The 113,462-nt window shown below is 38.9% G+C and overlaps 1 protein-coding gene across 2 annotated transcripts; it reads right to left on the reverse strand.

The window, feature by feature from the left end:
* Positions 1-30,159: 30,159 nt before the first annotated feature.
* mmd2a (monocyte to macrophage differentiation-associated 2a) lies at positions 30,160-100,291 on the reverse strand. Of its 2 annotated transcripts, XM_051933442.1 has the most exons (8): positions 99,474-100,291; positions 98,637-99,130; positions 66,572-66,653; positions 60,374-60,534; positions 46,630-46,704; positions 44,799-44,900; positions 37,351-37,420; positions 30,160-35,062 (listed from the first exon to the last, which is right to left on the reverse strand). In XM_051933442.1, exons 2-8 carry the CDS (start codon positions 98,750-98,752, stop codon positions 34,859-34,861), a joined length of 810 nt encoding a protein of 269 aa, XP_051789402.1. In that variant the 5' UTR covers positions 98,753-99,130; positions 99,474-100,291; the 3' UTR covers positions 30,160-34,858. The 2 variants fall into 2 exon arrangements, with proteins under 2 accessions (XP_051789402.1, XP_028670220.1); XM_028814387.2 differs by lacking the exons at positions 98,637-99,130; positions 99,474-100,291 and adding an exon at positions 73,074-73,505.
* Between the last annotated feature and the right edge of the window lie 13,171 nt (positions 100,292-113,462).

The following is a 113,462-nucleotide window of genomic DNA, read 5'->3' on the forward strand; positions in this document are numbered from 1 at the left end:
CTCAAAATGTTCTCACAGAACAGGCAGCTGATTGTGAACTAGAGTTCGGTCATAAACTTTATAGCATTAGCAGTTGGATGAAGCTTTTGTGGAACTGAATTGCAGTTTAAACAGCAGAGCAACTGGGAGAGCAGAGAATCTCATAAAACCAGCAGGTGCAAAACCAGAGGCACTGATTGAATTGACGGCTTGCTTGGTGGATTTCTAGGACGAGTTCTTACTTAATCTTCCTGATGTGACGAACATCTTTTCATTTCACTAATACAAGAGAATTAATTGGGTTATAAATAAGAGTAAATTGTGCTATCCTTAAATAATTTTTGATATAAAAACACTGCACAACAAATGTGCAGATTTAGATTTAATAGAATCTACTGGGGTCTTTGGTTACTCGGCAGATATTATTAATTAAAAAAGCATGACTCTCTCATTTCTCCCTGGGGCTGCCACTGCTTCCTTTTAATACTACCCTAATACTGTTGCTGTTTGGAAATGCAGTCCATCCAGTTCAACTGTTCTTCTTCTTTTTTTATTTTGGATGTTATACAGAGTTGACACACCCATGCGTCATAAAGTGTCAAATTTAATTGTTGTTTTAACCATAGCCTGTCTCTTTTTACCTCTTAAAATGTTTTTATATGAAAATATAAATATATGTCTAGCACATCCCCTAGTGAACCAAGGTGTGGTGCTGTAAACTATGATGTTGCCTGGTCATTTCCACCATCCATTCATTCTTGAACCTGCTTTACTCAGTTCAGGATGACATCAGCCAGAGCCTGTTCACCCAGTTACATGGAGCAAAACAAGAAGTTTGTTCAGGCATTGTGCTTCTTTTGAGCTCAGGTTGCTTACCCAGGGGACCACAGCGTAGAACACCACACTGGCTACTATAGTCTCCTTAGCAAGTCCAGTCTGCTCTGGTCCTTCTTGTCCAGCACAACTGTGTTGTCAAACCAGTCTAGTTTATGGGTTATATGACACTCTACCACTTCCACCTCCCACCCCTGAACGGTGACTGGAGACTGGTCTCAGAGGCTTCTTGGCACTTCAAAAGTCCATCGCCATCTCTTTTGCCTTGCTGATGTTGAATTGCAGGTGGTTCTCCTGCACCACAAGACCAAGTCCTGTACTCTGACTCATCTGCATTATGATGAAGGAGCCATCGGGAAATTTCTGTAGATGGTAAGTGCTGGCATTGTAGAGGGGTAAACAGGAAGGGAGATGGGACAATTCACCTAATATGCACATTTTTGGCATGAAAACCAGACAACCTCAAGGAGAAAAACCTGCAGACACAGGGAGAATTTGCACACAGCGTACTGACTGCTGGGGTATAACTCGGGCAGTCAGGCAATGACGATACCCACTGCTCCAATACGCCAAAACCAACTAATCTTATATATAAACATCTATGCGTGGAAGTGTGTGAGTCTGTCCGGCCTTGAAGTGAAAGGTGGAGTCAGGGTAAGGGCTCCACCTCCAAGGAAACAGAAAACTCGCTTAGCCCCTGTCTCTACCCGATCTGCGTGCCTGCCCGATCCGCACACGCACAAAGATAAATGGTGACTGCCCCTTATAGGGCCAGCACGTCAGCAAAACGAAACCTCAATAGTTCCTTTCAATTACCTGACATTTCTACATTTCAGTTTTATTTCTGATGATTTCAATAGTTTCTAGGACCCCAGGCTTTTTACAGCATGGGCTTACACAGCCAGTTTTAGAACTAAAACCAGGGCAAGCTCTAGTACTTTTGCTACCCTGGGTAAAGCTGTAAATAGCATCTATAGGCCTTATATACGTCCTTATAAATATATAGGTCTTCATATACATATACATATAGAGTTTTGAGAGCAAATTGTTAAATTGAAGTGGGGGGGGTCTTGACATTTTCAGTGTGCCTATGCATATGTAAATTATATTAAAGAGTGTTTGAAGGGGTGTCCTTCTTATTGTTGAGTCCAAGTGTTTGTTAGTCATAGTGTATAATGTTTAAAAAATGTCATCCCACGGCCAGTGTTTCTTAAATTTGCCCATCTAAATGTCTTTGAAACCTAGTCCTTGACTATCATCATACCAGGGTAGGGGGTTCCTCTTTAATATTTACGGATGATCATCATGGAGTTTTCCTTCATTTTCAAGGGAAGGAGGGTTCATTCTTGTTGTGTCTAATTCACCCCCCTCCCCCCCAAGATCACATTTATTTATATTTTACCTGTTACTGCATTGAGCATTAGACAACTTTTATTCAACTGTAGCTATAGCAGAATATTAGGATGTTGATATCACCCCTGATGAAATAATCACCCCCTCAACTCCAGACTGAAAGGTCAGAAACATTTCACATTTCATCCGCTGTCACCTACTGACCTGTAGATTAAGCCCTAGAAATGTCCTGACTGTACCTGCAACATGGCCATTTTTTGGTAGTACTGGGCCTGATCTGCTATGAAACTAATGAAGCTTAAGTGTCAGGGCCCCTAATCCTGGAGGGGCCCCAGAAGCAACTTTAGTCCACATTGCTTAAAAATTTGGGGTATCTACTGTATGAAAGGGGTTTTTTAAAACACCTAAGTAAGTGTAGTGGTTACATTTTTTTTTTTAAATGTGGTCTGTCATGGAACAAACCCATTGAAGAAGGTAACAGTGGATACCCAGACCTTGTTGGTGATTGTCAAGGAACCCCCATAACAGTTCAAGCTCAGACTTAAGCTCCACAGAGCATCATCTTTTGGTCGCTTTTCATTGATCTAACGGAGATTAAGAGGATCTGCCAGGTAGAATGGGATAAACTGCTCCAACCCAGGGGTGCAAATTTGGTAGAGACTTGCCCAAAAAAGACTTGAATCTATAATTGCAACCAAAGGGGCTTCATGGGTTATTGAGTGTACTTTGATGGATATATTTTCCATTTTTGCCCATTTAAAATTAAATCCAAAGCACGATAAAATGTGCACAAAGTGAAGAGAATGTAATACTTTGTGAATCCAATGTATATAAAGTGGTTAACTGTTTGGGTCTTTAAACTCTGCTAGTGGTCTTTTACTACAATCTCTCCTCAATTCGTCTTTCCTGTCGCTCCCTCAGCTCTGTGATGTGAGAGCTTCTTCATCCCTGGGATTCTAGTGAATATTATAGGTTTACACTGCTGCTGCCCCAGCATGTCCTTGTGGTCATTTGTCATGGGATCTGCTCCGAAAGGAATGGAAGGAAGTTCTGCACACTTATGTTGACAAAGGTCCTTTCAGATTAGCAAAGCTGTGGTTTCCTGGCCTCCTCCTCCACTTCCCCCAAAGAAGGTGTGTGTGTGTGTGTGTGTATGTGTATGAGATCACACTGGTGGAAGGAGGGTGGGGGTGGGCAGGAGTGGGAATGATTGTATAAACACAGAGTGCAATCTGATCGAGAGGAGATTCCAACACAAACAGCAGCCTGAACAAAGGCAGGGAAATGCATTATCCTGAGAAAACACTTAAAAGGCTCCTGTGAAAACCAAGCAAATTTCAGCAGAGTCTTTTATGGCTCCAAGCCCTCCAGTGACTTTAGGCAGGAGATATCTAATGAGTAATTTTAAGGAGCTTCAGCTGTACACTTTAGCAGACCGAAGCAGCCCAGACATTTTTGTAAGACACTAGAGTCTTATAAATGTATTAGAGGACTTTGAACAGGGTCCAGTAAGCACAAGCTGTGAAGAAACCAGCAAAAGTACCAGGGGTACTTCATCACAGAGGTCAATGAGGAAAGGCTGTGCCTCCCTCTTCATGGCCCCTATGTGCTGCCTCACTGGTATGCGAGGACAAGTGCATATAAAAATTATTCATCCACCTCTGCCTTGAACTTTGGGCCACAGAATAGAATCTTTATGGTATTAATTGGGATTTGTATAATATCAATCATGAGAAAATGTCATTGTCAAACTGAAAAGGAAAAATCAAATCCCACTAAATTAATTATATATTCTATACTACTTACTGTATGTGTTTGCTCTTTAATTATACACCCAAGATATGACACACCCCCCACCTTTAAGTTTGGTTCTCCTTGTGTATCTACAGTATGTAATGTACAGTATATATTTATGTAGTTTGCACCAAATTATCCCCATGACTGCTTGAAGTTTTCTTTGGCCAGTCTGGTTTTCCTGTCATCTGCCAAAGACAAGCTAGTTAAGTTAAATGGCAAATTCACCCTGTGTCAGTGTTCATAGGTTCATGGCTTAAAATTGTCACATGCACAGAGTACAATAAAAATCTTACTTGCAATTGGCACGGTGGCACAGTGGAAGCACTGCTGCCTTGCAGTAAGTTTGCATCCAGAGTCCTCCCTCCGTGGAGTTTGCATGTTCTACCTGTGTCTGCGTGGGTTTCCTCTGAGAGCTCTGGTTTCCTCCCACTGTCCAAAGACAAGTGGGTTTGGTGAATTGGTGACACTAAATTGGTCCTAGTGTGTAGTTGGTTTGTGTGTTCACCCTGCAATGGACTGTGCCCAATCCAGGCTTTCTTTCTGCCTTGCACTCTATGCTGTCTGGCATAGGCTCCTGCATCTCCTGCAACCCTGGTATAGATTAAATGGGTCAGAAAATGATAGAGCATGTTAATCACCACTCTTTGGAGTGTGTGTGTGTGTGTTACCCTTCAATGGTCCAAGGCTTTCTCCTGACTTGTGCCCAGTGGGAAAAAAAAGTAGTGGACTTTCACCTGAACAAACCCTGATCAGGTGAAACCCTAATTTAAGTTAATTTATTTCAATTTATTTAGACCTTAATGTACAATGAAAACTGTCTGATGTTAGTTGTACTGGTGCTGAAACATTAATAATAATAATAATAATAAAACATTTTATTTATATAGTGCTTTGCCCATGCTTAAGGCTCTTATTTAAACAGCAGGGTATATGTAACATTGGATACAAATATGTTCTGTATAGAACACTAAACAAATAAATACAGGATATACAAATAATTAAATAGAGCAAAAGAAAAAATAAAACAGAGTAAAAATGGCAAATTCAATAGTAAAAGAAATGCCTGAATAAATAACATAATACAATACAATACAATACAATACAATACAATACAATACAATACAATACAATACAATACAATACAATTTATTTTTGTATAACCCAAAATCACACAAGAAATGCCTCAATGGGCTTTAACAGGCCCTGTCTCTTGACAGCCCCCCAGCCTTGACTCTCTAAGAAGACAAGGAAAAACTCCCAAGAAAACCCTTGTAGGGAAAAAATGGAAGAAACATTGGGAAAGGAAGTTCAAAAAGAGACCCCTTTCCAGGTAGGTTGGGCGTGCAGCGGGTGTCAAAAAGAAAGGGGTCAATACAATACAATACAATACACAGAACAGAACAAATCCTCAATACAGTATAAAAATAAAAATTTTACAATTACGGAGCAGAATTTAACAGTAGATGATATCGTATAATATGATTTGGATTTGTTTAGAGTCCTGGAGACCTCAGCCATCAAGCTGCTTCATCCATTTGGCCATTCCACGGCTGAAACAGCGCTGGGCCAGCCAATCCTATAAAAGTGACCCCTCTACCCCACAATTTCTGCGATCCTCCATTAGGAATGACATTACCTTAGGCAAGCAAAACAACTTGGTATGTGGGCCGTGGCACCAAGTGCCACATTTCAGTACTGAGAAGAGAAACAGAATAGGTGAGGGTTAGTAACAAATTATAAGTATCATATTACTTATGTTTTAGTGCTAAAGACTAACAACAGAGATGCAGTCTGTACAGTTAATCAGCAGCTCTAGTCAGGATATGCTAAACTGAAGTAGTGAGTCTTCAGGATTTAAAAGCTGAGACTGAAGGGGCATCTCTTATAGTAGCAGGCAGACCATTCCACAGTTTAGGGGCCCTGTAACTAAAAGCTCAACCTCCCACTGTTATTTTATTAATCCTTGGAGTCATAAGCAGAACGGCATCTTGAGATCTTAATGTGGTTTGTAAGTCATGATAAGTTCAGACAAGTAAGTCGAACTTTGGCCATTTAATACTTTATACAGTATGTTAAAAGGAGGATTTTGAAATCTGCCCTAAACTTAACCGGGAGTCAGTGTAAGAATTTAAGAACTGGAGTTATGTGTTTGTATTTTCTTGTTCTTGTAATAATACGTGCAGCAGCGTTTTGGATTAACTGGAAGCTGTGTCAAGAACAGTTTGAACATCCAGTGAACACCTCATTGCAGTAGTCAATCCTACTAGAAATAAATGCATGAATTAATTTCTCACAATCCATTTTTTTTAGAAAGCGCTTTAATTTGCCAACATTTTTAAGTTGGAAGAAACATGATTTGGACAACTTTGTAATATGCGCTTTAAATGACATGCTAGAGTCAAAGATAACTCCTAGATTGCGGGCTGATTCAGTAGAATTAATGGTGATTCCAACTGAGTTAAATGATGACAAAATATTGTTGTGATCAGCGTCATCCCCTCCAACAATTAACTTCTCTTTTTCATCTGTGTTTAAAGACAAGTAGTTCTCATCCATCCACTCCTTTAATTCAGTAACACAACTAATTAAAGACAACATCGGAGAAACTTCATTTGATCTAAATGAAAGGTATAACTGGGTGTCATCTGCATATGAGTGAAATTAACATTATGTTTCCTAATGATAGATCCCAGTGGAAGCATGTAAAGTGAAAACAGTAAAGGTCCCAGTACTGAGCCCTGTGGTACTCACTTCTTTGTATAATGATGGAGTACCGTCAGCACATTTCTGTACATATTGGAATCGATTTGATAAATAAGAACTAAACCAAGCGAGTACAGTGCCTGTAAGGCCAACATCATTTTCTAGCCTGTGCAGTAAAATAGAATGGTCAATGGTGTCAAACGCTACGCTTAAGTCTAACAAAATAATTACAGTGGAGTTTCCTTCATCAGAGGATATCAGAATGTCGTTTACAAACCGCGTTAGTGCCGTTTCTGTACTATGACCATTGCGGAAACCAGACTGGAATTTCTCAAATAAATTGTAATGCATAAGGTGCGACTGAAGCTGATTGGTGACTATTTTTCTAGTATTTAAGAGAGAAAGGGTAAATTTGAAATAGGCCTATAATTATTTAGTATGTGTGGGTCTAGGTCTGACTTTTTAAGTAATGGTTTAATGACTGACACTTTTAGTGTATCAGGTACTGTGCCATGCAATAATGAACTATTGATAATGTTTAGAGTATGTGCTGCAAGAACATCCATTGCACTTTTTACTAGTTTTGTTGGCACTGGATCTACGGAACAAATAGTGGGTTTCATTTTATAAATTAAAGTTATGACTTCCCGCTCAGTTACAGGATTACAATTACTAAAGTGCTGAATGCAATGTGAGAGTTTCTATGTGCTTTGATCACTTTTGTTTGAAGGGGAGCCACTGAGTCCAGAGCATCTCTCAAGGTCACATTATAATGTGATGTTAGCTGATCTAAATTGTTTCCCACATTTACATTTGGTGTTAACTGATCTAAATGGTTTTCTACAATTACACTCGACTTACTCAAAGTATCTATAAATTTGGAAGCAGATTTCACACTGTCCTTATTTTAATCTGTGAGTGCGCTGGCAAGGGCAGGACTAAATCAAATGTAATTAAGTAGTGATTGGAAATAATTTAATGGAGTAATATTTAAATTTTGAATTTCAACTTTGTAAGTTATAATTAAATCTAATGTGTGGTTGTAATTATGAGTTGGACCTTTGACAATCTGCCAAAATCCTATTGAATTTAACAAATAAGTAAAACATTTGCTAAAAGTGTCAGTTTTCACATCAATGTGTACATTAAAATCTCCCATCAGTATTACGTGATCATAATTTATAGCCAAATCAGATAAAAGGTTTCCAAATTCAGTCATGAATAATGAATATGGCCTTGGTGGTCTGTAGACTAGCACTATAATTGTGTTGGAATCTGTTTTAATATTTAAAATGAATGCCTCAAAGAATGTAAAGTCGCCTAATTTTTTAGATGTGATTTGGATTTTGTTACAATGAATTATTCCAAGGCCTCCTCCTCGACCAGAATCTCTAGACTTATAAAGGAATGAGTATCCATCTGGTGATGCCTCAGCTAGGGGAACAGTGTCACATTTACTAAGCCAGGTTTCAGTGAGAAGACACAGATCAGATTTTGTGCTTAATATAATATAATTTACCAACACAGCTTTACTGCCAAGAGAGTGAATGTTCAATAAGCAGCATTTAAAACTGCATGCTTGTTTCTGAACTGGTGATATATTTTTTGTTTTAATTTGAAGTAAATTTCTATTACAGATGCCCCTGGTGGAGGGTCTGGTTTTATACCTTGGTCTAATTATACACCTTATTTTTTGCTTATCAAGTAATTTAAGGTTTGCATCAAGACTAAATTTACTGGATGCAAATTTATGGATGTGTGTTTATGATATAACACACATACAAATTATCCTGAGCATCTGGGCACAGACGTGAACTGAAAGAAAAGTCAGAATGCCAGGTTAAGTTAAACGCTTTCCTGAACAGATGAGTTTTAAGTTGTTTTTTAAAAGAATGAATAGAGTCAGCTGATCTCATTAATTTCGGGATGTCATTCCAAAGTCTGGGTGCTATACAGCTGAAGGTCCTGTCACCCACAGAGTGCAGGCTAGTGTGGGGCACAACAAGACTCCCAGAATCAGAAGACACCAGTGGGCAAACAGGAACATCACGGAGAAGAAGGTCCCTGATGTAGTCCGGTGTGAGGCTATTTAAAGCTTTGTAGGTTAATAATAGAATTTTATATTTGATCCTGTAAGACACAGGGAGCCAGTGAAGGTGAAGCAGGATGGGTGTTATGTGCTCGCTGTTGTTGGTCCATGTAAGGACTCTTGTAGCAGAGTTTTGAATCAATCGGAGCTGTGATATAAGATCTGAAGGGAGGTGTAGTTTTGCAGTTTTGCTGCAATTTCATTTTAAAGAGTTCTGCTCCATCCACGTTTTAATTTCACATGAGGCAAGTTGAGAGCTGAGAAAGCTCTGATGAAGTTTCACTTTTAACATTGAAACAGAGTTGAGTGTCATCTGCATAAAATGATAACCCAGTCCAAAGCTACAAATAATAAGGCCAAGGGGAAGCATATAAATACAGAAGAGAAGAGGGCCAAGGACAGAGCCCTGAGGAACTCCATGTGTGACCGGTGCAGCGCTGCTTGATCTGCTGTTGCCAAGAATAACAAATTCTTGCCTATCAGTCAGATAGGACTTAAACCACTGGAGGGCAGTGCCAGGGATACTCAATGTTCTCCACTCTGGACAGTAGGATTTAATGTCTGACTGTGTCAAATGCAGCACTGAGGTCTAACAGAATTAATATGCTGGTTTGTCCAGAGTCTGCTGCCACAAGCAAATCATTGGTTATCCGAAGCAGAGCAGTTTCACAGCTGTGCTGTGCTCTGAAGCCAAACTGAAAGGGTTCCATCAAATTATTAGAAGTTAAGTAATTAGTAAGTTACGAGGCCACAGCATGCTCAAGAACTTTTAACAGAAAAGATATGTGAGAGATTGGCTGTAAATTGTTATGGTTGTCAGCATAAAGACCAAAGTTTTTTAACATTGGGGTTACAGAAGCAGTTTTAAAAGTGACTGGTGCAAAGCCAGTGTCAAGAGATATATTAATTATTGTTGTAACAGTCTGGGTTATGACATGAAGGCAGGATTTAAAAAGTGTGGTGGGGATGGAGTCCACTATACAAGTAGTCAGCCTCATCTTACAAAGCAGGTCATTAACCTGCTGTGACTGGTGAAAATTTAGAAAGGGAGCTGGATAGAGTGGGAAGACAAGGAAAGATATACTGTAAATGGATGATGGGTTTATGCTAGTTGAATTATTTAGATCTTTAATTGTATTATGGAAAAGTGGAGGATTTTTTCACAAACCAGTAGAGACAGTAACTGGGCCAGATGCATGTTGAAGTACTTTATTGACTATAGAGAACAAAACCCTCCGGTTGTCAAGGCCACTTTTTATTATTCTGCCATGTGTGTTCTTGGCTGTGGTTAGTGCATCTCTGTAAGCCCTTTGATGGTCAGAGAAAGCCTGGACATGCACAGTGAGGCCAGTCTTACATGACAAGGTGTTGGACAGCTGCCTTCATAGACCGTAATTCGGAATTACACCATGGAGCTGAATGCTTAAAGGAAACCTCCTTATACATTAAAATTGCAATGACAACACATGATACCAAAGTAATACCGAAAAAAATTAAAAACTGTGCATCGCTATCAAATAATATAATAATAATAAATGTATATAATTATTCAACATGTATCAGACAGAACAAGTAACAGCCAGATAATAAAATTAGCAGATTTGAAGAATGGTCAATCAGTAGTGAAAACTGATTGGTTGTGCAGGTGTGCTTATACAGGGCCTATTCAGTATTCAGTATTCATACTGTATTGTTATACAACAATGAACTGCCGTGGATCTAATTGGGCTTTTTTGACACTGATCAACAGAAAAAGACTCTTTGATGTCAAGGTGAAAACAGATCTCTGCATACAATTCTAAATTAATTACAAAGGTAAACCAAAAACTAAAATTGATTTGCAGTAACTGCAATGGATAGAGACTGATGTGGTACAACATGTTTACGATAGCTTATGGGTTGTTTGAACACACACAGTGAATTTCAGCAGGTTTCACTCACTCCGCAGAAAGACATCTGACTATGGTGTGGTGTTCAACAATGGTTCAATCCCGCAACAGAGGTCTATGTTCATTTGACTAGAATCTTAGTGACAGACTGAGCAGGTAGCAGAGGATACTATAAAGGTGGTCAGCACAGGCCTTATGAACTCGTGGACTGACCCCATGTGTTCCTGCGTCTTTCCTTGTGCGTAGCCTCAGTTATTTCCTCACTTGGTTATCAGCTATGGTAAGTCCATACAGATAGTCAGAGGGGGATTCATCACTGGCCATACTACTGGAAGCAGTAGAAGTTATATACACAGTAAGGATGGTGTGGGGGTTCTGGTCCCTGGAAGAAGGTGGTGCTGGAAAGAAGAAAAATCTATTACATCTATAAAACCTACTAAAGATTGGTTCAGTGTGTTAACTTTCTCCACATGCAGGATTGACAGAACCATGTCTTAACCTGCAACTTCAAATGTGCCTAGTTCATTGTTATATTTTTTCTGTCATTCAGTATGGTGTGAAATTATGGACATTGACAAAAGCTATGTGAAAACACAAAGAATTCAAGATGTGGGTTGACAGTAGAATGTTGAAGATATCATTGACAGACGACATATGCAATTAAGAGGTCCTTGAAAGAATGCATGATCCCTGGAAATCATGGACACCATCAAGCAGTGGAAACTTGATTATTTCAGTCACATGATGTGCAATGACAAATACCAGCTGCTTCAACTTATTTTTCAGGGAAAGATACAAGGAAGGAGAAGACCTGGAAAGCATCAAACATCTTGGCTCTGTAATTTCCAATAATGATTTAAGAGAATCCCAGGTCTCTATTCCATTCAGAACTTTCCAGAGTTAAAATAGCCCTAATGATCTCCAAATGTCATTAATGAAGAAGACTTTATTACCTATCCCACTTATACCAATACAGGGAACCAATCTCAACATCTCAAACAGCAAGGCAGAAAGCAACCGTGGACATGAAACCAGTTCACTGCAGGCCACACACACTCATACCAGGTTAATTTAGAATCAATGCTTAACCTGATCCTCATGCTTGAGGATGTGGCATGAAACTACAGATTCAGGTGAAAGCCTGAGCAGTCATAGGGAGTACATACAAACTGCACACAGGGCTAGGAATCAAGCCCTGGTGTCTGGACCTGTCAGACTGCCATGTTTACCACTGTGGCAACACGCCACCCTACACTATTAAAATGTCTGGTTCTTTAATGGTATTGCATGGTTTTCTACTGGGTTGTGAGGTTCCTCTTTGGACTATTGCTTGTCAAAGCACCCTTTCATTTTGGGAAACATCCTTTACATATAAAGTTGGTTCTTTGTGTGTTGAAAACCATTCATATGTGTAGAAAAAACTGAAATCCTTAATGTATGGTAGATTACCTAGCAGGACACCAACAGATTTAGAAAACCTGAACTGAACCTGTGTAACTGTACATATGCAGCAACATCAACATCACCCATTGTTATTTCACAAATCTGTTATCATCTATTCAGGGTTATTTACATTATGGAATCTGTTACAGATATAAATAAAGTAAGGTTCTTTCTGGACCCTTCATGTAGGTGGGACTTTCATGAGCCAGAACGGTTACCCTATGGTATCACTCTGAAGAATCACTATGGCACCTTTATTTTTAAGAGTCTAAATGTTATCCTCATCTGCTTGTATGAAACAAAGCAAGTGAGATAGGCTTGAAAATGTTGTGTTACATGCTGTGTTTTTATTTAATTGAGCCACTGACTTTATTAAACAATCAAACCACTAACTTTAATAAAGTGTCCTTTGAGTTCACTTTATAAGAGCAGGGTGAATAAAGAAATGGAACATAAACTAAATATTTATTTTTCTCATAGCTACTTGGAAGGAAAGGTTGTTTAATAATAATAATAATTTCGTTATTACTACATTTTTTACTTTCGCGGCAGCTTTTTCCTTGCACTTGCCATGGTTCTGGAACAGCAGGTCGAGAAGAAACAATCGTAGTTTACATCTAAAAGCCTAATTTGCATTTTTCCTGAATAATCAAATTTAGAATAGTAATTAGCATGTGTGTTTTCTTTTGTAGATGCATTTCATTGTGGGACTTCAAAGGGAGGTTTGCACAATACATGTACTGATCAATACCCCCAATCTTGAAACCAAAATCCTGATTATTTTAAAGAACTACAGCTTCCATTCAAACATGTTTTTCATTTTTTACTCATTACACTCAAGCCTCATTCCTGTTCCATAAAGCAGCTGCGTCACAGGATTTTGCTACAGTTGGGGGGGCTCATTCGCCATGCAGGTAACATTATTCTACCCCAACTCCAAAAATCAGTTCTTATATGTTTCCTCTGACACCGCTCAACTATTTATATTATCTGTCAATTTTGAATACTGAATTTTCAGTTGTATAAGGTGCAATCCAAACCTAGGTAGGGTGCCAGTCTATTGTAGTCACATCCACCCATGTGGGATCAACTTAAACCCACCAATTAAACTGACCTACAAGTCTTTAGCATGGTGGAGGAAAACTAAGGTAGGCCACAAAAATGCAAACTCCAAAAAAGTTCTGAGCCAGTATTTGAATTCCAGGACTCTGAATGTTGAAGTTAGCAGTGGTTGTACAAAATCCTATTCATTGCCCATAAAAAGTTGTCACCCTCCTGGACGTTTTCACATTATATTGTCATTCAACATTGAATCCCATTGAATTTCATTTGGCTTTTTTGATATTAACAGAAAAAGATTCTTTAATGTCAAAGGGAAAACAGATCTCTGCAAAGTGGTCTAAATTAATATCAAATATAAAATACAAAATAACTGATCAGTGTAGCCTGTAGGGGGAATTCCAGCACCCTAATACTAGACACAACTCTACAAACACAAGTCCCGGGTGCAAATAAATAATTTATTTCAGCAGTACCTTCAAAGAAGAATCTTAACCCAGTTTGCACAATCACAATTCTTTTGTTTCTCTTCATTTCCTCCATTTCTCCCAGGTGAGCTTTGTGCACTTCCACCCAACTCCAATTCTCTTGGGTGAGGAAGACTGACTCATTTTATCTCTGGCCAGGGCATTACCCATAGGAAGCACTTCTGGATCATGAGATAACTCCACATAGATGGGATCACATATTCCTGCAGCACCCCTTTTTTTCAGCCACCGTATATTAGATTAGCCTCCACTGTGGTGCGGTGTAGTGGTTAGCTTTGTTGCCTCATGGCTCCAGGGGACTGATTCTGAATAAGAAGGTACATGCCAGTCTTGTCTGAGTGGCTTTTTATCACAGTACCCGTTTTCTTCTTATATCCCAGAGCTGGAGTTTGGTTAATCTGCGTCTCCACACTAGTTCTTTAGGTGGTAAACTAGCGACCATTTCTGTGATGGCAACTGCCTGATTGCACTCCGAGGCCCTACATTGAAATTAATGCTTAAGAAATGGAAATGCAGTAAAATGTTCACAGCTTTCAAGTATTTGAGTGGTAAAATGCACTTCTGAAGACTATACAAGGTCAGAACCTAGGCAGTTCAAACAAGAACGCCTGTGTCTCTCAAGTGGTTTCATGTGCTTTAACTGGCCAGTGTCCAGTGCACACATCAGAGGAACCATTGTGGACAGAAGTCTGGAGGAAACAGAACATTTTTCTACCTTTTTTTTTTTTTTAGTGAAAGCGTATTGAGTCATTGCACTGAATGTCTTCTCGGCCTGGGAAACGCTTCAGAGAATAAGGCTTACCTTCAGCAGTGAGCAGGGCGTGGTGCCTGAGTAGGGAGCGCCGTGCCAAATGATGACAGGTGCTAAAGGCAGCAGGATCAAAATACACCTGCTGCCCTGCTGTCTATCAGACACCCAGCAAAAGGAGCCCAGAGACAATGACTGCCTTCCTCGTGTCTGGTTCGCTTTGCACTGGGTAAATTGTTTTTGCCCACTTGTCTTGAGAAACAGAGAAAATTAGCTAATACCTTTTGTTAGAAAAGCCAGAAGAGCAGTAAAAAGGAGTAACTGGTTTGGTTTCAGTAACCAAACAAGAATTACGTAGCACTACATTTTAAAAAGATAGCCATGATAGCCCCTGGGTGACATGAAATACAGAAGAAATCAAAAATAACATCAGGTTAATAAATTAAACACTCCACAGACCAATAAAAACAACAATATTGTCTGCAATATGTTAAAAATGTTCAAAACTATGTGTTTAGATCCAAAACCAATTAGCAGGTCATAAAAGTGAATGCAGAAAATGTTGAATTATACAGTAAGCAAAGTAAAAGGCAAATACCAGTAGATAAAAGAAAAAATTGGTGAAAGAATTGGCAATATTTTGAGTAAGATGTGTAAAATGGGATAAAATTGAAAATCTCCAATTTTCATAAATATGACGCCTCACTATTTTGTAATAGCCTGGGGTCATAATATAATATATCCATCCATCCATTTTCCAAACCGCTGAATCCGAACACAGGGTCACGGGGGTCCGCTGGAGCCAGTCCCAGCCAACACAGGGCACAAGGCAGGGAACCAATCCCGGGCAGGGTGCCAACCCACCGCAGGACACACACAAACACACCCACACACCAAGCACACACTAGGGCCAATTTAGAGTCACCAGTCCACCTAACCTGCAAGTCTTTGGAGCGTGGAAGGAAACCGGAGCGCCCGGAGGAAACCCACGCAGACACGGGGAATATCCATCCATCCATTATCCAACCCGCTGAATCCGAACACAGGGTCACGGGGGTCTGCTGGAGCCAATCCCAGCCAACACAGGGCACAAGGCAGGAACCAATCCCGGGCAGGGTGCCAGCCCACCGCAGCACGGGGAATATAATATAATATAATATAATATAATATAATATAATATAATATAATATAATATAATATAATCCCCTCTTGTCTTTACATATGTTATATAGTACACATCTATGTATCATTTTTTTGTCTTCATTAGGAGAATACAACAATGATACTCTCATGTCAATACAACCAATTTAACATGCATACGTCAAAAAAAAAATACCTTATATACATCCACTCCGCTAACAACAGCAGTAGTTCAGTTGCGTGTTAGCAGTCGACAAATAAAGCCTACGTGATTTCACATTCTTATAAATCGTACAACTGCATAAGCATTCAACTGCCGACAAAATCATGTAATCATGCAGGAGAAGTCGTATTCCTTCCACGCATTAAGTTAGATACTGGCGATACTTCAGCAAGTAGATTACCATTCATCTTTCATAGATAGTTTTAGCATTTGCTGTAACTATAAATAAATCTCAATACCAGAGTTTTGACCATCTTGGAACATACCTGTGGACCGATAGCGAGCAAAGCAAGGGGGTAGGGGACTGGTTGAGCTGCCATAGGTGGACAGTGGGACACCCCCTACATAGTAAATAAATAAAAATAAACTTAACGAGTACATCAGGTGGAAGCATTGAATTGCCTGACAGCAGTGGGCAGAAAAGACCACCAGTGGCACTTCGTAGCACACCATGGTGGAATGAGCTTGTACCTAAAAGTGTGCCAAGAGAACACCTCCTGGATGGCATGGAAGTAATTTTTCATGATGGCATTCGGTTTTGCTATCATCCTCTTTTTCCACAACAGCTTCCAGTGTTATCCAGGTTTCGCCCTGTGATGGAGCAGGCTTTCCAGATTAAGTTTTTTCAGGTCTTGTACTTCTTTTGCATACCATTGAGACCACAGAGTAGAACACCACACTGGCTACTGTGGACTAGTAGAACATTGCCAGCAGCTTGCTGCACACATCAAAAGTGTCCTTATGAAATGCAGCCTGCTCTGGCCCTTCTTGTCCGGCACCACTGTGTTGTCAGACCAGCCCAGGTTGTTGCTATTGTGAACCCCTAGGTACTTGCAACTCTGCACCATTTCGATGCCCTCCCCCTGAATAGTGACTGGTCTCAGAGGCTTCTTGGCACATCAGAAGTCCATCACAAGCTCTTTTGTCTTACTGATGTTGACATCAACCCTCAGATTGAATTGTCTCTGTTTGTTTGTTTGTGAAGTGATTTCCACCAAATTTTGGTTGTGTGCTGCTTTTGGTCTAACTTAAAATAAAGGCTACATGGCTTTTCAGGGATGGAGTTGCAATGGAGTGGGAAGCAACCCAAAAACTCTGCGTTATTCCAAAGTGGCTGACTTGACCTTAACGAAATTTCGCTTGTATAATAAAACTGAATCAACTTAAAATTCAAGCTACATAACATTTCAAAATATTTAATTGGGACAGGGTGGTTGTAATGGGGGGAAGGGGAAATGCAGCACTCTATGATGGCAGAATTGGAAGCACGTTACTGTTGATATGACTTAAAACTGAAATTTTAAGGTCTATCAAAAGTTCCAGCAAGAAATGGGGTTGTAATTTGTGGGGTGTGTAAGACCAAAAAGGGTTACCACACCAAACTGGTTAAGCCAACAGTAATGAATTGTGAATATCATTTAGGTTTGACCTTATTTACAGTGAAAGCTCCATGCCACATAAATGAGTCAATGGAAATGGTGTAGGGGGTTGGCTGGGTGGTGTGGGATAAGGAACAAAAACAAAAAACGCTCATCACTCAAAAGGCTATGTCCAATTTGACAAACTTTTTAATTTAAATGATTCTTCATTCAGTTTAAAATATTGTTGTTATAAACTTTGAAGAATTTCATTGGGGAGATGTAATGGGACAGCCAACACCACAAAAACCACACGTTACTCCAGCTAGGTGATTGTTCATGAAATTTTGTGTGTATATTACAGTTAACCCAACTTAACACTGAGATTTTATGGAGTTTCAAAGGTTTTGTAATGAATACAGGTCCCATAAAAATGAAACACTGCAAGCACCTGTAGTTCTGCGTAGGTTACAGGCTGTATCAATGATTCGGTTATTCAGTAAGACATCCAGATTAATAAAATAAGATTAAACATCAATATGTGAAACTTTAGTAAATCACAAAATACAAAGAAGTTGTGGTCATAGTTCCAACCCACCAAGGAGTTACTGCAATTATAGAATCTAATCATACACGAAAAGAGCAAATTCTTGACTCATGAAAGCAGAGAAATTGATACAAGAGGTAGAGTAGATGACAAATGAGACAATCGGCAGTGACTAAAGGGTCAACATTTTAAAAAACACACAAGTATCATATCTTATCATAGCCCATATTGCAAATATACCCCAGACAATGGCTGTTGCTGTAGCTAGAATGATACAATCCAACATAAAAAAATGGGTTAAGTGTCTTTGTGTCTGTCCTGATTTTAATATCCCTGCCATTTCGAAAGATTAAACATCACAAAGATTTTTAGTAATAAAATGTTTATTACTACAAATGCCTGTGTTCCACCATCTGTATATATATATATATATATATAAATATATATATATATATATAAACCCACCTTGATAAAAGGATAAGTGTCAGTGTATCTGTGTCTGTCCAGTTGCTATGTCTCTGTAATTCCAACAGATGGTGCACCACAAACAGTAACACTGCTTTTACAATTACCATACCAAATGGCATATAACAGTGGTGTATGCATCGAATTTGTTATTCCAACAGACGATGCATTCCAAACATTTTTTTTTATTTTATTGAATTTTTTGTCATCATTCCATACAAATAGATCAATTTTTACAAAAAATAGGATTGAAAACAAATCAAAACATTTTTAACAATACATTTTGTTTCATCTGTTGGAATGACAAATGCAATGCATTTTATTACTACATGCATCGCAAAATACATTCCAATAGGTGGTGCACTGCAAATGTTAATGCTGGGGTCTACATTAAGGACTCTGTTTCTCTTATTTTATAACTTACATAAGTGTGCACTACTTATTTATCTTTTGTATACTGTTTATTCCTTATTATTCTGATCTAAATTGAATTTGTTTTTTTTTTTTTGCATGTAACTACTTCTTTGACATGTTGCAAAGTACTTTGAGCTACTGAACATCCTTTATATGAAAATGTGCCATAAAAGTAAATGTTATTGTTGTCTACATTTATTACTTAGATTTCAACACCTCTTAGATGGGTAGAACAGATAATATAATATAATAATATACTGTAAGTGACATATTGGTGTAGAGGTTGCTGCCTCATAGCTCCAGGGACCAGTGATAAAACTGAAACTTAATCACTCGTCTTTCTGCAGTTTGCATGTTCCTCTCTCCGTGTGTGTGTGTGCGTGTGTGTTGTATTGGGGGATTTTTCTCCAGATACTCTGGTTTCATCCCACATTGCAGAAGGTTAAGTAGACTGAGAACTGTAAACTGGAATGTATTAGTGAAGTGAGAGCTCTGAGAATTGGTTCCTACCATGTGCCTGATGCTGCTGGAAGAAGTTTCACCTCCACATCACTTACTGTAGAATAGAACAAGTGGAGTCATTTTCGAGACAAAGGCTGTGTCGAGTTTCCATGTTATCAGTATGTTCCCTGTTTCTCCAACGTCCCAAAAGGCAGAAATGTTGCTTTAATTGGCTACTCTGAATTGGCCCAGTATAAGTAACATGGAGGTGTGAGTAATGGACTGGTGCCTCATCGAGAGTTAGTTCCCACATTGCAAATAAATGTTAGCAACACAGGTTCTGGATAACCGTGCTACCCACAAGTAAATATCCAGGTTAGAATAATTATAGATTTAATGTATTGAATAAGGGGGTAAGAAGAAATCGAAAAAATGTATGTGGTATACATATGAAGCAATCGAAAGAATATATACGGTATACCCATATTGGTCAAAGCAAGCTTTATAGTTAATAAGCACAATGTTTTCGTTATTGCTCCAGGAGGCCGGTTTCACTGTCTGTATATGGAGTTTCCACATTCTTCCCTGCACAAACTGTCATTTATTTTTCCCGGTGCAGATACACTCTTAGTGGAGTACCTAAATCGCACGGATGGTGCTATAAAAGGATTAAACGTGTACCTACGACTGTATTTATCATCAACAGTTCATGAAAGAGGAGTCATATTTGGTAAACATCCGTATCACAAATGTTTATGGCTACACGCCTATTTTGACTTCAAAAGGTTAAGGCTGAGTAAATGATGAACTTGCATTGCAGCTGCAGGCTGACTAGAATATCGGCAATTCCAGCACTGCGTATACTGAAGATCATGATTTTTTAAATTTTTGAAAAGCAGCGTTGATACTGAGTAAGCAAGCACGTTTAATTGTACCTTAAATTAAAAGCGTCTGCTTTCGGTTTTCCTCCCACATACCGTATGATGTTCAGCTGTATCGTAAACTGGTGACTTTAAATTTTCCCGGCATTAACGCGTAGGGACTGAGGGTTGCGCTGACTGCCGTCCCGTCCTAAATTGATTCTTCACATGGACCAGGGCCGAATTTCCTCCATCAGACTACAGAGGATTGAAATGGCGCAGATACAATAACGAATATTGACTAGACTTGTACGGTATCCGAAGTGACCGGCAGAAAGGACGGTCTGTGGCATGGGACGACCATCGCAGGTTCTCTTTGTGCAGTGAGGCTCAGCAGAAGCAGAAAATTACGAAGCCCACGATGTCAGATCTGCATGGTACAGTATGTTCCTTAAGTCTGTCAGTTGATTATCACTGACAAATGCACATTGCATAATTCAATATGTTCTTTAAATCAGTGGGTGCAACGATTATGCACATGAATTAAAAATAACTCAGTACTGCGATTTCAAAAGAATGCACCATGCGACCTTTTTAGACTCAAATTTCATACATGGAGTTTTATGGAAAACACTGAATTTTTCATGAGGAAAGTAGGATTTGTATTCGATGAAGGGGGGGAGGGGAGAAGTTTGAAATACGTCATTATCAGGATTCCTGTTGATTGGATGATTGCCGTGTCACACTTTCTCAAATCTCACAGTCCCCGCCCTTCACTGCTCCTCCACGAGCTTCAGATTTCAAGAGTGCAGTTGAATAGTCCGAGTCAATTACGTGGGTCTGCAGCTGGACCCTTCTCAAAGATCTGTATGTGCGCTTCGCGTTGGCGTGGCGCCACGTCCCAGGCTGATTACTGTCACTGAACATGGTCTTTTAGGGTTAGTCAATAGATATACAGTATGTTATTACGAGCTTTACTAATTGGTTAAAACAATGTGCGGGTGTGTGCCCTGGTGCGGACTGGTGTTCAGTCAAGGGCTGGTACCTGGCTTGTGCACCGTCATATGTGGATGGTTATCTACCCCTCATATAATGGGGTTTGAATATGGCAGTACTTACTTTAGACTCTCATGTAACTTATCTCTTTTTCAAAACTAGTGGAATATACGAAATTAATTAGTGTTAACGAACATCCGCCCATCAGCAATACCCACCCATTGATCTTCTAACCTGCTTATCTGGTTCATGGTCAACACATCGCACGCACACACCCACTGCATATACTGGGTCTGTTTTTATTCACCAGTTATAACAAAAATATATACTCATAGTAAAACACAGAACTGAAACCTCGACACTAGAAGTGTCCAGGACGGGATGCGAATCAGCCTTCTGATGCTGGGAGGCAGCAGTGTTAACCATTACACCACCACCCCCATACCTGTTTGTTTCATTAAAAGTCGCGGGACATTTTCGGCGCCACTTCAGCACTAAGTATGCTGACAGACTCGCCATTGTTTTTTCTGTTTCTTTTCGCTCTCTTGTTTTCAGCGTGACTTGGCTTCGAGTCGTTTTGATGGTCTTCCAGCGTCCTCGAGCGGTCTTATCTTGTAAAGCTTTGCGCAGTAAAAAAAAAAATCCGCTGAAAAGGTAGAACCAATCATCAGCAATAGCCACTCAACCTATCAGATATGGAGTTAATGTGCCAATCAATGTTCAAGTAGCCAATCCTCTTCGTTCCTTTTATCGTTTCCTTTTAAGGAGGCGGTGGAGTAATTTGTTTATTCTAGCGGGAATTTAAAAGCTAGTTGCAGCTCCGTAGGGGACGCTTCAGTGAGCTGATTTCTGGGAGTAATAGGGTAAAGTGTTTGACTATTTAGGGGCCTTAACTACTGAACTCTATATAATCTGTAAATCTAAATCAGTCGTACCGTGGTTTATAAGGTTTGTTTTTGTGCTTAACTACAGTCGTTTCTTTCCTACTGCGGCACTTTTTTGTAAAAACGCGTGTCTGCTGGAGTCACTCGAGTTCCATTCGATTGACGCCACTGGCGCATATGATCTTCTGTCCCTTTTCTTTGTCGTATTGGCCAGTCCGTTGGAGGGCACAATCAAAGTTACTCACAACGGGTCAATTTAGAGTTGTCATCCGTCCTTGAATGCATATTTAAGAAGTGCGAGGAAACCAGAGAACTTGTGGAAAAATTACACAAACGTTAAGAGCAGGCAAAAATCTTACAGGAAATTGAAACCTGGGACTATGTATTGCCACTGGACCGACATTTTTAAGGTTAACGGAATGAACATATGAATCTGTCCACCTTAAGTGGATTGCTTGTTTTTGACATGAACTTTTTACTCAAAGCACTGAAAAGATTAGCTAGAATAACAGATACGTGAGCAAAAAACAAGTGTACATAATATTCTGAAACCCACATAACGAGGGCTGACAGAGCATGGGAAAGGCGCTATATAAATAAAATTTATTATTATTATTAGTGAAAGAAGATACTCAGTTTTATTACATAATAAATAAGATTAGTACATATTGTGAAACAATTAGTTTCACAAGTATAGTACACTAAACTATATATCATGAAATGAGCATAAAATATTTACTCTCTTACCGATTGGAGTATTCCTGTTAAACTGAGGTCCATATTTTAGTTTATAATTTAAAAACGGAATAAGAATCTGAAAATCTAACAACATCACATTAAAGTTCGATAAATTCTGCAAAGAATGATACCTAACATACTGTATATATGTAGGCTTTATAATAAGCCCGATTTAAAGTGTGACAAAAAACATGGCATAAAAAGTCACATAAAATCGTTGCACAAAATCATTGCACTTTTAGGCTTAGGATTTTATATATACAGAGTAGATATATATATATATATATATATATATATATATATATATATATATATATATATATATAATGTGTGTGTGTTCACAAAACTAAATGTTGGGGCACAAATTTTAATATATACAATGTCCCCAAACTAAACAGGTGGTTGATGGTGCGTAAAGGTGCGACAAAAATAAAGAGCAGCAAAGCAAAATAGACTCAGGGTGGTTCAGTGCTCTTTTGAGTGGTAAATTTGTGGACAGCAGTCGGCTCTCTTCACAATGAGACAACCCACCCTGGGGGCGTCTCAGTTTTATAGTGGACTGAACAGAACAGACAGTCGGTTGCCCTCATTGGGCAGTTTCTCAGAGCTGTGCATGAAAGAAGAAGAGATATCATCAGTGACAGCAGTCACTGATGTTAGTCCATTGATTACCACAAGTTTACGAAGGGTCTCAATTAATTTATCCCAATTTTATTTAGCATTTTTTTTATGGTAATCCAAATTCAGAAATAATTAACAAAAAGTACACTGGGTTGCAGTGCAATGAGATTCCTACTTGCTTGTCTCTCACAAACTAATGACAGTAGTGTAATAAAAATGAGGTCAAGAATTCTAAATGTTCCATCAAATGTAATACTAGACAAAAGATTTAAAAAGCATGCAATAGAATACAGGTCTACCGTAGCCTCATTGCCTGAGGGTATAAATGTCCTTAAATCTGGTGGTGTGAGACCAAATGGTCCTGTACCACTCTCCAGAATGGAGGAGGGAGAAAAGTGACCATGTAGGGTGGCTGAGGTCTTCAATAATCCTGTTTGGTTTTTGTAAGCAGCACATGCTATTTACTGCACGTCCTGAACATTTGGCAGTTGTGTGCCAGGAATATTCGGAGCCAATCTCACCACCCTCTGTAGTGCTTTGCAGTTGAGAGCTAAGCAGGTACATATTGTGCTAGAATGTTATACAGGCAGTGAATAGACAGTAGGCTCCACTGTGCACCAATTGATGTTGGTCAGCATAGATGGAAACATAAAAGCTCTCCACAGACATCTAGAGACGTAAGGCATTTTGAGCGAGATATTTATGCATCCTTCAAGTCATCAGTGATAGCGAATCCAAGAAATTGATAACTGCTGACCCCCTCTTCAACCTCCCTTCCGATGTAAAGAGTGTGCAGCTAGCCTCCTGTTTCCTGAAGTCTATGACCAGCTCCTTGGTTTTGCTAACAGTGTAGGAGATATTGTCCTGGCACAACTGTTGGGGATTAGGCTTATTAATGGTGGTGTCATCAGTAAATTTATTGAAGGAATTGTTGCTGTGTTTGGCCTTATCAGCTTAGGTATAGAAGGTGTACAGCACCTCAAATTAGTTTGTCTTCTGGCATATTTATACAGATGTCTTATATATTATCTTCACTCATGGAAGCTTTCAACTTGTTTTTTTTTTTAAAACTGATTATCACCTAATTTGTGTCTGTTTTGACCATGACTCCTCACCTTTCTTTTGTCAAACTCACAAATAAGAATTCATACTTTAATAAAGCTGCCAGACTCACTTTTTCATCCCACTTCTGCCAATTTCTCTGTTCTCATAAACAAGAGGTGGTTAAGGATGAGTACTGAAGAGGAGGTGAAGATCTATTTTGGGCAGGACTGAGTGTCCAGCAGCAGGGTGATGTCATGAATGCACCCACACTGGACACTAAATTTAATATACTTGGGTTATGGTTTAGAGGCGGATTCCCTAATTATGCTGAACTAGTTCTAGTAGGTGAGACAACTCACAAAGTGCAGAGGCAGGTGCACATGATGTCATATTAGGAGCTGACAACCAATATTTCATTTTTCCAGTGTATCCAAATTATAATATTATCATATTCAAGTTTTACTCCTTAGTGAATAATTTGAAGAGACATGTTTGTGTGCTGAAATTTTAACTAAGCAAGATACTTCTGACTACATTCAAGCCCATTTATCAGACCATTCTCTGAACCTGTCTTCTTCATTGCAGGTTTGTAGGGCGCTGTAGTGTACTCAGCATGAACACTGGACTGGTGATCACAGGGACCATTTGGACACACTGCGCCAGTTTGGAGCATATAGGTAATCTAATAGCAAAGCTTTGGGATGTGAATGAATGTTTCTGAAGAAACTCAAAGAGAATGATAGACATAGTAAGCCAGGGTGCTAAATCTCTCTGTTATAAAAAAAATCCTGGAGAGAAACAGTATAGGACGTCGAGAGATCTTTACGTTAAGATCACGGAAGACAGTTAAAAGACCCGCAAGGACTTTAAACATGAGACATTGTGCCAAGAGATTGACCCAGGACCGTCTCACGATGACGTAGAACATGAGATTCTTGCGAGACACGCCCTACTTGCAATCAATCTAATATATACTGTAAAGCAGAGTCTATGTATGTTTGTTTGTCCGCTATACAAATCTACACCAGGAGGAGGTCATGGGGTATGTTTGGTTGGGAAAAATGTCCTTGGTCAAGCGCAGAACACAAAACATTCGCAAAAAGTCCCTCAAATAAGACAACGGGGCAGCAAAACATTCAGTCTTGTGAAGGATTTGAGCACACACAGATCCAGGGTCTCAGCGCATATAAAGCATATAAGGACAATATGTTATAAATAAAACGTCATCTAAGTGAAGAAGAAAGCAGCGCGGAGTAAAGAGACTCAAAAGCGATGGAGAGAAAAAAGAGCAAAAAAGAAAAAAAATCTAGGTGCAAATTCAGAAAATAAGGAAAGTAATTATCAGCCCGTAACAAGTGGAATTGAAACAAAGCACGTCCAATCGAGTTCAGAATTAAAAGACAGAGTAAAAGACAAAGTAGAACTTCATAAACACGTTCACAAACATTGGTGCTATACACATGCAGAGCAGATTATGAAAGCAGTGGAATTCGAAAGGCTCAAAAAAATATATATATGCGCGATATAAATGTGGAGAACGTTAAAGAATATGAAAGTAGGAAAATTAGAAAGTATAAAAAAAGAAAGTAAAGATCGCAGTAGCGCAAACAATAGAAATTATTACTCGAAAAAGGGAAAATAATCACCACGGACCAGGTGTCATTGAAAAAAAAGCAGGACAAAGCGAGGTCAGAAATAAAAGACAGAGTAGAAAACAAAGTAAAACATCATAAATTAGTTACAAAACAAAGGGGCCAAACACATGCAGAGCAGGTTAGAGATAATGAAAACTGGAATTCAAAAGACCCAAAAAAAACGTAGGCACAAAACACATACAGAGCAAGATAGAGAATATGAAAGCAAAAAAAAATTACAGTGTCAAAAAAAGAAAGTAAACATCGCATTAACGCAAAAAAGAGAAATTATTACTCGGAGAAATAACTAAAAGGCTAATAGAGATCGAATATATGGACACAGGTGATATGTCAGAAGTATGTAAATATTGTAAGGCTTTGAAGTTTAAGTCAGAGAATTTCAAAAACGTGTTTTACCTCACATGCATTTATTGGTTACTTTGCAAAAAAAAAAATTATTAACTGCTGATGATGTAGATCTGTGCTGAAATTCCAAACAGAGAAACCTATCCTGAATTATGGTACAAAGTCATTAAACACTTCATTTAAAAGATTCAGCATATTGGAACTCGAAAGATTCCAAATATTCTTTTTACATAAGTTCTGAAATAAAAGTGAAACTAATGAAATAGCAACAATTCAAAGAAAAAAAAAATCTTAAAAGTGTGTATCCAGAAAACCAAACACGGGGGTTGGCGAGCAAAGTAAGTAGGGGGCAAAGCCCCCTAGTCATAAAAAAAGAAAAAGTCTAATTAATAAGGGATTTCAAACATGAGGTAGGTTTAGCCTTTGGGAAAACAGGCAGTGGCCATGGCAGTCAAGATCTTTACAGCTGTTGTTTTTGTGGCTTTATATTCTTACACTTACATACTTATTTTCTTACATCTGGATAAATAAGATTCTTCTTCTTCTTTCGGCTGCTCCCGTTAGGAGTTGCCACAGTGGATCATCTTCTTTCATATCGTTCTGTCCTCTGCATCTTGTTCTGTTACACCCATCACCTTCATGTCCTCTCTCACCACATCCATAAACCTTCTCTTAGGCTTTCCTCTTTTCCTCTTGCCTGGCAGCTCTATCGTTCACATCCTTTTCCCAGTATACTCAGCATCTCTCCTCTGCACATGTCCATACCAACGCAATCTCGCCTCTTAGACTTTGTCTCCCAACTATCCAACCTGAGCTGACCCTTTAATGTCCTCATTTCTAATCTTGTCCATCCTCGTCACACCCAGTGCAAATCTTAGCATCTTTAACTCTGCTACCTCCAGCTCTGTCTCCTGCTTTCTGGTCAGTGCCACCGTCTCCAACCCATAAAACAAAGCTGGTCTCACTACCATCCTGTAGACCTTCTCTTTCAGTCTTGCTGATACCCGTCTGTCACAAATCACTGCTGACCTCTTCTCTAACCATTCCACCCTGCCTGCACTCTCTTTTTCACCTCTCTTCCACAATCCCCGTTACTCTGAATTGTTGATCCCAAGTATTTAAACTCATCCACCTTCACCAGCTCTACTCCCTGCATCCTCACCATTCCTTTGACCTCCCTGTCATTCACACATGTATTCTGTCTTGTTCTTACGGACCTTCATTCCTCTCCTCTCTAGAGCAAACCTCCAACTCTCCAGGGTCTCCTCGACCAGCTCCCTACTCTCGCTACAGATCACAAGATAACATTCACAAATCTCCTTAATCCAAAGCATAGTTGTGTGGGTCCAGGGTCTATCCTAGCCACACTGGACATGGCATTGGTCCATCACAGGGCTCATTCATACACACAAACACCATACAGGGCCAATTTGGAATCGCCAGTCAACCTATCAGCCACATATTTGGGAATAAAAGCCAGATTATCCTGGGAAGAACAAACAAAGACACATGTTGGACATGCAAATTCCACATAGATGACAAAGGAATGTAGAATTCAAACCCAGGATGCAGGATTCATGGAGCAGCAGCACTAAATGGTACAGTTTCATCCAATTTGTGGCAAATGTGTCAACGAAATAGATCAGTGTGTACTATACTAGGGTGTGAACCAGACATTCATGTTATTGAAAGCATTACTTACTTTGAACAAAATGGTGACAGAAGGACAATGAGAGCTCACAGTTCTCGGCTGAGGGGTCTTTTATGTCAGCTCTCCCAGACTTCAGGCTTCTTCCTTCCATCCATCCATCCTTTTTCCTTTGAGTTGTTAAATTTTAACCCATGATAAAAAGGCATAACTATACTATCCATCCATCCATTTTCCAACCCGCTGAATTCGAACACAGGGTCACGGGGGTCTGCCGGAGCCAATCCCAGCCAACATAGGGCGCAAGGCAGGGAACCAGTCCCGGGCAGGGCGCCAACCCACCGCAGCATAACTATACTATAGAGTAGGAAATTCAAAATTGGAATAGGTTTCTAGTGGTTTGTGCAGTTGTCTCACTGGTTTGGCATCCTGAACTTGATCAGTACTGAACTGGCATGAGTGATTGTGCCCTACAGTGGACTGGCACCCAATGCTAATTAATGTCCTGTGTCCCATATATTGACATAGTATATATATATTAGTATATACATTATATATTATATAAAAAGCTTCAGAAAATGAATTAATGAATTTTCCTTAACTCAATCAAACCACCAACCTCAATTTAATAAAATAGAATTTCTGTTTTTGTTGAGTCAGTTTTGGAAATTTGCATAAGTTAGTGACCGCAATTAAATTACTGCTCTTGTTCACACATTTTATATTGTACAAACAAAATACAACATTCTTAAAACTATTTATACCATCTCAGGTTATGGGGAGCCAGCCACAGTGGTCACAAAGCAAAGACCAATATCAGTGTAGTGCGAACCCATCATAAACGACACTTATTCAGTGTTCAGTGCAGGACCCCATCAAAATCCTTGTGTAAACCAGACTACAGAACCTGTCAGTGGATGAATGCTAATAGACTACTCTCAAACTTCACTTTGAACAGAACAATTTCTCACATTGGGTATGCAGTAAGGAGAATGTGTTGACAGGAAAACGCTGTAGACAAGAAAGGTAAAGTTTTCATAATTAAAATGATCTGTATATACAAATTTGGTAAAATTAAGTTTCACTAACATCCAGGAAAAGAAAAATTAACAAACATTACTGTACAGTAGAATTTTTTTATTTATACAAAGATTTTATTTTTAGTTCACAATAATCGATTAACTAAAAATACTGACAAACCCTGCACAAGTCATTAACATAAAAAAACATTTTCCTATAAATCACAATGTCTAATAAAATATTTAAAGACTGGTTTCCTCATGACTAATGCCCAGTGGCAAGCTATAAAATGAAGCTCAATAAGGTTTTAAATAAAATGTGCCAGAGAGCCTGATGTCCCAGGTCAGTTGGATCAGCTGGTTTTGAAAGAGCCATTTAGTCTGACAACTGAAACTGCAATTTGTCCATCAGTGCAAAAGTCAGGGCTGCCTGTGCCTCAAGTCTAGTGTGGAAGTCCATTGTTTTAATTGCAGCCTTCTGACCATTTGGAAAAAAAACATGTATATAGTCTTTATTTCCATTAGAGGGAGCCAGAGAAGTAAGAAGCTGTGGTCAGAGTGAGGCTCCCTGCTTGCTTCCTGAATAAAGTGCTTTACAGTGAAGCAAGTGGCACACCAGGCCCTGGGCTTCTGTCGCCTCCAAAGAAGAAGAGCTTTCTTTGAGTGGCCAGCAGCCTTTATTGTATTTTCTGCAACTTATTTTATATAGCACCTTTCATTTTATACTTTAATAATTGTTGCTTTGTAAAGTGCTTTATGATAGTGCTGTTTAAGAAAGGTATTATATAAAACTACAATAAAGGATTCCTCTGGGCTTAAAGAGAAGGATTACTTGGGTAACACAGGAAGGATGTGCAGTTCATGGTGTCTTACAAATCCACTAGAGGTAGCAATTTGAATCTGCAGGTTTAGGTTAGCTTGAGTAGAAACCTAGTAGTTCACAAAGCAGTCTGATTCTTTAGAGGTGCTTTGTTAAGTTTGTTTTGGTTTTTTTTTGTCAATATATGGAACATCACTAACTTAAACTGGAATATAAAATGCAGCACAGGCAGGACAGGTAAGGAAAAAGAAAGTGGTATTCAGTAAAGGAATTAAAAATCCTTCACATATACATACTTATCCATGAATGAAACTGTTTAAGTTAATGTGTTGTACCTTCTGAAATGGACTTCAGTGAAAGGGACTGAAAAATAAAACAAAATGATAATACTAGCTTCCTAAATGTGACATTTTTAAACCTGCTTAATCCAATTTAATGGGACAGGAGTAGGACCGGGTAGCATGCAAGTCTGTAAGAGCTGCCTACTTCTTCTTTTCTTTGAAAATCCCATATTTATCGGAAGACTCACAAGTCTGAATTTATTTATAGCAGTGGGATCTTTTTTTTTCTGTCCCCCAACTTTAATCTGTGTAACTTGCAACACAAAATTGATTAGGCTTCATGCAGTAGCAATGAGGAAAACAGTTTCAATAATAACAGTATTAATAACTAAGCAACATATCAAACGTCATTCAAAAGACACATACTAATAAAAGGAAAATTCACATTTTTTTGTAGAGGAATTAAAACTTCCAAAAGTTAATTATAAATAGTAAAATTATACAAATAAATACTACATTGGATATGCACTTTCATAGATGAACAAAAGTTAATAAGTTATTTTATTAGATCCTCATTTATACAAGACAAGCCAGATCTATAAATACTGAATAGCAAAAGAAGGCAAGTAAGTGTTAGAAACCTGATTGCTTGAGAAGCAAAGGCATTTTGAATTGGTGCACCACCCACCCAGTACCCCAGCTACGCAGTTTTATCTTCTATATGCACCATGCTCATGGCCTTTCACCACCCACCTTCATTATTTCATTTCAGTTCCTCCTAACTGCTGCTCTGTAAATGTCCCCTTCCTCAACTCACAAATATCCTGGATATAACCCCTTAAATTCAGTGCATCACTTTGTTGGGGTATGGCTCAGCGGTTGGGGGAGGGGTGTAACACAGAAAAATCCAGTAAAATCCAGGTAACCTGCCTTACTTTATAACGGTTCACATGACATAACACAGTTTCTGGGACATGTTTCTATTGGTCATTTTAGTATGTATTATTATGAAAAGAGTAAATATCCAAAAATGATCAAACAAAGTATAGTAAGATGGATGATTTATAAGACAATCAAAATGTGTTTAGTTAACACAATCCATTAGAAATGCTGCTGTATGGAAAGAGCCATTTATGATTTCAGACGCTATACTGTACAGCATGCATTACCCTGCAGGCACAAGGTGCAAAAAAAATTGTTTATCATCATAACACTTTTATAGTAAAGATGACACCTGGAAACACTGTTGTATAATAAAATACTGCAAAAAACACAGCAGAGCCATCTTGATTAATATGAATGCCTGCTATGATTCAATAGGTAGAGCTGAAAATCTGACAAGGAGGCCACTTTGGTGCGGAGGCAAGAATTTTCAGTTGTACCTTTTTTAAAGAAGATATCACCTGGCCTCCCTTTGCACCTTGTCTGATTCCTTGTTAGTTGTTTTTTAGAGATTATCTTAATATCTTAACTGATCAATCAATCAGAAATCTACAGAACGCACAACATCAGAAAACACTGTTCGGATGGCAGGATATTGCTGCTATTTACCAGAGCACATGGATTCTGCTATTTGCTAGAATGTAAACATATTAAGTAGGTGTTGTTTTGTATAGTGTCTTTTGCAGCCAGTATTATCATAAAGTATTTTACAAATAGTAGGCACACACGAGCCAGCAGTGGGGTGGTGTGACCTGTGCCACTTAGCAGCCTGTATCCCATTTGGCATCATGTGTATTTGTAGCCATCTACAGCTTAGGCCACCTAACAATGTTACAGGAATGTATAAACTCAGCCCAATAAGTGCAAAAGAAGGCTGTCAATACCATTTGATAAAAGAGTCCATTTTCTAGACCCTGGAAATGTCAGTATTTGAAAAGTGAGAGGATGTATACAGTACTAGCTAATACTGGCATTGAAAGGATCAGTGCAGTTAGACCTGGCAAGGTCCTGGAATGGTTCTAAGTTCATCCATCCATCCTCTTTCCAACTTGCTTAATCCAGTTCAGTGTTGCGGCAGCATTGGGTGCAAGGCAGTAACCAAGTTTGGATGGAACATCAGTCCATCACCAGGCACATTACACACACACATACCCTGGACTAGAGGAGAACAAGCAGACTCCATATAGATGGAGGAGAAGCCTGGTGTTTTACCTCAAGTCAGCTGTCCAAAAGGGACTGCTGCTCCATCAAATATTATTATTCCATTTAATGTCATACATTTATCCACCATGAGCCAGCTTGCATTTTCTGATCTAAGGGACTACCTCAAATTCTAGGTATGTTGGCTGCTTTAGGCAAAAGGCTGGCAGGAGCCCTGGAAGGTTTGTCAGTCCGTTGCAGGACACACTCATGCAGACACACACAGGCACTCACCTGGGGCCAATTTAGAGTCACTTACTAACCTGGCATGCATGTCTTTGGGAGGCGGGAGGAAAACCAAGGCAGAAGAAGATTATATAATACTTTTTAAGACACTCAAATCGCATTACAAAGGGAAGGGGAGCCACTTCAACCACCTCCAATGTGTAGCATCCACCTAAATGATGCAATGGCTGCCATTTTCCAACAGTGTGCTCACCCCACATCAGTTATTAAGAGGTGAAGGGGTGTGAGAGAGAGAGAGATAGCCAGTCAGAGACATGGGATGATTAGAGGGCCGCAATTATTAACCCATGATGGGAAATTTAGCATGGACATCAGGATACGCCCTGCTCGTTGCAAAAGATGTCCAGAGATTTTTTAATGACCACAGAGAGTCAGGACCTCATCTGAAGGGTGGTTTCAATTTTTACAACTCAGTGTCCCTGTCACTGCACTGGGGCATTGGGATATACACACAGACCACAGGGGAAGCAGCCCCTGCCAGCCTAACCAACACCTCTTCCAACAGCAACACAAACTTTTCCTGGATGGTCTCCCATCCAAGTACTGGTCAGGTGGATTACTAGTTCTGGGTGGAAGTACATGTGGTATAGCTGCATGACAAAGCACCTTGAGAAACACCTACTGTATGTAGACATGGGGAGAACATGTAAACTCCAAACCAGAGTACATTGAGAAGAACATTTAGGTACGCCGCAGAAAGAGCATGTAATCTCCACATAGGCAGGGACCAGACTGGGATTTAAAAAAAAAAGTCTTATTGAACTGGGATGCTCTACTGCTAACACTGGTTTTAGAAAGCTGTACATTCATCTTATGTACTGACAACCTCTACTAAATATCTAGGTGCAAGCATTACAAACAGACACACACAATTACATATGCTCTTGCACAAACATACTGTATACAGTAATACAAGGTACTACCAAAAGACACATGCCTTTCCTGTATGAATGAACATATGGTATATAGAGTAAATGGAGAGGCCTAAAAGTCGGGTTCATATCTGAATAATTTAATATAGCTGTTTTGTTTTGCAGGTTCAACTCAGTCTGCCTTTCTTCTTCCTACCTTGTAATGTTGTTCTATCTGCTGTATTCCAAAATTATTTAGTTAATAAAGTACCTTGAGATGATACGTGTTGTGAAAAGTTCTAAATAAAATAGTGGTGTTTAGTGTACAGTGTGGCTATTGTCTGTTGTTGGTATCGTTGTATCACCACAAGTCTGTGGGAGACCTGCATCTAAGAATCTTTGTGAGCACATGACAGTAAACAAAATGTCACAGGACTGTTATCCATCACATCCATTCATTTGTAATACTTATATTCTTTCATTTTTCTTTTACATTATGCACTTTACAAGTGGCACTAAAAGCAAAATATTTTGCCCTGACACCTTTCTGATGTTCACTATGCGATCTATCTTGTTATATGAATAATAGAGTTAATACAAGAAAAGAAAATGTGCCACATATAACTATTAATCAATAAACAGATTGAAAGGAAGGCCACAGACAGTTCAGCACAGAATAAAATAGAAAAAAAATAATCCTCAGTATTTAATAATGAAGCCGGCCATTTTTGGTACTATGCCCAATTCAGGGGGTGTTTCACCTTGAACCCAGTGCTGTAGGGATGGGTTTTAGCCCAGCAAACATAAGCAGCTTTGAAGATGGATGGATTTTTAGAAGTAAACAACTGTTTGCGCAGTGTTTCTGTTTACTAAGATTTCTGTTATTTTATGAATCCCTAAAGTCTCAAACAAGGCTATGTACAGTAGTTGCAGAAAATCGATGCATGGATTTTTATGTTTTATATTAAAGATAATAAAGGGCAGTGTGGTTTACTGTTTGTTGTTTAAAAATAGCACTTGTAATGTTCCATATCTGTGGATTCTTTGGCAGTGAACTAGCTAAAGACAGACTGATTTTACACACTATGTGGACCTCATCTTTCAAACTGTATAACTCACGACGGCAAGGTCAGAGTATTTTACTTGGTGTCTGATTAGTACAGTAACCTTTCCCTGAACGTGAATCAGCATTTTCAAATTAGGATAAATTTCCTAATAATGTACCATCAGTGCACACAGTGCCTTACAATATTGCAAAGAACGGGACATAATGCACATAAAATGATGGCATGTCTTCTCTTAGGACCAAGACATATATTTACAGTTTTGATCGCTTTAAGACAAAGAAATATATGAAAATCCACAACATTAGTAGATCTTTACTTTGACTCATTCTCATGTTAGTCATTGTAAAGCACAGACTACCAGACATTCATCTTACGTCACCACAGTTTGTTAATAGGCTGATGAGATTCCTATGTATTTCTGTTTTGCACACTCTGGCACTTCTCATGTGTAATTCACTTACCACTTCTCGTGTTTAATTTACTACGCCTGTCTTGTTTTTTTTTCCTGGTTGTACACTTTCAATTTAAAAATAAAGGAAACACTGTTAGAGAAATCATTTTCTAGAAAAATATAAAGAGAAAACCAACACTGAAGGAGACAAGGACACCTCTTCACTTGCTGATGTAGCACCACAATCTTCCTATATGTCACATATTTATAGAGCAGATTGCTATCTTGAGGTTTTCGCATCTGCATTGTCTGTTGTGTAAAGGTACCTCCAAATGGCATAGTAGTGAATTCCAGCTCCAATTGCCACAAACAGGTGCCAGATGGCATGGGCAAAAGGTATACGGCCATCACTCTTGAAGAAAACCATGCCCAGGCAGTAAAAAAATCCTCCTAGGATGAGCTCAAAGAGTCCATCTCGCTGAGCCTGTGGAAGACAGAAAGCAATCAATCACTCAATGCAGCACCATTTATAAAATGCACCATCAGAAGTCTCTGTAAAAGGAGAAAAAGAGACAATGTCTTTCTATCTGTCCATCCATTTTCTGAACCTATCTATTCCTGTAGTGGGCTATAGGGAACAGGAGTTTATTCTGTCATCATTAGGCAAATGGTAGAAAGCAGTTCTTTTTTTAGAACATTAGAACAATCTGGACGAGAACAGGCCATTCAGCCCAACAAAGCTCGCCAGTCCTATCCACTTAATTCTTCTGAAATAACATCAAGTCCCTAAAGTCCTACTGTTTACCACACTACTTGGTAGCTTATTCCAGGTGTCTGTGTTTGTGCAACATTTATCCTTAACAAGTTTCCAGATGCCAATCTTTAAATAGTCAGTTAGATTTCATATATTGAATTCTGAAGTAAGAATAACTTATAGTTAATTCTGAGTGTGTTTTGTATTCATTACTAGTGGTAGAGTTTGATTTAAAATGTTAATCACAGTTATTAAATCCATCCATTTCTTTTTTTGCCTGTTTAACCCATGCAGATTTGCAGGGAGCTTGGTGTTCATCCTGAGAGCCACAGAGTACAGCAAAAACAACCCTACATGGAATGCTAGACCTTTTTGCTAAAATGAAGTTTAGTGACTATATTAGCTTTGTATTCAGTTAATAGATTAACTAATCTAACCATAAATTAGCCTTTATGTCTTATATATTTGGTGCTGGGATTAAAAGTGCCTTCAATTAATTTTCTTATTTAATACATACAGTATATATCGATATACTACCAGTCAAAAGTTTGGACACACCCAGAAAGTTTCATGTTGATTATAGGCTATGATACCTTTTTTATCAAGATACCATTAAATTGTTTTAAAAATACAGCCGAGACATTACTTCTGTTGCTACTGGCTTTTACTGTTTGAAATTGTAGCAGCAGTATTTTAATTACTATCAGCAGCCCAGGCAGTGTTTTGCCATTTGGCAGATTCAGAGATCACAGGAGTTGCTGGGAGAAGAATCACTAAGTGAACTCTTTAAAAAGGAGCCAAAAATATGCTGAGGGGTTCGCAATCAACTGTATTTGTTTTCTACGCATCACATACGCTACTGGATTACAACCACCGTGGATTACAGTTTCTTCTAGATGTATGTGCTGTCCTGTGCCTGCTTCTCTGTGTGATTTCATCTTGTATGGATATGTCTTCTTCTGGGGAATGCTCCCAATCACACCAAATCTTCATGCTAAACCTGGAACCTGGTAGGACAAAACTTTACATTTCTTTCAGCTGGCTCTTCGCATGTTTTTGTTATTCCACACATTGCCATCTGCACCTGCTGTACTGAGCTGTGTTGGACTTTAGTGTATTAATTGCTTACTTGAGTAGTGTCTGTTGTTTCGTTCGGTCTCATGTATGTAATGTAAATAATTATTGCCGGTGGGATTTGGAAAGAAGTTTTGTATACGAGTTTTTTGAATAATATTTTTTTTGTTGCTTCTTTATTTTTTGTGTATATACTTTATTTTTTTTATTATGCGTTTATTGTTTATTGCTTGTCAATGTCTCTTTGTATGGGTATGTGAGTGTCGGGTCAAGGCTGGATGTGCTGCTGAGGTCCCCATAATAAAATAAACAAGCCACCATCTTCAGACAGTATAAATCTTATCATCCTCATGACCGCTACAAAATGACTGATTTTTCACTTATTATTCACATATGATTGCAAAGCTCCATTTTCAGCAGCCATTCTTTCGATGTGCTAAAGGTCAACTTCCTTAGCTTATCCTAATTACTCATTTTAAATGATAATTGATTATTAGCAAAACCTTTGTGATTTCCTTAGAGCCACTGAAACCTGTTATTCTCTTCACTTGCGTTGCATAGCACTGGCATTCCTAAAGTTCAGTTCTCTTTCAGTTAGGTGGTTCTCCTGACACTCCATTGTCCTCCCACATCCCTAAAACACAGTCAACTGTATTCTCTAAACTGGTGCAGTATAATGGCCATGTGTATGTGTGTTCCCTGTTGTAGACCGCCATTCCATTCAAGGATGGTCCTTGCCCTGTCCCCAAAGCTGCTATGATAGGCTTCAAATGGATATGTCATAAAAAAGCAGGTTCAGAAAATAGAAGGATGTGAAAAATAATCTACTTGAATGTCAAGCTTAGATAGGAGGGTGATGAAAATAATATTAGCATGTAAAGATGTTTATTACCCAAAACCTTCACCAAATGACTTCTCCATACTTTCTGCCTCTGCTTTCTTACCATAGACAGTATGACCAGTGCTGGAAAGACACCCATTACTACGTAGCAGACAAGCTCCACAATCTTGTACCTGCAATATGAAGGAAAAAACTCATCTTTACAGCTGAATTTAATTCTGCCTTTGCTGTATATTGTTTTGCACAAAATTATCAACTTCACACATTTTTACAGTACATCTATGAGTGCAGAGACATACAGTAGATACTGTGAAGGCTGAGGGTAGCTTAAAGATACAACAAATTACAAAGCAAATGGGTTTGTTTTTCAATTTGCATTTAGGCATTTTTAAGGTTTTTCCTGACTGACAAGGGGATACCAAGAGCAGAAGTGGTAGCAAGGAAGCATGGGACATATCCACACTCATTTGTGTGCCAGTCTGGACAAGAGGCAGGAGGCCTTGTCAATGTATCAACAATAACTGCAACATTTTTTCCTATAGTACAATTTCATGTTAAGGGTTTAGTTCCAAGTGCTTTACAAAAAAACAAAAAAGGAGAAATTATAATCTTAAAAGGTGTAGAATGACAGGTATACAGTAAGCTATGGTCAAATGCCCAGGGAGAAGAGGAAAATAAAAATTCCAACTGGAATGTATACTGGAGAAAATAAACCTCTTGGTGGTTCCAGAACTACATGACTAACCCATCCCAACTGGGCATTCTATAATCATTAATGTCTGCATAGAGTAATGCAGATCTGCTGATCTCATCATTCAAAGATCTTCTTAATTCCTTCTAACATTAAACATGGCTCCAGAGCATTTGGGACATTTGGGAAGGTCCCAGGAGAAGATAGCAAAGATGAAAATGAAAAAAGAGATACAGAATAAATATGACACCAATAAAGAAAGACTACAGGACACCGCCAGTCCATAACAGGACAGTAGGTAAGCCCAGTCAATTGTCAGTTACTACCTAGTGGCTGTAGACAGCAGGCAACACAGCCCATCCCAAAGTTGTCTGATCTCCTCACAAAGAGATAATGAAGGCATGACAGACCAGTTGGAGACCAGTGAATCCCCTTAAAGTCAGCATGTGGCATGTCTGACCAACATGCAACACTCACCCTTCACTAGAGCCATAATAAATGGGAGCCCATTGTCTTTTCAAAAGTGAAGCTTGGCCCTTCAAAACCTGAGCAGGACTCAGGATGTTCTCAGGATGGGCTGGTGGCCCCTAGAGTATGAAAATCTGCTCCTGACTTCATAAATAGCCCTTGATGGGACTAAGAGACCACTCCCTTGTAGAGTTCCAGTAAGTCTAGTCTCAAGAGGTGTTTTGGGGAAATACTAACTGTTGGAGAGGAAGATAGGACAGAGGCAGGAAAGAACAAGAGATGAAAAACATAGTGCTTGTAGTACTAGGAAGGTGGGAAAGAAGGAAAGCCACCATTCCACTGAGTAAAAGAAGGCGGTCTAGTTTTATCTTGAGCAGCACAGACTGTTTGTTGTAATTAACCTTCCCTTGAATTTGGTTAATTTAAATTGTATTTGTTATTATTGCATTGTTTTGTGTATTGTATTGTTTTCTGTATCAGATATTTTGTAATAGAGAAATGCCAGCTGTATGAGACACTCACGCCTTTATATCTTTATTTTGCTTTATGTGTCTTGTTCTTTTTTAATTTTCTGATACATAATTGTAGGAAAGGTCAGGTTCAACATATTCTGCAACCAGCGGCTGGTCAGGACAAGTGAAGTGGTGCAACAAGGGTGCATCAATTGTACGATGAGGTGTGAGTCACCATACTGTACTTAACAAAATTGGCTGTCACTGAGTGATTGAAGGTATTGGGTATGGAGGGTCATGGCTGTATTAGGGAAGACATTTGTGTTTAGCTGGGCCTTTTTAGGTTAGTCAAATTAATTTAGAGTACTGTACCCACTGGAAAAATAGCATCATTTGGCATGGCCTTAAACAGGTTCTTGAGAAGCACTTTTCAAGGTCCATCGCTCACAAGGTTTACACAAGTGTCACAGATGTCCTATAGAGCAGGATTTACGCACAAATTCTCACATACTTTCATGGCTGAAAGGTCTGATGTAACTTGCCAAATAGGTATAAACACGATGAAAGACACCATAAAATAGATAGATAGATAGATAGATAGATAGATAGATAGATAGATAGATAGATAGATAGATAGATAGATAGATAGATAGATAGATAGATAGATAGATAGATAGATAGATAGATAGATAGATAGATAGATAGATAGATAGATAGATAGATAGATAGAAGTAAAAGTATAAAAAATTGAGGATCTGGTTGGAACAAAAATCTACAGAAACAGCGGGCGGCCAGGACTGAACTTGAGAACTGCTGGTCTAGAAGAAATGTTCTTTAAACCTTGTTTGAATAATAAAATGTAATATATTGTGACGTTGTGGGTTGCTTTGGGTGAAGGGTCTGTCAAATAAGAGAATAAAATGGCAATATGTTTTCAGACCAGTAGGTGGGGATAGAAGAACACTTTGGACACTCACATGCCATAAAGTGTGACACAATAGTAATTTTCTGAACCTATTTATTCCAGCTCAGAGTCAGAGTCTATTCCTAACAGCATCAGGAACAAGAGTGAAACCCATTCTGAACAGGACACACATTATTTGCTTAGCAGACAGTTTTATCCAAAGTGACTTACATAAGACGTCAACCTAATTGGGGACTGTTTGGGAACAAGTGTTAAAAAATAAGGTTACAAAATTGATCAAATTGAAGTGGAGAGCTCAGAACAAAACCTCAAATGAGTTATAATTCCTAGATAATAAAACCTGACATCTAAGTTTTAGGCAGAATTTCTTAAACAAAAGCACACTTAACTAACATCCCTCCCTTTACTTATGTAAGGCTATATTATAGAGTCACCAGTCAACCCTCCTTGATGATTTTAGAATGCTCCTGGAAAATGTGGTATCTGGTTCAACTCCACTCAGGCATGAGGGGACACACAAGCTCCACGCAGACAATCAGCAGGCTGGAATTTGAGCCCGGGAGTCTGGAACCGTGACACGGCAACACTAACTTCGTCTATACCATAGTGCAACGTGATGCAATTGTACAAGAAGGAAAAAGCTTAAATGCTTTTATAACGTTTAAGTCCTTAATGGCACAGCTCATGGCAGATTTATTTCTAGTGGCCGCTAACACCACAATCTGGCAGCTTAGCACTCTTTTTTCCTTTACCTTTTTCTTTGCCATCTCTAAATAAATAACTCCATCAAGGCAGTTGAAGTTGTCAGCCTGAAACTCAAATAAAAATTAATGCAAGTGGATTGGTGCTGAATTATGAAAATACCCCAAAACCTGGACAGTTTTATTCTTCCAAAACAACTCCGTCTCAGACCTAAAGATGTTGCTCTGTAAATCTCAACACAATTTTTTTTCATATGCAGTGCTTATTGTACACAGCAGCAAGCCTGGTGTACTGTTATGTAACAAAAAACAAGAAAAGGCAGCAAGGACTTTGAAACCCAAGGTATATTACTGCTCCTGAAGCATGATGGATGTGCCAGCGACTTTGTGTATATTTTCCATGTGGTACGGCTTTATATGTGACTTTAACTATGTTGTGGTAGGTTCAGTGACACTCGTGTATGTCAATTTTAAGACATCCTCCTCCTGCTAGAAAAACACCAACCATCCTGTCCCAATTACTGATTTTCACAGAGTGTCTTTGGAACTTACTATTGTACTTACTATGTTGTTTTCACTTGGTTGAGTCATGCTTTGTTATTACGTGTTAAAAAAAAGAAAAGAAAGAATTTCCTGTACATGGTTTAATACACTATTTAGAAAAATGTTTGCAGTAATTTAAGATGATACAGAATCTTAAAAGTATAAAAAATTGAGAGACTAGTTGGAACAAAAATCTATAGCCACAGCGGGTAGCCAGGACTGAACTTGAGAACCACTGGTCTAGAAGAAATGTTCTTTAAACCTTGTTTGAATAATAAAATGTAATGTATTGTGACTTTGTAGGTTGCTTTGGGTGATTTTCACAGTGTGTCTTTGGCACTTATTATTGTACTTACTATGCTGTTTTCACTTGGTTGAGTTGTGCTTTGTTATTCCGTGTTAAAAAAAATAAAATAAAGCATTTCCTATACATGGTTTAATACACTATTTAGAAAAATGTTTACAGTAATTTAAGATGATACAGAATACTATTTATAAGAATATCAAACCTGTCATTATTTTTATCCGTTTATGCATATTCCTAACATATATTGAATAATTTATGCATTTTTATGGGTACTTTTAGAATATTTTTCCCTTTTAGAATCATCCTGTATCATATTTACTTTTTACTAGCACAGAGAAAAGTGTGTATGGTGGTGGCTCTGAGGTTAGGGATCTGCGCTGGCAATCAGAAGGTTGCTGGTTCGAATTCTGTAAACGGCAGAAGTGATTCCACTCCACTGGGCCCTTGAGCAAGGCCCTTAACCTGCAATTGCTCCGTCTTGCGTATGACATTAACATGCAAGCAGGTCCTCCAACTTGCAGGGAATACTCAGGGGTTAGTGGCAGGATTGGCACTGCACTGTAAAGAAACTCCCACTGTTCCATTCCATTCAAACACCTTCCCTTAGTGTGGTGCTGAGGTGTCACCCTCTGCCTAGCTGCATTCACGTCCTAATTTAGGATGCTCAGGTCATTCATTGTGTGGTGGTTCGGAAACACACCGTATCAGTGCATGCTCCCAGCCTTACTATGAAAGACACTATATTATCCATACATGCTTTTTTATTCAGTGAGAGGAGGGGGATTTTAATTTAAAGCAGAAATAGAGTTTTCTTTTAGGGCAGACCATGTTTTGTTGGAGGTAGCAGCAAGAGTGTCATTTTATCTGAGAAGAGAAGATGTTCTAAAATGCACATTGTTACTTTTGTATGTTGTTGTTCTTCCTGATCTGCCCACTCTCACACCATAACTTCTCATACAACAACTTCTTCCTAGCCAGTAGGGCGTAACTGCCAAGTAGACAAATAGCCAGTAGTGTGAGACGTGCAGGCAGCTTTACAAAGAGAGAAATCCATGTGCTCAGCATTTAATTTCATGCCCTTCAGTCTCCAGGCTAACTCTGCTTTTTGTCTAAAAGTTGAGAGTAGAGTAAGAAATTGCAAGTTACAGAGGATACGAGATCCATTAGGAGGCAGGTAAAGAAAGTGATATACTGATATAATAAGTTTAAACTGCACCATGCGCTGCTTACAAGTGAAATCCAGCTACCGCCATTATTGAAATGGTAAAGAAATAACATTGCAGACCAGTTTAGGTTCAGAGCTATTCCAGCAGCCTTGTGTGCAAGGCAGGAATCATACCTGGGTGGGACTCCAACCCATCATAGGACTTTCTTATGTGCCCATCAACTCATACAGGTCCAGTTGGTAAAATCCACACATCTTTTGAGTAGAAATGTGCCGACTTGAGGAGAACATAAAGACAACCAGCAGACACAGGATTTGACTCAGGACACTGGATTGAGCAGCACTAACCACTGGGCCTCTTGCAAAGTAAAACATTTATCCTGTAAAGTCCAAATATCCGTTTGCTTGTATATACCTGACAATAAAAGCTTTTGGAACTAAACATAAACACTAGGCTTTTTTTGTATATATAAAAATGACTAATTATACATTAATGATTCTTATTATCCTACGTGGCAACAAATTTGCCTTATCTGTTAATGCATTTCAATTTAAGCTCCAGGTTTGTGACAAATGTGTGCCGATCAGAGAAACAAAAGATCCATGATTTGAGGTTAGGTCAGAGATTAAATTAAATAAAATTAGACTAGATAGTAGTGCACACATTAGACCAATTAAAATGTGCCTATCCCATCATTATCCTTAGTAGTAACTGTGGCAATCTACCCAACAACTTAACTGGTTCTTGGTGGGAGCTACTCCACCATGAGTGTGTTACGTTAATCAAGTTAACTTTCTCATATTCATTTTTGATTTAAAGAGTTGGGGAAAATAGGTTATTGGAATCTTGGATTGCTCCAGCAGCAACACTCAAAATATTTAATTAAATATGAAAAGAATGTCCTTTTCATTTGCAAACTCTAAACTGGGCAACACTCTTAATACTGGAAAGAAGACTTGTTGAAAATCTGCAGAACTTCTGCATGCTTACTTGGTGTTAGGATGTTGTTTGACATTAAGGCTGACTGTTTAACTAAACGTAAACATTCAATAATATGAGGGTAAATCAAAACGAAAAGGCCATTTAAAAATGATGCAATAACCGCAATGGATAGAAGCTGATGCACTACAACACATTCGCAATGGCTTATGGGTAGTTTGAACACTTACAGTGCTGCACTCTGCCATTAGTCTAGTTGAAGCCAAGGTCAAATGAACATGGACTCTCCATTGTGGAACAACATGCTGTTATGAGATTTCTTTGGGCAGAGGGAGTAAAACCTGCTGAAATTCACAGAAGTTTTCAACTAGACTGGCTGCAGAGTGCTGCACTGTACGTATTCAAACCACACAAGTTGTAGTGATTTTTCAGAAGACAATGACAAAATTGAACACATTTTGTGAAAGTGCAAGCTTTAACTGGATTTTTGCACATTCCAGAACACGTTGCTTTTCTTTTTTCCATCAATATGTATTTTGTGCTTGAGCCTTGAACTACTTTTCACGACCCAGATATCTGTTGCCTTGACAACATCAGAAACCTTGTGCCGATTACATGAAATGGTGTTGCCTCTCCATAGCTCACCACTATTGCCTTTATATTTCACCATTACATAACTCTTCAGGTCTAAATTGTTCACACAAAGCTCACTTTAGATAAACTCAAGCCAGACAGGTGTCAAAGCCTGTGGAAAATGTGTGTTCAGTTTGTATATGAGGGCTACATACGCACAACAGGAAAAATTCCAAATATGCCCACCATGCACACCAGTATGGCAGTTTTGTACCTGTCTATTAGCTTTCCTCACTACTACTCTGAGAGCACATAGACACTTTCATGTAACTTACATGGTGAAGGGCAAGAATTATACTAGTGTCATGTCACAGTTGCCATTAAGACTAACTATACTAACTAAATATACTATAATAACCGTACTAACTATATTCACTCTGTTATACATGAATATACGCAAATCTGCACCTGCTGTGCATCTTCAATGAAAACTTAAAAGTGAACAGTCACCTTCTATGTGTGTTATGCATGTTAAGGCATTGACATTTGCTGCACAATTGTCCGTTGGTCTGAGCTTGTGCAGCAGGGCCATGTAGTGCTTCTGCTAAAATGAACTCAGCAGCTTCTGTGAAATGACTCTGGTGACTAGTCTGATCTTAGCTGTATTACAATATTTCTGAATTATGCCATACAAGGTTGAAGACAGGTTCCCAAAGAGAAGGCCACTAAGATGCAGTGTCATTCATTTAAAGCTCTCTACATCTTTTTAACCAGATGCACACTCACCTTTCATGAAAGAAAAACACGTAAGCAGTCCCAGTGCAGGCCATTATCCAGATGATCCATCGCATGTGAGAAGCCCATGGTCCCAGTTCTCTCAAGTTCAGCCTAAGAAAGCAAAGGGGAATGGGAAACATTACCAGCTAAACAAATGTACTTTCTAAATAAAACAAAAGGTTTTATTCCCCTTTAATTGTGTAACAACACTGAAAATGTATCAAGACTGATGGGCTGATTAGTCATCTACTGAACCAAAGGCAGGAATTGAACGTTCAAATTTGTAGTTTGAATGCCCTACTACTACATTACTTGGCTGTCTTTTATATATCCCATGAATGCTCTGAAATTTGATATATACTGTAAAATAAAGATTGAGATATTGCTCATGTGACACATAAAACCTAATTAAAACAGATGTGTTTGTGGGATGTATTGTATATATTTCAAAGGTTTTAGAATAAATTAGAAATTAAGGTCATGAAGACCTATGAATCCTTGATGTTTTAACACGTTTACTGGAAACAAACTATGGCAGTAAACAGTTTAAATTAGGAGCATGTAGTAAGTTTGAAATGTTATGTATGATCACTGAGAGATCAAAAGAACGAATAATATTTATTTGAGCTCAATTTAAGAAAAAAACAAGTCTACCATATTGTTTTTACCAGGGCAGGATCCGATCTGCCCCTGTAATTATTGTTAGCCATGACAGACATTAAGCTGCTGCTTTTAAAGTAACTGAACTGATACTCAGTTGTCTACATTTTTTGGAAGTGAACTCATCAGGTTTTTGAGGTCATCATACAAATGTTTTGAAGGTCAAGCAAAATATCTGGATTTCAAGTACATTCTCTTGCTGCATAAATGCCATGTTATCTTTGAGAGGATGTGTGAATATGTACCTAGTAAAAGAGAATCTCTGAATAAGTAGTAGCATGTATGTTTTATATGACACCTTACAGAACAATTTATATACATTGTTTATTTTATATATATAAAGACAAAAACAGATACTAGTAATACATGCTACTACAGTTTAACAGTGAAAGCACTCTGAGTCTTTCCCATATCTAAAATTGATGGGACGAACACCACAGTAATTGAAAAAAGAGTTTTTATTAGCAAAATGATAAGATAGAGGAGGGATAAAAGTGAGGAGACTTCAAAGTACAACATTAATAGATAGAAACCCCAATTGTGGCTGCCCCAGTGAGCATTCCTAACAGAGGGGTTAAGCCATGTCTAACAGACAGAACACACTAATGCAATACAATACCAAAACAGAATTTTCCCTTCCTACCTTCTGTACCTTTTTAACATCAGCTATTGGCTTTCTTCCTTCCATTAGTGAAACAATTGCCTCTCACTCCACTGTTGACTCCAAGTTGAACCACAGACACGGGGCTGATACCACTTCTGGGGGCAGAAATGATCTTGGAACTCCTGTAGATATATCCAGTGTTCATGCAGTCCTAAGCCTCCGTGCTCTAATAAAGTATCATGCTAATTCCAGGTCTCCTCTCCTTTGCCATGAATAATATGAGCCATTTATTACACTCAGGGACACCCTAATGGCACCTAACTTGCCAAGTTGCATCTGCCATTTAAATGGTACTGTCTGAGGGTGGCAGCTCAGATCCCCTGAAATGGTCACCAGTGTTTACAGTTAAACTGGTCAGATTTTTAAGGTCCAGCTCCTGACTCACATGATATTAAACTGCTTGCAGCCCCAGTCCTGACCGGGTTCTCCCTCTACTATATAAAGTAATGCAAAATGTTACAGTTTAACATACTTGATACAACATAACTTTAAAATTATGAAAAATTGACTACTTACCATGGGGCATATGAGGCAGCTATGAAGAAGTATATGACCATACGATCACACATATGAAAGCAGTGCTCAACCATTCTGTAGACAGAAGAGAAAAGAAACTCAGGATCTTAGCATTTTAGAAAGACATTACAGTGGCCTCCACCTACCCTTTCTGCCATGATTTTGTCAGGTTGATAGATAGATAGATAGATAGATAGATAGATAGATAGATAGATAGATAGATAGATAGATAGATAGATAGATAGATAGATAGATAGATAGATAGATAGATAGATAGATAGATAGATAGATAGATAGATAGATAGATAGATAGATAGATAGATAGATAGATAGATAGATAGATAGATAGATAGATAGGCATGAGAAGCACTATATAAGACCGTGTCATGCAGAACTCCCATAAAATAGGGACTGCAAATCCCTGCAGCACGCAATTCAAAAATAATTCTTTCTTTTGTATTCTAACAGAATTTCTAAAGGGTAACATATTTTGCACCTTTTTTGAATGTCGTTTTTGTTTCCCATGGGTGCCACCATTTTTGGCTGATGGCTGAAAAAACATTGCGTCGATTGGACAACCAGAAGTGAGTATCACCTAACATCACAAGTTTAATGGGATGAAGATTGGCAGCAGACTTTTCCGAGCTGTCCACGTTTGCAAATACACCTCTGAGCTGTAATACATGCTTCAATTCGATAAGCTTAGACACATTCGAATGGAGAAGGCCTAGGAGAATGTGTTATGGCCAATAGGCATCAGAGCATCAGGGCATGCAGTAAGAAAGGTTTTATTTAGACAACGGCTAAACACAGTTATTTATTAAAACAGATGTCTTTAATTAAGGTAATTTACAAGGTTAACATTCATTGCACGTTACAGTTTCTTACACATGTATATACTTGTGAGGACAGGCAGGCCAAGTCACTTGTTCAGTGTCACACAGTGACAGTGAGGTGGGAACTGAACCCACAGGCTTGCAGTTTTTACAGTGCAATGTCATGGCCCCTATACCATACTTCCCATGGTGTGTAATGGAAAAAAGGGACCCCTAAAGAGTAGAATAGATACTAGGAGTGATTCTGGGATGCAGAGATGGTATGTATGTTATTTTCCTGCCAGTAATGGCTGCCCTTAGTATATGGTCATCTGGCATGAACAGACAATTCAGTTAGTTGTCAGAAAGCATAACCATGGTTTTTAATTGTTATTGCACATGTTGTGGCAGATGGCTGAGTCCCATGCCCGGCCGGGACTCCCCTTTGATGGGTATTCAGGGGGAGCAGCCCTGGATGGTGCAGTACCTACCCCTGGACGCTGGATGGCCGCCCTCCTGGGTTGGAATGGTGCCTCAGTCTCTCATAGGGCTTCATGAGAGATGGAGTTCTCCACAGCCCTGTTGGGATCTGGGATGGCTGCCAGGGGGCGCGGCATGGGTCCCTGAGCCCAGCTGGACTAATCTTCAGCCCCACCTGGGAGTGCAACCAGAAACAGGTGATCATGCACCTGAAGCACTTCCGGGTGGGCCATAAAAGGAGCCAGCAACCACAACTCAAGGGCCAGAGTCGGGAGGAGGAGGACTAAGCTTGTGGAGGAGTGGTGGTGGAAGAGAAAGAGAAGGAAAGGAGTGTTTTGCTGTTGTAGATTTAGTGCTTGGGACTGTGTTGTGGCTTTGGGGATTATGGGGAAGACGTGCCCTCCAGCTGAAGAAAATAAATATTTGTTTTATTTTACCTGTGCCTCCCGTGTGAATGTGTGTCGGGTCGGGTGCAATATAGCACCATTCTTACAATGTCTAGAGAGTCATTCTTAAAACAGTTACACTTTTATCCTGAAATCATATATTTCACTGTCAAATGGACAGGTGTCATATAAATAAAATGTGTTATTAATATTACATTCTAATTTACTGCCCACTCTGCCAAACTGTTAACTCTTGTCCAATAGTGAGATGAGGTGCTCTGACAAGCCATATTTTTTTAGCATTAACTGAAGCTGAAAGTCTAAGAATGTTTGCAAACCCATATAAAGTCATTGTCCCTGACGATTATGTACATTTCTCTGAGACAGAGGTTTCCTCCCTCATCCCCTAAGCATGGTCATTTCAGATTGGCCCTGTGTGTTAGTGTGGATATGAGTGTGTGCACATGTGAGTCTTGTGATAGACTGGAGTGTTGTCATTACTGGTTTTTAGTTTGTGTCCTCTGTTGCTGGGGCAGGCTGCAACAACCTTAACCCTGAATTGTTTTCAAAATGTTGCTTTATTCCTGTACCCTTAGACCTGACTGGGTGGTCTATCATTTCTGATTTGGAAAGGAAATCAAATGCTAACTATGGCTAATAATGTTAAACAGATTGCACAGCAGGGCATCTTTTTGTAGCCACTTCATTTAATTTGCTGTATGTGTCTCTGTTTAATTGTAATGTGCAGTAGGGCATTGTTGTAAAATAACACATGGATTCCTTATGGGATACACAAGTCTTCAGAGAAAAGACAGACTAGAAGAGGTAATTGATGTGCTGTAGAAATAGTTTTTATCCAGTACCACTAATGTGTCTTCTCCCAAAAATACGAATGAACTATACATTGATTTGAGACCTCAATGTAAATGATCTCCATTAAAGACAGATTTAATTTGATTCTGAACTAGCACTCTGATCTCCACTAGGTTTGTTTTGGAGAAGAGAAGAGAAAATACTGAGAAATGTCTAAGTATCCATCTCTAATTCTGTTATATTCTAGGTAGGGCTTCATCCCTGGTTCAAATACATTTTTTTGTTTACTTAATGTTTTTGTTATCTTTTGAATAGTATTTTGTAATTAATTCTGTGTTTTTAGTGTTGTGTTTTCTTTATTGTATTTCTGTCATAATTTTTTTATTACTTTCCCATTTTGTGAGGTTGGAGGCACTTCACAATGCAGCTATGCCTTTGCTCTGCTTTTCATTCTTGCTGCATATATTTTAATATTTTTGAAAAAATCTTTAAAATATGAAAGCAATAATGTTTTCTTTTCATGTGTCACAAGTTTTTTTATGGTTTTCCTCTCCTCCTTTGTGGGCTGTGGCAAGCGGCTGGGGGTGGTACCCAGCCAGGCCGCCCGGAAGGACCGGAAGAGGGACTACACTTCCTCCGGACCACGAGAGGGCAGCCGCCCTATATGGTATGGGGACCACGGGAACAGAGCTTGGAAGCTCAACCCTATAGGGGCCTGTGGTCACCGCCAAGGGGCACCCGGATGCCTGAAGAGCCCTGGCCCTCAGCACTTCTGTCACACCCGGAAGTGCTGGGGGGACGAAGACCGGGGAGTGCTTCTGGGTGCGCAGCCGGTACTTCCTTCACACAAGGAAGGGCCGGCGGAAGCTCATCGGGAGGCACCCGGAGCACGTCCGGGTGAATATAAAAGGGGCCGCCTCTCTCCATTCGGAAGCTGGAGTCGGGTGGAAGAGGACGAAGCCTGGAGGAGAGGAGTGGAGGCGGTCAGAAGAGGCATTGGAGAGAAAGGCCTGGACTAGGGGTGATTGGTGCTGCGGCACTGGGTTGTGTTGTGATCCTTGTGTAAATAGTTGTAAATAAACGTGTGTGGTGCATTTAAAACCATGTCTACCTGTCTATGTCCGGGTTGATCCCCAAAAGGTATTTTTATTTTAAAGCATTTCCCCATTTTTATGCCTGTGTAGGCCATAAGTCTGCAACTACAGTTTGGTGCTAGGCTGCTTGGGAGTGGTGAGGCCTACACATTTAGGTTCAGATCAGTGTAAAGTGCTCTTGTTTTTAAGGCCTGTGCACTTTTGAGATTTTTTTTGGACCAGGCAAATCATAACAGAGGTAAGCTGTGCACACAAACTAGTCTAGAAATTAGTTTAGGAGCCACTGTGAACACTGTATTTGCTTTTCAAACAGACTTGACAGCACAAAATATCTGTGCAGATGTCCAAGATAACCAGGGACATGTGCCAGACATAAATAACATTTCTGCTTTTTGCTTTATACCTACTGTATGTGTAATGCCAAATTTCCCCTGGGAAATAAAGTTCTATCTATCTATCTATCTATCTATCTATCTATCTATCTATCTATCTATCTATCTATCTATCTATCTATCTATCTATCTATCTATCTATCTATCTATCTATCTAATTTATGGTGTCTTTCATCTTGTTTACACCTATTTGGCAAGTTACATCAGACCTTTCAGCCATGAAAGTATGTGAGAATTTGTGCGTAAATCCTGCTCTATAGGACATCTGTGACACTTGTGTAAACCTTATGAGTGATGGACCTTGAAAAGTGCTTCTCAAGAACCTGTTTAAGGCCATGCCAATTGATGCTATTTTTCCACTGGGTACAGTACTCTAAATTAATTTGACTAACCTAAAAAGGCCCAGCTAAACACAAATGTCTTCCCTAATACAGCCATGACCCTCCATACCCAATACCTTCAATCATTCAGTGACAGCCAATTTTGTTAAGTACAGTATGGTGACTCACACCTCATCGTACAATTGTTCTATCTATCTATCTATCTATCTATCTATCTATCTATCTATCTATCTATCTATCTATCTATCTATCTATCTGTCTGTCTGTCTGTCTGTCTGTCTGTCTGTCTGTCTGTCTGTCTGTCTCCCTGCCTGCCTGTCTGTCAGTCACTTAGTGATCAGTCAGGTTTCTCACTCTAAGGCTGAGGCCACATTAAATGACTTCTAGTCGTGGAGTACGGCAGATTCATTGACAGGAATTGCAGATTGCTTCGCTGGACCATGTCAGTTTAAATGACTGAAAATCACTGGCCATATCAACTTTACTGACTGAGTAGCAACTTTCCAGCACAGTCGTGCTCGCCCCTTTTCCTGGCATTCAATAGCATGCTGCCTGATGGGGCCAGTGTTGTATGAAAGGTTAACATGTATCACAAATTCAGCTGCAATATCAACTCTTTGTTTTCTTTTCTCCCATTTTTTCATAGTATGTCAAACACGAGACATCAGACAAACAAGCTTCTCTTCTGTTTGTGAGGTCAAAAGCCCCCATGTTCCTTATGTCTTCTTGCTGTATTATATGCATTGACATCCAGATAAGTATTCATTGGTTGTCAGCACTCATGCACAGAGAGTCTGCCCCTACTTGTTTTATTTTATCGGAACTAGTCACAAAGTAGATGGAGTGAGTCACTGGGTATGTCACATCAGGTGACCATCTTCACAGGAGTAGACCACCGACTACTTCTGACTGAAGGCTACAATTGAAAACCACTGGAAAAGCCGTGTAATGTGGCACAGCCATAAGGGTGTTTTCACTGAATTTCAACCTCAAAACAGTGGTTATTATAGATAGATTAGTATAGCAGCCCCTAGTAAAAACTGTATCCAAAATGCAGTTTTGTTTTTAAAAACGTTCTGGTGTTTATCAGTAAATGATTAAACTGCACATAACAGGAACATGTCAGATGGAATAAAGTTATTTCTAGACACCAATACAAACCTGAACCTTGTTTCTTGGATAAGCAACGGGTCATTTATGTAAGTGTAGTTTAATGTCAAGCATGAAAGTACGTGAAGAGCCTTTAGAACTGCAGTCATTTTTCCTCCTCATTATTAAATCTTTCAAGGCCATAATATAGGATAGAGCAATTGGCTTGTATACATCAGTTCATCATTGCATGGGTGGGCGAATGACAGAATCAATCTTTCAATGTGCCCTTGGTCTACTTAGGCTGGAGATATAGATCATGATACAATCACTGTGAGTGAGCCAGCAGCTTTATATTAGCAAATGGAAGCAGCAGCACTTAAGCAGACTCATAGTCCAAATATGAAGAGGAGGAAAACAGGACGTAAGCACCATCACGTCATTTCATAGAGTTTCTAGGAGGAAAAAGTAATGAATCCAGAGCACAAGATAGTGCCAACATTTGCGTACTATCACAAACAATACCCTATAAAGCTGGCACACTGTTTTACTCATAACTTTGCGTCTTGCATTTAGCTCTGATCAGGTCTGCATTTCTTTATACTGTGTAATGTTGGTGTTGACGCACACAGAAAGAATTTTAAGTAGAAGAGTGGCATATTTATTGGAAGAGTTTTGCAATTGTCTAAGCTGGGCAAACACGTGGAAAATGAAATTAATATAAACAAATTAAATGTGCTGCATTTAAGTACAGTGAACATTAAGCAATGAAAAATGAAGGTTGAATGATGCAAGCATACTAGGGGATTTAGCAGGAAGCAGAGTGGGGACTAGGTGGTTAAGGTGAGTGAATATTCTCACCCTCTAGGTTAAGTGTTAATTAAAAGGACAAATAAAATATTATATATAAAAACTAATAAGTACAAGTCAAGAGACATTACACATAAGCTCTATGAAATGCTAGTGAGGCTACATTTGAGATGACATGCACTTATAGACACCACACCGTAAAGAAAGACATAACAGCACCTGAAGCTGTGCTGTGATCTAAAAAGTGGGATCCTGGCTTGAAAAGCATGTCCAACACCAACAAGTGAAGATTTTATGATTGGGCTCTTCTTTAATTTTTTGTGCACTATTCTAAAGTGATCATAGTCATCCGTTTGTCTTTTATGGGTTTTCAGATCCAAAGAATCTATTTCTACAGATTGATAACTCAATGGAGTTAATAAAAAGTTAATTATTTTTTATGTTATCTTTTAACACCATTTTTGTATGGAGAGTGGGCTTGGCTATGTTGTAGATTTCATGTCCTTTGTTTCTAAGGCGAGGTTTCCCACAATTCAACAGGATGGCGTAATGATGACAATATTCACATGAATATTTAAAAAGCCCTCTTTTTACTCCTAATTTTCTGACATTGGATAAAAACCTGTGAACTCATTGTTGAATTTTTTTGAATTTTCTGGCTTGAACAGACCTCCTTCAAACGTTTGACTGCGATTAGTTTTGCCCACTTTATTTCTGAGGAAGGATTGGATTGCCTTCTTATTAATGAACTTTGTGAGTCTCTTACTACATTTTATCATCCAATCATTTTCAAATATTTTTCTTTCTAGTTTAGGCAATACTGAAGAGAAATGACCCTCTTCATTCCTAAACAGAGGAATCTACATAGAGACCTATTACTGGTCCCAGAAATTCTCCAAAGCATTTATTTAACAGAATTCTTGCACTTAAATTGTAAAGCAAGTACCCGAGGATACCTAGTAGAGACTAAGGTCAAGTGCATTAAAGGATGAAATAAGGAGGCTTTTCCTCAAACAAATAAAATCTTCCTTAATTTTGTGCAGGACTGATGAAAGAATGTTCAAAGACACTTTAGAAGTACACAGATGCAGAACAATGGATTACAGTTTCATATCTTCACAGCTCTACAGCAGATGCCATATCCCTTGCACTAGGATAATAAAAACTGCTAAGTTCAAGTTCAGTTTTATCTCAGCATTACTACTGTTTCACCATGAAAGATGAATGCCAGGCCTCTCAACTTACTGCCAATCTGGCAGACTTCAACGTGAGTGGAGCAGCAACATCACATCCTACATGTTGAAGAGTAGTGTGTCAAGTTCGCTGTTCTACTCAGTGTTTAACTGTGGTCAAACACAGCGGCAAACCCATCATTATGTTTTCTGATGATACCACCGAAAGGCCTGGCCATCAACAATGGAGAAATGTTTTAAAGAGAAGAGATTTGCCTTCTGAACCAGTGGTGTAAACAAAAATTACATTTGAATGTCAACAAAACCAAGGAGCTGGTCATACATGTTAGGAAGCAGAACATACTGCCATCTACTTCAGGGAGGGTGTAGTAAGGAGAGAGTCAGCAACTTTAATTTTCCTGGAGTCACCATTACTGACAAACCTGATGATAAAATGGTTAACAGACATCTCAGCCATCATCAGGAAGGCTCACAAATACTTTTTTCTCAGATATATGAATAAAATACAGAAAGACGCAGCATGGAGTCCATTCTCATTGGCTAAATTATATCCTGGTAAGGCATACACTCAACTCAAGACTTCACAGCACATGAAAACTAGAACATTAGACAAAGCTGTGGTAGGAACAGGCCATTCAGCCCAACAAGCTCATCCATCCTATTCATATTAATTGTCCAAAATAATATCAAGTCAAGGTCTGAAGGTCTTTAAAGTCCAGCTCTCCACCACACTACTTGGTAATAGTTCCTATGTGCCTATAGTTCTTTGTGTAAAGGAAAACTTTGCAACATCTGTGCGAAATCTGTTCCTTCCAATCGTGCCACAGTGTTCTTGTAGATTTTATTTTAAAATAACAACTGTAATTTTAAACACTTCAGTCATGTCCCCTCTTAATCTTTGTTTGCTTAAATTGAAAAGTTTCCTTCATCTGACAGGGTGGTGAAGCCAGCTCAAAATAATAATAATAATAATAATAATGCATTTTATTTATATGTCGGTGACACACAGCTTCCTACTGTTAAGGACACACTGCTTTAGAAAATTTAACATTATTATTAAAGACCTCAGCCAGCCGGCACTGACACTTTTCTCCCACCTGCACTCTGACAAGCAGTATAGGTCCATTAATTCACACACCACCACATTCAGTTTTTATCCATGGGTTGCAAGGCAACTCAACAGCCATTCATGCTGGTCACTGCAGGAATGTTTCCTCCTGATGTTGTGTTTAATGCATGGAGCCATTTTTACTGTCAGTTGCTTGGATTGTTCTCCTGTTTCTTGTCTGTTAGAGACATCCATATAAGATTTGATTGTACTGTGTTTGAATTTGATGGAGGTTTCTTTGTGTGCTTTTTTTAACTCAAGTAGGTTAAAGTATCTTGATCAGGGTCACACAGATGGTCACAGGTAAGGATGAAACTAACAAACCTTAATGTTTAAAGTCAAAAACTTTAGACATTAATTACACCACACTCCCTGACAGGGATTAAGGAGATCTGGAAGAGACCTCTGTGACATGTAGCTGAAATGGAGACCCAGATGACTTCTTAAAAGATGCAGGGGTAAGATTCTAGGACAACTACCTAACAGATGAAGTTTGATAGATAAAAGGTCTGCTGACACTGGTAAGATATCTTCAGCACAAGGTGCACATGGCAGACTGATTAACACTGTTCTTACTATTTTATTCTTGACAGGCATTTACTCAAGAAGGATAATAAGATCAGGAGAAAAAATTGACATTTTTTAAAAAAACTGGAGCACAAGCAGATTAAGCAATTTGTTCAGATCACAATTGAGTAACATATGGGATTTGAACCAGACGTCTTGAATTTTATGGGTTTACATAGGCCAGTATCCCACTATGATTTCATATTTTACTTAAATCAACAAATGGATTAACCTGTTTTTATAGTGCTTTCTTAACACACACGCACATACAGTACATAAATGCAAATGTAATTCTTATGTACATGCTGAGTTAATTGACAAACCTCAATTCACCCTGTAGGATTGACTATGTGAGTGCGACCCATATAGGACTGGCCCCCGTCCTGGTTTGGTTCACACTTCCCACCAAATGCTGAGGAATTGGTTCTGGCCTCCAAATCCCTGAACGAGATTACAGGTGGCGCAGTGGTAGTGCTGCTGCTTTGCAGTAAGGAGACTGTGGAAGATTGTTGGTTCGCTTCCCGGTTCCTCCCTGTGTGGATAGCGCTTTGAGTACTGAGAAAAGCGCTATATAAATGTAATGAATTATTATTATTTGATAACGGATGGCTGGATAGAAGGTCATATAATGTAAACCACAAGCCAGTGAGGGTGTTTGTCCAGGTTCACACAGTAATACAGTAAACCCTGTAACTTTGACCTTTTAAATTCCAGTTTAGCTCACTGCTCTCCTTTGTAATGAGATTCTGCTCCTTTAATAGACAAATCTTTCAGATGTTCTATACCTCTGTGATGGCCAGTGAGATTTTCTAAGTTGTGGTGTGTTGGGCTGGTAACATCACTTCAAAAGAGGCACACCAGATCAGTAAGTTCATTAAAAGGGAAGGCTTAGTTATGGGGCACACTCTTGACCCACTGGAGGTCATAGAGAATGAAAACAAAACTGACAGCCGTCATGAACAATGCTGCACATCCTCTTTCTGACACACTAGCACTGAGGACCTTTAGCAAATGAATTATTCAGCAGAAGTGTGTCTAGAAATATAACTGGGACTCTTTCATGTCTACAACAATACAACTTTATAATGCTTCACAAGGACTGAAAGTGCTCTTTTAATCTTTAGCCAAGTCAAAAGATTTTATATCTTTTTAGTTTTCTTTTTTCCTTTTAGTCATTCTGGTGTGTATTTGAGGAGGAGGGGTGGTTGTATGTCATAATATAATAAATATTTATATATTTATTGAGCTTCTATAAAATGCTATTTTTCCCCCTGTGAAAAAAGTCCTATCTATCTATCTATCTATCTATCTATCTATCTATCTATCTATCTATCTATCTATCTATCTATCTATCTATCTATCTATCTATCTATCTATCTATCTATCTATCACCACTATGTGGTGTGCCAAAGAAAAGATCATGTATGCACCATGGAATGCCCAGAAGGGGCTGGGCAGTCTTTTGGCCTTGGAACCCCTAGATGTTTATTTTTTTCCAGCATCTAGACAGCTGGGGCTTTTGTTTTCCACCTTTGTCATCTGGACATTTTGTTTCTCATCCTTGTTCTGTTTTTTCTCTTTCTGTTTGCAACTTTCCTTAGCTACTACTATTGTAAAGCCCTATAATCTACTTTTATGTATGAAATTGTGCTATATAAGCAAATGTTGTTAATCAAAAAGCTCCAATAAATAGACTGAACCCAGAAGTGTACACCTGGGGGCACCCTCAATAATGGTATGTCTCATTACAGGGAAGGCTGGTCCCGACATCTAGTATGATTTTCTTTTATGAGAATTATATAAAGCATGTTGAAGACCTTTGTGAGTTGGTTTATTGGTTAATATGGCATGTTGATTTACACATAAACAGTACATTATGCCTTTTACTTTATCTGAGAAATATTGTTTTCTATTCATTTCTATACTGTACAATTAGAAAGATTTAGACGAGAATGGGCCATTCAGCCCAACAGTCCAATCCACTTAATTACTCCAAAAATAACATCAAGTCAAGTTTTGAAGGTTCCTAAGGTTCTATTGTCTATCATACTACTTGGCCACTTATTCCATGTTCTCTGTGGTTCTCTGTGTAAAGAAAAACTTCCCAATGTTCATGCAAAATTTTGAAGTAACAGCCTCGATCCACTATACCAGTGTTTCCCAGACTCGGTCCTGGGGGCCCACTTTTTTCCAACCAGATTCCTAATCAGTGACAACAACTGATAAAACTGAGATCATTTAATTAGCTGGTCTTTTGTATCTGTTATTCTACATTCAGAAAAGCACAGAAGTGTGATTTTTACATTTATAAGACAGTTAGAAATATTTCTGCTTTTTCTATAGATTTAAATGCTTAACTCTCTTTTGTTGATTTCATTATATTTTGCCCTTTCTCTGTGCAGTTTTCCCTCTTTGTTGTATCTTATTCATGACAATTAAAAATGAGCAGAGCAGACACCCAGGCAAACAACACTGAATAAAATAAAATCAAAGGCTGCAACTTCTTTAGTGTCAGTCCCTCTAATTAGTAAATAATGAGTTCATTAAATAATTAGAACACCCTGAAAAGCAGAATGAAAATTAAGATGTAAATATTGTTAAAAAGAACAAAAAATACATTATTCCCATATAACTGCTTGGTACATTTCAATATATTTTTTTTTTACCAAATTTAGTTGTCTAATTTGTATATTTTGTCCCAAAACACAGAACTTAAGAAATAACAGTTCACTTCATTAGCCCAGGAGTCCACTTAAAAACAGAAGCTGGTTGGAACAAAAACCTGCAGCCACAGTGGGTCCCCAGGACCGAGTTTGGGAAACACTGCACTATACTGAATTCTTATATAATTTTTAAAACTTTAATCATGTCACATCATAATTTCCTTTGACTTAAAGTAAAAAGGCTCAGCTCTTTTTATCTTTCTTCATAATTCGTCACCTGTAGCCCTGGAATCAGCCTAGTTGCTCTTCTATGGACTTTCTCTGGCGCTGCTATGTCCTTTTTGTAGCCTGGAGACCAAAACTGCACACAATACTCCAGATGAGGCCTCACCAGTGTGTTATAAAGCTTAAGCAGAACCTCCTTAGTTTTGCACTTTATACATCAAGGTGCTATATAACCTGACATTCTGTTAACCTTCTTAATGGCATCTGAACACTGTCTGGCAGTTGATAGTGATGAGTCCACTACAACGCCAAAACCTTAGTACACAGGTAAGTAACTATGTCCATTTCCTTTGTATCAATCAAGATGAGAATTTTACAGGGTCAGTAAGATATGTCCAGTACCTCTGTATCAGTCAGATACTATAGATGTTCTCATTGCTAGCTTACAACTGCTTGGTGCGCATTATTTATATTGCATCGTGCCTTAACGTGCTGGATGTATTCATGTAGCATGGGAATATCACCCATTTGCATTAGGTCAACTTGGCTGCTGCCGGCAGTGAGAACAGCTCACAACAGCCAGTCAGTAGTCAGTCGTAATCATACCTCAACAGTAAATTGTGAAAGAAGCAATGGTTTTTCCAAAATAACACCTTCACTTTTTCACAGCCTGAAATGAGCCTTTCTTTATGAATGAAACTGATTAATCACTTGCAAGTCCACTTCATTTTCAGCTTTCATTTATGTAATGTCATGCATATGTATGTGCATATTGTACACAACCAATTGCTTGCTTTGTTTGCCAGTCGTTTTCTATGTCAATATCATTCTTTTCACAATTTCATACGGTAGTTTGGCAGTAGTACATAGTGTGATTGTCTTTGTTGGTGTTTTACATTTGTAATTAATTTGGACCACTTTGTAGAGATCTGTTTTCATGTTGACATTAAAGAATCTTTTTCTATTGTTCAGCGTCACAAAAGTCAAATTAATCCTTCCGTGGTTCAATTTTGAATAACAATAAAATGGAAAGTGAATTCATTTCATAGGTAGTGTAAAATGAAGGAAGGCCCTAAAATGCTTCCACCCTCCTGGCAGCAGGGGAGCCATTCTAACAACACTGTGAGACAGTACTCAGTGAAGGCCATAATATAAAAATGAACTTCATTTTAAAAATCCATCCCTTCTCATTTGCCCTTTTTAATCCCAATCTGAAGAATGAAAGATATTTTTGGCATGGAAATAAAAAGAATGCTATTTCTGGTTTTCTGCTCACATTATTGAAATTTAATCAGAAAATCCTTCCTGTATTTTGGAGGGCATACATCATATCTCTAATTATGGATGACCATGCAGTGACCCCCATCAAGTTGTGATCCATCCTCAGGTAAATGATCTGGCTTTAAAACTCACCGCACAAATAACCTTGCCTCTTGTTTGAGTACTCAATCCTGCTTTAAACTTACCTTGAATGAAACCGCAGGGACGCTTTCATAGAGAGTTAACACTTCAAATGAATGTGCGTGAGAGGCACACTTAGCAAAAAAATAATTAGGCTGGGATAGACTGGCACTGTTGCCTCACAGCTCTACAGATTTGGGTTTGATCTTCAGCCCAATTACAGTCGAAGTTGAGCTTGCCAGTATATAATACATTAATTGAAACAAATAATGTCATAACTGAGCAAGAAAATCTGTTTTATCAATCAGTGAAACAACTGTTACCATAAAGTGGTCACCAAATAGCACAAGGACTTCAACAAACTAACCGGAGGTGGCTCTTCTTCCATGAGATGGTGTGAAAGATGGTCGACACAATAAAAAGGCCGCATAAGCCAAAACCGTAGATCCAGGCCGAGATGGTCTCCCAGTGGTCATCAGATAAGAAGTAAAGAGTTGAGCTGCCAAGAATGCTGGGAATTATCCAAAGCTGAAAGAAATATCAAGAATATACAAGGTTTTAGTATGTTAGTCATCTAACATAGTCATCTAATTTATTTTAAATGATTTTAATATTGAGGAATTAATTTTTGGAATCATGTTAACTGAAATCCAGGATATGACACAATGTGGCTTAGGGATACAAACTATACTTAATTTTATATAACACCTTGAAAACTTTTCATTCTTCGCATGTACACAGTTGTTTTAGGTTAAAAAATAAATGTTAATTTAATATTTAATAAGTGAGAATGTAACAAAATGTGCAAACTTTTACTGAGAATTGTAATGAGGATGTAATCATTTAAACTAAAATGTGGCCTACTGAGTGTCTCGGTGCTTCTGACACAGAACACAATGTGCCTTATTTAGTTCATCCGAGTCCAAGCTCAGTATGTTCCACGGGATCAAAAACAAAGCTTTAACTGTTATTACATTTCAGCCAAAAAGATCCAAGGCACATTTTTTCATTTGATAATTAGCATAATAAAGGTATTACAAAAAATCTGATGCAGCCAACACGACTTTCTTCATATTTATGCATATACGTGTAAAAAAATTTGCATTTGAAAATTTGAAACTTTAAAAGCTCAAAGCTTGAGCTTTGGATTGAACTCAAAATTCACAGAAGTCTTTCTTCAAAGTCCTAAACACATGTGCCAAATTCTGTGAACTTCTGAGCAGTGGTTTGGCTGTTGTTGGTACCGGCTTTATAAACTTTAAACTTTAAAAGACTGAAGCTGAATAGTAGGAATTCACCCAAAACCTAATCAGCTCCTAAAAAGAGAACACATTGTCCACAAAATTTCATAAGAATCAGGCCATTCATTCTCAAGTTGTACTGTTCACAAAATTTTTAACACAAACACACTAACACATAGACTCAAGAACAATAATTTCAAAGATGCCCAAAAAATCTTCTAGGGCTATGAAAATGTAGTTTTCTATTGAAACCCAAGGTCGATTTTTTTCATGAAAACAAAACTGTCCGTTATATGGTGCCTTATCTATCTATCTATCTATCTATCTATCTATCTATCTATCTATCTATCTATCTATCTATCTATCTATTGTGCCTTTGATATCAATGTACTGTTCTGTGATATAGTGCCTTTTATATCTGTATATTAATCTGTTATATGATGCCTTTATTATCTATCTGTTATATAATGCCTTTCATGTCTGTCTGTCTGATAAAACAGTGAAATTCATGTTCAGCTATCTTTCTGCATATCTATGTATTGTACTTTTGATATCTTTGTATTTCTGAGTTATATAATACCTCTCACATCTATGTATCTGCCTGTTATATGTATTGTTTTCAATGTCTATACATCTATCATATAGTGCCTTTCATATGTATTTATCTTGTATATAGTGTCTTTCCTATCTATCTGTTATATAGTGCATTTCATATCTTTCAATCTATTTATTATATAGTGCCTTTCCTATCTATATATCTATTGTATCATTGATATCTATGCATTGTTGTGTTACTGTACATAGTGCCTTTCATGTCTATTTGTTGTATAACATATTTTTATCTGTTATATAGTGCCTTTAATGTATATCAATCTATCTGTCTGTATTATAATACCGCTCTTATCTGTCTATTGTGCTTTTGTTATCTGTGTATTCCTCTGTTATATTGTGCCTTTTATATCTGTATATTCATCTCTTATAAAGTGCATTTCATCTCTATCTATCTACCTGTCTGTTATACAATGCCTTACATATCAATATATTATATAGTGCCTTTCATATTTATCTTGTATATGGTGCATTTCATCTATCTATCTATCTATCTATCTATCTATCTATCTATCTATCTATCTATCTATCTATCTATCTATCTGTTATTTGGTGACTTTCATTTACATGTATATATCTGCCTATTATATAGTGCCATGTCCATCTTTCTGTCTATCCATCTGTCTCTGGACTAATATATGTATCCCAGATGGTCAGGGATAAGGCAGGTCCTGAACAGAGAAGACAATATGGGGACCTCTGTGCTATAACAAATATTAAAGGACACAGTGACACATGCCCTTTTTTTAAGGTGGATGAACTGATGTCTGTCTATCCGGCAGTTGGACATATTCAGTGTTAATATTTGCACTGCATCATCTATTGGAATGTATTTTATAATGCATGTAGCAATAAAATGCATTGCATTTTTCATTCCAACAGATAACGCATCATATACATGAACATTCACACTCTGCCCAATTTATTTTTGATATGTGTATGAGCTATTTCAATTTTCGATTGCTTACTAATTTTAGATGGGGATGATGTACCTATTCAGAATTAATATCAATATGAGGCACTGATACAACCAGGGTAGCTAGTAAATTGTTGAGAGCAAGATAAAAGGAGTGTGAGATTTGATTTTTACCAAGGTCTTCTTTTCATTTACAACAATGGCACAATTTCCCACTTTAATAATGTTAAGGAACACTGAGCAAGATTTTTAAAGTCAGATCATGTTTAAGGATTTCAATTGTCAATCAACTCATTATTATAATTGTTGATCTTAATTAATCCGGGTCAGCCCAGATAAATGGGGAGGGTTATGTCAGGAAGGGCATCCGGTATAAAATTTTGCCAAATCAATATGCGGACAACAATACAAATTTCCATACCGGATCAGTCAAGCCCCGGATTAACAATGACCGCCACCAGTACTGTTAGCCAACAGGGTGCTGGTGGAAATTGGGCTACTGATGGCCGAAGAAGAAGATGGAGAATAAGAGGGGGGAGACGTGTGTAGAGGCAGGAGAAGAGGAGGAAAGTAAAGAGAGTGGAACTGAGGGTAGGAACTTTGAATGTTGGCAGTATGACTGGTAAGGGGAGAGAGTTAGCAGATATGATGGAGAGAAGGAAGGCTGATATATTGTGTGTGCAAGAGACTAAATGGAAGGGGAGTAAGGCCAGGTGGATCAGAGGTGGATTCAAATTGTTCTATCATGGTGTGGATGGGAGGAGAAATGGGGTAGGAGTTATTCTGAAGGAACAGTATGTCAAGAGTGTTTTGGAGGTGAAAAGAGTGTCAGGCAGAGTAATGATTGTGAAGCTGGAAATTGGAGGTGTGATGATGAATTTTGTTAGTGCATATGCACCGCAAGTTGGGTGTTCAATGGATGAGAAATAAGATTTTTGGATTGAGTTGGATGAAGTAATGAACAGTGTACCCAAGGGACAGAAAGTGGTGATAGGAGCGGATTTCAATGGGCATGTTGGTGAAGGGAACAGTGAAGACGAGGATGTGATGGGTAGGTATGGTGCCAAGGTGAGGAATGAAGAAGGTCAGAGAATAGTGGATTTTGCCAAAAGGATGGACATGGCTGTGGTGAATACGTATTTTAAGAAGAGGGTGGAACATAGGGTTACGTACAAGAGTGGAGGAAGATGCACACAGGTAGACTACATCCTATGCAGAAGAGTTGATCTGAAGGAGATTGAAGACTGCAAAGTGGTGTCAGGGGAACGTGTAGTTAAGCAGCATACGATGGTGGTCTGTAGGATGACGCTGGAGATCAAGAAGAGGAAGAGAGTGAGGGCAGAGCCAAGGATCAAATGGTGGAAGTTGAAAAAGGAAGACTGCAAGGTTGAGTTTAGGGAGGAGGTGAGACAGGCACTGGGTGGCAGTGAAGAGTTACCAGACAGCTGGGAAACTACAGCAGATGTAGTAAGGGTAACAGCAAGAAGGGTGCTTGGCGTGACATCTGGAAAGAGGAAGGAGGAAAAGGAAACCTGGTGGTGGAATGAGGAAATACAGGGGAGTATACAGAGGAAGAGGATGGCAAAGAAGAAGTGGGATAGTCAGAGAGATGCAGAAAGTAGACAAGAGTACAAGGAGATAAGGCGCAAGGTGAAGAGAGAGGTGACGAAGGCTAAAGAAAAGGCATATGATGAGTTGTATGAGAGGCTGGACACTAAGGAGGGAGAAAAGGACCTGAACCGATTGGCTAGATAGAGAGACCGAGCTGGGAAAGATGTGCAGCAGGTTAGGGTGATAAAGGATAAAGATGGAAACGTACTCACAAGTGAGGAAAGTGTGTTGAGCAGATGGAAAGAGTACTTTGAGAGGCTGATGAATGAAGAGAATGAGAGAGAGAAGAGGTTGGATGATGTGGAGATAGTAAATCAGGAAGTGCAAGGAGGAAGTAAGGATAGCTATGAAGAGGATAAAAAATGGAAAGACCGTTGATCCAGATGACGTACCTATGGAAGCATGGAGGTGTTTAGGAGAGATGGCAGTGGAGTTTTTAACCAGATTGTTTAATGGAATCTTGGAAAGTGAGAGGATGCCTGAAGAGTGGAGAAGAAGTGTACTGGTGCCGATATTTAAGAATAAGGTGGATGTGCAGGACTGCAGTAACTACAGGGGAATAAAATGGATGAGCCACAGCATGTAGTTGTGGGAAAGAGTGGTGGAAGCTAGGTTAAGAAGTGAGGTGATGATTAGATAGATAGATAGATAGATAGATACTTTATGGGAAATTCACATTAGTGAGCAGCAGTATGGTTTCATGCCAAGAAAGAGCACCACAGATGCAATGTTTGCTCTGAGGATGTTGATGGAGAAGTTTAGAGAAGGCCAGAAGGAGTTGCATTGCGTCTTTGTGGAAATGGAGAAAGCATAAGACAGGGTGCCTCAAGAGGAGCTATGGTATTGTATGAGGAAGTCGGGAGTGGCAAAGAAGCACATAAGAGTTGTACAGGATATGTACGAGGGAAGTGTGACAGTGGTGAGGTCTGCAGTAGGAGCAATGGATGCATTCAACGTGGAGGTGGGATTACATCAGGGATCAGCTCTGAGCCCTTTCTTATTTGCAATGGTGATAGACAGGTTGACAGACGAGATTAGATAGGAGTCCCCGTGGACTATGATGTTTGCTGATGACATTGTGATCTGTAGCGATAGTAGGGAGCAGGTTGAGGAGACCCCGGAGGTGCAGATATGCTCTAGAGAGGAGAGGAATGGAGGTCAGTACGAACAAGACAGAATACATGTGTGTAAATGAGAGGGAGGTCAGTGGAATGGTGAGGATGCAGGGAGTAGAGTTGGCAAAGGTGGATGAGTTTAAATACTTGGGATCAACAGTACAGAGTAATGGGGATTGTGGAAGAGAGGTGAAAAAGAGAGTGCAGGCAGGGTGGAATGGGTGGAGAAGAGTGTCAGGAGTAATTTGTGATAGACGGATATCAGCAAGAGTGAAAGGGAAGGTCTACAGGACAGTAGTGAGACCAGCTATGTTATATGGGTTGGAGACGGTGGCACTGACCAGAAAGCAGGAGACCGAGCTGGAGGTAGCAGAGTTAAAGATGCTAAGATTTGCACTGGGTGTGACGAGGATGGACAGGATTAGAAATGAGTACATTAGAGGGTCAGGTCAAGTTGGACAGTTGGGAGACAGAGTCAGAGAGGTGAGATTGCGTTGGTTTGGACATGTGCAGAGGAGAGATTCTGAGTATATTGGGAGAAGGATGCTAAGGATAGAGCTGCCAGGGAAGAGGAAAAGAGGAAGGCCTAAGCGAAGGTTTGTGGATGTGGTGAGAGAGGACATGCAGGTGATGGGTGTAACAGAACAAGATCCAGAGGACAGAAAGATATGGAAGAAGAGGATCCACTGTGGCAGCCCCTAACGGGAGCAGCCAAAAGAAGAAGAAGAAGAATTAATCCAGGTCAGAGTTGCAGTGAACCAGAGCTGATCCTAAAAGCATCACAGCAATGCAGCAAACAAGACTGGACGGGGTGCCAGTCCATCACAGGACCCACCCACTGGGCATACTTAGGGTCACTAATGACAGTAACGCACACACAGACACAGAAGATGTGCAAACTCCTCATCAATAGCGGCCATGTTATGATTTGTACACAGTCATCTGGACCTCTGTGGCAGCAGATCTAACCACCTTGCTATCTTTGTGCCCACATTTATAACAGTATTGTGCATACTATGAAAAAACAATATGCAACAATGGATGTAGAAAAAAATAGCTGAAATAAAACTTACTGCATGGGTAGCACAGTTGGCTGCATGTTCATACTCTGTTGGCTGGTATCTCTTGTTGGGTGGAACTCGGTTGTTCATGAATCTGAAAATAAAACATTTCCTTTTAGTGCTTGTGTTGTTCCCAATGATGACTCAGCTCATTCATATCCAAGCTGGTGATTAGCCATGACTGCCATCTCCAACAGAGGAACTTTCTTCTAACTGCAGGATCTCAGCTGGGAAAGGAGCTGAACTTATCACTGTGTTTAATCCACAGCCAGCTTGGCTCCATCCCCTGAGATGGCAAACCTCAGAGGCAATAAAACACAAATGGAAGGCAAAACCATCTGCACAGCGGAATCCTACTCCTCGAAACAGCAGTCCTGTTCTACCCGAAACACCACAGGGCATCCTTTCAAGATGTTGATCAAAGATGCTTCCGTCACATTGAATTAACAAACTCAATTAAACAAAGGAAATAATAAAAGTCTGCACCCTCTAGTTCAGCCATCTAGACAGCTGCTGCTGTGCAAAGACCCTAAAGCTGCCCAAGAGCCTGTATGTTTTTGAAAGCTGGCACTTAAGTTTATGTAATGTATGCCAGTTTAGTGAAGGTAAAGATGGCTAGTGGAGAAGTTAGACTGGCTCGCCTCGGGTTTACATTCAGCACCAAATTAGCAAATTTAGGTACAGAGAAGAGCAACCATACCTGATACTGTTACACAGAAACCATATACACTCATAATAGACTAGCACTTTTGCTTTTTTGTCTTTAATTTTTTATTTATGAAAATGTGTTATTTTCTAATGTTAATTTAAATGAGGTCTGAACTTCCTAACCAGCATAATTTTAAGATTTAAAATAATTTCTCTTGGATTTATTTCCTTCTATGCAAAGAAACACTGTGTTATATTCCTAGGCCTGACTAACAGCTTAGGAAGTGATGAGTATGTTAAAGGACCAACCTTTAATGGAGGGAAAGTCCATTATAAGACCCACTCACCCATACAGGCTCAGTTTCAGAATTGTAAATTTAAGAAAAGTCCCCAGAAACACAGGGAAGACATGCAAACTTCATACAGGCATTCATTTCACATGGAATTTGAACAAATGTTTCGTCCTTCACAAGAAAAATAGTAGTAAGCTACACCACATCTGCTATACAGCATGTTTAGATGACAAGACCAGATGACTGGTTCATTCTCTAGGGAGAATCAGGGTTTGGAGCCACTTTTTATTTTACATTTTGGATTTTTTTTATATTAGAAAGCTATTAACCCATAAATTACACTGGGCAACAAAGATTTTGCCATAGGACCACTCAAAGGTGTTTTAAAAGTACTTTTCATGCTAATTTCAGAAATGTATTCAGAATGTTTCTCTCTCCCATAGGTTTTGAGTTATGTCTTTTTTAGGCTGTATATTTATAAACTATACACATACACCACCTCCTCACTCCCCCGCTCTCAAAATTCTTTAATATAAATTTCATTTAAATGGGGACCCCGATCATGTAAGAAGCCTCCAAAACACAGTACTGGCAGTTATTTTAAAACACTAGAGAAAACAACCCCAAAAGTCAAGGCATTCAGGTGTTTACATGAGCCACTAAAATGTGCCACCTGTAAACGTCACTGCTGTTTGCATTAAGTTAAAGGAACATGTGATGTTTTAGAACTTTGTTGTCTGCCTATGGGTGTGGCAAAGAAAATACAAGATTGAACATAGAATTGATGAAAACACAAAAAGAAATATTTGAGAGAATGAAATAAACAAGTCACACTTGTAAACATCTAATAATACCAAAAAATATATACTCAGATATCACATTATTCTTACTGATTACCCATTTCAATTCAAAATAATACAACTTACTATAAAATTGTGTTTTGCAATGACGATCAACAGAAGCCAAATCAATTGGTTCCATTTCTTTTGCTTTTCTAATTCACACACAGGCCAGTGAAGTGACTTGCAGAGGGTCACATGGTGTCAGTAGTGGGATTTGAACTCAGAAGTGCGATGCTTTAACCACTACACCATGCCTTGCTGTCTACCAATAATTTCAACCTTTTGGTAAAAACCTGACAAATATTGTATACTGAAAAGTACTTAGTCACATAACATCCAATTAACAGATGGCACCGTAACTGAGGCCTATTGTCTTATAAAATTTCCCAGGCAAAGTGGGGTAACACAGGTACTTTTAACTACATAAATTATTGAAATGCAGAAAACTACTAACATACTAGTGACTTACAATGAGAGCTTTTAAGGAAAATTATATTTGTGTAATTTAATGTTTATACAGTTCAGTAAGTTATGAATTTGTATCATAATTAGTATGAATTCAAGGCAGCGAAAGAAAATGTTGTAATGGTGAAATAATTCATATCTATATGATTTCAAATTAAAGTGTAATTTATTAAATTATTAATTGAAACAGATTTTTACCACGATGTAGTTATCTGAAGATGCCCTATTTGTACTATTTCAAGTGACACTCTTGGGTCTATTGCTGCACAGAATGGCTTCCGCTTTCTAAGACCTGGAACTGGATTAAGCAAGTCCAAAAATGAATGAAGTGATACATTCTTATCATTATTATTTTTACATAAGTAGAACTGTGTTAAAAATCCATAGAATGTATTCAAACTGCTAAAAAATTTTTTTTTTATTCAGAAATTTGTGCAATTGATAACAGCATAACTTCCCTGTGATCCTGAACTGGATAAAGCAGCTATTAAAAATGGCAGTGGTAATGGTATAAAACAACATTCTCATTCTATCCTTGGGACTTAAAAGCAAGAAACAACTCTGCACTATGCACTTATGTATCAAAGTTTCTTGCGAGTGACTAATACTATTTTTCGGATAACCTTGGAGCAACGCTAAAATTAAAATGAGAAGGATTAATAAATAGACAAATAGATTATTATCACCTTTCTAAAACCCCTGTAATAGATAAAACAGGTTCAAAAAATGTTTCATTGCATGGATACTAATTTTCAATTTTTGAATTTCACATTATTCTTTTCAAACATGCTTGCACTTAAGACCTAAGCATGCCGCACATTGCTATACATACATACTGTAAAACCCCATATAGTATATAGTATAGCTCCAATGCAGTTCAATACAACAATTACAGGCATATTAACTATTATTATCCATCAAAAATTACAATATTATTATTATCCATCCAGCCATAATTATATTATTCTCTCAATTATCCCTTTAGTCATTTTAGGCAAACTTAATCTAACTCAGGGATTTGCTGAATATCTTGGCAGCAGTCCTTCATATCGTCTCATTCAATCATTATCGAGCCTACTTCAGAACATTAGAAATATTGTGACAAGAATAAGCTTGTCCATCCTATTTACCTCAATTGCACAAAATAACATGAAGTTGGGATCTGAAGGACCCTAAAATCCTGTTCTCTGCCACACTACCTGGCACTTTATTCCAAGTTTTTGTGGTTCTTTGTGCAAAGAAAAAATAAATAAATTTTGACTAAAATCTGTCCTTAATAAGTTTCCAACTGTGTCACTATGCTATTATTGAAGAATTTATTTTAAAGTAACAGCTTGGATTCACTGTACTTATTATTAATTTTGCTTAATCAGAAAAGCTTCAATTCTCCTCATAACTCATACCTCTCAGTTCTGAAATCAGCCTGGTGGCTCTCCTCTGGACTTTCTCTAGCATTGTTATGGCATTTTTGTAATATTAAGAACAAAACTGCACACAGTACTCCAGGTGAGACCTCACTAGTATATTACATAACGTCAGCATAACAATTTATCCGATTCTCTATTATCGGCCCTTCCACTTAGTTTGTTATCATAGCACCCCTGACTTGTGCTGCACACCTTGTGTATAACCTAACATGCTATTAGCTTTCCTGATCGCTTGTGTAAATTGTCTGGATGTAGTTAGTGATTCCCAGGTCCTTCTCATAAGGGGTACTTTCAAGTTTCAGACCTCCCATTGTGTATTCATGTCTGACATTTTTACTTCCTACATGTAATACTTTGCATTTATTTACATTAAATTTCATCCGCCTATGCCTGTATGCTAGCTAAGTCCTTTTGGAACAATTTAGCTGATTGTCTATTATCTGCCCTTCCACCTAGTTTGGTATCATCTGCTGAGTCAACCAGCTTGTCATTTATATTCTTGTCCAGATTATTCATTTATTTTTAAAAGAGCAGCGGCCCCAGCAACTGATCACTGAAGGGCACCACTTTTAGTATCACCTAATTCTGAAGAAGTTAGCCATTGATCCCAGAGTTTGAGTCAGTTTTCTACCCTCCGTCAGAATGTGCCCTGAACTCCCACTTCTTTTAGTCTTATCACTTATCTTATATGTAGTACCTTATCATTTACATAAAAAGCAAGATAAATAATTTCATATGAACCTCTCTGATTATATCCTTTTTTGCTCCCTCATAGAATTCCAGCATATTAGTGAAACATGACCGTCCTCATCTGAACCAGTGTTGAGTATTTTAATACACCTGTTCAAGATATGTGCTGCTCAATCTTTTCCTTAATTATTGCTTCCATTAATTTACCTGTAATGCACATTAAGCTTATTTAATCCATCTCTGGGTTGCAGGGTCTAGAGCCTATCCCAGCAGCTCCCAATGCAATGCAGGAACCAACACAGGATGTAGCATGTAAACATTAAGAGTTACTTATACTGTGACACTGAGTCAGAAGTTAACTTACATATCTTTGGGAAGGTAGAAGGAAAATCAGAGTACCTGTAAAAAAGTTAACACATTCACAGTGAGAATATATAAACTCTCATTTCAAGACAGAAATTAGGCAGGAGTTATAAACCCAGGAAGCTGTGCTACAAATTGAAGACCTTTACCTCCATTTATAGGTAAATTCGGAATTTGAACATTACTGTTAACCAAAAATCTCAAAAGACAAAATGACAACATTCTGCATAATGTAAAATGTTAAGCTGTGATAATGAAATAGTTTGCTTGTTAAAAGTACACAAACAGTACACAAACAGCGATCCCGTTATTGAACTTGAGGATACACTTTTAACAGTAATAATAATAGCTGAGCTCAGTGATGAATGTAACTGCCGGTGTCTCACAAATCCTGCACGCAGGGCTCAAATGCCCAGTTATTGTCTGCGTGGAGTCTGCACAGTTTACTCATGTCAGCGCATGTTTTCCTTGAGATATTCCAGTTTTCTGCTGACATCTCAAAGATATATGTGCTGGGTAAGCTGCTGATTATAAATCGGGCACATTATGGTGTAAATCGTCCCTGCATGGCTGGTGCCTCTCTTGCAATCTGTATTCCAGAATAGTCACTAGCCCGCATGACCCTGAACTACATGAAGCTGACTTGAGAATGTTATAAAAATAAAATAGCAATGGGCTGACAATCCTACCTTGCAGCCAATGCTTGCTGGGATAGGCTCCAGCTTCCCTGCAACCCTGCTCAGTACAGGTGAGTTTAGGAAGTGGATAAATGGATAATCATGATAATGACTGCCCGGAGATGGACAGACACACCATCCAGAGTTTATCCCTGTCTTATACCACTGCTGTCAGGATAGGCACCTGCATCAAAGACCCTCAACTGAATGAGCGGGTCACAAATTGCATTGATAGATATAATAATAATAAAATTATATACAAATCAAAAAGCTGCTGTGCGGTCAGTCAGTCATTCATTTTACTAAAACTCTGAGAATTTATTACATTATTTTCTAATGTTTCTATCTGAAAGTGTCATTTATTATTAGCATTATCTTATTTTGTTTTTTCCTCTCAGTTTGTGCAGGTTGCTTTTTACTGAGGATTCACCGGTTCCTTAAGTTTTATTTTCCAGTGGTCAAGGACTTTACAAAGTATGTGGACCGAGCCGAAGAGGGCATTCATCTGCACCTGGGCAGCACTTGCTTCACCTGGCAGGTTTTTGAGGTATTTTTGGAGACCAAGTCTAGCAGTTCCAACTGCTCCGACTACAAGTGGAATGACACAATCCTTTGTGTTCCACATGTGCATGCTCTCAGTCCTGAGAATCTTGAGTTTTTCTACCTATTATTATTATTGTTAACCCTCTATTGGATTAAATTGGTTTGAGAATGTACATTATAATTATAATTCACTAGTTGAAAAGAAAATGCAGTATGGTATTAACACAGTTATTCTCACACATATATATATATATAACAGAGGCAAAAAAATTTTTGGTAAGCAACTTAACGAATGCTTTAATAAGAAATTCTCATACCTGAAAAGCAAATTTCAGTTACAGTAAACTTCTCCATAGTAAAGTTATAAGAGCTCACAGAATTAAAGATAATTGATCGTAGAGTTCGAATGACAGACTATACACTATACACATATTTTTTTCACGTGTTCTTTACTTTTACAGAGTATAGTGATCTCTGTATATCGGTTCCTAATACACATGCCATATCCATATTTAAAACAAAAACCTTCCCCATATAGAAGAGGAGTCTCCTTTTGTGAATGTTACCTTTTTGGAAGTGTTTCTTGTGCTGCCATTTCAGCCCATGTCCTGCCTCCAAATCATACTGGTTTTTCATTGTTTTTTTTTTTTTTTCTTTTTTTTTAGGGTTGCTTAGCAACTGCTAGAAACCATCACCCAATCCCGCATGAAACCAGTCAGGTTTTTTTTATATTTATTCAGAGCCTCCTGAAGTGATGTCATTGTAGTCATAGCAACAAGCTTTGAGAATTCTCTTAGAAAAAGAATTCACTGAGATTAGTCTAATTTTCATCAATATTAAAGCCCTTCGTTTTTTGAGTAAAACAGGAAACACATAATATTCTATTAAGGTACAATTTACCTGCGGGTTGTTGTCTTCCAAGCATGTTTATAATTATAATGAATGTAGCAACATGAAAAAATGTCCATCCAGCCTTTTGTCCCAGTTCAGCTCTGTCTTATATAAAAGAGCTCTAGTTAGCCAGGTCTGTTATGAAACCTTCTTTCAGAGGCAGAGCTGGGCATAAGCAGACCAAACGACTGCTTAGGGCCTCCAAACAGCACCTTTGGGGGTTGGGGTGGGGGGGAGATGAGGTATGGATTTTATTAGCATATGTGTGTCTAAAGGAAGCCTCCAAAAATTCTCCTGCCTAGTCCTGCCAACCCCTGCCACCATCTGTAGATATACACTTTCTTTTGAGTTGTCACCGACTGTAACATTAACCCTCATTTTACAGCGGTTTAGCAATGATTAGCAGAAATGTATTGTGTCACACAGCCATTTCAGAGTTTCTTATTTTAAATATTCTGTTTCGTTTTAAAGAAACTTCTCTTTTTTTATTTAAATCTGCCAAGTTGAGAAACCCTCTGCCTTTTCCCCCAAAAAAACATATGGTCACTAACTGAGTGGAGTTTGCACTTTCTCTGTGTGTGTGCATGGGTTTTCACTAAGTGCGCTACTTTTTCTCTCAAATGCTAACAGCACGTATGCTCAATTAATCAGCGATTTTAAATTGGGCCCACGTGGGTGTGTGCATGAGCATGCCCTCTGATGAACTTACACCCAGTCCAAGTTTGGTTCCTGCCTTGTGCCTAGAGTTGTTGGAATACACTCGCACTCCAAAAACCCTGAACCTGGTTGGGCAGGTCTGAGAATGTTATGTCACAGTATGTTGTATATTTCCCACCAGATACATTTGAAAATAACCTACTGTATGTGAACTCAGCTGCCTTTGAGCTGATAACCTTTGGAGGTAGAGGACAGAGCTTACAAGGAGAGCAGTGGAGGTGGCAGAAGAATAGAGAAAAAGAAAGAAAGAGAGAAAGAAAAGAAGAAAGGACTGAGCCGTGATTGCTGGGGATTGTGCTCTGTGTGCTGTAAAAAGGGAGAAAATAAAAACGTATGTGCTTACACTTGTGTGGTCTTGTGCCAGGGTTATATACAGTGCATCTGGAAAGTATGCACAGCGCATCACTTTTTCCACATTTTGTTATGTTACAGCCTTATTCCAAAATGGATTAAATTCATTTTTTCCTCAGAATTATACACACAACACCCCATAATGACAGATCTTAAAATGGCTGTGCACCGACGCTTCCCATCCAACCTGATGGAGCTTGAGAGGTGCTGCAAAGAGGAATGGGCGAAACTGGCCAAGGATAGGTGTGCCAAGCTTGTGGCATCATATTCAAAAAGACTTGAGGCTGTAATTGCTGCCAAAGGTGCATCGACAAAGTATTGAGCAAAGGCTGTGAATACGTATGTACATGGGATTTCTCCGTTTTTTTATTTTTAATAAATTTGCAAAAATCTCAAGCAAACTTTTTTCACATTGTCATTATGGGGTGTTGTGTGTAGAACTCTGAGGAAAACAATGAATTTAATCCATTTTGGAATAAGGCCGTAACATAACAAAATGTGGAAAAAGTGATGCGCTGTGAATACTTTCCGGATGCACTGTATATATTGTATTTTAGGGTGGCTCTTAAACTGCATATTATGGTGGTCCTTAAGAAAAAAACTACCAGATTCAAGTTCTCCACAAGGCGAGTTTTATTCTTTATCAAACTTATAACAAACACACAAACTCTGAAAACAAAATAAAAATAAGCAAAATTTTGAAGACTCCATTTGGCAAATTTTATGTCACTCGAACTAAAGAGCAGACAACTGTTCCACACTTGTAGGTTTACAACATTAGTGCTGTCCAGGGCCGGATTTTCCTATAGGCTAACTAGGCTTCAGCCTAGGGCCTCAAGATCAAGAGGGGCCCACATTCAAATTGTTAGCAAAATTAAAATGACACTATTCTAAAAACAGTGAACACTAAAATACTGAACCGAAAATAAGGAGAAATTCTACGCATATGACTAATAAACAAACATAAAAATGTATTGGTTAAGATCAACGCGTATTACGTATTTTATTATCTCTCATGTAATTTACAAACTTAAAAATGGAAGGTGAAAGGGCCTCATAAGTGGAATAGCCTAGGGCCTCTTTTCATATAAATCCGGCCCTGGTGCTGTCTTTAATGAAGTTAATTCTTGCAATGGTTGGCTACCAGTCGAAGAATAAACAGTTTCTGCTCCTCGTCCTTTGTCAGTACTATTCAATAAGACGTATTTCTCGTTCAGCTGCATCATTCATTATGATTATCGTTATGTGTGTCGACAGTTCACAAAATTAATTGAAGATTGGAACATCTGCCCATTGTTCTGGTGGTTTCTTGAGAGACGACTGAGACCTGTCTTTGTCTTTTTCCATAAGGACATCAAAGAAGAATGTTGTTCTTTCTGTTACCAGACCCTCCAACTTCTAGCTGTTCAGATTTTTTGCCAGATTAAGACATCGAGGAATGTGTGACAGGGGCCACTGCAGGCTTGGAATTATTTTTTTGTTTGTTTCTGCTGAGATTCAAAAAAGGCTAAAATAGAAACTCCTAATTCCTACTAGAATGCTCTTGAAACTCCTACTTAATGCAAGAATGTTCTGGAAACTCCAACTTAGTACTAGAATATTTTGCTTCATTGTTTTTTTATTGTTTACTAATCACTGAGCCAGTTAAGAACCCCGTGCAAAAGTATGTATGTAGTAACAATACAAATGATCAAAATGGAGGGACCTCTAAATGTTTCACAATCAGGATGAAATTTCATAGGTAAGCAAGCTATCCCAAATTGACAAAACAAGCCTTTTGGAGAAAAGATTCTACAAACATGAACTTTTTGCTCTGGTTTGTGAACCACCCTAACATTTACAGTGTAGAAGATGACGCCCAATGAGATTAAGTGACCCCGTCCCTTCTGGTCCTTCAGCTTTAACAGCGGGGCACTCCTGGAAGGAGTAAATGAGCAACCACCAGACGGAGCTCTGACCAATTTTTAGGGCCTGTTTACTCCAGGCAATGGCTGATTCTACCTTTTTTGTTCATTATGGTGCCATCACGCACCTGTCATTTTGTTCAACATTATTATTTTGATAAACAGGGTGGTTCGATTGGCATCCCAAAATTTCATTTGCACTCATGCATTTCTCTCAGTCGACAACACATGTTAAAAAACATATTTCATTTTAACATGAAAAGACATTTCATGTTAAAAAACATTTCATGGGGTATACTTACTTTTTCACATGTCTGTATATGTAGCTTCATGTACCTGTATGTATTTACTTACACAAACTGGGCTAATTTTAAGTCACCATCACAGACCTGACAGGCCTAGGAGTTCAATCAAGAGTCTCTGTAACTGCACGATATGCAAACACATCAACCGTATTTTAAGCTTTTTGTTAAATATTTTAATTGAAACATGCAGAATATCTTATTTTTGTCTACCAGTGTTGATGACCATAATAATCTCTCCTGCCAGTATGTACAATACCATACAGTACTGAATGTATAAGAATAATATAATATAGCATAGCTTAAAATTCTCAACTCAATCCAATTCAAGGGCAGCACGGTGGCACAGTGGGTAGTGCTGCTGCCTCGCAGTTAGGAGACCTGGGTTCGCTTCCCGGGTCCTTCCTGCATGGAGTTTGCATGTTCTCCCCGTGTCTGCGTGGGTTTCCTCCCACAGTCCAAAGACATGCAGGTTAGGTGGATTGGCGATTCTAAATTGGCCCTAGTGTGTGCTTGGTGTGTGGGTGTGTTTGTGTGTGTCCTGCGGTGGGTTGGCACCCTGCCCAGGATTGGTTCCTGCCCTGTGTTGGCTGGGATTGGCTCCAGTAGACCCCCATGACCCTGTGTTTGGATTCAGCGGGTTGGAAAATGGATGGATGGATGGAATCCAATTCAATGTCCAGGAGCAGTGGTTCTTATCCCAGCAGCATCAGGGTCAAGGCACAGCATGTCCACATGCCAACATTTGGCCAGTTTAGAACTGTTACTTGGCCTAATACAATTTTCAGGATTGGCAAGGAGCCAGACATTTAATACATACATCTGGAAATGACCATGAGTGAATTGTGCTTCAAAGTGGGTGAAATCAATTAGATGGTTGCTTCCCAAACTCGGTCCTGGGGACCCCCTGTGGCTGCAGGTTTTTGTTCCAACCAGCTTCTGTTTTTAATTGGACTCCTAGGCTAATTAAATGATGTGTTATTTCCCAGGTTCTGTGTTTTGGGAACAATACAGAAAGTAGAAAACTAAGTTTGGTAAAAAAAAATATTAACATGTACTAAGCAGTTATATGGGAATAATGTATTTTTTTCTTTTTAACAATATTTTCATCTTCATTTTCATTCTGCTTTTCCAGGTGTTCTAATTGTTTAATTAATCCATTATTTACTAATTAGTGGGTCTGATGCTAACGTAGTTACGGCCTTTGATTATCCAGTGTTGTTTACCTGGGTGTCTGCTCTGCTCATTTTTAATTGTCATTAATAAGGTACAACAAAGAGGGAAAACTGTACAGAGAAAGGGTAAAATATAATGAAATCAACAAAAGAGATTTTGTTTAAAAGCATTTAAATCTAGAGCAACAATAGAAATATTTCTAAATGTCTTTTAAATGTAAAAATCATGTTGCTGTGCTTTTCTGATTGTAGAATAAGAGAAAAAAATATCAGCTAATTAAATGACATCAGTGTTATCAGGTGTTGTCACTGACTATGAATCTGGTTGGAACAAAAACCTGCAGCCACAGTGAGTCCCCAGGACCGAGTTTGGAAAGCACTGTTGTAAACCAATCAACACCCCATGAAGGTGGAGCTCAGAGTAGGGGCGGTGATTTAAACAGTAACAAGTAACGGTGTGTTTTTAACCTGCTCCGACACAAAGCAGACCTGTGCTCACGACAGATAAATCTGCTATGGCCGAAACATCTCATAAAAAGACCTCTGCCAAAAATGTAACCATGTGATGTGTGTGTGGAGAAGGCTTAGCCTCTTGCAAAAGAAAAAAAAACTGTAAAACTAGATTATTCTTTTGCCATTCAAAGCCATCACTGGGTTAGTGATAAAAGTGAATGATGCACTGCAGCCGGCTGTATGTGGGATCTGTTGCTCTTGGTTATGACGATACTGATGCAGTCAAAATGAAATTGGAAAGAAATGGCTGCTACAGCCGTGAAAAGATGAACTGCCTCATAATATGCATTACAACTAAATAGTGTGACTGGCTCCCTGTCTAGGTGGTGTTCCTGCATTGTGCCTTATGTTTGCTCGGATAGGCTCCAGCTGCCCCGTAACTCAGCCCTGGATAAGTGACTTAAGGATGTGGATAAATGGGTAGACTAAAGGGTGCGTAGTCACTTGGAGTTAAAAGAAGGTGAAAACAACTGCCGATAAGTGAGCTGTTAAGGAAAACCCACAGGAGATGTCATTTTCAGTTATCAGTACCCCTGAAACAGTAAGGGTGCCCAACAAATCGAATCAAATTTTATTTGTTACATACAGATTATACTTATCAGTACAATATTCAGTTAAAATGCTTAGACACTGACACCACTCCAGGGACGAGGCTGCACAGCAGCCAACATCTCACTGCACGTCGACACGAATAACTAATGGAAGTTAACATTACTGTTGCACTGGAAATGTCAAACATGCAATACCTGAATATAGTCACAGCATTTTAACACATATACTGTATGTAGACCATAATGCTTTTCTAATATATATAAATTAATCTTCAGGTACTGAGCTCTTGAACTGATAACAGTAACTTTACTTTACATTTACTCATTTGACTGACACCTTTACCCAAGGCGACTTACACCATTTATGATACAATAGGGTACGTTTCTTTTGGTTTTCTAATTGGAGCACAGGCATGTCAAGTGACTTGCACATGGTCACACAGTGCCAATACTGAGATTTGAACCCACAACCTTGGGTATTGAGGCTTAAAACCATAACCACTATGCCCCACCTTTCCATTTTCTTTTGTTGTCAAGTCTTTTCTTTAATTTATTTTTCTCTCCCTCTGTCTGTCCTCAGTTATTCTGCATATTTGTCTAGTACATGAGTAGAAATGGGCTGCACGGTGGCGCAGTGGGTAGCGCTGCTGCCTCGCAGTTGGGAGACCTGGGGACCTGGGTTCGCTTCCCGGGTCCTCCCTGCGTGGAGTTTGCATGTTCTCCCCGTGGCTGCGTGGGTTTCCTCCAGGCGCTCCAGTTTCCTCCCACAGTCCAAAGACATGCAGGTTAGGTGGATTGGCGATTCTAAATTGGCCCTAGTGTGTGCTTGGTGTTTGTGTGTATCCTGCGGTGGGTTGGCACCCTGCCCGGGATTGGTTCCTGCCCTGTGTTGGCTGGGATTGGCTCCAGCAGAACCCTGTGACCCTGTGTTTGGATTCAGCAGGTTGGAAAATGGATGGATGGATGAGTAGAAATAGGGCAGTTCAACCCCCAGCATTTAAAGTGCCTGGACTGGAGCTAACTGTGGTTGGGCATTTAGGAAGAAACCCAGTGGGTGGAGCCTTTTCGGCAGCGACATTCATTAGAAACTTTTTAGCAAGTTGTCCCCAGATGTGTATTCTCATTCAAGAACCACATCAGGCCCTGCGAGATTAGTGCCTGGGCCTGGATGAAGAGTGCATGCTGACACAGACAGAGCGGGCCTACTGAGGACGCTGAATCCATGAGGCAGCAGCACCAACTTCTGCTACTCTGTATCACGTGTTTTTTTTTTTTATTTATTGCATCTGTATGTAGTACATATTCATGCATTAGAATCCAGTACACCTATCTATCTATCTATCTATCTATCTATCTATCTATCTATCTATCTATCTATCTATCTATCTATAAACATTAACTTTACATCAAAAGTATGTTTATCATTAATATTGGAATGATTTTCTAAACAATTAATCAGCATTATGTCCTTTAAAGATGTAAACATTTAGCTGCCTTATCATAAGTTTAATTACAGTAGGTGCACAGGGACGCATCAATAAGTCTGTATTGTGCATTAATTATATTCACAGAATACAGACAACAATGACACACAGCTGTTCCTTTCACCTCTTCAGCCAGCGCTCCCCAACCAAACAGACCCCAGTCTCTTCAGAGCGCTTCACTTTATTCTCAATGGGAGGAGTGTTTTTCCTTTTGATAATTCAATTCTCCCTTTACATTAGCTACAGCTTTTATACATTTAAGGAGATAAACAGAGAGCGGCTTTTGATCTTGGAGTATAATGTTATGAATATGCTTTTAGCTTAGATATACTGAGCTGTACTGCTAATGGGCTAAGCAAGGAAGTTAATCCAATACGGTTTGGAAGTGCGGCTCACAGCTTCAGTCTCTTGGGAAGCAGACATAGTACTGTGAGAACTGGGCTTCTTGGAGACCCTAACAGCTCCAGCCCAGTATTCTTCTGTTAAACTACAGAGTAAATTTAGAATCATTCAGCTGATAAAATCTGTCATCTTCGCAGTTGCTGGCTTAATGATGACCATTACCTTAATCATTAGATGCAAAACAGATACAAAAATAAGGTAGTGATGAGCCTGAGCAGCTCAGCCAACAGACAGGAAATGAGAGAGGAATCGATTGCTGGCTATACCTCTCCCAGATGTCCACCCATCTATTATAAAATGGTATATTCCGGTTCAGGGAAACTATCCCAGCATCATCTGGCACGTGGCAGGAACCAACCCAAGATGGGGCACCAGTACTCTGCCAGAACATAAAATAACAACATTCTCAAACCTTCTCAGTCTAATTCAGGGATCTATTCTGGCAGCATGTGGTACAAGGCAGGGCCCACTCCTGGAACAGATGCCAGTTCATCTCAGGGACAGTTTAGAATGGTCACTTAGCCTAGCCTGAACATCTTTTGGATGTGGGTGGAAAATTCAAACAGGCATAACGAAAACTTGCAAACTCCACAAGGATAATGGCCGGGCAGACAGTCTGCAGCCAAGACCCGAGATCTGTAAAGTAATAGTGCTAAACCCTCCACCTAGACATCCATTATCCAACCTACCTATATCCTAACTACAGGGTCACGGGGGTCTGCTGGAGCCAATCCCAGCCAACACAGGGCAGGAAACAAACCCCAGGCAGGGTGCCAGCCCACCGCAGGGCGCATGGAGGAAACCCACGCAGACATGGGGAGAACATGTAAACTCCACGCAGGGAGGACCCGGGAAGCGAACCCAGGTCTCCTTACTGCGAGGCAGCAGCACTACCCACTGCGCCACCATGCTGCCACCACCTAGACATGTGATGTAAAAATAAAAATATGAATAACAACAATCTCAAATGAACAATAAGTGAGCAAGTAAGTAAAGTATATTAATATAGCACTTTTCAAGAAGAAGTGTCACAAACAGCTTTACAAGCAGGCATCACAGACATTCACACAAAAGCAAGTTAATAAATTAAAAAAAGGAATAAAATGTACACAATAAAACACACAAAAGACATATGCAATAAAACTTACTAACACACAAAAGCAAGCTTGAACAAATTCAGACCTGGAGAAAAGATGCATAAACATACACAGTAAAGCACAGGAGAATTATGAGCTTGAATGAATGGGTCTTTTTAAAAAGTGTCAACAGTGCCCACTGATCTCATGTCTACACGAGGAGAGCGCCACAATTTAGGGGCCACAGGCTCAGATTTTACATACGTAAAGTGAAAATCTCAAATAATTCCATTTTTTTTTTGATTGCACTAGAAAGCTGAAAATTCAGTCTGCAGACATACAAGGTTAGACCAAAAACACTGAGAGGAGAGTAAGGCCAGGCGGACCACCCAAAACAGGCGAGCAGCACTAAATACAAAAATAGATTCACTTACTAAAATGTGCAGCAGTATTCTAGATAGAAAATTGTATTAAGCATATGATGGGAAATTGTAACAACAAAGTTTAATTTGCTGTAAACATTTGTATTTGATTCAGATTGGAACTAAATGTCCAACTTTTTATTTATTTATGAAGCCCCGTTCTCCATTACAGGGTCAGTGCTTTTCTGGATGCCACAATTACACACAAGGGATTTCATTTATTACTTAATTTATGCTTAAAAGCAATGTTAAGCATTATTAAAGTTTTCCTCACTATATGATTTTCAATCGTGATTGAACATTAGAAACAATTAGTTGTAGTCGCTCTTTAGTATGATTTGCATATTTCAAAACAAACCAAATCAAGAGTGTACAGCAGGTTAGTGTATTGAATGTGCATATTCTATTAAATATCAAGAATTTTTCTGAATTGGATCGCACCAGGATATTTTTAAAAATTTCAAAACGAGGATATTTAAATATATATAAAAAACAGATTTATATATTTGATCACAATTCATAATCTGGAGTCTATTTGAAGTGATGGTTCCAGCTGAAGTTCATGTTACTGTGGACATTTCCAGCTTACTATACAGTTTGAATCGAATCCAAACAAAAATGTCATGTCATTTTCAAACCCACTTTAATCCAGACCAGGGTCAAAGAGGGTGCTGGAGCCTATCCCCGTTAGCATTGGGCACAAGGCAGGAACAAACACTGGACAGGGTGCCAGTCCATCTGAGGGCAAACAAACACACACTAGGGCCAGTTTTAGAATCACCAGTTCACCTAACCTGCCTGTCTTTGGATTGTGGGAGGAAACCAATGTAGACATGGGGAGAACATGCAAACTCCAGGACCCAAACCACGGTGTCCTTTCTGCAAGGCAACAGTGCTACCACTGTGCCACAGTGCCACCCAAAACAAAAATGTAATTTTCATATTTCTGGATAATTCTAGGCTTCATTAGACTATTGCATTCCAGGATGAATGTGTGTTAGCCCTGCATTGTTTTTAATGGAGGAAATTATTAAGACATCAAGATTCCAGCTTTGACCTGATTTCAATTATTTCACTCCAACGAAAATATTAGAAAAAGCTTACATTTGTGGGGGCGCGTGTGTGGCCACTTGAATTTGAAGGACATTTTGTTCCATTGAGTAGGTGTGTGTGAAACAATTCTCAGTCACAGAGTGACAGGATGATCGCAGCCTCTAATTTATTTTGTCACCTGCCTTCATAACACACAACAGAAAAAGTCACCAAACCTGAAATTGACTTTTTTAGTGACACAGAAAATTCTTAAATGGGCTTTTAAGTTATACAAGAGGTAAGATTATTCTAGCCAATAAATTTTGTTCAGATTCAAGTGCATCAAGAGGGATTTAAGAAATGAACACCACCATAGTTGACAGTAAGCAAACAATTATCAGATAATGCTAATGTAACCACAAAGCTTAGAAAATGAGCTTAGCTTACCACTTAATGAATGGAAGATACTGAAGATAAGTACTTTTTTTTTCCACAATGGCAAGCTGTACTCTAGGAACAAAGAATAGCTTCTTAGCTGCTACCTGGTGCCAATCCGCGAGACAAATTGAGCTTTTCCTTTCTAATTATACATCCATTTTTAATGAGTCATCTAGAGGGACACAGAAGTGAATTAAAGCTACACACACTGTTTGGTGAAATCACATCTGTAGGCTTATTGTGTCAGTGAATACTGCACAGCAATTTAAGGCTATGCAGGGAAAGAAAGGAACTCATAGCAGTTAGGAATGAATTTGTATTGTGTATACATATATATATATATATACTGTATATATATGTCCAACATTAATAAAAGGATAAGTGTGGGCTGTGTGTCTGATTATCTGTGTCCGTCATTCCAAAAGGTGGCACATCATAAACATTTTTAGTAACAAAAGGCATTGCATTTGTTATTCTAATAGATGGTGCATTACAAACATTATCTCTACATTTATGATTCCCATACCAATTGGCACATAGTAATAAAATGCATTACATTTGTCATTTCAACAGATGGCACATCACAAACATTAACACTGCTTTTACAAATCCCATGCCAAATGGCCTATAACACAGACATATGCATTGCATTTGTCATTCCAACATACAGTGCATCCCAAATAATGCATTTTATTCCATCTGTTGGAATGACAAATTCAATGCATTTTATTACTACATGTATTTCAAAATACATTCCAATAGATGGTGCACTGCAAACGTTAATGCTGAGGTCTGCTTTGATTACTTAGATTTTAACCCATCTTGGGCAAGTAGCACAGCTAGTAATTAATAGTATATTAATTAAAATGCTTTGTTATAAAGCACATATATGCACATCTTCTGGGCCAAATAAATTAACCATTAACTGCTATAAGTTCCATTTTCCCTTGCAGGGACATTAATAAATACATTATACAGTCATGTGAAAAAGTAAGTACACCCCATAATTGTTTTTCTTTAATGTCAAGATTTGGTCCTCATTTAAACAGTATCTTTAGGTGAAAGTGATGTCATTAAAGAAATAACAATGAAAATGTGACTGTGGCCAAATAGGTCTATTTTCACCTTGTGTGTCCAGAGTCCTGGTCTTTGCCTAGGTGTTCATGAGCAAACGTCAGTTTTGCCCCAATGTACTTTCTGGCAAACAGACACTTTCTCCTGGCACACCTCACACATACATCTAAATGTGTGCCTCATGCATTTTGACATCAGCAGTGTCAAGGGCTACCAGTGGGCCCTGTGGTGAAATTCTGGGGAACTTAGAGACTTCCTCTTGCGTTCTGCTCTCAGACTGATGGGGCTGGGATAGCCTGTCCTGGACAAACTGACAGTTGGTAGATGATTTTCCAGACGGTTGAGTGGTTGATTTCCACTTATTTGGAGATCTTTTTGAACCCCTTCCCAAACTTAGTTATTTTTAACCGTCTTTCTGCAGGTCTCAGAGAGCTCACACACTTCAACACCAAAGTAAATGCCTGAAGTTTAAATATGACAGGCTCAGACGAGATCTTCTTAGTGACATTCTAATCATCTGCACTCGATCTGGCGCATTTGGAGAAGTGATAACGTGCAACCAGCCGTAACAACCTGAACAAGGCCTGCCTCTTCTGATCATTTCGCCATAAGAAGCGGTGATCCAGGAAGGTGGCGTCTTCAAACTGATCAGGAGAACGGTGCGACTGTCTAACGTAGTTTCAGTAGTTTTATGTTGTGCCTTACACACGTTGTTTTGCATTATATTGGTTTTCTTTGGATTTTACGTTTCAATTAAACAGAGTTTAATTGAATAACATTTCTCTCTGCTTCCAACTGCTTCCTTGCTGCCGGTCACAGGGTGGACATTATGTTTCCCATGTGCGAAATTTACCTTTATATTTATTTAATACAATAAAATAAATTGCCTACGAAATGGCCTTGCAGTAAGGAGACCAGGGTTCACATCTTAGGTCCTCCCTGCATGGAGTTTGTTGGCCCGTGTGTGTTTTTGGTGGTTTGTGTGTTAATCTTCCGATAAACTGGTGCCCTGCCCAGGGTTTGTTCCTGTCTTACGCCAGTGATAGCTGGGATAGACTCCAGCATCTTCTCATTCACCCCTTGTGACCCTGGTACGGATTAAGCAGGTTAGAAAATAACACAGCTATCAAATGTAGATGTTTATTATGTTATAAACCCTTTATCTATATACGCTGTTCAAATGAAGATCAAATTTTGATATGACCACATATGTTAAAAAAGAACAAACATTGCATGGGGTGTAGTTTCTTTTCCCCATCAGTGTATATATATGGTATATTTATATATTTCCTGCAATTCTCCACAAATATTTCTTAGATATGTGTGTCACTAATCCATCTATTGGACAGGCATCCCATCCAGAATTGGTTGTTTCCAATATAGGCTTTGGGGTAGTATGGCAGCACAGTGAGTAGGTGCTCCCTCTTCACAGATCCAGCATCCTGGGTTTAAATGCCATGCCCAGTTATTGTCCATGTGGAGGCTGCATGTTCTCACTATGGCTTAGCAGGTTTTCCTTTTGGTACTTAGATTTTCATCCCACATCCTCAAAAGACAAGCAGGTGAGGTTAACTTGAAATTACTAATTGGCTTCAGAGTGGTGTGAGCAAATGGGCCCTGTGATGGACTGCTTCCTACTTTGTGCTCAATGTAGCTGCGATAAGTTACAGCACCCTGTGAAGAGGCAAGTTTAAGACTGATTTGATACAGGGCCGATTCTGACCTATTTGGTACCCCAGGCAAGAAAATCTATCTATCTCCCCACCACCTTGCATGTAAATAACTTATTTAACAGACTCTAAAGTCACTGGAAAATGGAGGGACTTAACATTGCAAATAAAAGTCTTTTTAAATTCATACATGCTCTGACTTTCTTGCAGCAAAATCATTTATAACATCATCATATGATATATTCGTAGACATGTCTCTGTTGATGCTCATCATTGCAAGGCCATTGAAATGGGTCTTATGACATTGTAGACCTCAAGTAATTTTTTATAAGCTTCAGTTTTGAGAAGCTTCTCTCTGCAGAAGCTACAGTTATGGGAGTAGAGCTCTCCTCAGGCTCACTCTCTCACCTTAGTACCTCCCGACCAGAGGAACAAGCCAAGCGGGCACGACTATGCCAGGAGGAAGCTGCCCGGTCTCAGTCACTCACTGGAGTCTGGACTGCACTCACCATGCAATGCCGCGCTTGAGGTGGAGGAGGAGGGGACTGGGACCCAGCTGTGTGTCTGCCTGACAGGCTGCACGCTACTTGGGAAGATCAGGGATGATCCTGACTCCTGATCCTGGCAGTGGCTAACTGCCAAAATTGAAGCGGCTCTGCCTCATTATCACACACGCAGCACACAGGTAGCAAGGAGGCCATATGTCGCATGAGATTCCAGGCACACTGCCTGTGCTAGTGTATGAAACAGCACACCGCTTGTGCTGTGCATAGTGCAGATAGTGCTGGCTCTGCTGAGTCCCACAACTTAAAACATTTCTTTATGCTCTGGTCCAGTCCGGACACATTTTTCTAAACAAACTAAAGACAGGGACCTTTACAGAGGCCTGCTGTAATGGCCCTGACCACTAGAGGGCATCCTAGGCCCTTGCCTGAACAGCCTATTGCCAGGAACGGCCCTGATTTGATATGATGAATATTTAATATTTAATGTACTCCCAGTGCCCATATGGCTTTTTCTCTTGCTGCCTGTTGTCCACCCACATTCCAAATATTTGTAAGTAGGACATTTATGAGTGAATTTGGAGGTGTGTGTGTGTGTGTGTGTGACTTTCAGGGTTTGTTCCATCTGACGCTGCTAGGATGAGCACCAGCTTTCTAGAGCCTTGAACTGAATAACTGGGTTAGAAAAACAGTTCATTAGAAGAAAAAAAAAATAGCAGTAATTTTTAATGAAGGAGCAGGCATACAGTAGGTGTGAGCATGTTTGAGCATTTCCTATATGGACTGTAATTCTGCCATAATTGCATCCTGACACAATGAAATCCCACTTTCCATGACCCTAATCCACAGAAAGTGAGAAACTAAAGCGGTGAAAGGACAGATAAAAAAATCAAGCAGTGATAAACAATTTTTCAAAATAACAGCAAAAATATGAAAAGGAAAAGTGATATTACAATGATGCTGACTACAGGTAGCTTATATTCTGAAACCATTTGTTGGTACTTTGGAGAAGTAGCCATTTGTATGCTTTAGTATTCAATCAATACCATACATCTGAATTAATCAATGGAAAAGCACGTACTGGCTTACATTACAGCTGTAACTAGAATTTATGTTACATCTCTTAGCACCCAATTGTCACTTGGCAGCCCAACCAACACTGAGCTGCCAGCGCTTTAATCTTTAACCTCTGCCTCCCCTTCAGCCAGTTACCACTCAAAACATGGGTTATGTCTGCTGGGTAGTCCACCTGGATGTAAAACAGAACTACTGAAAATTAGCAGAGCCTTCGGTAAACCATTCCATTTGTGGTATGAGTCAGCCTCCCATTAAGAGGCTTTTATTTAATTATCATTTTATTTTTCTTCCCAGAAGGCGGAAGCACAGGAAGGGGGCAGGGAGTGCTTCCATTTTTCCACCACTTCAATTCATATTCTTTTAGCTCAGCTGGAGAAACGGAAATGATCTACTGTGCTTTTACTGCCCATATAGATAATGAAATACTTTATACATACATATGATGTGCATGGGTGGGCCTAAATGGGACCAGCTAGTGTGGAAACGACTGTGTGGAATGAAAATTAATTTAAAAGAAGTCCCAAGACCATCGGAGGGCAGGTTGAGGAATCCCTGCAATATGTTTGTTTTCCTCCTAATACTGGTTAAAGACATTGTGCCCTATTTTAAATGAGAGTTTGGGCTTTACTGCTAAAGGGCATTCTAAAAGGACAACCCCAGAACATCAAGAGCAAAACTTTGACCCCTACAGTAGTTAAAGGCTTATGTCCTGGAAGCACCTTCAGCTTGGACATAACACCTTCTCGTCTCCAGAGGCCTATTGTACTTAGATTTTGGATGAGGGTTGGGTAGGGGCTCACCTGGTGGGAAGAAGAGAGACTAGAATTAAGAGAAAAGGAGAGATGACAGAGGTAAAGGGGTGTACAGGTAAACAGGATAGGCCACCCTATACAAACAGTTTGTACTGACTCAGCACGGCACAGGAGAGACAGGAACAGGAGAAAACACAAGAATCATAATCAGAAAAGACAAAATGACCAGATATCAAGTTTAAAATGAAGACCAAATAAAAGTCTCTAAAATGAGAAAATATATTAGTTTATAACCAGGAATAGGGAGATCAAAATAAAACCACGCACACCAACACAGAAATCCTAATATCAGATATTGAGGAATAGAATTTACCTATCTCTGTGGTGGTGTGCTTTGAGGACCTCACATTCCGAGTGATTCTGAGCAGGATTTCGCTATGGAAATTGTCAACCTGATTGCTAAAAAATACTGTAGTGACGTCCAACATATTAACAAAATGTTGTTGTGATTCGATTTTTAAATATTGCATGAGGTAAGAAAACGATGCAAAAAATCTTATACTATGAGGTCCAACAACATTCCATATACAACATGTACTCACATCTCATTGGAATGGCAAAAAGAAATGAACTCATTATAAGACAGTTAGGGAAAGGTGCTTTATATTAGGAAGGCCCAGTGAGACATTAGGAGTTATTGGTTTGTCACTGTCTTACTGTCTGCTTGATCTGACCTCTTGTTATCCCATCATGTAATTTTATTCTCATAATAAAAATCTTTTTCTTCCTTACAAAAGGTTCTAGTATGGTTCGAGAGTGCCTCATGTCTTCCACAACTGCTGTAATATACACTATGTTGCACTATGCTGAACAATACTATGAACAATTAATTAATCATTATTAAGCTTCCAATCATTAGGAAGCTTCCCAGGTTGTTAGAGGCATGTCCTCAGAGGCCATAACCTTTGTCAAAAAGTAAATTTCCTATTCAAGCTGGCAGATTCCAAAACCCTTTTTTATTAATTGTTCCGCTGTTTAAATTAAATCTACTTCCTGAAACTTTTCTCTGATATCGACTCATGCTATTATTTTCGACTTGAGTTTTTGTCTTATGATTTAGCTTTGGTAACAATGCGTCTGACTTCCTGATTTTCTACTCTTTTTAAATTTCATTTATGTCTTTTCTTCAGGTTACATTTTGAAAAAGCTCCCACAGTATTAGTTCTCAAGGGGAACGGAGATGATGTCAGATGTTCAGAGAATTAATAACAAATGTCTCCACAAACAACATGGCTGCACCCATGAGAAAACCTCACAAAATGGTAGCGACAATGACTGAACATAGCCAAGAGAGTATCATGGTGACCATCATAACACAAACATTATTCAAAATTACATACAAATGGACTAAATCAACTCTTATAATGTACAAATCTAAATGTTAGACAGAAAACAACCAAAATCATGACAGTTGTTACCTTGAGTCCAGGCCCATAACAATGAAATTAATTAAACTTTGATAATAGACAGAATGAATGAATGGATTAACTCAGCTGATGTTTTTTATCCAGAGAAACTCACCAATGGACGGTATATGATTATTTTCCATATTTTTACAGGTGAAAAACTGCCAGGGGAAGTTCACACCAGTGTAAGACTACAGCCGCTAGGAGGCGACTCTACATGTAGAAATTGTTCTCACATGGTGATTTACAGGTACAGTACAATTGTTTCCATACTTAGTTAAACCACTGGCAAGTTAGTAATGTGCTGAGGGTCACACTGAGAGTGTTGTGGTAATTCCATAGCAGGAAGACCAAAACTGTTAAACCTTTTCCAAATTACATATTATTAGGAGTTCAACAATGAAAGGAATGCTGAATCAAAAGGTGGCAGGATGGTGCAGTGGTAGTGCTGCTGCCTCACACTGAGGTGACAGGGTTCATGTGCTGGGTTTTCATATTCTTCTGGGTCTTCATGTTCTTCCCGAGTTTGCATGTTTTTCCTGTGTCTGGGTGGGATTTCCTTTGAGTGCTCCAGTTTCCAATAACAGTCCAAAGACATCCAGGTTAGATGCACTGGCAATGCTAATTTAGGCCGTGTGTGTGTGTGTGTGTGTGTGTGTGTGTGTGTGTGTGTTCACCATGCGATGGACTGATGCCCTGTAAAGGGACTGTTCCTGCCTTGTGCCTTATGCTTGCAGGGATGGACTGCAGCTCCCCATGACCCTACAGTGTACAAAATGTTTGCTTTTGATTTATCCCAAAAGTGGGATACTAGGAGCTGTGCACCAATATCTTAATTAGGGGCTGGCTGATGACATCATAGCCCCACCCATGTGTGCAGAAATGGGCATTGTAACTATAAACAGTATGGGGGCAATGTGACATCTCAAGTATAATGTGAAAAATAAACAGATGTTTGAATATTGTGTTTCAAGAATATAAAAATAGTATGATTCATGACAAGGTAGAGAGACTGAACAAGCATGCTGTGACTTATAGCCCAAGTCTTTAGCAGTTACAAGTCCCCACCTTCAGTTTACTTACAGCCTGTCATGTTTTGAATTTATAACAAGGTCTCAAGGAGCTGGAGCCTTACCAAATAGAACCTGGCACAACCTTAGAAGGGATGCCACACCATCATGAACAATAGGCCAATTTAGAGTTGCCAGTCAACGTGTGCATTTTTTTCTGAATGTGGGAGGAAAACAGATTTGAGTTAAGGGAGAAAATTTACAAAACGATAATGTAAATTGAATGCAAGAGTGAGCAGGTTGGGAAATGAACTCTGGCAGCAATACAAACCATTTAAAGATTCTGTATTTTGCAGTATCTAAGGAGGCTGCTTGGGTCATTTTAATTTCTTGTGTACTATTCAGGTCTCAGTTCAATTTGATTGAATTTTCATGTTACTGTATATAGAACCTTCTCAAAAGCTACAGAATCCCTTATAACCCTAAATTAAACAGACTGATATTTAATAAGCATTGCCAGTCCTACTTGATCTCTTGACAGCAAATTAAGGGACATGTGGCATTAAAGACATCCAGGAGGAGCTGCTGACAGACAGATAAAGCTGGGAGTTTATATACACAACGCAATATTCATGAACTATAAAATATTGTATATACTATAGGTATATTCAGTAGAGTATTATCTTATACTTGTATAATGAATACACTGCAGTATACTCGACTATACTTTACATATTTGAACATTAGAAAAATCTGGCAAGAATGGGCCATTCAGCCCAACAAAGCTCACCAGTCCTATCCACTTAATTCTTCTAAAATAACTTAATGTTGAATATTGAACGTTCTAATGTCTACCAAACTACTTGTTAACATATTCCATGTGTCTATGGTTTCCTAATGTTTGTACAAACTTTACCCATAACAAGTTTCCAACTGTGTCCTCGTGTTTTTGATGAAATCATTTTAAAGTAATAATCTGGATCCGCTTTGCTAAATTATTTTCCTAATCTCCTTCAGTTGTTCCTCATAACTCAACAGCTCTCAGTCCTGGAATCAGCCTCGTCACTCTTCTCTGGACTTTTTCTAGTGGTGCTATCATGGCCGGCGCCACCATTAAGGCAAATTAGGCATTTGCCTAGGGCGCAGATCTTAATAGGGAGGGGGAAAACCCAGCCGCATGGGTTAGCTACCAAACCTTTTTGTAGTCTGGAGACTAAAACTGCACACAGTACTCCAGACGAGGCCTCACCAGTATGTTATAAAGCTTGAGCAGAACCTTCTTGGACTTGTACTGCACAAACTGTGATATATAACCTAACATTCTGTTTGCCTTTTTAATGGCTTCTGAACACTGCCTTGAAGTTGATAGTGACAGGTCCAGTGTGACTCTCAAGTCCTTCTCATAAGGGGGACTTTCACATTTCAGACCTTCCATTGTGTTCTCACATTTAACACTTTTACCTCCTACATGTAACACAATTACTAGTTACACCACATTCTGCAGAGGGCTGTTGCCCTGACCAAGACTGACTCTGTCCTTCAGCCCAGTGATCCCAGGATAGGCCGCAGATCCATCAATCTGAACATATTAAGCACATTTGAAAATGGATAGAGCATAGTGGCAGGTGCTGCTGCATGTTTTTCTAATATCTGAGTGGGTTTTATTCCCAAAACCCAAAAATGTGAGTGTACAGCAGTTTGGTGACTGTGAATTAGCTCTGTGCGATTGTGTGTGCGTGTGTGCGTGAGCATGCTCTGTGATGGACAGATTCTTAGACAACTACAATACAACATGCACCCCACTAAAATTGAACCAGACATGCAAATGAGAAAGTGGATGGATCAAATTATTTAAAGTGTGACAGCAGGTGAAATCACACAAGGAGTCCACAAAACAAGTGTCAGATATTTAAAAACATGGCCTTTTCAAAAAAACTTGAAATTAGAAATGGTTTCAGCTATTTGGGACAGAGCAATCTGTTTCACAAATGAGGTGTCTGGGCTGAGAAGCAACAAACAGCAGATTTGCTGCCCTGAAACTGGTCACTGGAGGCTGGCTGTAGAGACTTGCCTTTAAGATGTAGACTACAAATATTCTGAAATATATATGGTCAGTCTTGCTGGTGGTCCAGGTAAGGCCCTGTCACATTACATGACTTTTCAAGCAATTTTCAGTTGTAGACTTCTTTTACATAATCTTGGTGACTCAGAGGCAGTTGTGTAGTCTGACGTACCCTGTGATGCACTCTAGTCTGCGAGTTACCCTGACAACGAGATTTGATTTTAGTCATAGCGGTCAGATCTGTATGCAGAAGAGCTGACCACCTATGAGAATTAACCCTGAAGTACAATGCGCATAATACATTGACAAATAATAAGGAGCATGGATGCTTTGGATCTCACAAACAGAACAGTGGCATCCGTCTGATGTCTCATGTTTTTTACGTACCATGACAAAACGGAAAAAGAAAATAAAAAAACAGCTGAGATCTCAGCTGAACTCGTCGTACCTGTTGAGGTTTCGTACAGCAGCGCATTATTGTCTGTCACAAAAAGAAGGTGAGCTCACAATACGTGGGAAATGTGAAACTGCTGGAAAGTCATCATAGAGGTGTGTAATTTGTCATGCCCTGCGATTTCTAGTTCTCGTCAAGTTTGACATCCCCACCGACAAGAGGTTATGTCATGTGACACTGGCTTAAGTCAGCACTTTGAGAACAAGAATAGTGATGCTAAGGTGGGCATAACATGATGTTTATGGAGAGTCCAATACCAAGTGAATTGGTATGCTGTGGATTAGCTATGAGCTCCAGCAGAAGGGAGATACAGTAGATGTCATTGCTAGTTCTAGAAGCTTACGTGGAAGGGAAGCCAGTCTATCAAACACCATGCATGTTTAAGGTCACATCATAGGTACCCATGCCTTTTGGATGATGGAATAAATGGGAGTCCCTCATACATTAACAGGGGAGAACATGAAAATTCCACACAGGCACCAGTCAGAAATCCCTGGAGCTATGGGGCAGCAACACTAACCACTATGCCACTCCATTTTTATTATTAGAAAGACTGCCCAAAATGCCTTTTGAGAACTTGTATATCTCATCATCAGTAAGCACTACGGTTTACCATATTGCTTATATCACATTACTGACGCCATGTCCCTGAAATAGCAACCCATTGTGGAGTTTGACCTTCGCATCCATATGTCCTTTTACTGTGTCTGGTTTCTCTCAGTCAGAGTTGAATAGGTTATAAACTTAATTATACAATTTTAGGGAGCTTTCTTTTTGCAGCAGCAAAACAGAACATTTAAACTTAAGTAAAACTTCAAAAGCACCTGAGGAGCAGTTAAACAGGCCCAGCTTTCACTGAATTGACATCAGCATCCCCCTGTTTGAAATACTTTCACATGGCAGCCCCTGCCTTTGTCAGGCTGAGCAGAGGACGTCTCTTTGGTTACAAGCACAAAGCTCCATTTGTCTTAGGAGATGTGAGGCGCAGGCCAGTGTGAACTGTTTTCCCCTACGCTGCTCTAGACAGCCATACTATCATTTACATATTTTAGGCATTTGTTATCTTCTGGACATATAATAGTAACGTTTTTAACATTACATGTCATTGACTATGCCACCACACAGACAAATGAGCTACCTATGCCATTTACCACAATTTTTTTAGAAAGTTTTTCAACAGTTTTTCTCAGTACAGCAGCCTTTCACTTGAGATTATCTATTTTCATGTACATCGACTAAAGTACACGCAGGGTTCTACATTACAATGAATAGGACTCAGTTTTAAACTTCTTACAAGCAGGACGTCACCTACAGTACATGGCATTCCTTATTAACGAATATATAGTAAGATGAACAGGGGACATAGTGGTTAACACCGCTGCCTCATGGACGCAGCTTTCTGGGTTTGAACCCACATCCATTTACTGCCCAAGTGGAGTTTGCGTGTTCTGTCTGTGGGAAATTCTCCAAGACCTCTAGTTATCCCCTCACATCACAAAGACATTTCCAAATTGGCTATACCTGGGTCTTCGTGTGAGTGTGCCCTATGGCAGACTGGCACCATGTCCAGGGTTTTGCCTTCTTTTGTGCCTGATGCTTGCAGAATAAGCTCTAGCCATGTGATATGAAATTGATTAGGCAGGTTTGATAAAGTTAAGGAAGCAAAACCAAATCACGGTGGACTGGCATGGAAAAAAAAACAAAAACTACCTTAAAAATTGGATGCCTCCTTCCTTGTCAGTGAAGGAGTCTACAAAAGATAAACATTCGATCTAATTATTTTCATCTTTGTATGGTAGCTAAAAATAAAACAAAAAAAAAGATTTCCTTACTCAAAAAAATGACTAGATTGGAGGAACTTAATTCAATTACATGTAGAAATTCCATGTAAATAAATCTGAGTACTTCAAATTTGTGTCAAATGAGTTACACCAACCACAGTGGAAGGAACTGGGCGATTGTAGTTTATGTGAATTAATCAGACTTATTTAAATAACACCTGTGAACATAAACAGTAATATTATGCCAAATTACTGAATATTACATTTAAATATATTAGTTGCACAGTCTTGCATTATGTGATAATTCCTGTCAATGAAGTAAATCCAGAAAGCAAACCCTAGTTTTTAGAATTTTTAAACCAACAAGTCATCTGAACACTAATCACAACCACTTGACTATTAAATAATATTTCCAACTAACTAATTGCATCAATGTGATTAACTTACACAGACACATGATGTCGCAAGGAGAAGTAAAGCCTGCTTACGTGGTTGAAGGTGTGCCATTAGTTTGTCAGATTATCGAAGACAAATGTGCCCTGAAAGTCACCCTCACAACCACACAAATCATTGTCACTTAAAGTAGTGTAACATCCAGCCTTTATCCTAAATGGGTGGTGATTACCGCTAATGCCAATTAACTAAATTTATGCTAATAAGACATTTCGGCCACCAGAAATAGCCCAAAACTGCTCAAACGTTCACCAAGAAATAGCACTCCATCCAATCCTGCTTTTGCCCACTAGAAAATATAAAAGAAAATTTGATTTGGAATCCTAAAATAATAGGTGATTTTATGCCAATGAAATGCATTTGCTTTTTATGAATATGAATTAACCAAACAAATTATGTTAAATGTTCTAGAAAGCAATTTGTAAAGTTTGCAAAAACACATCATTTTCAGTTGAACTGACATAAAGTAGCTGTGTGATCCCCTTGAGGACAAATAAAGTATCTATCTATCTATCTATCTATCTATCTATCTATCTATCTATCTATCTATCTATCTATCTATCTATCTATCTATCTATCTATCTATCTATCTATTATACAGTGCCTTTCATATCTATCTATTATATAGTGCCTTTCATGTCTATCTATCTATCTATCTATCTATCTATCTATTACAATATATAGTGCCTATCTGTCTCTTTATGTGGATGTATTTTGCCACTCTCATCCAGTTCAGAAGCATGGAAATCCAGTATCTGTCATGATACCACTGATGAATGGATAGAGTACTCTCACGGCAGATGCAATTCCAATAATATAAAAATCAATACATTAAAATTAACATAGATAGATAGATAGATAGATAGATAGATAGATAGATAGATAGATAGATAGATAGATAGATAGATAGATAGATAGATAGATAGATAGCACTTTATTTGTCCTCATGGGAAACTGAGCTTTTTATAAAAGCTAAATAAATATTTATTATATTATGACAAACAAACAAGCCTCTCTCAAATAAACACCTGAATGACTAAAAAGAAAGCAAACTTCCGAATTAGCTAAAGATAAAAAGAACAGTCACAGTCAGAGTGAGGCATTATAAAGATGTATTGCTGTAGGTATAAAGAGGCACCAGTAGCCATTAAAAATTAAAAGCCATCACAGATAACAATGTAATATTTAACATAATGTTGTGCTACTAAACCAGACTTGATCTCTTGGAAATTCCCTTTTCAAGACACTTTTATAGCCCTTATGTTTGCTTTGTCTGCAGTTACAAAGATAAATTTATTTTTATTTGCTTTAAACTTATGACATGTAATGCAATATTTCAAAAGGCATTCATCCCTAGGAAAGCCCACATAAGTTGCTTCTTCATAACATTTCTAAGGAAAAACAAGGTAATCAAGCAGGATACATTTAATAAACATCTAAAAAGAGTGATAGATAGATAGATAGATAGATAGATAGATAGATAGATAGATAGATAGATAGATAGATAGATAGATAGATAGATAGATAGATAGATAGATAGATAGATAGATAGATAGATAGATAGATCAATCTTCCATTTTGATTTCCAACTTCAAATTAATTACACGAGAATGATTAAATCAGTGAGACTGTAACAAACAAGTAGTTCACCATGATACAGATGTACCTTTAAACTGTTCAATAAACCAACAAAGTCAAGTTTAAAGCAGACTCTTATCATAATTGATCAAGTGATTTAAATGAGTGACTCCACTGGATTTTATAATCGTGACCAAGTGGCTGATAAAACAGGACCATTTATTAAGCCTGTTTTCAGATGTGCTTACAATGAAAGACGGAAAGGTGATGATCAGTGGAGCACTTCACTGGATACTCTTCATGGAGTAACGTGGTCCAAAAACAATTTTTAAAATGTAACAGCAAAATCTAAGAATCCGAATTCCTGCAAATCTCACTTTAAACAGATCCACGACCCCAACTGCAAAATAAATGTATTACAATTTCTGTAAACTTGAAGTGTTAGAATACTGTAGTTTATCCGAAGTAAAACTGTCGGTATACGCAATTGTACACTTTATAATTTGCAATGTATTTTTACATATAGAAATGCAATAGCAGCAAGTAAGAATGATACATATAATTATAAATTAACGCGATATTCCAAAAAAAAATTCAGGTTAAATCTATTGGATTGCGGTTCGGCAAAAGGTTAATAGGCATTTAAATCTGAAAAAAGCACACGGAGACCACGGCAAACTAACATTAAAATGTTCCGCCTTTTCCTCCGTAAATTCATCATTAATGCGTATTGCAACAGATTTTCAATGAGTGGCACAAGGTCACATACTTTTCTCAGGCATCCATTTCTTTGTACGTATTTGGTGGACTTTATGCACCTTCTACGAAACAATAACTCCTTCTGTTACAAGACTTCTCCCGACTTGACTAAAACGAAGTTCCTGTCGCAGCAGTCGCGTGCTTTTGCTTTGCTCACGAATATTCGAGTTGCACCGCTAAAAGTTGCCAGACAAACCTTTAGTGGTCCCTTACATAATGTAAAACAGGTTACCTTGCATATTTAGTCTTCTGAAAATCGATGGTCTTGGGGATAAACATTTTTCCATTTCCACCAAGTATCTTGTGGCTGCTCAGACGGCAGATCAAAGAAACAACACTTGAATGCATTTAGATGTTGCACGTCGGGATTCTTCGCTGGCTTAAGACGAGGGCTGAAATTTCCTATCCGCTATATGGCTTCTTTTTTATCGATTACTTTTCTTCCTTACAATTCTACTGACAATGCATCCGGGCAGTAAAGCGTATTTGTGCAACTGGGGCAAAGTGTTCTTCTGCAAAAAGGCACCCGATTGTAAGAGCGAGCGTCTGCGGGAAACTCACTGCTCGCCCGCGCCCGCTGCCAGTTGGCTACTCCGCTCGCATGGCAGCTTTTTAAAAAAGATGCGATCCAGAGCTGCCGAAGGCAACACCTCCTCCTCCTCCTCTTCCTCCTCCTCCTTTGCTTAACACAAAACTGTCAAGTATCTAGCTCCATCAGAAGTAAAGCTGTAAGATAAAGGAAGAAGAAGAGAAGAAAAACTTAGGAATAAATCATAAAGGACAACCGTTTTATCTGAGGCTCCATCCCAGCCCCGCTACCTCAGGCAGAAATGAGAAATTTTCTGACCCATTTAACTCGCTCCCGACACAAAGCGTGGCATCCCCCATACAAATCAAGCCGTTTTCACACTGTAAGCACCGCTACTTTCAATAACTATCGCCATGCGTTGAGTTATAAAAAAAATCCTATTTCACGCACACCTTATTTAAACAATAACCTCCATTCTTATGCACCCACGCCGGCCTTTTGCCGAAAGAACGTGGATGATATCATCCATTCCACACTTACCTTACCAAATTCATTGAATAAAAAGTGCCCGAAAAATGCAACAGTTTTGAGTAAAAGCGTCTATTAGGAGAATATCATCACGAGACTGCCCTCTTCTCCATCTTTTCTGAGGTATTCCCTGATTTCCTTGTTGATAATGTCCTGTATACTAGCTGTCAGATTTTGCTTGCATCGATCACAATAACGAGAGAAACAGAGGAGAAGAGAAGATAGGGTTAAACAGCGGGGATTCTTCTTATTGGAAAGCAGGAGGGCGCGCGCACACCATAAAACCATCCGGAAGTCTGACGAGGGGCCACTCGCTCCTGGGAATATCGCTTTTCCTGCTTGATACAACGTCCCGCATCTAAATTCCGCCCATTGCGCTACGGATCAGCAGTGAAGGAAAAGCGTGAGTTTCCTAGAGTAGGATATCTGGTGTCCGGTGAGCGCACGTCAGAGGCAGGCGTACCTAAAGCTGCGTCTCGGGCAGAATTTTACATTTTGAAATGAAAAATCCAGATGCGCAATCACACGGCGGCTAAGTATGTTTAAATATTTATTTATTGTGTGTGCTCTTGACTGGATGGTGCGCTCAGTGTTACGCTATCTGGGCTTTATTATAAAGAATAAGCGAGCTGTTTTATACATATCACACACACACATCATAGATAGATAGATAGATAGATAGATAGATAGATAGATAGATAGATAGATAGATAGATAGATAGATAGATAGATAGATAGATAGATAGATAGATAGATATAGTATAATAGTGTATACTGTATATGCACCAGTCAAGCATATCATTAAAATCATCTGCCTAATATTCTATAGGTCCCCCTTGTGCTGCCCAAACAGCTCTGACCCATCCAGGCATGGACTCAGGGGAGGATCTACTATAAAACTAATGAAGCTTGAGCTTCAAGGCTCCTAATCTCACAAGGACCCCAGAAGCAACTTTACTCCACATTGCTTAAAAATTTTGGATATCTACAAGAAGGGTTTTTAATAATAATGATATTAGTAATATTGTGTCATTCAGTACAGCAACTTTAATCAAAATCTAAGATTTAGTGGTTAAATAAAAAAACACATTTTTTTGGTAATCAGTCGTGGGGCAACCCCACTGAAGAAGTTGACAGTGGTTACTCAGGCTGTGTTGCTGGTCATGAAGAGCCCCATTAATAGTTCAAGCTTCAGAGCCCCAGAAAATATAAGTAAGCCATTGCATGGGTCTCCACCAGACCTCTGAAGGTGTCCTGTGGTATCTGGCACCAAGAAGTTAGCATATCCTCATTAGGATCAAGGTGGAGGGCATCATACTTATTGTTGCAAATCATCCCACAGATGATCAGTTGGAGTGGGACATTTGTAGTGCAGGGAAACAAAAATGAACTCTTCATCATGTTCCTCAAACCACTCCTGGACAATTTGTGCAGTATGACAGGGTGTATCAACAACCTGAAAGATTCCACTTCCATTAGGGAATACTGCTGCTGCAACCTTTAGGTAGGTGAGACACATTGAATTAATGTCCAAAAGAATACCCAGACCCAGAATTGTCCAAAGCATCACACTCTCCACCAGCCTGTTTTCATCTCACAATGCATCCTGGTGGCATCTCTCCCACAGATAAATGACATACACGTACCCAACCATCCACATGAGGCAAATAAAATGGCTGGGTACATGTATGTCAGTTAACTATATAACAAAACGCTAAAGTTTATGTGTGTCTCAGGTCCATCCAAGTAATCTGATTGGTCAGTTTGACTGTGGTGATGTGACTGAAGGAGGAAGTGCAAGTCTGAGACACTTAAAAAAGAGTTAAGGATGAAGGAGGCATGCTGAGAGTTGCCTTCAAAGATTGGAATTATAAAAGTGGACAGGAGTTGAGCAAGGTACTCAACAGCTTTTTTCTCCATCATTCTCTTGTAATGTCTGTACATACCAAACCAAATAACCCTAATGTTGACCAGTTTTGAGGCCTAGTTTTACAGAGCAGTCATACAGTGTGAGCGGGGCTCTGATATAAACCATTCCTCATTGCTATTTCCTGATTTTCTGCTGCAAACAGCAAAACAGTTTAGTATAAAATTGACTGATTATGTGGACCTTTTGAAGCATGTTATTAGTATGGTTTACAACTTCACTCATGATCCCCATGCAACCTGACAGAGCTTGAACAGTTTAATAAAAAAGAATGGGGGAAAATGGCAAAGCTGTTAGAGAGAAAGACCTGTGCACACAGACTCAAGGCTGTCATGGCTGGCAAAGGTGCATCTACTAAATACTGACTTGAGGGCAGTGAATACTTATGGGATCAATTACTGTATGTTTTACATTTGTAATGCATTTAGATTACTTTGCCGAGACCTGTGTTCACTTTGATAGTAAAAAGCCTTTTCCTGCTGATCATAGTAAAAAGCCAAATTAAATCCACAGTGACTGAATTGTATATGTGATAGATAGATAGATAGATAGATAGATAGATAGATAGATAGATAGATAGATAGATAGATAGATAGATAGATAGATAGATAGATAGATAGATAGATAGATAGATAGATAGATAGATAGATAGATAGATAGATACTTTATTTGTCCTCAAGGGGATCACACAGCTACTTTATGTCAGTTCAACTGAAAATGATGTGTTTTTGCAAACTTTACAAATTGGTTTCTAGAACATTTAACATAATTTGTTTGGTTAATTCATATTCATAAAAAGCAAATGCATTTCATTGGCATAAAATCACCTATTATTTTAGGATTCCAAATCAAATTTTCTTTTATATTTTCTAGTGGGCAAAAGCAGGATTGGATGGAGGGCTATTTCTTGGTGAATGATTGAGCAGTTTTGGGCTATTTCTGGTGGCCGAAATGTCTTATTAGCATAAATTTAGTTAATTGGCATTAGCGGTAATCACCACCCATTTAGGATAAAGGCTGGATGTTACACTACTTTAAGTGACAATGATTTGTGTGGTTGTGAGGGTGACTTTCAGGGCACATTTGTCTTCGATAATCTGACAAACTAATGGCACACCTTCCACCACGTAAGCAGGCTTTATTTCTCCTTGCGACATCATGTGTCTGTGTAATAGATAGATAGATAGATAGATAGATAGATAGATAGATAGATAGATAGATAGATAGATAGATAGATAGATAGATAGATAGATAGATAGATAGATAGATAGATAGATAGATAGATAGATAGATAGATAGACTTGGCTGAAATCTGGAGGTGGAAGACAGCAGCACTATGTATATGCTAATAATAATTAATAACGCAGCATAGATTTGCCCTGAACAGGTTGATGTGAGCTCTTTCATAACACTGGAGTAGTTTATTGTGGTCAGTTTAGTAATGTTTCATTGGGCTTTTAGAGAAAAGCTGCAGGGAAACGCACACATTGAGGAACAGAAAAAATAGTTATTTTTGCATTATAGCAGTAGTGGTCAAATGGTGTCTCACATATAAATAATACTTAATCGTTTTTTGCTGGAACTGGAGGAATGTCTTTCCTATTGGGCAGAACAGTCTGTGCTAGTGTGCAGACCAGATTACACTGAATATTTTTAAACATAGTGTGTGCATGTGTGTGTGTGTGTGTGTATATATATATATATATATATACTGTATATATCTGTAGTTCACCATGAACAGTTCAAATAGCTTAAATTACAAAGAAAAGCTGACAAAGGAGAAGTTAAAACAATCACCCTTTGATTTATCTTTGTTTTGCACTGCACTTCCACTCTCGATCAACACTCATCACCGCCTCCCTGCAGAAGAGCACAATACTCTTGTTTATATTACAGACCAAGCAGCACGCTATGTTGCCCAGGAAAGTAATTTTAAGCTTCTGGTCATTTTGTCTGCTAGTTTGGCTTCAGTCTATTGTGATGTTTCAGTTGCTCTAAGCAAGCTGTAGCACACAAGCAAAAAAAAAAAAAAAAACTTGGGACCCCCAGGGTCAACTTTCAGGATTTCTTCTCCATATGGTAATAGAGAGAAACTATGCGAAATTTGTTCCAGATCAGTCAAAGTGTGTAGGATTGCATATGACAGAGATTCTAGTTTATATATACGAGAGACGTTCAAAAAGTTTCTGCGCTTTTTTGTTAATTCTATTTATTAAGAATTTCAACAACAAGTTACATCACTTTTCTACATAGTCACCTTCGTTTGTGATGCAATTTTCCCAGCATCATACAAACTTTTTAATGCCCAATTACTACTCCTCCCGCCTTCACTGTTTCCAATGAAAATGTAATAGTGCGGAAACGTTCCTCGTATATATAGATATTCACTGTTCACTCTTAATTTACACATCCACCATGTACTACATGTCAACTGAAAATAAAACCCTTTAGTTAATTTCCTAGTTCTGATTTTGTTCTAACAAACCCCTCCTATACAGTACATAGACAGTATAAATGTGTTAAAATATGGTGTCTATGGTGTATAGGACCTAAGTACAGAATGAGGCTGTTGCCATGGCTGTTCTCATCCCCAGAGATACAGAGAGAAAAGACTTAATGACTGAAACATTAGTGGCATTTGGTTATAATTATGTTATGTAAATATTCATATTATGGTTGTAGGTGTAGTTGAATCTAGGAGGTGCTAATATAGAAAATAGCAGGGCCCAAAGAGGCTGACACATTAAAGGGGCCAAATTCATGACTGTACTGGTACTAAGTGGTTTAGTGTCTACTGCTAGGGCAGGAGTCATATACAATAAAACCTACAGTAACATTCAGTTATGAATATTTGAGGGGTATTAAACCAAACCATTTTCCCGTGGTGTCCTTCACACAGTGGCAAAAATAAATGTAAAATGTTACGCTGAGTATAGTAATATATGTAATGTCTCTCTTTGTCTCACTTTAGTTAATTTCCTTGTTCCACTCTTGTACTGTAATTACAAACATTCAAATACATATGCAGTGCATATTGCTGTAAAAATGGTACATCCTCCAGTACATTTTAATGTAAGCATATTCTGAAGAATATGAGTACAGATGTTCCATAGTGCTCCAGGACACACAAAACTGCTGTCAGATTGGGATGTTGTAATGTCTACTTTTGTTGGTTTATTCACTTAACAGCATATACAAATGTACAGCTCCTGTGTAGACGCCTAATAATACATACTGTATGTACCCTGCCTACCACTGTCCGATTAGTATACTGTATTCAGGTTGTTATACACATTTGTTACAATTGGTGGATTAAGACGTTGGTATAAATTGGCATATTCCTACACAAACCTGGAAGTCTGTCACAATCTGAGCCAACAAGCCCTCAACAATCCCAGTACCATTTAGCACTGGCATGACAGCTAATCAATCAGCCTGTGTGAAAAGTGGCATGCCAGCTCTTTTAAAAACTCTTGGAGAATTGTGGTATCCTTTGTGGTGCCAGTTAAAAATCGTATTGGAAGCATCCATTTTTTGGCAGAAGCAATGATAACGTGGACCAAAGAAAATTTATATCATAGCTAAAGATCTTACAAATTACGAATTGAAACAAATTAGTATCTATTTTTAAAATTTCCCACAATTGTTTGCAGCACATGCAAATTATTCATAATTTGTATTCCAGTAGACTGTATTTTCTTTTTTTGTACTTTTTTGGCACTGTGGTTAGTGATGTTGACCTACAGCTTCAGGAGACCGGGTTCAAGTCCTGGCTTAGTCATTATCTGTATGGAGCGTACAGTACATGTTCTCCCCATATTGCTTGTTTTATTTCTCCAGGTATTCCACAGATATACATGTGGAAGTTTCAAAAACCTGATTGACAAAGCAGCAAGAGAAGGAGAAGAGGAACTTCTTCAGGAGTAACCCAGGGCTGCACAGAGTATAAGAGGGAACAAACTATCATGGTGAAAAATATAAGTAACAGTCAGGTAAAAGATCTACCTTTGTTATAGCTGATATCAAATTACAGAGTTTAAGTAATGCAATAAACATTAAAGAGGGTACAGACCTATAAATACCTGGGAGTGCAGCTGGATGATAAATTGGACTGGACTGCCAATACTGATGCTCTGTGTAAGAAAGGACAGAGCCGGCTATACTTCCTTAGAAGGCTGGCGTCCTTCAACATCTGCAATAAGATGCTGCAGATGTTCTACCAGACGGTTGTGGCGAGCGCCCTCTTCTACACGGTGGTGTGCTGGGGAGGCAGCATAAAGAAGAGGGACGCCTCACGTCTGGACAAACTGGTGAGGAAGGCAGGCTCTATTGTAGGCATGGAGCTGGACAGTTTGACATCTGTGGCAGAGCAATGGGCACTGAGCAGGCTCCTGTCAATCATGGAGAATCCACTGCATGCACTAAACAGTATCATCTCCAGACAGAGGAGCAGCTTCAGCGACAGACTGCTGTCACTGTCCTGCTCCACTGACAGACTGAGGAGATCGTTCCTCCCCCACACCATGCGACTCTTCAATTCCACCCGGGGGGGTAAACGTTAACATTATAAAAAGTTATTGTCTGTCTGTATACCTGAATTGTTGTCACTCTTTAATATGGTATTGTTCTTTATCAGTATGCTGCTGCTGGAGTATGTGAATATACCCTTGGGATTAATAAAGTAAGTATCTATCTATCTATCTATCTATCTATCTATCTATCTATCTATCTATCTATCTATCTATCTATCTATCTATCTATCTATCTATCTATCTATCTATCTATCTATCTAAACACCATTTTGTTGTAAATTAAACTTATTTTATTATAGGGTTCATAACCATATACTGTATGTAGTAGTGCAGCTTGTGCAGGTGTGTGAAAGTCAGATATATGATAATTGCTTCCACTGCTTTTAGTGCACAGGAGATGTGCACAGTTTCTATATTTTTGTTAAAATGTAATTTACCTGCTTGCAATGAATTTTAAGTTGTCCTTTTTTCAATAAGCATTCAACAAAGGGAAAATAGCAAAGGAATCAATAGCTAACCTACTAACTTGATACTATTTTCATTTACTTGTGTGCTCATCATTAAATAGCTTTTTATTGTTGTTTAATAGTGTAAAATTTTCTGTACTTTATATAGTTGCTATATAGCACCCCACATGTACACTTTACCTGTAGTTTGGCATAAGCAGACCAAATGGTTCTCTTCAGACCTGAGCTACACCTGTGCCAGTCACCAAAGCAGATGCCCGCTCATCGTGCTGCTTCTTTTTGAAAATGTCTTTCTGTCAGTCGCCAACCCTTTTGAAATACAGCAGTCACCCACACCATTTACTTTTATCACTACACCTTGGATATATTCCCATGGAACTGCCTAGGTTTCTTATTTTGGTTCACCTATGCTATAGATACTGTTAACTTGGATGTTTGTATGAGGTACATTTACTTTATATCACATCGTGTATACAACCCTATTTGCACATGGTCAGCTTCTTCAAGCAAAGAGACTTATTAACTCGGCACAAGCACACCCAACAGTTGTCTTCACACATAAGCTACAGCCGCGCCAATCTCTAAAGCAGGCGCCCACTCCCTGTACTACTTTCTATTGGAGGCGTCCCTCCTGAGTTGCTAACCCCTGAGGGAATATGGCAGTCACCCACACTGAGGCCCTTAGATAGATAGATAGATAGATAGATAGATAGATAGATAGATAGATAGATAGATAGATAGATAGATAGATAGATAGATAGATAGATAGATAGATAGATAGATAGATAGATAGATAGATAGATAGATAGATAGATAGATAGATAGATAGATAGATACTTTATTAATCCCGATGGGAAATTCACAACAATATACCTTGACCAAATCAAACAAAATAAATATTACTATAAATCTAAATTAATAAAACTCAGTAAAACTGATACTAGGAAAGTAGGAGAAGTATTTGAAAAACAGTCTTATTGAAAGGTTCTTATGTAAGGATATAACCATATCTAACAGAGTATGCAGCACAATTCCTAGTTTAGGCTCTTGTCTTCTCACGTCTGGACTACTGCAACTCTCTGCTAGCTGGAGTACCGGCATGAGACACCAAGGCACTGCAGAGGATTCAAAATAAAGTGGCACGTCTGGTTTTTAGCCTGCCAAGGTGGTCACATATCACTCCTCTCTTCTGATCACTGCACTGGCTTCCTGTAGTGGCATGTATTAAGTTCAAGTCCTAAGTAGTCAGTGGGTCTACTTCTTTGCATATAGAGACACTTGTGGGGTCCTATGCTCCATCTCAGCCACTCAGATCTGCTGATTAATGGCATCTGGTGATGCCACCACTGCATGGCATCATATCTCAGCTCAGACATTTTTCATGTGTTGCTTCTACTGGGTGGAATGAGCTGCCAACCTGCATTCAAACTTCTGACTCCCTCATTGTGCTCAAGAAGTGTTTGAAGACTCTCTTGTTTGGTGAACTTCTGTCTAACTAGTAGCTGTTAGGTTTGTAAATCTGGGAATTGTAGCTCTTATATTGTAGCTCTTATATTGCTTATATTTTGTTCTAAGTTCTTCACTTGTGGTGATCTCCATGTGCTGTAACACTTGTTCCCAAACAGTCCCCAGACTAATGTTAATCAATTATGTTAACGTTTTTTGAAGGTCACTTTGGATAAAAGCGTCTGCTGTGAAAATAAATGTAAATGTAAATGGATACAGAGGATGGTGAAGATATCGACTCTGGGTACAGAGTTGCTTCTGTTCAACTCACTGAGGTCTTGCCATTTTCTTTAGTAACGCTGACACCTTACCTGGACGACATTCTTCTCTCTCCTGTTCTACTTTCTTTTTCTGTACACCTGTCTATGCACAGCATGCATCTCACTTTAAAAGACCTTTCTTCACATAGATATTCTATGGCCTCACCACCAGCCTGCACTCTTTAACTTTCTGATCCCAAGCTTGATGCCACTGCATCCCTTTGTATTAATTTCCAGAGCAATACCCAGGACCACTTCCGGGGTGATTGTCACTACACAAGAATCTGTGTTCTGGTGGCCAAAGGTCCTTCTGCACTCCTGAGCCCCATCTATTAAAGAGGCAGGTCACTATTTCTACTGAACTCCCTGCTGTCATGTTTTAGCTGGGGTTCAAATTCTTGTTTTGTCTCATTTGTTCCTTTCTGATTCTTTGATTGTTTATGTGCATCATTCTTTTTTTTTTGGTTTTGTCTATACAGTATATATAAGCCGCTTTTGTTATGTATCATTTGTTTTGTGGGTGGTCTCCCAAGAGGGCGTGACTACCTGCAGGGCCGGCACCACCATTAAGGCGATTTTTGCATTCAACTAGGGTGCAGGTCATAAGCAGGGGGGGGGGACCCAGCTGCACAGGTTAGCTACTGAGAGGTCAGTTGGCACACTAATAATCTTGGCCAAGAGTGCAAAATTACCTAGCAGCAGCACTAACCACCTACCACTCGATGCCAGGAAATGCACTCCAGAGGGTCTCCCACAGTTCCTGGCAGTTCATTTCGAATGAGTTTTGTGATGGTTTCTTAGTTTACTTCATTAATTTTGTGATTCTTTGAATTTTTGACCATTTTCCTCCTTGATTGGACTTTGCCATTGGATTGTGCATTTGAGACTTATTTGATTTGGAATGCCAACTTATGACATCCAGAGCTTTTTCCCACACCATGTTCTGTTTGAATAAGAATCCCCAAAGTATTTATCTCCATGGTTCTTAAAATAAATCATACCTACTTCACCATGTTGTTCAAGGCAACTTCTTAAACTTTACCTAATGATCTTTTTCTGGCCTGCTGCGGGTTTTTGTGACATTGTCCTCTTATGACAGTGTACTATTATACTGTATGTTTCACACTGTCAATGGCCAATACGAAGAACTAATGATCATATGTTCTGTTGTAAAACATTAAAAGTTCTTCTATATGAGACACTGTCTTCATTATTATGCACACTTTGTAACTATACAACCAGACATAATGAAATACAGAATTTATGAATTATGGCCACTATTTAGTAGTATAGGAAATGTCGAGAATGAAGATTGGCAAATGTAGCAAAGAAACAAAGTTGCCTACATGTGTATGCAGTCTAATATAAAGACAGAGCCAATACTAGAAATAGTTACACATCCATATTCTAGCTTGGCCATATTTTCAGAAAGAAGGCAACTGAGTGACCTGCTTACAGTCAGGCGGGCAGCTTCAAACACCCTTTCCACTGGCATGGCAATACATGGGTCCTGGAACATGTGGCCAAGTGCAGTGGGACTCAAGAGGGTCTTCTTTTAGACACAGTCTTTGCTCATGCTTTGTAAACATCGGAGATAAGGCAAAGATGGTTTAACACCAGCACTGGGAGATCAATGTTATTTTAATCGCCTATACTTGGCATTGTTCATGCGTTATTAGAACGCACCATCTCAGTCACAGATAAACAGGTGGGTATCAGCTGAAATGTCAAGGGCCGGTCAACACATAGCCGCACTGCTGCTTTTGGTTATTCACCATGTCAACAGGTATTATCCTTCAACAATGTAGCAATTTCGAGATGTGCTGTTAAAAAACGTCTCAGCTGGCAGATGGAATTACCACCTGCCATATCTTTACACCACACAAGACCTTCAAAGCTGTTGTGTAAAACTAAAAAATCCATTCATGATGATGCTTCAGTGACAAACAAGCTCATACATTCAGCATACATCATGAAGCCTTTCTGTCATATAGTCTCACCTTAAAGAATGTCAATGGTGTTAAGAAGTCTCTAGATACATACACTGTACAATCTTATTTTGTAACTAGCATTCAGTATACAGTCTGACAGTGTTAGGGTTTTTTGTTGCTGTCTCAAAACAGTGTTATGTCTTATTTGATAGGTATACATTTTATTTAATTCGTTGTATACTATCAGGGTTGTGTGTATATATATTCACGTTAATTAAAGGGTAAGTGTCTGTGTCTATCTACTTGCTATGTCCACCTTCAAACAGATGGTGCATCACAAACATTTGTAGTAATAAAATGCACTGCATTTGTCATTTCAACAGATGGTGCAACACAAGCATTAAGAGAGGCATCCAACTGCAGAGCCGCACTACAGGCCTACACCAGGAGTTTCATGGCAGAAGTGACATCAGCACACATCTGTACTACACACTAAAAATACTAACCCTTAACCTTACTTATCCCTAATCATAACTGTTTATACTGCACTAGCTGTACTATCCATCTAAGATGAGCTGAAATCCAAATAATCAACGTTTACCCCAGCGTTAATGTTTTCAGTGCACCATGTAATGCATATGACTTTGCTACATACGATTTGGTATGGGGGTCCATAAAAGCCATGTTAATGTTTGTGGTGTGCCATCTATTGCAATGACAACTACAACACATTTTATTAGCAAAAATGTTTGTGATGCCCCATCTTCTGGAATGACAGCAACATTGCAACCTGACAGACATGCAGATACACAGACACACAGACACTTATCCTTTTATTAAGGTGGATGCTAACCACACTAACCCCTAACCTTAAGTTACCTGTAATCTGAACCACTTATACTACATTCTAACGGCACTAACTCTTAACCTTAATTTCTGCCGTTAAACTGCTGGCGTAGACTTATGGTGCTGTGGCTCAGTAGATGGATATGATTGATTATTAATGCTGCTTTTATGAATCCCATACCAAATGGCATATAATAAAGACATAGGCATTACCTTTGTCATTCCAACAGATGGCGTATCATTTCATTACTAGAAATGTTTGTGACGTGCCATCTGTTAGAATGACAAATGCATTACATTTTATTGCAAAATGCATTCCAAAATACATTCTAGTAGATGATGCACTGCAAATGTTGACACTGTGGTCTACACTGATTACTTTCATTTCAATCTGTCTTAGACGGGCAGTGCAGCTAATTGTTAAATAAACCCCCTCCGGGAAATGCCCTCATAAACAGAAATTGAACACACTCACATGTGAAGTGTGAGTAGAGGCCTCAGGATCATGCCTCTGCCTTTTGCGGATGATATTGTCCTTCTGGCTTCGTCGGGCTGTGACCTTGGACACACACTGGGGTGGTTTGCAACCAAATGTGAAGCAGCCAGGATAAGGATTGGCACCTCCTAGTCCGTGGTCATGGTTCTCAAGCAGAAAACAGTGGAGTGCCGTCTTTGGGTTTGGGATGAGGTGCTGCCTGAAGTGGAGGAGTTTAAGTATCTCGGGGTCACTTTCACGAGTCAGGGAAGAAGGGAGCAGGGGATCGACTGATGGAACAGGGCACCATCCACAGTCATGTGGACATTGTACCAGTCAGTCATAGTGAAGAGGGAGCTATGCCAAAAGGCAAACGTCTTGATTTACCAGTAAACTTATGTTCCTACCCTCACCTATGGTCATGAGCTCTGGGTAGTGACCGTACAAACCAGATTGTGGATACTAGCGGAAAAAATGAGTTTCAGTCACAGGTTGTCTGGGCTCAGCCTCAGAGATAAGGTGAGGAGTGCAGACATTTGTAAGGACCTCAAAGTAGAGCTGCCGCTCCTCCGCATTGAAAGGAGCCAGTTGAGGTGGTTCAGGCATCTGATTAGGGTGCTTCCTGGACGCCTCCCTGGGGAGGTACTTCAGCCATGTCCAAACCAGGAGGAGACCTCAGGGCAGAGCTAGGACACACTGGAGAGATTATATCTCTTGTCCAGTTAGGGAACACCTTAGTATCCCCCCAGTGGAGTTGAAAGAGGTGGCATGGAAAATGGATTTCTGGGCATCAGTGCTTAGACTGCTGTCCCCACGACCCACACAGTTGAGGACCATGTAGAGCTGAGGAAAGCATGAAAAAAAATATTTAAGTGAACAACGTAAACAAATGAAAATTGCAAACAACTAATAATTATAATAATTATACTCAGATCTCACATTTTTCTACTTAATACCCGTTTCACTTCAAAAGAATTCACTTTCCTATAAAATTGCGTTTTGTGATGACCATCATCAAAACCCAAGTCACTAGAAAAAGCAGGAATTTGTGTAATGGGGAAGGTTTTATCCTTGGACAATTGTGTAAAACATGTTCAAGAGTAAGCAGCTCCCGTGACCGATTAATATTTTTATTAGGTGACTGACATTTTTATCCAAGTTGACTTACAACATTTGAGATACGATTGGTTACAATTCTTTTGTTTTTCCAATTGGAGCACAGGCAAGTGAAGTGACTTGCTCAGGGTCACACAGTGTCAGTGGCAGGGTTTGAACCCACAATCTGTACACAGAAGCACGTAGTTACATAGCACTTCAGCTTATCCCGATTAACTGACAGCACTTTAACTGACGTCCATTGTCTTATGAAACTTCCCAGACAAAGTCAGGTAACGCAGTAGGTTTTCTTTAACTTTGTACTTTCTCTGACTTTTAACCTTGTTAGTTAATTATTTTCCCAGACATAAATCTTCTTCTTCTTTCGGCTGCTTCCGTTAGGGGTTGCCACAGCGGATCATAAATAACACATGATATTCAGAGCATATAAACGTCAATGGCAAATGTGAGAGATATTCAAATCTGCTACCTTATGAAAATGCAGCGGGAAATGATGATTAATTAGGCCTGTTAACAGAATTGCTATCACAGACATAGAAACCCAAATGTAAAAAAAAATGTAATTGTGAAATTTGGGAGATATCAAAATCTGCTTCCTTATATTCGTACACCACAAAAAAATACTTCACTTGTTGAATTTGGTCTTTTAACAGAATTGCTATCTCAGGCATTAAAAAAAGCATCAGATTGTAATGTGAAGATGTGGGCTATATTAAAATCTTCATTTCATGTCCCTGCACCAGCAAATGTTACAACAAATTATTTGAGATTAATCTGAGTTTGTTCTTTTTCAAGTTACAAAATTGTTATCACGTTTAATCCACAAAAGCCTGGTTAAAAAGAATGTTATGAGAATTTTTGTTATAATTCCAAATTTTTCCAAATACTTGTTTTCAGTGTTTTTTTTTTCCAGACTGATCGGTCACCTTAGACATTTTGTG

The sequence above is a fragment of the Erpetoichthys calabaricus genome, chromosome 11 (assembly GCF_900747795.2).
Source record: "Erpetoichthys calabaricus chromosome 11, fErpCal1.3, whole genome shotgun sequence".
Classification (NCBI taxonomy): domain Eukaryota; kingdom Metazoa; phylum Chordata; class Cladistia; order Polypteriformes; family Polypteridae; genus Erpetoichthys; species Erpetoichthys calabaricus.

Excerpts from the sequence above, each read along its gene's own strand:
- mmd2a (XM_051933442.1), bottom strand. The coding sequence starts at position 98,752 with ATGCATTCAAGTGTTGTTTCTTTGATCTGCCGTCTGAGCAGCCACAAG. Across the intron at positions 66,654-98,636 it reads CAGAAGACTAAATATGCAAG|ATTCATGAACAACCGAGTTC; the intron begins GTAACCTGTTTT and ends TTTTATTTTCAG. Across the intron at positions 60,535-66,571 it reads CCAACTGTGCTACCCATGCA|CTTTGGATAATTCCCAGCAT; the intron begins GTAAGTTTTATT and ends TATTTCTTTCAG.